The sequence below is a fragment of the Rhinatrema bivittatum genome, chromosome 6 (genome assembly GCF_901001135.1).
Source record: "Rhinatrema bivittatum chromosome 6, aRhiBiv1.1, whole genome shotgun sequence".
NCBI classification, from domain to species: domain Eukaryota; kingdom Metazoa; phylum Chordata; class Amphibia; order Gymnophiona; family Rhinatrematidae; genus Rhinatrema; species Rhinatrema bivittatum.
Window position 1 is genome coordinate 145324304 of NC_042620.1, and position 144179 is coordinate 145468482.

Genomic DNA, 144179 nt, shown 5'->3' on the forward strand with positions numbered 1-144179 from the left:
CTCACACTGGCTCTCAATGACACACCTATACACACATGCTCTCAGTACTCACATATACATGTTTTTTCTCACTCACTTATATAGGCTCTTAATTACACATTTACACACATGCTGTCTATCTTTTCACGCTTACACACACACACAGGCTTTCAATCACATAAATACATGCTGTCTTTTTCTCTCACACACAGACTCTCATTCACATGCTTACAAACATGTCCTCTCTTTCTCTCATTTACACACAGGCTCTCAATCACATACTCACATGCTCCCTCACCTAAATCAGCTCTCAATCACACACATACACACATGGTCTCTCTCTCTCATTTAAACACAGGCTCTCAATCACATCCTCACATGCTCCATCACCTAAACCAGCTGTCAATCAGACACAGACACACATGATCTCTCTCTTACTTATACACACAGGCTCTTAATCATACATACACATGATCTCTCTCACACACAAAGGATCTCAATCATACACACATACTCTTTCAAACAAACAGGTTTTCAATTACAAACTTACACATACAGGTTCCCAATGGTAAACTTACATTCATGCTCTCTCTCTCACAGGCAGGATCTCAATCACAGACATACTCTCTTTCACATATACAGGCTCTCAATCATTCACATACATGCAATCTCTCACTCACACACACAGGATCTCAAACACACATGCTTGCTCGCTCATTCATTCACTCTCTCTCTCCCCCTTCCCCCCCCCCCCCGGGAACTCGCGGCAGCAGCAGCCACCTCCCAACGCTAACCTCCTTCATTTTCAGCCCTCGCGGAGGCGAAGGCGGAGTCCCATCGGCCGCGGTTGAAGATTTTCATTTTCCTCCGAGCCGCGCTGCTCTCTTCTTCCCGCGGCCCGGAAGAGGAAGTGGAGAGCATCGGGTGCCTGCGCGGGAAGACCCGCGCAGGCACCCGATGACTCCAGCGCTGGCACCCGGCTGACACCCGATGACTCCCGCGCAGGCACCCGGATGACTCCAGTCGGCGTGCTCTCTTCTCCTCCCCCCCGCGGCCCGGAAGAGGAAGTGGTGAGCATCGGGTGCCTGCGCGGAAGAAGAGACCACGCTAGTGTGGTCTCTTCTTCCCGCGCAGGCACCCGATGCTCTCCACTTCCTCTTCCGGGCCGCGGGGGGGAGAAGAGAGCACGCCGGTGCCGCTGACTCCAGCTGTCCTGCCGCGTTCCGCCCGGGCTGACAGCATTTTAAGCCCGGGCAGCGGAGGACCGGGGAGCAGCTGGGTCAGCGGGGAACCGCGAAGTATGGCGACACTTGTCTGCGAGCCAGATGCAGCCCTCAAAAGAGCCATATCTGGCTCGCGAGCCATGGGTTCCCGACCCCTGCAATAGAGAGTTCAAATTTTTGCGGGTGAAATTTCCAATCGCACCAACTCTATATATGGTACCTAAAGTGCATAAAGATTTGCACAATCCGCCGGGGCGTCCCATTGTAACGACTATCAGGTCTTTATTGGAACCACTTTCAACCTTGATTGATGTGATCATACATCCGATGGTAATGGATGCAGTATCCTATTGCAAAGATACTAAACACATGCTGGTGAAACTACAAAATATTCATGTGGTAGACCCAGTGATATTAGTTACTCTGGATATAAAATCCTTGTATACTTCGATACCGCAGGAAGAGACTTTGTCAATTTTAGAGAAATATCTGGACAACAGGGATCGTCCACATCGTATTCCAACAGATTTTCTAATGTCGATAGCTAGACTTGCACTGTGTGAGAATTTTTTTTTACTTTTTTGAGCAAATGGTATAAACAAATAAGTGGTACGGCGATGGGTGCGACAATGGCCAACTTATACGTACGTCAATTTGAGGAAGAGAAATTGTACCCAGAAACACAGTTCAGTCCAGTGTCGGATTGGACTCGTTATATTGACGATGTTTTTTTCATCTGGCATGCGGATATACAAGAATTACAACTGTTTTTGCAGTGGATAAATACATTAGATGAGCATCTTCAATTTACCAGCACCTACCATCAAACAGATATCAATTTCTTAGATATTTCCATCAAATTAGTTAATGGTCGTTGTACAACTTCCTTATATCGTAAGGAGTGCGAGAGGAATACCCTCTTACATTATACCAGCTTTCATCCCCAAAAGCTACATAATAATCTGCCTATAGGGCAGTTTCTACGGATACGGCGCATCTGCAGTACAAAAGTGGAGTTTGTCCGTCAAGCAGATGTTCTCAAAACACGTTTGCTTGAACGCGGCTATCCAGCGAAATATATAAAGAAAGCTTATAAGAGGGCATATAATGCTGAGCGCCAATGGTTGCTCCTTGATAAGCCTGCAGAAAGTGAAGAGTCTAAGATAGTGTGCACTATTCCACATTCCAATCTATCACGCAGAATTTCTAAGTTGATACATCAACATTGGGCGGTCTTAAAAACTCATGACATTTTCAAAGAACCGCCGATTATAGCGTATAGCAGAGGAAAAAATGTGGGCGATTTAGTTACACACTCTTTCTTGTCTATAAGAAGTACGAGGAGTGAGAATGAAAAACTAGGACATTGGCCGTGCAAACACTATTCACTGTGTAGTCAGGCGATTGAGGGTGAAGTGTGGACAGATAAACATGGGAAAACGCATAAAGCACGCCAATATTCTTCTTGCGATACATCCAGTGTGATTTACATTATTGTTTGCCCCTGTAACTTGTACTATATAGGTCGGACAAAACGCCAAATACGCGTGCGTCTCATCGAACACCGTAGCTGCATAACCACAGGAAAAACGATGGCTCCCATTGTGGCCCATTGCCAAGAAAAACAACACAGCTTCCAACAGCTGAGATGGCGAGTTTTAGAAGTTGTCACTATACAAAAACGGGGCGGGGATCCTAATGTGGTGTTGAATTTGAAGGAACAACAATGGATTTTTTACATGCATACAGTTAATCCAACGGGTTTGAATAATATGATAGAGTGGTACTCATTGTAAGACCGAAGTGACGTGTTGCCCACGTCATATACGTAAGGGAGTTTAAAATAGAGGCGGGAAGTGGCTAGACCGGAAGAGAATGGTTGAAAAAACGCTGAGAGACACAATGGCGGAAAACTGAGTGAGTAGCTATGCACGTTTGACAGTGGAGGAATGAGTGATGTATTGAACTGGGCTTTAACAAACGTTTTTATGGCGCAGAATATTGCCCTTGAAGAAGGACGACCACGTCTGAAACATTGTACAGTGTCGGGCACGGACACAAGAAAGCAATGTGGAGATGGATCACGTTGCTAAAATTCATCGGATGTGAAGATAAGGGGCTACAACATTGAAAACGGACAGGATTTATAAGCTAAGTGATTCTATTTAATTGATGTTACACAATTTATAAAATTTAAAATCGGAGAAATAATTTTTAAACGCACGGAGCACTTTAATTTTCAAGCACAAAAATCTCAAAAAAATATGGACTGACCGATGATTAAAAATAAGGCAGAGTGAACAATGGTACAAGTTGCCGCACAATGATGCCTATTATGAAGGTCTTGTAAGGAGTAGGACGCCAAAAAGGTGGGATATTTGAGAAGGGGGGTTTTTTGTATAACTATACAATATGTATATCTACAGCTCTAAAACTAAATTTTCAAATGGGAAAATTTGATAAAATGAGGAAAACAGAAAAAAAACTGAAAGGTGCAGCTGCAAAGATTAAATGTGTACAACAAGCATGGACATTGTTTAAAAATACAATCTTAGAAGCGCAGTCCAGATGTATTCCATGCATTAAGAAAGGTGAGAAGGCAAAATGATTACTGGCATGGTTAAAAGGTGTGGTGAAAGAGGTTATTTCATCCAAAAGAAATCCTTCAAAAGTAGAAGGATCCATCTGAAGAAAATAGGAAAAAGCATAAGCATTGTCAAGTTAAGTGTAAAACATTGATAAGGCAGGCTAATAGAGAATTTGCTAAGAGAGAATTTGAAATGAAATTGGCTGTAGAGGCAAAAACTCATTTTTGATTTATGTATCATCCATGAGTTCGTACAATTATATATGTTTGTAAGTTTATATTTTTAAGTACATTGTTTGTTGATTATTTTTTTACATTTTTACATGTATTATATATTATGATTTGATAAGTACATTTATACATGTTTTAATATTATTTATCATTTTTTTACATTTATACATGTATTTTTTTATGATTTGAGTATGTACATCTATACATGTTTCAATGTTTTTAATTTTTTTATTTACTAATTGTGATATTTATTGACATATTGTTTTGTTGTAGTTGCCCCTGAGGCAGCTCTACGAGCGAAACTCGGCCAGAGTCGGGCACATAATAAAGGGCTTCATGTGATCATCCGATTCCTATTGTTTTCACTCTAATACAGCCAACTGGATCGGTTTCCGATTTGTTTCTTGGGTCCATCCAATTTCACAAATAGCCAGTGCTGAATACATTCCTTTAGGCAGAAAAATGATAAAGCCCATATAGTTGTATTGATGGCATAACATTGCAATCAGATTTAGAAAGATAAAAAAGATTGCAATATATTTGAGTAGCTAAACAATGTGCAGTATACTTCACATTAAAAGGGTATCAGAGAGAAAGCTTCTTTCTTGAAAAAACAATTTGGGGTGCTGCTTTCTGGAATATACTCATATGGATTGAGAGACTATTTGTAATTTTTACCTCTCTAAAGACCTTTTTAGACGATTAATAGCCAAAACATGATAGGAAGGCATGGTAAAATATTTAGAAAACTTGAATGCTAACCAAATTATTTTAGGAGCCAGAGCAAAAATGTTTTCTTGTAAACTTTTTTAGCTTTATTTTTTAACTTTTTTTGGTTTGTTTTGCTCTCTATTGGAAGGCTGTTTTTATTTAAGATTTATTTTTTCATTTTTGCTTGTTTTCTTTTGTGACATCTTTTGCCATTTTTGGGGCTTGATTTTATTTTTCTCTTTTTTTAAATTTTTTTTTGCATGTTTTGTTCTTCCCCAGCCTCTCTTCTTCTCCCCCACCCCAAGAGGTCACTGTATGAGGCCGTAAGTGGGGTATGCTCAAGATCTATATCTGGAAGCATTTACTCACAGAAAGAGTGATGGAATGGCCGCCCAGGGGAGACCATGGAGATAGAAACAGCAACAGAATGCAAGAAAGCCTGGGAGAAGCACAGAAGATTTCTGGATGTGAAGGGAGGGAAAAGCCAAAGATCAACAAAAGTCTATGGAACTGCACCAAAAATGAAACTAGGAAGACTAGACATATCATCAGGTTCTTATCTGCGGTCAGATTCTGGCTTCTTTTTATCCTTTAAAATCGCTTGGATTTTAGTTAAACAATACCCTATGAGAAGGGGCTCTAAACTACAAATGCTGTCATTAAAAAGGAAAAGAAAAGAAAAAAAAAAAACAACTACATTATGTTACCAAAAAGACAAACTGGGCTTTCATAGTTCATAAATGTGTTCACTTTTATTTCTTGGATTGGTATCACAGCCTCCACAGGAAGAAAAACAACAACAACAAATAAACAGCATGAGAGCCAGTGATCTTCCCCCCTTACCCCCTTTTGTAAAGAGTTATTAAGAATGTAAATTTTGCTTCAAATGGAAGCCGAGCTTTAGTGCACTACGCCATGCAGAGCAGGCAGCTATGCCAATGCGGGATAGGATGAGTGCAACATGACCACATTATAAGCTTTTCAGTATGGGTCACACCCATTTCCTATTAGACCGCACACACACAGAGTTTATTTCACTTAATGTTCACCACACAGTACGATGGGCAGTTCCTAAGCCAAAAACATCTCTTTATTTATTTTTTTGACACTATCTATACTTCCATAGAGCCTTATTCAGTAAAGATTATTTCCATAGAATGGGGAAAACTCCTTATTTTTTAATAAGGCCCTACAGTGTTCCTGCAAAGAATTAACATTTACTGCACTTTCAAATGTAGTAATGCAGAGAGCACAGCTCTTCCAATTATTGGAAATGGTAAAACTGATTTTGCAAATTAAAGATGATCCATTTTAATTAGGAGGAAGCAGAAAATGCATTCAATATTTTTTAGGTTTTTGTATTCCTACTTTCATTTCATTAGAATGGTGATAGTCCCACATTGAGCTACTGACATTCACTGAAATAAATCATTTCAGTATTACTATTTAAATATGGAAAACAAAATAGGGAGAAAGAGGGAGTAGAAGGCAGCAGGAATAGATCTGAAATAAATTGTGAGGGTTTTTTTTTTCATTATCCAGCTTCTTTTCCAATCAGGATTAAATCCGTTGACAATAGCCTGAACCAATTCCATCACCTATATTAAAATGCCTTGATAAAAAAAATCCCAATTTAGTTTAAGAACAGTGATTGTAAACATCTTTAAGTACCAACATTATTCAACAAATAGTCAAAAAGAGTTTAGAATGTATTGTGCACTAACACAAGGTTGTTATATTTGGGAGTCAATTCACTGGAGTAACTTTCATCAGTACTAAACAAACAAAAAACAACATGGATGAATACTTAGGGCCTAATTTTCAAAAGAATTTACACTCTTAAGGGTGAATTTTAAAAGAGATTTGTGCGCCAAAAAGGACAGATAGGCATGCATCTAGCAAATGTACACATCTGATCTAAGTTATAAACCTTGCACGTGTCTGAAAAAATTGCCATACTTAAAAAGGAGCAGGATAGAGGCATTCAGGGGCAGGGCCAGCAAGAACATACATAACTTCAGATTTTTTAACCAGTGCAAATGGTGCATGTATGGCTATTATGTGAGGCCATTTACTTCTGCTATTTTTCAGGTCTAAGTCACAATAACACTCTTTATAGCAAATTATTGACTGTGTGAAGGGTCTGGCTCAACTGAGGGGCGTGCAGGCTGAATAACCAGGGAGGTTTGATAATCTAGGGATTAACTGGGCAAACATATTTGTAAAACTGGTTATTTCCTGCATGTGTGCATGTTATAATATTACTTCACTTGCATGTGTAAAAGCCAACATTTCCAAAGGAAAATGCACGATAAGCAGATGCTCGTGCAAGGGCTTAAAATTAGGAGCACACATGTGCATGCTGGGGTGTATTTTACAAAATGCACACACACTCGTACGAATGATACAAAATGCTAGTGCATGTGCTCTCACGCCCATGTATGCATGCTTATGGGTGCCCACGTGCTTTTTTTAAAGTTACCATCCTAAAACTGGGTTTTACATGTATAAATGCACTTTATTTGTGTAAGTGAGCTTTTGAAAATTGTTAAAATATATGCTATTGAATTGTCAATAGGTTTTACCCACATTGAGTACACTAATTGGGCCAGATTTTTAAAGGAACGCGCACAAATGTACACCCGATTTTATAACATGCGCCCGCTGCCATGCGCATGTTATAAAATCCGGGGTCGGCACGCGCAAGGGGGTGCACTCTTGTGCACCTTGCGTGCGCCGAGCCCAAGGGGAGCCCCAATGGCTTTCCCCATTCCCTCCTTGGAGGGAACTTTTTTTTTGATCCCCCCCACCTTTCCCTCCCTTCCCTTAACTAACCCACCCCCCGGCCCTACCTAAATCCCCCCCAACTTATTTGACGGAGTTATGCCTGCCTCTGGCAGGCGTAACTTGCGCGCGCTGGCGCACCATCCCCTGGCACAGCCGCTGTGCCGGAGGACTCAGGCCTGCCCCGGGAACGCCCCGGAACACCCCCGGACAGCCACCACGCCCATGGCTCCACCCCTAGACCGCCCCTTTTTCGACGCCCCGGGACATACGTGCGTCCCAGGGCTTGCGCGTGCCATCAAGCCTATGCAAAATAGGCTCAGTGCGTGCAGGGGTAGGTTTTCGGGGGTTACGCATGTAACCCTTTGAAAATCTACCCCATTGTGGGTAAATGGCTTTGAAATTTGCTTTGATAGAGTTTTATATTTGTATGCATAACTCCTTTGAAAATGTACCTATATTGGAATATAATAGAGACTTTTGTTCTTGTCAGTTAAAAAATCAAACCTTTGCAAATAATGTTTGAGTGCAGAGTTTTGATGAATCAATATACGAGAACAAAACTAAGTTGATGTTTCAATTGCTCATGCATTTTGCAGGGAGAGGCTTCCTAATTTAAATGGGTGAGCAACTGGGTTAAGGTATGAAAATGTGTATTAAAGATGTGCATTCATTTGCAAATAAAATGAAAAACTAACAAAATACCTTTGTTTAGTTTGCAAACAAAGAAATATCCTGCTGAAATTCAGATAGCATTTTCTTTCATTTTGGGAAGTAGCATGTACTATTTCCATATAATGTTCATGCACACTGTTTCTTAGTTGCATGCACTATTTCTTGAAATACAAAAATAAACAAGAAAGAGCCCTCAACAAAAGTACATTTTGGCAAAACCCCCCTGTGAGGATGGCTGAACAAAACTTCACTCTTCTAGAATCAGGAAACATGTTGACTCTAGGTTTTCTTCTTGCAACTTAACGCTTATTCAAATAAACAACAAATCAGATATCAGTAGACTGCCTATTTTTGCAGTGTACTTACAATAGCTTTAGGTTAGGTCAGAAATATTTCAGGAGCTGCCCTCTCCTGGAGACGTAGGGGCCTCCTTATCCCAGCTGGGCTCACAATCTCATTTCCCTCTGAGCATTGTCCCATCCACAGAGCTTTCTCCCTTTGTAGGAGTTATGGTGGACCAGGCTAAATGATTAGTCCTGCACATGCAAAAGGGAGGGAACAGGGTCACTTCATCACACCCCCCCAAAATGAGATGGAAAGAGTTTTTGGCCTGTACAATCCTAATGTATATGAACTACTTTAGGTTATATTTCCAAAAGAACATAAGAATTGCCATGCTGGGTCAGACCAAGGTTCATTGAGCCCAGTATTATGTCCCCGACAGTGGCCGATCCAGGCTGGAAGCACCCTGCAGATCCCATAAGGTAGACCCATTTCCTATTACTCACTTTCAGTGATATCAATAGCTTTCCCCAATCTACCTTGCCAATAATGTATTATGGATCTTTCCTCCAGAAGCCTGTCCAAATCTCCTTCAAAACCTGTCATGCCAGTCACCTTGACCACATTCTCTGGCAACATGGTTAAGGAACCCCTGGGTCTGAGATTCCTGAATCAAGGACCCCAGGAACAGGAATCCTGAGTTAGGAACCTCCCGTCCATGATTCTCGAGTCATGGACCCCCAGAGGCCTGAGTTTAAGAGGCCTCCATAAGATACACTCTGCCTTGAGACCCCAGGGCCACAGACCATCAGACTCAGGAACCTGAAGCCAAAATGGCCATGACCTTGGATCCCCAAGCCAGATAACTCCTGTCACCTAGGACTCCAAAGTCAAAGACCCTCTGCCCTTAAACAGTTTAGAATAGATACCCTCTAATCCAGGACCTCTGCAACCATGAGACTCAAGTCCAGTACCCCCAGATCCAAGAGACCCATAGCACAACTAAAAAGATGAGAATTTCCAGTCACAAACGTGCCAAAGCTATGTTTTAGAATGAAAGGATGCATTGAAATTCCAGAAGTATTGGTGATGCAGCTTTGCACATATCTCTGGCCTGTCTTTTTCTAGCATGAGTGAATAACATGCCATTTCTCAGCTCCTCCTCCTTACCTCTCTGTAGAAGTGCAGTTCCCCATCTTTCCTCAAGTCTTTAGTTTTCACCAAGGATCAAGAGAGTCATAAACAGAACAAAAAAAAGAAAAAGAGGGGGAGGGGGAGGGAGAGAAGGTGAGAGGAATAGAGGAATGTAGAGAAGGAAAGGGATTTTCATTTATTTACAATATTTATATTTGAGCTGGTGTACAATATAACAGTCATAAAACCGAATACATTAAAAAGATGGAGAGGAAAGAGGAGTACAAGAAACAAATGGAAAGAAGAGAGAGTAGGAAGGTGAACATGGCAGGCAAAGTCAGAGAATGGAGTGAATGAGTATTTGTTGGAAGTGGTAATTATAAAGGGAGATGAGAAAAGGGATGAAAAGGGCAAAGAGAGAGAGATAATACTTGAGGGGAAGGAAGAGTAGCTAGGGGGTTGACAATGTGAAAATGGGGAAGATATGATAAAATGAAGGGTCAGAGTGTGAATACAATTTAAAATTAGAAATAAATTAGTTAAAAAGATTCCCCAAAATATTGTTAGAAAATCAAACCCTTACCAGGATAATTGCATAACTAGGCAAAAACATTTTAATTTTATTTTCACCAAACAGAAATATGGGCCAATAAGTTGAAGGTGATTTATTTTTACTGGGCTAACTCAATATATCTGAGGTGAATTTTCAAAACTAGTTAAAATGTTCCTTTTTTGACCAACTAGATGTAAGTGCATAATTTAGCTGTTAATAGAAGGGTGGGGCCAGGGGTGTGGCTAGTTTGAGAATGAAATTTAGCCGGTTAGCACTGATTTTAAGTGTTAGCCAATTAAGTTATCTGGTTAATTCCAAGCAGCAAAATAGCAGGCCTAAATCTAGTTGGGGAAACTTTTTGTCTAGCTAGACAGACAATTTTTCAGTGGAAAACTTAGCAGATTAGGAGTGACTGAACATCCAGCTAAAGATAACCTGGTAAAAGTACTTGGTTAGCTTTCCTGCTCAACAAACTTTTGAAACTAGACCCACCAGCGACTTGCTTTTGAGAGCTATGCTTTCTTCATCCATCAGTGAAGAGATAGCACAATTAAACTGAGTTTTATGGAGCCAGCTAGGAATAACACCATCTGCATATACCAGGCGGTTGCAGGTTACATTACACTGACAGCTCAATAAAGGCATGGGGTGGGTGGAGGTGGGAAGTTTACAAAATTGACAGACACAATTGTCAGTCCCTTGTTGCAGTTTGCAGGGCCACAGGAATTCCCCACAGAATTTCCCTTGGGAAATGTTCCAGTGTGCATACCCTGCTTACAGAAGGGATCATGGACGTTTGCCTACTTTACAGCACGTGCAAAGTATGCCTCCTAAACCACCAAAAGTTCTTTCCCTATCTAACCTAATCTCACCCCTTCTCTCCACAGGTAAAAAGTGTGCGTTTGAATTAATTCTCTGTTGCAGGGGTGATTTGATTTCAAAACATGGCATTCAGAAGAGAAGTGTCACAGAAAAGGAAGTTATTCATTTCTAAAAATGTTTTTAACAGTTATTTTTATTAATGGTAAAAATAGATACAATGATATATCATTCAAGCCATCATCAGAGTTATCAACAAACAAAAAAATAAAGACTCCATATAGCATAGGATGCAGATTCATCAACAGTTCTGTTCACCAGGCCTTTTCATTTTACTTCCAATTAGCAATTCCCCAAAGCAGTATCATACAGCCTCACAACAAAACATATACACACAACATTCAGTCCTTACCATTCACATCAACAATAAGACAGCAGTGATTGGATCATCAATTCCATCACAGTGCAAGGCACCTCACTGGAGCCTGAAATTGAACTTGCTCCTACCAAATTGAAGACACTCTATCCCACAAACGGAAATACCCCTTCAATATTAAAAAAAAATAAAAAAATCTTAGGACAATCCTTCTACTTATTTTTTCAAATATCTTTAATAAAGAGCTGTGGGAGGCAAGATGGCGACATAGGTACGGAGTTGAATGCCGGCTGCCTGAGTTTTTCCTTTGAACCATTTATTTTTGAGTGACATGCCTTCGAAAAGAAAGGGGAAGGTAAGGATCTTTCCGCCTGAGACCTTACCTTCCATGGGGCAACTGGATATCATTCGTTTCATGCACCAGCTGGAACAAGTAGATAGTACCGGTGAATCTGATGTGAGCCCCTGCGGGGGAGAGCAGGGGACTCCTGCAGACGAGGCCTCTCTCAGCTCGGACATCAGACCGCCCCCGGCGCAGTGTGACCCCGATGGAGAGACTTCCCGGTCGCAGGTCGATGACGCGGTCAGTGCGACTGGGGAGGTGGAAGTCGACCCAGGAAACATGCCGAGAACGAGGGAGTCCGCCCGGACAGGAACGGAGGGTTCTGCTGGAGCGGGAGCCTCGGGGACCTCGAGTCAGGAAGTTAGCCTCGGAGAGAGAATCGAGGGAGTTTCGGTGGACCGAGGTCAGAATCAAATATCTACCGGCATGGGAGGTGAGTCCCTGGTATTTCCATCTAGGCCGGAGGCAGTGACACTTGAGTCGCTTTGGGACTTGGTGGCAGGCCAAGGACAGGCTATGAAAAGACTAGAACAAAAAATGGACTCCCTGAATTACAACTTTCAACAAAAGATACTTGGAATTCAGGAACAGGCTATGGAGACATCGAATAAGATTACAGAGACTGAAAATAAAATTCAATCTCTGCAAGCTGTTAATGTGGCTGTAATAAAAGAACAGATGGCCTGCTCCAAACGTTTAGAAACTCTAGAAAATAACATCAGGCATTTAAATTTACGAATTATGAATTTCCCAAGAGTTGCTGGAGAAATTCCCTTTACCACATTAAAGAGACTCTTCAGAGAAGGACTTGAATTTACAGAAGAAAATATGCCATCTATAAATTTTTGTAGATTCCTTAATAATAGTAATAGACCTTCTGCTGTAGGGCCTCCACCAATATCGGCTATTCCATTAAATTTAACCAGCTTCTTAGAAAACACTGATATGGATGTAATTGAAAGAAATACATTGCTTGTTGCGTTTATTTCTGTGCATGACCTTAACAATGTGATGCGTAATTTCTTCAGAAAATTTCCTTTAATTTTTCATGGTCAAGCACTAAGAATATATCCGGATTTAGCTCCAATGACACAAATAAGGAGGAGAGAATTTCTGTCTTTAAGACAAGATGTTATTTCTCTAGGTTTTGCATTTACACTTCGTTACCCATGTAAGTGTATTATTAAGAAAGGGGATGATTGTTTTATATTTTTCCAGTCAGAACAACTTCGTCAATTTATAGATGCCCGTAGACCAACCAGCTCCTCCCCGGTCAATTAAGAAAGGGTTTTATAAATAATGATGTTTCCAGTTAAATACTCTATGTTAAGGCCACTGAGTATATAAAAATTTATATAAATTAATCTCTCACTTAGATTTCACTTGCCTCCTCTCAAATTTTCAGGTGATGAAATATATTCAAGTTGTCATCGGTAGAGAATAAATTGATTTATGTTGTTTACATTTTTTTCGAATATAAGGAAAAGTGATATTATGTATATGTTTCTTTCTTTTGCTTATTTCTTCTCTTTTTTTTAGTAATTACTGTTTGATCTGCTTCATTTTTTTTGTTTATGACTTACACACCATAGCAGAAGTAAAGTTACACAGCAGGGGACCCTGGCGCACACCAATGTGCGTATTTGTGCACTAATTTCAAGCTAATATCCAGGAATGCCCATGCCCTGCCCAGACTATGCCCACTCCCCATCACTTTTTGGAAAATATTTTTTTGTGCACGCAGCGGGAGATATATGCATATCTGGGCGACTTTTAAAATAGGCTGGGTGCACACCAGCTCAACATAATCGCTCATCTCCTAATTGATGCATGCATCAGGCTTTTAATTTTCACCTAATACTGTATAAGGGGCAGTGCAGAGTTGTTTGAAAGTTAGCCTCCTTGAATATAATAATGCCTCTGAATTAATCTATGTTGCAACCACACCTTGAGTATTGTGTGCGGTCTGTGGTATCACATCTCAAAAAAAAAAACCCAAAAAAATAAGAGAAGTAGAAAAGGTCTGAGAAGGGCAATAACAATGATAAAGTGGATGGAATGACCTTCTTATAAAAGAAGACTTAACAGATCAGGGCCCTTCAAATTGGAGAAGAGACAGCTGAGGAGGGTATAATAGAGATCCATAAAATTATGATTGGTGTGGAACAAGCAGTAAATAGGGAATGGTTATTTATTTTTATTTATCGAGTTTTATATACCGTCATTCGGTTTTGCCATCATAACGGTTTACAAAAATATGAAGGTTACAAGGTTAAGAGGGATAAACAGGTTTATACACGTTAAAAAGTACTAGAACTAGGTAACACACCATGTAACTAACTGCTAGCAGATTTAAAACAAATATAAGGATGTATATTTTCAGTCGATGCATGATTAAACACTGGAATTTGTTGCCAGCAAATGTGATCAAGTCTAGCAGTATAGCTGAGTTTAAAAAAATGTTTGGACATGTTTTTGGAGGACAGGTCTATTGATAATTATTAGCCAGGTAGATCTAAGAAATCACAACAGGGAATGGTGTCTGTCCATTTAGGGTCTAACAGGTTCTTCTCAGAGCCAAACTGGCCACTGTCAGAGAAAGGATGCTGGACTTGATGGAACATTTGTCTGACCTAGCATGGACTTCTTATGTTCTTATGACAGTCACTTCGTGACTGGATCTAGCAGTACAAACTAGGCTAAAATCTTTTTAGAGTCAACGCTATTACTTTTTAAACAATTGTATTGAGTAAACTTTATTAAACTAGGGTATAACGAGATAAAGTCCAAAGTCACACAGATTGCCATTAGTAGAGGGGATCTGAATTTATATTCCTGTATTTTTCCTGACGTGTAGCTCAGTGTTCTAATCACCGGGCCACGAAAAACCTTCTCTCTAAATAAAAGTAATTTATGATATCACTTTTGCTAATCATAATTTAAGTTTGAAAGTCTAAAACTGCTACATCCATATGGGTGATTAATGATGTTATTTTTCTATCTACATTTTCCTAATTAAATAGACTGGTTAATTATGCTTAATGAGTATGCTGCTGTGGATATAATTAACACAATTTCTTCTTAACACTATACGAATAAACACACAAAATAAAAATGTCTACTTAATATCAGCTACAGATTCCTCAGAAGCCTAGAGAATTAGAAAGAGTATAGTATCATGATACCCTCCTTACTTGTTTTAGTGGCAAGAAGTAGGATTTTGGAAACTAGTTTTTTTTTTTTATGTACCCTGCCTCTTTGAAAAACGGTGATGGTGGTGGGGCTGAAAATGAAAATTCCATATGCCTAGATTAACTTCTTATTCTAGCTTCTGCTATTATCACAGGTATGCATAATACAGAACTATTGTACTGACAGTTACAAAGTGATGCAATAAATGATGGCTGAAAAGACCATCTGGCCCATCCAGTCTGTCTAGTAAAGTATTTAGGGTTGTAACTGCTATTCTACCCTCATTTGTTTGATGCATGTTTTTATATGAACTAAGATGTTAATGGTCATACCATTTAGATCTTACACCATTTATGTACTAACTTGTGCTAAATTTGTAAGGTTACTGCAGGTGAACTTTCAAAAATAGAACCCAAGCTAAATCAGCTATTAATGCGGTATATACTAACTTAATGATATGCATATCATAGCAACTATGGATTTTCTGCAGTAATATTTATCACAGCCACAATATTTCATTGCTTGGCCATGCTAAGTTTTTGTAGCATTTGTTACAAAAGAGTGTGGAGAGCTTCTACATGAATGAAAAGGAAGGAAGAATAGGGGAACGAGAGGGAGTCAAGGATAAGAAGGAGGAAGGAGAGGGCAAGAGACAGAAGAGGACCTAAAGAGGGAGGTAACGAAAAAAAGTGAGGGAGCTCCCTCTGCATCCTGATACGTTAGATGTAGAAATGGTATTAAAAGCATCACACTGCTACCTAGATAAGATCTTAGATCTCTAACAACTATTTCAGCACTGAGGAGAATGAACTTTACATGACAAAGTCCAAGAGCATTATTCACCTTTCTAGAGGCAAAGAAAAGCAAAAGATCCATAGTGATAAAAGACAGGTTGTAGAAGACAACCATGGTCATGAAGTATTTGTGGATGTCCCTTGGATACAGCAGAATACCACTAAAAAAGGAGGAAACACTGCAAGAAACAATTTTGAGAGAAGATTGCAAAGTTACAAGTGTATCAATCCTTGACCTGAGGAGGCAGACCATGTTCCATCCTACTCCTTAATGACCTGCTGCTAGCACTGTACCATACTTTCCTAAAACTGGACACAGGCTTGGCTATAGCACCTTCCACATAAGTGAAAAGAGCATGTAGGACCAGCAAATCTGATCAGACTCTCTTCTGCTGCACATCCCAGTATCCCTGAGCCAGGCAGACCCCAGTTCAGGACCAGGAAGCATACCTTTTCCCCTGATATTCAAATACTGTTTTTATCTCCACCACCTCCACAGGGAGGCCATTCCATGCATCTACCATCCTCACTGCAAAGAAATATTTCTTCGGATTGTTCCTCAACATACCCCTTTCATCCTCAGTCCATGACCCTTTGTTCTAGAGCCTCATTCTGTTGAAAGAGGCCTGCCTCCTGGGCATGGAAACCTTGGAGGCATTTAAATGTCTCTATCATATCTCCCTTATCTCGCCTTTCATCCAGGGTATACAAGTTCTGATCTATAAGTATGTTCCAATATGCTTTAGAACAAAGACCACTGATTATTTTAGTAGCCACCATATGGATGGACTCCATAGGTATGAAGGAGTGCTCTCCATAACTGTATACAATATTCAAAATGAGGTCTCACCAGGACTTATAAAGGGGCATTATCATCTCTTTTTTTCTGCTGACCATTCCTCTCCCCATGCAGCCAAACATCCTTCTGGCTTTGACCATCACCTTATACACCCCATTGGCCAGCTTAATATCAACAGATACGAATACCTCTAAATCCCACTCTTCCTTCATGCTTAGAAGAATCCCCCCCCCCCACCCCATACTGTCCCTGTCCCTTGGGTTTATGCAGCCAAAATACATGACTCTAGCATTTCTCTTAGCTGCCAGACTCTAGACTATTCCTCAAGCTTTATTAGATCCTTCTTCATAGTTTTTACACCTTCCTTGTTGTCTACCTTACCCGATGGATCAGGTAAGTGACTGATCGGGGGCTTGGGTCTTGTCCAAGGCCTTGGCATCAGCCCGGGCCTAGGCTGAGACCCAGACATTGGCTCATCCAATGCCCTAGACAAGGCCTTGGATTTGAACCTAGACCCAGGCCGAGGTGCCTGTGTCATGTTTGGGCATAGGCCACAGATCCTGATTTGTGCCTCAGCCTATGTCCTAGGCAAGGCCCTGGCCTTGGACTTAGGCCTAGGCCCGATGTATTAGAACATAAGAAATTGCCATGCTGGGTCAGACCAAGGGTCCATCAAGCCCAGCATCCTGTTTCCAACAGAGGCAAAACCAGGCCACAAGAACCTGGCAAGTACATTTATTTTAAATGAATTAATTGCATTTATTTTAAATGAATTAATTGCATTCATTTTAAATGAATGCAACAAATAAGGTTCATTTCATTTGGGGCCCCATCAATTCTTTTCGGGGTCCCCCTAATGAAATGAATTACCCTTATTCATCAAGTTTTTGAAATACATTTAAAACAAATGCACATCCCTAATACCCAACAGTATCATTCATACTAACATGAATGAGCAGCATTGGATAGAAGTCAGTAGGCTTGGATTTTGGCGCTTGGAAATAGCACAACATGTTTGCCCCTCAGTCACCAACTACCACTATTCTCCACATCAAGTGCAGTGGTTGTTGAGCCTGTAATTTTGAAGTTTGCAGGTTTGGTTCCTTCTCATCTTGGGATGAGTTCTCCTTATCCACTTCTGCATACCAGTTCTTCAACTCGAGTGAAATTGGAGTTGGGGGTATAGGTTATGATGGGTGTAGTAATATGGGTTCAGATGTCATCTTGTGGTCTAGTTTCACCTTTCTCTCTTCTTGAGTTTTACATCTTTGATGCCTTGTTAAACTTTTCATTGTTAGATTATCAACAATTGCGCTTAGAATATAAAGCTCTTTTTATAAAGACTCATAGAAATGTTTTTACCTCTCAGATTAAGCTCTGGCAAAATAGACCATTTAAATTATTTGATTTGGTTGGTAGATTAGTTGAGAAAAAGAAGCCTCTTAACTCACTTGAGGGACACCAAATTGATTGTATCTCCCTTCTGGTGAGGATTTACAATTAGATACCCATTGTGATTTTTTTGAGACTTTATCATCAATGGAGGTGAGTAATTTGTTAGGACAATCGAGCTCATCTAAATGCCCATTAGATCCCTGTCCTATGTGAGTTTTGAGTTCTCTTAAAGAGGAGTTTCTAGAGATTTTTACTAGATTGATTAATATCTCTTTATGTGAGAGAAGGGTCCATGATGTTTTAAAGACTGCTGTGGTATACCCAGTTTACAAGAAGGAACAGCTTTGTAGTTAAAGACCCAAAACTTATAGACCAATTTCTAATTTAATTTCTATAGCGAAGTTGTTAGAGAAGGCTGTGTTTAGTTAAATGAGCAATTTTTTGGATGATTATAATATTTTACACCCTAATCAAAGTGGTTTTTTAAAAACTATATTACTCACTTTTAGTTTCAGTTAATAACTATTTGTCGAGGGTTAAGGTTAGAAGACGTTCGGTTATGGCTATATATATTTGGAATTGTCTTCTGCTTTCAGTTTAGTTAATCATGAAATTCTTGGTCTGTATCTTCAATCTCTTGGAGTATCAAGGGTAGTAGTACAATGGTTTTCCTCTTTCTTATCTCATAGAGATCAGCAAGTTCAAGTGGGTACTCAGTGCTCTGACTGGTATCAGTTGGTTAGGGGCATGCTGCAGGGCTCTGTACTCTCCCCAACTCTTTTTAACATTTATATGCTCCCACTGTGTACTTTATTGAATTCTTTTAATATTTTTATAGAGTTTTTCCTGGCGATATTCAGCTGTATTTTGAAGTTCATACTGATGTTCAAGTTATACGTACTATGATTTCTACTTGTCTATTGGCTATTGCAAACTGGATGCAGGATAATGCTCTAGTATTGAACTTAAAGAGGGCCGAGCCCTTTTGGTTTTCGCATAGATCTTGGCCAGAGATTTGCCTATTTTTTCAATTGCGAGTGATAATATAAATTTGATTGATCAAATTCACAGATTGGGGTTTTATTTAGATCCATCGTTAAATTTTAAGAAGCAAATTAATAATGTTATCTCTTCAGACTATTTCAAGTTAAAACAACTTGAAATAGCTCCTCATTGAGCAAACATATTTTCATACATTAGTCCAGGCCTTTATTCTGACTACCCTGGACTATGCTAATTTGTTACATTTAAGGATTCCAAGGAATAGGTTAAGAGCTTTACAGTTTTGGCAGAACTCTGCAGCCATGTTGGCTTTGAACACCTCTTGACGACAGCATGTTACACCGTTATTATTCTAACTTCATTAGCTACCTGTGGAACAGAGGGTCAAGTTTAAAATCCTGACCCTCATGTTTAAATCGATTCATGGTTTGCCCCAAAATATTTAACCAATTTATTTAATGTATATGTTCCATCTAGAATGTTATGTTTAGCTTCTAGAAAACTGCTAGAATTGCCTCCTGTGAAGGAAATTCATTAACAAGATACTAGACTTCGGGCATTGTCATTTAGGGGTGTTAACTTTTGGAATGATTTGTCCAATGACATAAGGGATTTATCAGACTTTAAAATATTTCATAAGTATGTTAAAGCAGTTTTATTTACTGAAGCATTTTATGACTAATTTTAATATTTTATTTTTTAATGTTTGCTTTGACATTGTTTTATATTGATTTTGTAATCCGCTTAGCTTAATAAAGTTATTATAGGTCGAATAGAAGTATTTTAAATAAATAAATACATTTAAAATGTAGTCCTCATTTTCCGAGATACTTCTCAGTCGTGCCATCTCCCTTCTGAATTCCACCACTTGTTTCCAGAGTGAGTTGACCTGTAAACATCTTTCACACTGAAACAGTTTCTCACTTTTCTCTGCTCTATCCATCTCTCTGTGCTTCCCCTTTTACTCTCTGTGCTCCCCTCGTGCTGTCTCTTGCAATAGCCTCTCCTCTTGCAGAAGTCACAAATACACCATCCTGGCTTCAAACTGCTTCATGTGATATTTTGCCATTTAAATAGGCTGAATCAGGATGTAATTTGAGGCCCAAAGGAGGAGACACATTATTCCAGTTAGCAGAACCATGCTAAATAATGGGCTATTTAGCATAGGTTAATATATAAATGGATTATTCCTAATGTGCTCATAATGCTATATTTGGATGTTCATTTTATCTATTAGAATAGGTGCTTCACTAAGAATTATCAAAATCACATTAATGGGGAATTTTCAGCCATTAATAGGTACTGTTGTACTGTTTAGCACAGGCATTACAGGTTAAGACACTTTAACACATAGGCCCCTTAATTTCAATAAATACAAACCCAGAGGAGTCATAATTTCATGTCACCATTATCCAATCAGTTTTACTGGATATTGGTCACTTCACTGGTAGAAGTGTATTTGGTAATTCAGACCTCTTATTATTCATTTCTAACTATATTTTTATTTTCTACACTTCAGGAACTAAAGTCCGTATTTACAAATTTAGTAATGGCAAGTGGCGAGTGTTACTGTAAATATTTGTCTAACATTACGATTGCATACTTGTCTTAAAAAATGTTAGGTCTGAGTGAGCAAATGAATTTTTGCCATTCTTTGCCTATGGGAAAGATATTTATTGTATAAGACTTGTCTCGCAGGAAATTTATAGGATGCCCGACACAATTTTGCTTTTTATATTTAATGAATATAAATGTATGATTTATTTTGTGCACATAAGGATATATTCTTAAAAATAAAGAGTCCCCATATGTAGAGACTATAAGATCTCCACTAAATGGCCCTAGTTCCCATCCCTTGATTATATACCAGCAAAGAGACATGCCATTCAAATCAGCACCTTCCCCACAGGTTGTCTGTAACTGGCTGCCCTTTTAGGCACAAGAGGGGGGCTAGCCCTAGTTAGAGTGTAGCAGTGTAGATTCGATTTTGAAGGAGAAGGAGCTGTTTCAGTGTGTTCTCCAAGTGTTCTTTCCAACAGGCCGATACAGTACAGTGCGCTCCGACAGAGCACACAGTTAGCCGGCATTTGGACGCGCGTTTTCGACACACTAGCTTTACCCCTTATTCAGTAAGAGGTAATAGCACGTCCAAAACGCGCGTCTAACCCCCCCGAACCTAATAGCGCCCGCAACATGCAAATGCATGTTGATGGCCCTATTAGGTATTCCCGCGCGATTCAGTAAGTTAAATGAACAACCTGTTTTGATCTCGACCGCTGCTCAACCACCCACTGTAGGAATTAACTAAATAACTTGAAATACACGCAAGAAATTGAACAGCCCATTGGGACACATCGATCGTAATAATATTGACCTTTGAACTAAAACCCAAGTAGATGGAATGAGTCTGGGTGTACCGGTAGAAGGTGAAAAGTGGACTCGATGTCCATCTTTGCCATCTGTGCCAGGTGGCCAGCCCTTTTTATCATGTCTATGGCAGAATCAAAGGAGGTGTAAGATACAGAGCATAAGCGGGGATCAATCAGATTATTGACTAAATTCCCAGGAGGGTATGACAAATTATGGATGACTCTGATGCCCCGGTTCCTTTTTTGGAACCATACCCATAGTAAAAATAACATTTGGGAAGGGGGGGGGGGAGCGAATGGGCTGGCTTTTCTACCCTTAGAAAGTTCAGACAATATCTTGTTATAAGCCTCCTCTCCATGCATAACCAAGAACCATGCGTTGCAGGGGGCTGTACTTAGGGTTGGTGGGTCAGCTAGGCATGGGATTTTAAAACCGTGAGTGAAACCATCTGCGATCTGATAAGCCTTATCAGAAAAGGGGTAGCTTTGTAACTAGGGATGCATGGCATTAGTGTTGATTGGTGTTGGAGCCAGCAACCTTGGATGGGCGGGTGTAGTGGCATTCTGCAGTCTCTGGAGCCTCGGCATTGTGAAACTGGGTGAGACCCGAGATTGCAGGTAGAGCAGGAATGCTTAAATTTACAATTGGACCATGAGCAGTGACCCACATTAAACTGTCTGTAGACATCATGCCTCCCGCTAACGGGGTGTGTAGCTCTCTCCTGTGGCCCACACAAAACGCTCGTTAGCCTGTTGTGCCACGGAGATTTGTGCAAGGTCATCTCATCAAGCCTTAGATCAAGCATTCTATCCCTCCAAGATATAGAGCTATCCTGTGACATATTCTTCCTGAATCTTATATTGTAATTCAATCACGGCCAACCGCCCGCTTCTGAGCTTTCATTATTGTGTCCAGGAACCTTATTAGAAAAGGGGACTGCTCTGGTTTATGCTCAACTATAACACTCATAAAGATGTGAAACGCACTAACCCAGTTATGGATGTTTTTTGAAAATGTGGGCCATTTTTCTTTTGCTTCATTAACCACTTCCTTGTCACGACCTTCTGGGTCGTCTGCCTCCAGGTCTTTTATTAGAAGGGAGAATATATCAATAAATTCCATCTTCCAAATTTTCTTCTTGATACTTTCTGGAACACTGTAAGCCAAAGAGCTAACCCCACATAGGATTTCTCCATAGGAGGGAAGGGTGTAGCATTCTGAACCGCGGGAACTGGCGACACACCAGCGGTCTGGATTACGGGCACCAGTGTCAAGCTCTGGGTGCCATGTCCAGGGCTGGAGCGCTGCCTGGCCATGATGGAAAGCTCTGCTCTGGGAGAGAGCCTGGAAGAGATTCCCACACTGTTGCTGTGGAATCTCTTTGTCTTGGATCATGCTTTTTCTTTTTATAAGATTTTAGAGCATTGCACATTACCCTGGCTAAGGCTTCCTCCTCCCCGCTACCCTCAGAGGAGGAACCCATATCAGAGCTGCTATTTGAGACACCCGCCTTACCTATACTCCTGCCCTGAGGGCTGACCCAGTCTGTGACAGGAGTGTGAGATGCTGCATGCTGTAGGTCGAGTTGGGGTTCTTCTCTTCAGGAACCCTTTCTGGGCATTGGATGCTCTGCCATGCACCACCTGATCCACTCTGCACTGTGTGTTTTTGCCTGTTCCTGTATCTCTAACATGAGAACTTCTATATCATCTTGGCTCACGCGTGGTTGTTTTGCTGCTCTCTGTCTGACTTGCAGTGTTGTAACTGCAGATTGATTGTTGGTGGCAGCTCTGCCTTTTTTTGATACCCGCGTATTCCTGTTTGCTGACTTTGCCCTACCGCTTCTAGGTAGAGACTGTGCTGGAGCTGTGTCCTTTCTCTTGGGAGTCATATCTGTAGGTGTAGTAATGCAAGAATGTACTGCAAGAGAGAAAACATATGTTCGAAGATTTCAAATGGATAATTGTAGAACATGTGCTTACATCATAGCAAGGAGGAGACAAAATATCTATAGTCAATCGCAAATAAAATGAATGGATTTGCCCTTCTTCAAACTATACAGCCAGCAGGTCTTAACGATAAGATTGAGTGGTTCTCACTAATATAATTCACCTCAGTGTTCCAAGTTTGATCAGTAGTGACGCAGTAATGACATCACATCCGCCTGTCAATCTTTGACAGATGGAGGGATTCCCTTTTAAAAATGGCGCGTCTCCAGTGTTTCTTTGTCAGTTAAGAGTATAGCACCTGCACTGCGCCAGTAGCCCATAGCACCGTAATAGTAAGTACTAACTACTTTAAGAAGCTTTCCGCCATCTAATATGGAATCTAGTTTTCATGACTTCTTTTGAATTTTGTTGCAGTAAATAATTTTAGCGCTAGCTGACCGCACCACTAGAAACTCTGTCAGTGGAAGTAGAAGTCAGACGCTACATCTGACAGCAAAGCAAGCAACAAGTATGTGTCTTAACGTATCCATATTAGCCATAAGAGTAAATTGTGTATACAAGACTTAAGGACTTACTCATTCTTTTCCTTACAGATCAGTCCACCAACTGTCCACGCACACTAATGCCGAGCTACCCTGAAGAAGGAGTCACAGAGCTCTGAAACATTGCGATGGCTTGATCAACAAACATTAGTGGACTTTTTCAGATAAGTGTGACTGACACTTGACACGATAGCTTCATATGTAAGAATCATCAAAATTCATATCAAGTGACCTAATGATTAAAAAAGCCCTAGTGCTCACAGGGTTTAATCTTGAGGATAGCCATAAATTGAATAGTGGCACCATATGAAGGTCACTTGAAACTTAATGAGCCTCCTTACGTAGTAAGTTTGTGATTTAATTTAGAGAGAAAACAAACGCATGCTGGGAGCCTCCCCTTCCGTTGCGCACGTTGAAAGATGCTGCCGAGTAGCCGCTGTGTTATGCAATCTGAGCCGGTGATGACCACCCCATATATTAGCTTGCTATCTGCCCCCATAAACTTGCTTGCTATCATTTGCCATCCGGAAGATGGCCACCCCTATACAATTGAATACTATCAGCCTAAGATGGCTGCACCCATATATAACCTGCCACCTTCAAGATGGCCACCGTCCTGTAGTTCACCAAATCAAAATGGCTGCCACCATGTGCTCCCTAACCAAAATGGCCACCACCATGTATTTTTGGGAGCCCTCTTGGTGGCCATCTTTGGAAGGACCAATATCATCACAATGCCATTGACCCTGGAATGGCCACACACTGCCCCAGGAAGCATGGCCACACACTGAGATGCAGAAACACAACCAGGTAAAGCCCCCCCACACACAAACACGAATAGCACTGCATTGCATATGCAACATCTCCCCATCTAGCTTTCTCCTCCTTGCCTTCTAAACAATAATTTCTGGCTGTATATTCTTTTGGATAGCTCGAGCACCGCACTCACCTCCCTCTCCCTTTCCCAAACCCCTTACCACCAATCTCCTTTTGAACTGCTGTCCCGGTCTGCTCATAGACTGCTGTCCCTATTGCTGCCGGACTGTTGTCCTGGTTTTTTCCTGGACTGCTGTCCGTTGAATTTTTTTTTTTTAATTACTTTTTTTTTTTTTTTAAGTGCTGCCGATGTAAATGTCATCCTCGCTGACAATCCCGCTGCCACTGTCATCCCACTGGCAATCAGGCTACAGCCGGAAGCTGCGTGTCTCTCCTCTGCTGCTCCTGCCGGTGTGAAGCCTGCCTCTCTCCTTGCTCCTGCCAGTGTTCCCCCGAGAAAAATGCTGCTCTCCTGAAAATGCTGCTGATGTTCCCCTGAGAAAAAACGCTGCTCTCCTGAAAATGCTGCTCCTGCCAGTGCCGGGCGAAAAAGGGGCCCACCGCAGCGCGGCTTCCCTTCTTCAGCCTGACTTCAGTGTCGTGAAAAATCATGGAAACTGTTATAAAGAATAAAATTACAAAACATTTAGAAAGACAAAGTTTAATGGGACACAGCCAGCATGGATTTACCCAAGGGAAGTCTTGCCTCACAAATCTCCTACATTTTTTTGAAGGGGTGAATAAACACGTGGACAAAGGTGAACCAGTTGATATGGTGTATTTGGATTTTCAGAAGGCGTTCGACAAAGTACCGCAGGAGACGCTTCTAAGAAAACTAAAAAGTCATGGGATAGGAGGTGATGTCCTTTTGTGGATTGCAAGATGGTTAAAAGACAGGAAACAGAGAGTAGAATTAAATGGCCAGTTTTCACAATGGAGAAAGGTAAACAGTGGAGTTCCTCAGGGATGTGTACTTGGCCCGGTGCTTTTTAATATATTTATAAATGATCTGGAAAGAGGTACAATGAGTGAGGTGATGAAATTTGCAGATGACACAAAATTATGCAGAGTAGTTAAATCTCAAGTGGATTTTGATAAATTTCAGGAGAACCTTGCGAGACTGGAAGATTGGGCATCCAAATGGCAGATGAAATTTAACGTGGACAAGTGCAAGTGATGCATATAGGGAAAAATAACCCATGCTGTAGTTACATGATGTTAGGTTCTATCTTAGGAATTACCACCCTTCTTGGGGGTGTTAAAGGTAGTAACTGCAACTCTGTGCAGGTTATCTGCATACACTCCTTTCTTTATTTTCAACATCAAGCTTCTAGGGATCTGTAATGCTTATCCCATAACTTTTTTAATTCATTTACTGTTTTTGTCCTCACCACCTCTTCCAGGAGAGCATTCCAGGCATCCACTCTCTCTGTGTGAAGAAATATTTCCTAATGTTGGCTCTGAGTCGTTCCCACTGGTTTAATTTCTAGTTCTACAGCTTCCTTTCCAGCAAAAAATATTTGAAGTTTGTGCATCATTAATACCTTTCAGGTATCTGAAGGTCTGTATCATATCTCCCCTACACATCTTCTCCTCCAGGGTATACATATTTAGATCCTTCAGCCTCTCCTCATAAGTCTTCTGATACAGACCCCACACCATTTTTGTCCCCTTTCTCTGGACCACTTCCATTCTGTCTTTATCCTTTTTGAGATACGGCTCCATACATGACCCCAGCCTCCAATATATCCAAATTCACTTTCTTTATACCATGTTTTGAGCCATGTACTGAAATTTTCTATCTGGCTTATTGTTTCCTTTCTCTTTCTATGAACAGGTAATATTTCAGAAAAGGCAATATTCTTTGCCATATGTTAAATCTCCTTCCCCAGATTTGGAAATTGTTCTGTACTGCTTGGATACTGTTTCGAGCAAGGTTGCTGGTCCCCAAATGGATAAGATTGAGGTCAATATTCAAAGTGCATTCAGCACTATTTAGCCACATAAGCAGGACATATATGGCTAAGTAGCAGCCCCTGAATATTCTCGTATGTTCAGCGGCCGCCGCTTAGCCATACAAGTCCCTTATATGCCTAAAATGTATGCACAAAAAGTGAGCGTGCATTGGGCGGATCAGAGACAGAGCAAGTTAGACAGATAACTTATATGCCTAAGTACCGATATTCAGAGTTAGGTGTATAAGTGTACGTCTAAGATTAGATGCCCCATAAAGCGGTCTAAATTTAGTCGTTTATGCTTGTCCAGTGAAGTCGCACATATACGCGTATATTGACTTCATTGATATTTCTTCTATAATTGCATTGACTACCAGGTTTCTACCTGAGGTTCCATGAAAGCATTTAACTATTATGTTCCCTTCGAAATGAGTTCCCAGATTAGTTCCTCTAATTACTGAATCTCTCATCAGAATTTACATTTTTTTATGAGATTTGATAATGTTAAAGGGCTTTGGGGTGCATGGCATGCTTTCTTCTTTTTCAGACACTGTTTTATTTTCTGTTGCAGGAACAATTTCATTTTCAAACGTAGAAAATGCATTATGTATTGGCATCATTGGGGAAGTGGATGTTTCATCATCACAGGCCTTAATCTATCGGAACCCACCATAATAGCAATGGATTTTTAATCTCTCTGTGGGAATGGGAGGCAGATATCCTGGACGTTGCTCAGTTGAGGAGATTGGGTATCTCAGGGTCACAGGTTTTATTTTACCAGAGCCCACTTTAATCTATTATTTCTTAGGTTTCTGACTCTTCTATGGGAGTTGTAGGTGATATTCTGGATGCTACAAGGTAGGGAAGATTTTTCAAAGCTTAGACAATTCCTCTTTCAGATGACTCAGTTCATTTTTCATTGCAGACAGCTGGAGGCAAAATGAATAACCCTTAAGTCTCCAAATGTTTTACCTTGAGACATAAGCACCACAATTGTTATACTGAATAAAAGGCATTCTGATAATAAGCATCAGTGAGGTGACTTGTTGTATTAGTGTGTAAGGGTCAGTCATGAAAAAGACATCTCAATGGATCACACAAAGGGTTAATGAATGAAATACTGTCATGTAGTTATATCATATAGTTATGATTTTTTTTTATACTGAGTTACAATTATTGCATGCAGCTTGGGGTTGTGGGTTCACCGAGAAAAATACTGTGTTACAATTCTTACTTCACAGACCCCCCCCTTTCCCCCTAGTATGATCAGACATTTGTTAAGATGGTGGGGTAAAATGGAGGAGGATATTAAAGAGAGAAAGTACAACATATAATATACAAGGTCAGCACAAAACTTGCTTTGAAAGTAAGATAATGGACACAGCACTGCTTAAAGAAATTACAGGCTTCTGGGCTGTTAGGTAGCCTCCCACCAGTGCTCTCCCGTAACAGCACATAGATTTTTCCCTCTTCTCCTCCTTTACTAGAAGTAGCCTGGAACAGCTCACAGCCTACAGAACCCTCCTTTCCTCTAACTTGAAGTCTGCAAATTTCAAGGTCGCAAGCAGAATGTTACAGAGTACAAAATAGAGAGAAAGCAATAAAAAATATAAGAACATCACTTATTTAAAGCCAGTTAGCAGATTAAAAGTTAAATCTTGACCTTGACTGACTGAATCAATCAAGCACAGCACAAATAGTTTTGCAAAAGTTGAAACTGAAAACACCTGGCTTATACCCAGATTAGTTTTATTAAAAAGAATCTATTAAGAAGTAGATTATAAACATAATATGAATTGCACACAGTATTAACAGGTTCTTTTTATAGTGATTTAACAGTAGTGTTTTGCTTGCTGTCTGTTACAGTAGTGGACCCTTAGGTCGAGGCAAGGTTGGCACCACCTGCAGGGAGGAGCCCTGCAGGTCCTCACCATTGACAGGCAGGCCTGGCTGGAGCAGAAACCCAATGGGACCTTCACTAATACCAGCCCTCATCCCCCGCAGGTTGAACCCTTGGGTGCCGGGGCTGGCTGGATTTAGGTATGGGTCTCTGGACGGTGAAGAATCTGTTGGAAGCTAGAGATCTATTGAAAAGCAGTAAGTCCAGACGAAAGGTCGGATAGGCGGCAGGGGAAGTCAAGAGGTACCAGAGGTCAGGGCAGGCAGCAAACAGCAAGAACGAAGACAGGCCAGAGGTTGGAGCAGGTGGCAGATGGACGAAATCCGGAGGAGGTTCAAGGTTAGCCAAGAGTCAATCCAAGAAGAGGGCGAAGAATCCAAAATCGAAGAGTCAGGAGCCAACGAGTCAGGAGCCAACGAGTCAGGAGCAAATGAGTCAGAAGCCAATGAGTCAGAAGCCAATGAGTCAGACCAGTTGCTGAGGTGTCTGATGATGGCCAGGTCCGAATTTAAATACCCGTGCCCCGCTGACATCATCAGAGGGTGCCGTGGTGATTTTCCTGCTGAGGGCTCTTTAAATCTGCCTGTGACATGCACTCGTGCGCCTAGAACCACCCCCTGCTTGGAGTGGTGTCCTCAGTGTGGCAGCAGCCTGCTGCGTCTTCGCCGTGTCATCGGGTAGCCTGGTCAGGGAAGATAAGAGCGGCTGGCTATGGGGCGAGTCCGTGGCCGGCCAAATGTAACACTGTCTGAAATACACTGATGAGATAATATACAAGGCTAATATTTACACATGTGAAAATGATGTACAAAATGGTGAAATAGGGAATATGGATAAGAAATTCATCATTTTAGAGTGTTCCTGAAACATGCATAGTAAGTTTTTCTTAACAGTTGATTTGACAATATATCAAGAAGGGCTACACAAAGAAATCTGAACAGCGCAAGTCCCTTTCCAAATGACATATAACCTCAGCACGTGGTACCCCAGACAGATTCCCTGCTGAGACCCGATACCGAATAAACAGCATGCAAAATCTTGAGCAATGACAAAGGATCTCCAGTACTCGCCTATCTCAAAACGAAGAATATGCTTGGCTGATTTCATTGTCTGGGGGGCCAGGATACACTCTACTAGGAATGTGACAGCCTCCACTAGACTATTGTATATAAATATTCCCTATTAGTTGGGGAATTAAGATATTTAGCCTTACTTATTGTGCTGATATATATCCTGCTTTGTTTGTTATTTGTCTCAGGTGTTCTCATAAGTACCTTTTTGTGCATATATTATACAGAGAATATAGCTTTTCATACTTTCACATAAGACATAGTTAACTATCATTTTCTTAGTATATTTCTGTGATCCAGATTACAAGAAAAAAACTGCCATTCTTCCACTCATTACACTTGTATAGTGTTATCTCGACTAACGTACAAGTTGTTTGATTGTTAACTAAGTTCTTGGTACTATTTAAGAAGAAAAAACCCTAGCAGTGGGTGGGAGATGGGAGGGAATAAATAACTTTATTGCCCTTCTGAAATGCCATTTGAGGGCTTTGCGGATCCTAATGAATGCAGCTGCATGGGTTATTACCAGCTCCCCTTTGTCTACTCATATTTTACCAGTTCTGATGCAGTTGCATTGGTTACTGGTTGAAATTCAAGTTCATTTTAAGATTCTAACATTGGTCCACTGAATCCTTTATGGAGAATTCTCTGCCTATATGAAATTCTTAGTGCAACTACATTGTTCTCAATGAAACCTGCAATCGGTAAATCTGCAGTTACTATCCATTCCTGGCAGTAAGGAGATGTCTCTTAAATATAATATAGGTAGCCAGGACATACACTTCTTCTGCAACTACCCTCTTACAAACCTCCAATAAAAACACTAACAAGTTGGAATCAAACAGGCCGCAGCTTTAGTATATAAAACAAACAGGTGCCCGAGTTCCCAAAACACCAACTTAAGGAACTCCCAGTAACCATTTGCCACCACCCAGCAAGATGATCACCACCAGCCACCTGGCCAGCATGATCCTATATGACTTACACTCATTACCACGACCCCCGCCACCCCCCAGCAAGGAGTCCTATGGAGACAACTGTGCCCAGTTGTCCTTATAAGTCGAGACAGGACTGCAGTCAATTCAGCAGAAAACAGAGTAAATGCTGAAGCATCAATCAGCTCGAGCAACCCGCCTCTAACCCCTCCTGCTGCGACAAAACAGAACCCAAAATAACAATTGAAGTAAAGTAAGGGCGGGTGGGTGGGAAGTGACCATGGCAGCAACGGAAAGGTAACTGCAGGGATGCGCCATTGCTAAACCCAGAAACCCCTAACTCTCCCCCTTCCCTGGAGGCTTAGTGCCCTCAGAGCCAATCAGCTCAAAACTTGAGAAGTTTAAAATTAATCTAACCCTGGCTACCCGACGGACTATAAATCCAGTCCAAATGCTCATCCAGCCCCCTCCCCTAATCAACCCAATCCCCCCCTCAACTTCATTTGGCCTGCTTTTAGCGTGTGCCTGGCACCATATTACTTTGGCCATTCAGGCACCAGGCCTGACCAACTTCCCAAACCTTTAAGTGGGCCTTTTCGCAAATAGCTCCCAGCCTGTGGAATTCTATTCCTTGGAATTGCACTTGATTGATGATTATTAATCTTTTAGGAAAAGACTTAAAAGTTATTTGTTTAAAAATGCTTTTAAATTATTTTTATGATGTTTATTTTGTTGATATATTTTGATTGCTTTTTGTAAGTTGTGATCTGCTTCGAACAACTTGTTTGGTAATGTTTGCAGAATACAAATATTTTATAAATAAATAAATAAATAAAATAAAACTCTTGTAGGTAAAAGTTTCTTTATTTCTCCCTTTAAAAAACAGAGAGAATTTAAAATAGAGACTAGCAAAATATTATTAAACTACTAGCACCTAGGAAAAATGAAGAATTTCAATAATCCAACAACACACAGAGACAAAATCAAACAACAAAAATTAAAGTAATATAGATTGGCAAAATTAAAAAAAAAGACAATGAAAAATTCTTAATCTTATAGCACCTAGAAAAAATGAAGAATTTAAGAAGTCTAGCAATACAGAAAGGCATAATCAAAAACAGCAGAAATAAAAGTAATATATAGTGGCAAAATTAAAAGAAAAGTAAAAGAAAATTCTCAGCCTTAGCCAAGCAGCAATGTCAGAAAAGCTGGACAGGCGAAAAGTTGGAAAAGAGAAAAGCATAAATAAGGGGTTAGATCTGACTGTAAATTTCAGGGGTTTCTTTTTTTTACTGTTATATAGTGTTTACAAGATGATGTGAAGCTTTTGCAGCAGGATTCAATTAAGATCAATAGTCAATCTGAATCCATTAAGGCAATGATCAGGGCTTTAATCAAGAGAAATGCAATTTTACAGCAACAGAATGAGATGATTCTTAATAAAGTTCATTCAAAAAATATTCACCTGATCAATCTGCCAGAAAAAGTTGAAGATGATTTCACTAGTTCAGTCCATGAAAAAATACCAGCCTTATTAGCAAGAATCTTAGATTATCAGTATGATGATTTGTTGCCTATAGATAAAGTATATAATATCCCTATCATTCATTCTTTAACTATGGCCAATCAGCAATTGGAATGAGATCAAAATATTTCCTCTAAGGGCTTTACTCTAATTACAGAATTTTACACTGAATCTGATAAGGATCTTATCAAGTCATCAATGAGAAAAAAACAAAGTTTCTGAAAAATGAACAGCATAGACATAATATTCTAACAGATTTGCCAAGATTAACTCAAAGGCCTCCAAAAAAGATTAATTTATTTTGCCAATAATTTTATACTATAGGCTATGCGATTTCTATATAGATCCTTGCAAAGCTGTTTGTGATGACTGGTGACAAATTATATTTCCACTGATTTATGATAATGTACAATCTTTTTTTTGGAGAAGAAAGTGTATGACCAGAAAGAAGTATTGCTTGTTGAGGAAGAATCTGACTCAGATTAATCATGATATTATTGATAATGATTTAGTAAATGTTTTGCTTGCTTTCTTGATTTGGCAGATTTTATTTCTTGTTTATGTGATCCAGCAGTTGAGAGTGAAATTCTTACTTGATTCTCTCTTTCTACCTTCTTGTAGACTCTGGATTTTCTATACTGCCTATTGGATTTAAAACCTTTATAGATAAAGATTGGTTGTTGTTGGTGGTGGGGTCTTTCTTTTATTATGCTTTTTTTTTTAAAGGGTTTTTCTTATGTTTTAATGTTATTTTAAGTTAGTAAAACACCCTAAGAGACACACATGCTATCGTAATATTACAGCCAAACAAAAATACAGTTTCCAATACTAATAAACATCATATGGAGAGGACCTTCATACTAGGCACTACCGGCGGTTCCAGCCTTCATTGCTTTATCTTTAATCATTGGTCCTGAAATGCAATCATTTAAGAGACTTTAAAAAAATTTGTATGCACATAAAAACACTTATCTTTGTAAGTCAGTTCTTTAAATAACACCAAATATCCGACATGGCAATTCACAATAGTCCTGTTCACATCAATCCCGACATGTGCTATGTTTCAAGACGAGTCTCTGCTTCAGGGGATAACACTCGGTGCCAAATACTGAAATACAAAAAAATGTATTAGAAAGAAAACTAGCACTTAGCTCAGCAAGCAACAAGGCATATGCACCATATTTCAAGGCTTCATCATTTCCACGGGTTCTGACCTAACCCTGGAAATTCTACACCTATTTATACACACCTCCCAAAAATATAATTTTTCATTGGTTGATAATAAACAGTAAACATGACATCATAGGTTGCTATGAAAATTTTTTTTAGAGGATTTTAAATCAATGAATACCAATCAATCTCTGTCTCCAAATGGAGACACAGAATTCACAGTAAAAATCCAAAATTGTTCTCTTAAATTGAGCCTATGATCGAGATTTGATTCACCACTGGTGTTTGATATTTGTTCAATGTCCCACCATTGTAAATCTGAGAACAGATGCGATTTTTCAAGACAATGATTAACTATTGGTTCCTATAATTTTTTGTGTGAAGACAACTTTTATGTTCCAAAAGGAGTGTTTTTATCCTTTGCTTAGTGCGTCCAATATACAGTAAATTACACGGGCAAAAAATTGCATAAACCATGTTCTTAGATATACAGTCTGTATGTCCTTTTAAATAGAACACCCGGTCCGAAGCAGAATCTTTCTATGAAGATATTTGTTTAGCAGTACCACATAAAGAACATTGACCAAACAGAAAATGACCCAAGTCTAAAGTACTGGTACCAGCTGACCCATCAAATCTTGATTTAACTAGTATATCTCTTAGATTTCTACCTCATGAAAAAGCAATTAAAGGCAATGTTGAAAAAAATCGAATGTAGTTGTAGAACATGCCAATTTCTAAGTATAATAGACATTAGCTCTTGAGATTTATTAGAAAATCATATAGTGCAAACCAGCTGAGAGTGTTATTCTTTTTCTTTGTCTTTAACAAGAAGAAGCCAATATCTATATGCATTTAGCACTCTTTTATAAGCGGGTTTTAAAATCCACATAGGGTACCCTCTCTGTAGAAATCTTTGGCATAGGTCGTTAGCTTGCTGAATAAAATAATCTTTTTTAGAGTACAATCTATGTAAGCAAAGGAATTGTCCCACTGGTAGATTCGAATGTAATGAATAAGGATGAAAACTATCGAATCGAAGGAAATTATTACAGTCGGTAGGTTTACAGAATATTGTAGCACATAGTTTATTATTTTTGTAAATCATTATGTCTAAAAACAATAAATGATCCTAATGATAGGTCATGGAAAATTGTAGATGAGAATCTAGGGAGTTAAGCCAAATTAGAAAATCTTGTAACTCCTCTATCGTAGCTGACCACAAGAAAAAAATATCTATATATCTAGACCATCCAAGAATATTTTTCTTAAACATCAGAGTGGGATACAACAGATTTTCCTCAAATTGTGTAACATTCAGATTGGCCACTCTAGGGGCCATTGAGGAACCCATCGCTATACCATGTGTTATGATTCTACCCACGGCCGGAGCCATGGGTATCCTCTCACCACTTTTTTCCCCTTCTTCCGCGGCCCGGAGGCCGCCGACGCTCTCTTCCTGTGGCTGGAGCCGCTCGGGTGCTGCCCTTGCGGCCAGGAAGCCGCCAACGGTGTTCCCACACGGCCCGGAGACTGCTGATGTTCCTGCTGCCGCACAGCGGCAGGGAACCCCATCATCACTTCTCCACCCTGCGGCCAGGAGGCCACCCTGAAGCATTCCTCTTCGCAGCAGGAGCTGCTGACATCCTCTTTCTCTTTGAGGCCCGGAGGCCACCAACGCCGGTGTTTCCTCAGTGGCTGGAGCCGCCCCCGGCTGCCATTTCCACTGCTGGAGCCGCCTCTGACATAGGGCCTGGCTTCACGGCCTAGTGCTGCTCCTGCTCCGATCTGCAGCATGGCTGCTGTCCCTGGTCCCTCCTTCTTAGGTGCGCAGCCGCGCCTCCTTAAGGGCAGCGTGGGAGTGGCCCTGTGGCCCCACCTGATAACCTCATCATGGGTATTTCTCTTCAGCCCTATAAGAAGGGCCTGTCTTCATTGCTTCATGGCCTTCACAAGGAGCCAGTCCTCCTTAGGACTTCTCTTCATTCCAGCTTCTCCTAGGCACTCTGTTCCATGTTGGAATTCTATGTCTTCATCATGGTCTCCTCTTATCCTCTGTCTCTGTCTCGGTGGTCCCAGACATCCTGATGTTCCTGTTGTCCTTCTCTTCAAATCTCCTGATGTCCTAGATGACTTCTTTTATTCCAGATGTCCTTCTCCTCAGCAGCGCAAGTCCCCAGAAGATCCCAGCTTTTAATCCTCCAAGCTTCAGGTTCCAAGCTTCGAGTTCCTTGCATTAAGCCCCGTCTCTGTGTTCCTTGCTCTGAGTCCCATCTCGGAGTTCCTTGCTCTGAGGTCCTACTCCTAATCCTGAATCCTGTCCGGGTATTCGGAGTCCCTTGCGTCTCCCTCTGTCCATGACTAAGAACTCTGCCTAATCCTGTTCCGTTCCTGAGTGTCCCGTGCCTTGCCTTCATTGGCTTTGGAGGGCACGTCTTGGTACAGGCCTCGCCAGAGTTTTCTTCTTGTCCTGAGACTGGAGCCTGCTTCATTGTCCGCGTGGTCTGCGACCTGCCTTGATTGGCTGTGTAGGTGTGCTGTGTAGCAGTACCTACTCAGTACTCTCCATTATCCTGAACCTCATTTGAATCTTCAAGCAACCTGAATCTTGTCTCACTTCTTCAAGTATCCTGAGTCTCGTCTCAATCCTTCAAGAGTCTCGTCTCACTCCTTCAAATATCCTGAGTCTTTGTCTGAACCTGTTTGTTATAGCCCTCAGCCTCTGTCCATCCTGTCGCATCTTCCGTTCCCATACAGCAGGTCCAAAAGGGCTATCGAGTGGTCGGAGGGCTACTTCAGAGACCAGCATTGCATTGCTGGGTCTCTCTGATACGTTCAGGTTCAGCAGAGGCCAGGGTCCTGTATCTCCAGCCTGTCCACCTGTGTCTGGGCACTCCTCGCCTGCCTCGGCGCTTCACTGGAGCTCCTCTACAGTCGCATCATGGCCCAAGGGTACACAATCTTCAGAAATGGGACCGCCTCAGCGTTCCCCATAACACCATGTTTCTGCAAGTATATTCTTGAAAACAAAATAATTATTAGATAAACTATTTCTGCTAACTGGCAAATAAAAAATGTTGGTTCACAATGAGGTCTAGGTCTATTTTCCAAGATCTTTTCAATAATAGTAAAAGATTCTTTTTGTGGAATGTTTGTATATAATGATTTAATATCAAGAATTACAAGAAAGCAATTGGAATTACTTAGATGTATAGTATCTAATTTAGTCAACATATGTGTGGTATCTTTATCATATGAATAAGCCGACTGAACTGCCTTTTGTAAAAATCACTGACAAAGGTTCCAAAATAGATTGTATTGATAAGACAATTGGACATCCTAGTGGGTCATTTAAACTCTTGTGTATCTTTCGATGATTAAAGATAAAGCAATGAAGGCTTGAACAGCCGGTAGTGCTTAGTATGAAGGTGCTTTCCAATATGATGTTTATTAGTATTGGAAATTGTATTTTTGTTTAGCTTTAATGTTTTTTTAAACATAATAATAAAAGCAAATTATAAAATAAATCAATACATTATCTGGTACCTCATTTGTCTATGAGAACTTTTTTTCATTCAGTTAAGAGGGTGAAAAAGGTTATTTCAATGCGTAACCTATTATACTTGTACTGATAATAAATCCACATATATTTTCAAAGATGAGTGCATTATTCATCATTTAAACCTTTTTCCATTTATACTTTTAATGTCATTACGCATACATATACCTACCTACCCATTATGTCCTCAGGGCATAAAATTCCTGTTCCTCTTAAAGAATCTCTTCAGACCCAATCTATCTCACAGCATGCTAGGGACTTCAAGGTGTTGATACTTGTTTTCATGTAGTCTAGGTGATAGCAAATGTGCCACCATGTGGCACACAAACACTTTCCAGGCAGCACACCATGCTGCCTACCCGCACAATGCTGGCATTGTGAATATTTTCAAAAATCACGGGCCAGCCTGATGAAGTTTCTCTTTGAGTCTTTACTATCTCACACAGAAATAATAAGCATTCAAAAAGCATAAGGGAAAAATCTGAATGTGTATTCTACACAAGCTATTTTCCTATTCATTTCAATTGTATTCAGCAAATGGCCATGACAAATTAATGTATTGCATGAATATTACAGTTAGAAAAAGAATTGTTCTAATTTTCCCTTTTGCACTATTTTGTTATTTCAAGTATTGCATGTGTTATATGTTTGTTACTGATGTAGCACTCATTGAGAATAACTCCAGGATCCATGTCCAACATGGGAACATTTGTAAATAATTTCTGTTATGTGAGACTGCATAGAATTGGAATCCAGATCTTCCATGCAAAGCTCTCTAAAACTAATACCATACAAACAAATATTTCACACAGTACTCTTGAAGCAAATGCATTCATCAACATAAACCCATTTCTTCCTGGACTTGCTCCTTTCTAAAGATTTAGCAATCTGTGGAACTGGGAAACTGTGCAGGACCTTTTTAATTAAAATGCATAGATTGTGCAGAAAACAGACCCCACATCACTACCTTGTTACCAGTTTATATATTCTGCAGATGCTCCAGAGGTAATGGTTATTTTTCCAGAACATGAATGAATAGTCTGCATACTTTCACAGATGTCTTACAGATGGTGACTGATTTGGACATCCAAAGAGATGTGCAGTGTATAATTTAGGAGTGCTCCGCTCCACTAACTTATTGAGCTTCCTGGCTTTCTGTGCAGGAGGTACTGAAACAAGTTTCTGTTACTGTACATTCAACAGTACCGAAGCTGGTGACTGAACAAAATCTTAAATCCCTTTAGAAAGTAGTTTACATCTCAAATTATTTTAGAATTATTAGATAATATATATTAACTATAACATAACATGTCAATCTGCTATTATATTCTATAACTGTAGTGCTCATGCAGTATCCCCATGTGCTCCTAAATAATCTGTAACCATGTGTAGTGAAAAAATCTCTGTGCCTTCAAGCCCCTGTATAAATTATAGTGCAAAAATCCCTCTAGGTTTCTTTTTTTAAAAATGTTTTACAGGAATCTATAAGGCAGAGCCCAAGAGTTAACATCTCTCCTTAGTTGCTCTGATAACATCATGGAAGATTCCAGTTGCCCTGCTTTCTCTTAAACTGACCTTTCTGTGGCCCCTAAGAGGAAGATGCAGAACAATCTTCAATAAAGTCCTTTCTTATGGAGTTCCTCTGCTGTTATATATCGGTGGCTGTGAAAAATTCAATTTTCCAATCTAGTGTTCTGAAGGAACCAGATCTTGAATGTTGGAATCTCTTGGCTGTTTCTGAAACTTTTGTTTACTTTTAGTGCTACCAACCAGTTGATGTAAGCAAGGATTCAGCAGTGAACTGAAGTGGTCAGGGAAGTGCTTGTGAATCTGTAAAGTTGAAATGATGCAGCATCCCCAGAAGAGATTCATGGTGGTAAAGTGTTTGCTACTATTTTTTATGTAAATCAAGAATTATCTACGTTTACCTATGATTGTATCTGTGGATGGGACTGTAACAATTAATTCTCTTTCTTAAAATTACATTGACTTTACTTTGGAACCATCAGCTCTATAGTGGTCTGAGTTCAATATAAAAGAGAAAATGGGCTTGGTCCAATATCAGGGCCTGATCCAAGGCTGGGAACTGTTGCTGAGGCCTATGCCCAACACTAGAGCCCTACCTGAGGCCAGATCCCATTTGCTGAGAACTAGGCCAAGGCCTAGGCCCAATGCTGGGGCCTGGACTATGGCTGAGTCCATCATCAAGACCCAGGCTGACATCCAGGTCTGACGCCATGGTCCAGCTCAATGCCAATCCTTGTTGCCAAGGCCCATGCCTAGTCCCACTCTGAAGACTAGATCCCATTGCTGAGGCCTGAGCCTAGACCCAGGTCCAGGCCCTAGAACTGGGTACAGCTTGAGGCCAGGTTCCATTACCAAGGCTCAGGCCTAGGCACAGGCTCAAGGTTTGGCTTCTCACTGAAAAGCCTGAAAGCCGGGTTTTGTTGCTGAGGTCCAGCCATAAGCCCAGGCCCAGGCTCAGGCCCAATTCCAATGCCTGGACCAAGGCCAGGACTCATTACTGAGGCTGGGCCTAGACCCAGGATCAATGCCAAATCCTGTCCCGATGGCTGGGTTCTATCACTGAAGCCTAGGCCCAGAGGTTCGGAGGTCCAGGCCTTCCACCATCTTCTATCTTCAGCCTTCTTCCATCAAATGAAAATGACATGGTTAGCCCAGAGGACATACCACAGTGATGCTACTGCTGTGCCTTCCTCCTGAGCAGATGGTGCCATTTTGATGTATGGCCATGCATTTCAATGGGTATACATCAAAATGGTGCTGTCCATTTGGGAGGAAGGCACCACAGTGCAGTCACTGCGATGCATAATCTGGACAAACCTCATCATTTTCATTTGATGGAAGAAGATCAAAGACAGAATACGTAAGAAGGTCTTGGCCTGGGCCTAGGACTTGGTGACAGGACCTGGCCTTCAGGCCTAGATCTAGGCCTGGGCCTCCATAATGGGATCTGGCATCAGGCCAAGTCCTGGTGTGGATCTAGGCTGAGACCTGATTCTGCCAGAGGCCTGTTTTATTAATAGTGAGCCCTAATTTCCAATAGGGCATGCTATTTCCTGAAAACAAAGAAATTCACACATGTTTAATTCTGGGAAAAAAAATGTGGTTCATTTGAAACAAAACAAAAATGGGCTCATTCATCACATTTTTCATTTTCATTTCAAAATATCATTGGCTCAGGTCACAGCTCACTTATGAAGTAATAAAGGGATATCTTAAAGCTGTACTGCTTTGGGTTGTTTTTCTTAGCTGGGTGTTATAGAAGTTTGTTTTAATAAATACATAAATAAAAATCATCAGAGAAGCATATTCTGTCCACAGAGAGGTTTGTTCAATCATTCCTGTGGATTATTTCACCTAACAGGTCTACTACACCACCTGCTTGACCATGATTGTTAAGAAGTCTAAGATCCCCTATGAGCCCTATGTGTAATCCCCACTTCATGAAAAACACAGACCAAAGGGAGACTTATACTTCATCAAGAAACAACGCAGGTCCACACCCCAAAAATGGTTCCAGATCAGAGAAAATTTAATCTGAGAAAAGAAAAAAATAAATAAGGTCCAGCAAAAACTCCGCTACAGGTACTCACAGCAACAGATTTTCACTCTCTTCCAGGTCCTCTGAAGGAAAACCACTCTGTGTTTCTTTGTCTCATTCTTTCTCTCTCTAACTATGGCTTTACCAGGCAGAACTAGTATCCTTTAAGACCTTGTTTCCTTACTCTCTCAGCTGACACACAGTCAGTACTGGAAGGAACTTCTCCTAAATTCTTCCAGCAGTCTCAACAAATATCCTGGTCTTTTGTCTCATGGGAACCTCAGTCCATCTCCAGTATGCTCCTCAGAAGATCAAAACACATTCCACTAGACACTTCCCTTGGGCTTGTAGAAGATCCTCTTCCTAAACCATCCCCTTTGAGGAAAAGAAGAACCCCCTTGTCACTCCACACAATACTCACACCTCCAAAAACCTCCCACCTCTGGAAAGTTCCTAATGATAATAAATATTATTATTATTTATTATCATTAGGAACTTTCCAGAGGTGGGAGGTTTTTGGAGGTGTGAGTATTGTGTGGAGTGACAAGGGGGTTCTTCTTTTCCTCAAAGGGGATGGTTTAGGAAGAGGATCTTCTACAAGCCCAAGGGAAGTGTCTAGTGGAATGTGTTTTGATCTTCTGAGGAGCATACTGGAGATGGACTGAGGTTCCCATGAGACAAAAGACCAGGATATTTGTTGAGACTGCTGGAAGAATTTACACCCTATACTTTTCCCTTCTAGTGGCCAGTAGGAGAATTTACACCCTATACTTTTCCCTTCTAGTGGCCAGTAGGAGGTCACTTATTATATGAACTTCTCCTAAACAGGTGTGACACAACTATGACAAAACTATTTTGAAAAGCTCACTTTGTCTCAATAAACCATTTTGCACGTAGTTAACATTTTTTCAAGTTTAGAAGAGCTCAACAAAACATCTGGATTCCTTTCTCCTCTGGTCTCCATTTTAAAAAATTAGGGGCCAGTATTCAAAGGGATCTAGTTGCCTATTTATGGAGTTAGTTATTCCTGGGGTGAAATTTCTCCCAGCTAGGCAGCTGTATCTATTCAGCTATTTTCATTTAGAGGCTAGATTTTGGCTGTTCAGATTTTGGATAGTCCCAGGGACCTAGGAAGATCTTAGCCTGCTAACCTTGGTTGCCAGCATTGCAGACTTAAGTCTACAGTTAAGCTTAGTTTCAGCTACAACCTATCTGGCAAGGTTGTGCTGAAATTGATCCTAAAATAGCTCGCTAAAATTTAGCTGATAATCTTGGCCACTCAGCTGCAGGCTGTGTATTGGTCCCTAAGTGGAGAAAAACTCTGTTTCTTGAAACTAGATTAAAGGTAATTTCAGAATGAGTAAAAACATATTTTGTTGTTTTTACCCATGTACTCCCAAATACCTCAAAAACTGGAGCATATGTTTGGCACTGTAGCATTTTTGTTTAACAAAGCTTCAGTTCTTCAGAGATTGCTACTTTTTTCTCTCATTTCTCTCCTTCATTGTCAAGCCCTCATCTCAACCCCCACCCCTCCCTCCTACATCTCCTCTCTTCCATACCTTCCCCATTTCTCTCCTCCTCCCCATCACCATTGCATTCTTCATTTCTCTCCTTTGCCAACCCTCCTCCCCTTTATCCACTATTCTGTTTATTTGATTTATATTCCACTTTTCAGCATTTCAAATCAGAATACATTCAGGTACTGCAAGTATTTCTCTGTCCCAGTCAGCTATTTCTTCCTCTCTTCTGTCCTGCCAGAGTTCTGCCTATCATTTGTCAGCAGCACTGCAGGCCACAGGGACTTGGAAAATGCACTGTGCTGCCACAGTACCCCTCCTTTCTCTACCTCTATCCTTTCATTTTGAATAGGAAGCACATACTATAGGTAAAGGGACGAGAGAGATGATTGGATCAAAAGAGATCTATGCATACAGCATCCTTGGAGACAAGGCCAGTGGAAGGGTATTGGGCTAGCCTCGTGCCTTCATCCACAATTATCAGTCCCGTTGGACACCCCTGGAAATTTTTATTTATTTATTTATTTTTTAACTTTTCTATGCCGGTGTTCTTGTCAAAGATACAAATCAAATCACATCGGTCTACAATGTAACTGCAAAATTCGCTCAGGGGCAATACAAAGAACAGGGGTGACAATTAACAGTGGAACGGGTCGTAACATAGCATATCATAACCTAACATGTCATCTCAAAACAAATGAGATGATAACTGATAATAAATTGTGATAATTAAACTCGACAATGATGATGAGGCCACCGTGACCCTTCCCAGAACAATCCTGTAAAAACACATAATTGGACAGCATATTTTTAAATATTAAACTTTTTTTTTTAGATTTAGCTCATGCTTTTCCATTGGTAGATCAAGGTGAGTTTATTTAAATAAAGTAGGTATTGTCTTGTTCCCAGAAGGCTTGCATTCTAAGGGGGTCATTCTGTAAGCGTATCGCACGCTAAAAGGGACTTTTCGCATGCGATAGCTAGATCGGGGTGGAGTCGGGGTGGCACTGGCACCGGAAGAGGAGTCGTTGGGGCAGTGTCGGGGCGGACGATGGCGCTATTGGGTGCGAAAGCCGGCAGCGATAACACTGCGGTGGTGCGATCGCTGCCGGCTTTCGCAGGCCTGCCCCCCTCTTCGCCGCCCCCTGTTACCGCCGGGATTCACAAACTGGTGCGAAGAAAGAAAATCCAGGCCCAAGTTTGTACCCGAGACAATGGAGGGTGAGATGACTTGCCTAAGGTCTGATGGATTATTAGTGAAATTTGAAGTCTGACTTCCTTAGTTCTCAGCCTGCTACTTTAATAACTAGGCTACTTATCTATGCCTGTCTTAGAAATCATGTTAGTTTCTGATGAATGTGTAATCTGTGATTTTAGGTGGTAGACTGCCAATAAAAAAAAATCAAGAAATACATTTAATTAATGTATTTCCAAGTTGTTATATACTGCATATGTAGGTTCCAGAACTGATGACAGAGGTGTACAAACAGAATACAATAAAAACATTAAATAACAAATAAAAGCAAACTTTAAATAATTTAAAACAAAATAAAAATTCTTAACAATGCTTGAGGAACAGAATATTATCACCCCCATCATAGACTGTAATTCTAAAGAAACAGCCATGCTTTCACTTTCTTACAAAATTCCAAATAATTTGACTCTAAGCTAATATTCAGTGAAGCAGCATTCCAAATTTCAGAGCCTATCATTGAAAAAGCACCATCTTATGAAACTCACATACAGATGGCACCTGAAACAGTGCTCCAGTAATCAAATGTAAATTAAGCCTAGGAATGTAAAAAGCAACCATTTTGTTTAGATAACTAGCCCCCCCCCCCCCCCCAAATGAGCTATTTTGAACAAAGAATCAGATCTTAAACTGCATTTTCTCCCTAATGAAGTTGAGATAACACAGGGTGAGCAAAAATCAACCTTGTTGCCATATTCTATATAACTTGCAGGCATTGAATATGCTTACTTGGGAGGCAAATTAATAATCCATTACAATAATCTAATACTGAAACCACTAATGCCTGAACAACAGTTAAAAAAGCTGAGACTCAACATTCTACGCAGCTTTCGTAACTGGAAAAGCTTGCAATACATACTTTCTACTATCAAAGAAATGTGAGGATCAAAAGATAAAGTTTCATCAAATAACAACTTCAATTTTCACACTTGGAACACATGGAATGCATAAATGTATAAATTGATAGAAATCTATGCTAGAGATGTGAATAGTGTGCCCGATCGTCTTAACGATCGAAATCGTCTGGCAGGAGAAGAAAATCATGTTTGGCACGATTTTTTAGCTAAAAAATCGTTTTTTCCGATTAGTGCGCACTAACCGGGAGTTAGTGCGCACTAACCATTGTTAGTGCGCACTAACAGAAAATGATACAATTTGACACTTTTCAGGTCAGTTAAGGTCAGTTTAGGAATGAATATGTATTCCTATTGGCTGCCCTCTTATTTATTCATGTTACCAAGGTTCCCACTGACAATATATGGGGGATGGGAAATGGAAACAGTTGGTAGCTTGACAAAAAAAGTAATGTGATCAATGTGACTAGAACTTGTGCCCTATCCCTGATACCAAGAGTGTTGTGATCTTCCTACATGCAGTGCCCTATCCCTAATACCAGGAGTGTTGTGATCTTCCTGCACACAGTGCCCTATGCCTGATACCGGGAGTGTTGTGATCTTCCTGCACACAGTGCCCTATCCCTGATACCGGGAGTGTTGTGATCTTTCTGCACTCAGTGCCATATCCCTGATACTGGGAGTGTTGTGATCTTCCTGCACACAGTGCCCTAACCCTGATAGCGGGAGTGTTGTGATCTTCCTGCATGCAGTGCCCTATCCCTAATACCAGGAGTGTTGTGATCTTCCTGCACACAGTGCCCTAACCCTGATACCGGGAGTGTTGTGATCTTCCTGCATGCAGTGCTGTATCCCTGATACTGGGAGTGTTGTGATCTTCCCGCTATCCTATTAGGGATAGGGCACTGTGTGCAGGAAGATCACAACACTCCCGGTATTAGGGATAGGGCACTGCATGCAGGAAGATCACAACACTCCCAGTATCAGGGATAGGGCACTGTGTGCAGGAAGATCACAACACTCCCAGTATCAAGGATAGGGCACAAGTTCTAGTCACATTGACTGTACACATTACTTTTTTTGTCAAGCTACCAACCGTTTCCATATCCCATCCCCCCAACCATCACCTCAGTGGGAACCTTGGTAACATCAATAAATAAGAGGGCAGCCAGCCAGTAGGAATACATATTCATTCCTAAACTGACCTTAACTGACCTGAAAAGTGTCAATTTGTATCATTTTCTGTTAGTGCGCACTAACCCGATTTAACGATTTTTAACGATAAATCGTTAGAATTCCTATTGTATCGTGTTCTTTAACGATTTAAGACGATATTAAAATTATCGGACGATAATTTTAATCATTGAAAAATGATTCACATCCCTAATCTATACTGCATTGCTTGAAGGCAATCTCTGAATGGCTAGCTGGTCTAAGCTAGGATGTTTCCTCTTACTATCGCCATACAATAAAATTAAGATTCTTTTGGCATCTCTGTAACAATGACACAGACTTCCTACCAAGCAGTTTGTGAAGTAACACAAAACTCTTCAAAAAATATACTCGGAAACTACTGTATATAATAAACCTGCCATACCAAAATAGTACTAATTCCAAGAACTGAAACAGCAACAACCCTATCTATGAAAAGACAGCACTACCGATATTACACTAGGCCCTAGAACATCAGTACATTTCCTATTGGAAAAACAGAACAAGCAGGACTGCTATCGATCCCTACACATAAACTACACACTAGCAGAAATACCTCATAATGGTCATACATGCAGAAATCAGACCTTCACCAAATACAGAATAAGTGACCACAAAGTAGAAACAGATATATATGCAGACAAAACTTGGAATTTTCTTTTTTCTACTGTCCACTTCATCCTCAGCCCCCTGCAGAAAGGAAGTGAAGTGGGTGGGGAACAACAGGAGGGGAGGGACTGAATTAGAAAACAGAGTAGCTCTCTTTTATTGTGTTTTATGCCCTGTGTAGTCCAACCTCACCCTTCCTCTCCTGTTTCCTGAGGCTACCTGAGGAGTGGGGGGTAGGGTTATGGAGCTGTAAGGAGAATAGCTGCTCTCTAGAATAATAGAGTAACCCCTTCTGCTGGACACCCAAATTATAGTTCTCTAGGCAATCGCCTATTTTTCCTTATAGAAAAACCACCCCACATATCATGATCACTATAGCCTCACAGGAAGTGGTTACGAGTGCAGGTATTTTTATTTTGTTTTATGTTGGCTCTGTAAGTAAACATTTTGCATTCTTTATACATCTAGTATATGGTCTTAGTCCCTATAGAATCTATTTGGTATTGTACTGTATGTGATAAACATGAGAGTTTAAATTTAAATTGAAGTGTTCTATGTGAGGTGAGACTGATAAATGTGTATTGTAGCTTGTATGAAAAGAAGTTGATAGAATACAGTATTGCAGTGCTAGCAGTAGTCTTTATGAATGAGTTATGCTTGATAATGTGCTTGTTCTGTATGCTAGTAATACCTGTGTCTTTGGTTGTCCCTAAGTCATTGGAATCCATAATGCCGTGGTTATGTTTTATATTACATAGATTTAGAGTTACATGCATGTGAAAAGTTTGTGGAGCACAATTATTGGGTGTGTGAGGTGTGAGAGAATTAATGTAAAAGAGAGAATGAATAATTTAGCCTTAAATAAAAATGAGGCTGTAATGAGTCTGAGCTCTTCCTCTCTACACATCAGTTCTTTTCTATTCAAACACACACATCTTTTAAGGAATTCAATTTTCATTTTGTGTTTATTTTGCTTTCTGCCTTTCATACATAGAAACATAGAAACATAGAACCGACGGCAGAAGAAGACCAACCGGTCCATCCAGTCTGCCCAGCAAGCTTCACACATTTGTTCTCATACTTAACTGTTTCTCTTGGCTCTTAGTAACCTTATGTTCTAATTCCCTTTTCACCCCCACCATTAATGTAGAGAGCAGTGCTGGAGCTGCTTCCAAGTGAAATATTAAGTTTGATTAGTTGGGTAAGCGGCAGCATAGCTCTCTGCCATGAAGCAGAGGGCAATGCTGGAAATGTGTGAAGTATCAGTTTTTCTTTTCCCCTGTCATTGAAGCAAGGAGTCATGCCGGACATGCACCGAAAGTGAAGAATGCCTTGAAAGTCACATTAACTATCATCAAATATTGAAAAGCCTAATAATTGGTAATACCTATAAGCCCATGAACCCATCCCTGTTTTTTTTTCTTTTTTTCTTTTCTTTTTTTAATTGGGAGATGGATGCCCTTCATCCTTCTACTCTGTGAAGGTGGACACCTACCACCGGCCACTGGCATCCCGCTCCGTTAATGCCTCTGTGGCTACTGCCGCTCCATGCAGTGTTTTACTACCTGCTCTTTATATGCGTCCTCTAGAACTGATGGATCCCATCCCTGGGTTTTTTTATTATTTATTTAATTGGGAGATGACAGCCCTCCATCCTTCCGCTCCGTGAAGGTGGACACCTACCACTGGCCACTGGCATCCCGCTCCGTGAATGCCTCTGTGGCTACTGCCGCTCTGTGCAGTATTTTACTACCTGCTCTTTATATGGACACCTACCACTGGCCACTGGCATCCCGCTCCGTGAATGCCTCTGTGGCTACTGCCGCTCCGTGCAGTATTTTACTACCTGCTCTTTATATGTGTCCTCTAGACCTGATGGATCCCATCCCTGTTTTGTTTTTTGTTTTTGTTTTTTATTTAATTGGGAGATGACAGCCCTACATCCTTCCGCTCCATGAAGGTGGACACCTACCACTGGCCACTGGCATCCCGCTCCGTGAATGCCTCTGTGGCTACTGCCGCTCCGTGCAGTATTTACTACCTGCTCTTTATATGCGTCCTCTGGACCTGATGGATCCACAATATTTATCCCATGCCCCTTTGAAGTGCTTCACAGTTTTGGACTTCACCACTTCCTCCGGAAGGGCATTCCAGGCATCCACCACTCTCTCCGTGAAGAAATTCTTCCTGACATTGGTTCTTAGTCTTCCTCCTTGGAGCCTCAGCTCGTGACCTCTGGTTCTGCTGATTTTTTTTCTGTTGGAAAAGGTTTGTCATTGTCTTTGGATCGTTAAAGTTTTTCAAGTATCTGAAAGTTTGAATCATATCACCCCTGCTCCTCCTTTCCTCCAGGGTGTACATATTTAGATTCTTCAATCTCTCCTCGTATGTCAACCGATGAAGACCCTCCACCTTCCTGGTCGCCCTTCTCTGTACCGCCTCCAACTTGTCCTTGTCTCTTTGTAGATACGGTCTCCAGAACTGAACACAGTACTCCAGACTTTCAGAAGTCCTTCTGGGTCCGTCATAAAGCAGAAGAATGCTGATCAGTTTTAAGCTCAAAATCCTCAATCAAAACACACAAAGTAAAAAATCAAAATATGTAGCCAGCCAGTTTTACAAATTATACAACTTTTTAGGGATGTGAATCGTTTTAGGACGATTAAAATTATCGTCCGATAATTTTAATATCATCTTAAACCGTTATGGAACACAATACAATAGAGATTCTAACGATTTATCGTTATAAATCGTTAGAATCGTGAGCCGGCACACTAAAACCCCCTAAAACCCACCCCCGACCCTTTAAATTAAATCCCCCACCCTCCCGAACCCCCCCCAATGACTTAAATAACCTGCGGGTCCAGCGGCGGTCCGGAACGGCAGCGGTCCGGAACGGGCTCCTGCTACTGAATCTTGTTGTCTTCAGCCGGCGCCATTTTCCAAAATGGCGCCGAAAAATGGCGGCGGCCATAGACGAACACGATTGGACGGCAGGAGGTCCTTCTGGACCCCCGCTGGACTTTGGCAAGTCTTGTGGGGGTCAGGAGGCCCCCCCCAAGCTGGCCAAAAGTTCCTGGAGGTCCAGCGGGGGTCAGGGAGCGATTTCCCGCCGCGAATCGTTTTCGTACGGAAAATGGCGCCGGCAGGAGATCGACTGCAGGAGGTCGTTCAGCGAGGGTTCCGGCGCCTCTTTCTATTTGGTAAAATACATAGTGTATCAGGCAGGGAATTCCAGAGTGTTGGACCTGCTATGGAAAACACATGATCTCTTATTTGCGTTAAATGTGTGCTTCATATTATAGGGATAGTCAATATTTTGAGATCTTAGTGTTCATTTAGGATTGTAAGGTTGTAGTGTTACTCCTAACTAGCCGGTGTTATTGGAATGAATGATGTTGAATATAATCATTTATACATTATAGTAAATTCTTGATTGTACCAGTAACAAATGCAGTGACATCAGCGAGGGTGTTATGTGATCATATTTCCTGGATCCTAATAGGAGGCTTGTAATAGTTGTAGTGGTTTAAAGTGACAAGCTGGAAGACCTAGTAGTAGGGAATTATAATAGTCTAGTTTTGAGAAGATTAGAATTTGCAGAACAGTTTGGAAGTCTGCAAAAGTTAATAATGGTTTCAACCAATGTAGTATTCACAACTTGGCATAATCTGTCTTGATTAATTTACTTATGTGCATTTTCATTGTAAGGTTCTCACCTAGCTGTATACCTAGATCCCTTACTTGATTTGAAGGATTAATTTGAAAATTACATCGGTTATTATGAATTTTGTTGGTGACGGCTATTTCTGCCTTTATTAAGTGGTGATCAGACCAGGGCAATATCAAGTGTGACATACTGAATAAGCAATTGCTGGAACTAGCAAATATTAGGTCTAGAGTGTGGCCCACTTTATCAGTGGCTTTTGAGACAAATTGTGACCACTGCTTCTAAAAATATTTCACAGTGTAAGATTCTCGGTGTTTTGTCTACATGAAGGTTAAAGTCTCCTACAATTATTGTAGATGCTGGTGAAGGAAACACCTTAGCGAATAGCTCAATCTGTGGTGAACAGTCTTTTTGTAGTATGCCTGGGGGACAGTAGACTAGACATATTTATTTGAGGAAATTTTAGAATTGCAACCTCAGATGGTGGGTTAATCTCTACTTTGTAAGGTACTAGCTTGAATTCTTTCTTACTAATTGTTAATAATTCCCCATCTTTTTGTTTTGGTCTTGGAAAGTGATATATATCATAGTTATCATTTGATATTTGGTTTAATAGCACATTATCTTTGTCTTTCAGCCAGGTTTCAGTTATGTAACAAATTGAGGGATTTAAGTCCTCATCGTTAATTAGAGGGATTTTTTTTTTTTTTTTAAAGATTGAGCATTTAATAGGAACAGAGTAAACATAAAACAGGAAGCGATTGATAAAGATTTGTTACTTATCGTGGGGAAGATCAGCTTTGTGTTCTTTCTTTGTGCTTTCCTTCTTAGCTCTCATATATCCCCTGTCCAAGTATGGATTCAATATTGCATATTTGTTCCATTGTTGAGGTAGTATGGACCAGGAGGCCAATATTTAATTGTATTATCACCTCGGGCTTGCATTTCATGTGTGCACGAAGTAGCGCACATAGGGGCAAGCTTCTTTGTTGCGCTCCTTTGTGAGTGCACCAAAGGTACACGCCTCATGGTGCAGGTGCCTTTGGTGTTGCTGCTGTAGTGTTCTGTTGTTGGTGGGTGGGTGGAAGGCAGGGATAGGTGGTCCTCGCCGCCTCAGTACTGGCTTCCCTCTCCCCAGCTTCTTTCCTCCTTTCACTCCAAGGGGAGGGGGGGGGGGCTGCTTTCTAGCTGCCGCCGCTGCTGCCATTGCCAGTGCTGGAGTGATGGGTGGATGGGGTGGTAGAAGGGCAGTAGGCAATGCTTGCCACCTCACGCCGGCTTCCCTCTCCCTGGCTTCCTTCATCCTCTCCTCAAATTGCCAACAAAATGGTGCAAATACCAAGGGTACTTTTTACTTGATGAGTTTGCAACAATAATCAAAAGCAAAATTAAGTATGTTGTTTTGTGCTGATTATTGCTACTTTGTACCTGTTGTATTTGTGCCTGCTTTTTGAGTGAACAAAAATTTAAAGGAAAATAATGCACATGGAAACATAAAAACATAGAAACATGATGGTAGAAAAAGATCATTATGGCCTATCTTGTCTGCCCATCAACATCAACCCTTGGCCCACTCCACAAAACAGATACTAACACAAATTTCTGTGAAATGCTTTCTTTCAAAGCCCATTGAGGAGATGGGCACAAATACGCTAGCACATTGGACACAAGTCCACAGTCTGGCCAGACCTAGCCAAAATGGTTCAGTGATATCTTTCCTGCTCACAAACCAGCATGCCCAGTGAATATCTTGTCTCAATAGAAGAGGACATTGTGAGCCCTCATCAAACCAAGCTAGTGCAATTGTGGATGGAGAAGCTGATCTTTTTGAAAATCAATCTGCCTTTGCTTGGGTTTCCAGAATTTCCATGCTATTGGCAAGATGACTGATAGCAACTTGAAGGCCTTGCTGCTGCTCTATCTACTTGCCATGCCCCAGATGTACCACCTTAGGGATCTTATTGCTACCTCTCTGCCTGCCTGTCATGCCCCTGTTATACACCTTAGGGGGTCTTACTGCTAATATACCTGCCTGCCATCTCCCAAATGTACTACCTTAGAGGGTCTTGCTGCTTCTTTTCTGCCTACCTGTTATGCCCCAAATGTACCACCTCAGGGGTCTTGCTGCTACTATGCCTACCTGCCATGCCCCAGATGTACCACCTTAGGGGTTTTGCTGCTAATGTTCTGCCTACCTGTCATGACCCTGATATATCACTGTGAGGGCTATGATATTAATATGCCAACCTTCCATGTTTATTATATTTGTACCAGCATGGGAGTTTTGGTGCCTCTGTGTTTGGCTCTCAGTGAAGTTCTCCTACCCTGTTTGTTTTTTGATTATACTGGGGCTTTTTTTCTACATTAAAAAAAAATAATGTGAAAAAAGAAAAAGAAATACAAGTTTTTCCTCCTACCCTACCTCTTTTATGTTAGTTCTACTCCTTAACAATTCCAGTCTAGTACCCCCACCGTTTGTTTGTTGGTTATACTGGCTATTTTGTTTCTCTTCTCTCCCTACCTCTTTAATGGCTTTCTGCCTTGCTGTCAAGTCTTACCTAGGCTTTTGAGCTGTTTTTAATTCTCTGCACTGTACACCTTGGTGCTTTAGACACCTTTGTACTGTTTGTGATTCCCTGCACTCTTCACTTTGTGGTCTTGCTGCCATGCCTCAGATATATCACCTTGTGGGGTATTTCTGACACTTTGCCTACCTGCCATGCCTCAAATGAACTACATTGGGGGTCTTGCTAACACACTGCCTTACTGCCATGCCCCAGATATATCACATTGGAGGTCTTGCTAATACATTGCCCAGCTGCCATGTCCCAATTGTACTACCTTGGGGATCTTGCTACACTCTGAAGCCCTCAGCCATCTAGCTGCCTATACATTGGGCCTTTCTCAGCAACCCCTTTTAAAACTCCAGAAAACCAAACCAGGTTCTTACAGGCATGGTCATGTTCCAGGTTAACAAATGGTTTGAGGTTGCCTCAATTTAATTCATTCTGTTGCCTCATCAGCAGGGCACCATCTCTTGAGAAATCCGATACTGGAGGCAGACAATATGTATATACAGACTATAGAAACTATAGCAAAACCCTCAGTTAAAAGGAAGAAATGCAGTCATAATAGAAAATATGCATAGGAGAGATGTTTTGCATGTTTTGAATGTGAGAAAGGTTTCAATAGGAAGAGAGAGCTAATGCAGCACCAGAAAATAAAAATAAATGGAAGAGACTGTGTTCAACTATATAGTATGGGAAAAGCTTTTTTAATACAGCAAATCTCATAAATTACCAGCCACACTGATGACAGACCATTGTCATGTTCTGACTGTGGCAAAAATTTCAATTGAAAAGTAAATTTAACAAGCAATCTGAAATTCCAGCCAGCAGCAAGATCAATTTCAAGTACAGAGTATAATAAAATATGTCCCAAAAACGATTCTGATGACAAATTATTCTCTTGAACTAAATTTGCCAAGTGCTTCAACAGGAGTATAAACATCTGCTATGCCACGCTGCCTTGATGCTGCACCCAATTTTTTACCCCTTAGGAGTTTTTCTTCTTCTCAGTATTGCTGCCATACCCAGACTTTGCACATTGAGAGTCTTGCTGTGATTCTGTCCTGCTCTCGTATCCCAGACACTACACCTTGGAGTGTTCTTGCCACTGTGGGAGGCTGCTTTGAACCCCTCATGGTGCTTCACCGTGTTGATGCCACTCTTAATGCTGCTTTGTCCCTTTATCCCACTTGGGAGTTTTATTGTCAACTTTTCTACTTCATTCCCCCTTCTTGGTGCTATAGGATGTGATGCTATTCTTGGTGCCACTTTGCCTCTTATGCTGCCTTTGAGAGTTGAACACAAATGTGTTCTTACCATTCTTGCTACTTCTTTGTTGCTATCATGATGCTTTGGTGCCCCTTTGCCCCTTTCCAGTGCCTAAGGCTATTCATGCCACTTTTGTTGCCATTTTGGCAAAGTCTAGATGCCTTAGAGATCTTTCCCCCTTCCAAACATGCATTCCCACAAGTTTCATAAGAATTGATGAGAAAACCCCAATTTTGGAACCCAAAACAGGCTGCAGTGCTTCCTTTGACTTTAATGGTAAAAAAAAAAAGACTAAATAAAATGAATACATTTTTTTTTTTTTGAAACAAACCAAAAGAATGGAGGTGACCTTTGAAATGAATTAACAAATAAAAACAAAAATTTTGCCTCTGTACATCCCTATTACCTTTATGGAACCTTCTCAAAAGCCTTTTTGAAATCCAAGTACACTAAATTTAGCGCTCTCCCTTGATTCAAGTCTCTGGTCACCCAGTCAAAAATTAATCTGACAGGACCTACTTATGGTAAAGCCATTCTGCCTCGGATCATGTAATCCATTGGTTTCTAGGGATGTGCACTGAGATAATTTTTGTTGGGTTTTTTTTCATTTTGTATTATGTCTACTTTTTAGTTTTTGTTTTGTTAGTTTTTTGTTTATTTTTTAAATCTCATTTGGAATGCACACTATTTCAGTTAGTGCGCACTGTCCCCATCAGTGCGCACTGTCCCCATCAGTGTGCACTGTCACCATCAGTGCGCACTAACTAAATAGTTCTCAGTAACTAGAATAGTGTGCACCAGTAGAGACAGCGTGAACTATTTTAGTTAGTGTGTACTGAACTTGCTCAGTGATATCGACACCATTTTAGCTGTTTATTTTGGAAACCAGCAGTATAGCAGCCTGAAGTATGTGACCACATTGACAATTGACTTTTGGTGTTTCTGTTTGTCAGTGCCTGACCTGTCTGGGTTTTAGAGTGCAACATTGTGGACAGTTTTTTTGTGTTAAATGTAATCTTTCTATATATTATATAAATACTAGGGGCTCCAGGTGATCAATATGTGGCATGTGTGCATGTGCATGTGTAAAGACATCACTTATAGTAGGAAGATGGGGGGGGGGGGGATGGGAGCTGCAGCCTGTGAAGAAGAAGAGGTGGCAACAGGGTCAGCACATGAGGACATTGGGGTAGATTTTTAAAGTTATGCGCGGGCGTAGATTTGTTCGCGCAACCCGACGCGAACAAATCTACACCCGATTTTATAACATGCGCGCGCTGCCGTGTGCATGTTATAAAATCCAGGGTCGGCGTGCGCAGGGGGTGCACAATTGTGCAACCTGCGCGTGCCGAGCCGACCAGACTGCCTCCGTTCCCTCCGAGGCCGCTCTGAAATCGAAGCGGCCTCGGAGGGAACTTTTTTTCTGGCCCCCCCACCTTCCCCTCCCTTACCCACACCCCAGCCTTAACTAAATCCCCCCCTACCTTTTTTAAGAAAGTTACGCATCCCCAACCCGGGTGCTGATTCGGATGCCTCGGCCACGCCCCCGTAATGCCCCCGGGCTGGCACCACATCAACGGCCCCACCCCCGGAACACCCCCGAATGCTGCCCCGCCACTGGCACACCCCCCCAAGCAAAGCCCCGGGACTTACGCACGGCCCGGGGCTTTGCGTGCACCGCGGCCTATGCAACATAGGCGTGCCGGCGTGCAGGGCTTTTAAAATCTGCCCCATTACTTGCAGTGGCACCAGCAGGAAGGATAATGAGATTCCTAGGGCCCACCAGACCAAGAAAAAAGAAACAGAGGTGCTGGCAGAAGAAAGACTAGTAGGGGTTTCCGGGCCCCACCAGTGCAAAAGGAGACATGCAGCAGGGCTGGTATTAGTGAAGGCTAGTTGGAGTTCTGCTGTCCCCCAGCACATCAGAAAAAAAGAGAGAGGAATGGCAGCAGCAGAAAGGTTGGCGGCGGATTCCTGGATTCCATTGTGCTAAAATGAGAGAGAAGCAACAGTGCCAGTAGAAGAGCTGGTGGGGTTTCTTAGGCCCCCAACATCAGCAGGAAGAAGAGGTAGGAGTCTGTGGTGGAAGGGGACCTCGGGACTCCTCTCCCCTGGGAAAGGAGTCCAGAAGTCACCTTAAGCAATCCAGGGATTGAAATCCACAGCCCCAGCTTCTAGAGGCCCCACACCCTTTGCAGTAGAAGAGGACCAGAAGGCTCATCTACATACTGCTACCAGCATCCCCTGGGAGAGGAGTCCAGAGGTCACTGCAAGCGATCCAGGGATTGAATTCCACAGCCCTTTCCATTTATAAATATATTGAAAAGCACAGGTCCAAGTACAGATCCCTGAGGTACTCCACTGTTTACTCTTTTCTTATTTTCTTCAGATGGATCCTTCTTCCAATTTTTGAAGGATTTGTTTTTGGCTAAAATAGGCTATTTCACCTCAGCTTTTAACCATGCTGGTAATCATTTTCCCTTCCTTCCACCTTTCTTAATGCGTGGAATACATCTAGACTGCTCATTTAGGATTGTATTTTTAAATAATGTTCATGCCTGTTGAACTCTTTTAACCTTTGAAGCTGCACCTTTCAGTTTTTTTCTATTTTCAAAAGTTTCCCTTTTGAAAATTTAGTGTTAGAGCTGTAGATTTACTTATTGTCCCCTTCTGGTTATTAGCTTACATTTGATCATGTTATGATCACTATTGCTAAGTGATCCTACCACTGTTACCTCTCTCACCAAATCCTGCATTCAACTAAGAATTAAATCTAAAATGGCTCCCTCTCTCATTGGTTCCTGAACCAATTGCTCCATGAAGCAGTCATTTATTACATCCAGGAACTTTATTTCTCTAGCAAGTCCTGATGTTACATTTACCCAGTCAATATTGGGGTAATTGAAATCTCCCATTATTACTTCACTGCCAAATTGATTAGCTTCCCTGATTTCTCTTAGCATTTCATCATGTCTGACCATTTTGTCCAGGTGGACGGTAGTATACTCCTATCACTATACTCTTAACCAACACACATGGGATTTCTTTTTTTTTTTTTTAATTTACTCTTTATTAATTTTTTTTAAAGCATTACAAATAAGGATTCAATTCCTTACCATAAGGTATAACATACATACCATTACTTGCAAATAAAATAATAACATTTATCAGAACTTTCTCTTATGCTACTACCTTATTATTACCATGAAATCAGAGAGATCTAATTAAGTAATTAAGGAGCAATAACATCAAACAACAATTATTTATAATTACTAGGAAGTGGTCGAACTAATTTATATTACCTGAAACTAACAGAACTCAAGCTGTTATTTCTTTGGAGATCAGGAACTTTTCTAAGTTCTCCGGTTCAAAAAAAACATAACGTTCATTCTCAAACGTCATAACACATTTACAAGGAAACTTGATCAGGATTTGTGCTCCAAGAGCACGCGCTCTAGAACATAAACTCAAAAATTTTTTCCTACGCATCTGCGTTGATCTAACTACATCTGGATACACCCATATTTTTTCTCCCAAATACAATTTCTCTCTATTCCTTAGGAAACTCCTCAGGACATTATCTCTTTCACTAGATGTTACAAATGAGACAAACAAAACACCTCTTGACTCTATCTGATCCTCTTGTGAGGTTTTTAAAAACCCCGATAGGTCTTCTATGGGTGACAGTGTCCCTACATTGCCCCTAATAAGATTATTGTCTCTTGTAGATATACCTTCCCCTTCTTGTCTTTTTAATATATCAGATATGAAATATGCTTTAGTAGTATTAGGGATACTTGTAGAGGGAAATGATAACACCTCTCTCATATATCTATTTAATTGTTCTTTAGGGGATATAAGTTTGCATTTAGGGAAATTTACCATTCTCAGATTTTTATATCTGAGATTGTTTTCCAGATTTTCTATCCTTTTTTCAGTTCTAGTATCTCCCTGAATCAAATTTGCTTGAACTTCTTTAATCTTAACTATCTGAGAGTCTAATTCTTGAACTTTAATAGAGTTAGATAAAACTACTGGATTTACTATAGAAGATTGTTCCTGGAAATTTTGGAAAACTTGTGTTAAAGAAATAATTGTTTTCTCGAATACCGAAACAGCATTCCATAGTACGTCCAGAGTTACAATTTCAGGTTTCTGTAATAAAGTAATCTCGGGTATTTTAAACGGAGACTTATGAAAAATTTCCCCTGAATTCCCCTTGTCTGTTACAGATTCCCCTCCTGTGGTTCTTGGTGAAGTTTTCCCAAGACCACTAACTGTCCCGATATTAACTTCTTTCAAGGCGCTCAAAATGTCCTCGCCTTGAAGTTGACCAAATATAGAACCAGCTGAAGCTCCCTCGATCGCATTCCTCTCCTGTGACATCTTTGGTCTCAGAGGGTCTGTAGTTTCAGCTGCACTATAATGGTCTGGGGGTGGGGGGGTTTCAGGAGCCCCCGGGCTCAAAGATGTCTCATCGAAGGGTTGCGGAATATGCTCCTGTTCCTGTAACCCAGCCGACGCACCTGGGGCTACTGCGACCACAGGGTAGAACTCCTTAATCTTGGTTTGTACTGGGGAAGTTTGAAGTGGGGTCGAGGTTCCCTCCCTCACCTTCCCTTTTCTTTTCGTATGTGGCATAGTTGAAAGGAAATAAATTTAAGTTCAAGAAATAAGGAGTTCTGCTTACCAACTTCTTCCTAATGGTACAATTGGATCTCTCTGTGGGAGCCGAATAGTATGAGAGGGAAGAAAAACAAAAAATCTTCAATTAGGCAATTTCTTCTCCAGCACTAGGATAGATTCCCCAGCCAAAGCCGCGCACGCGGCTTAGGCAGCGCGCCGGCGTCGGCTGCGTGCCGCTGCACGCCGAGTTTTAAGGGCAGGATCCCGGTTCCTCCAGGAAGTGACGTCATGCCTCGCCACGCCCCCTTCCCTGCCGGGACTCACAGTCTGATTGTATTGACTTGTTAGCGGCGGGAAAAGCCTCCTTGGCCAGGTCAGTCCTTCGCCTCCTCTCTCAGACGGATCAGCTCCGTCTCTCGCCGCTGCACGCCGAGTTTTAAGGGCAGGGTCCCGGTTCCTCCAGGAAGTGACGTCACGCCTCGCCACGCCCTCTTCCCTGCCGGGACTCACAGTCTGATTGTATTGACTTGTTAGCGGCGGGAAAAGCCTCCTTGGCCAGGTCAGTCCTTCGCCTCCTCTCTCAGACGGATCAGCTCCGTCTCTCGCCGCTGCACGCCGAGTTTTAAGGGCAGGGTCCCGGTTCCTCCAGGAAGTGACGTCACGCCTCGCCACGCCCCCTTCCCTGCCGGGACTCACAGTCTGATTGTATTGACTTGTTAGCGGCGGGAAAAGCCTCCTTGGCCAGGTCAGTCCTTCGCCTCCTCTCTCAGACGGATCAGCTCCCAACACACATGGGATTTCTACCCATATAGATTCTACTGAGTATTTAATCTCTTGTATGATCTTTATCCTATTGGACTGTATACCCTCCCGGACATAAAGTGCAACACCCCCACCAAATTGATCCTCCCTATCATTGCGATATAATTTGTACCCTGATATAGCACTGTCCCATTGGTTATCCTCCTTCCAGCAGATCTCTGTGATGCCAGTTTCATCAATCTCATTTACTGTTATACACTCTAACTTTCCCATCTTACTTCTTAAACTTCTGGCATTGGTATACAGACATTTCAAAGTGTGTTTTTTGTTTGTATTAACAGCCTGCTTTTCAGTTCACAGGGATAATTTGGAAATCTTAGGCTCAGGCAGGGGCAAATTATAGGAAAATAGTGGCCCGGGGGATTTTTCTCCATACTGGCCCATGGGTACCCAATTACACATACAATTTGGTGGGTCACCAAATACAGAATAAAGGGACCATAAAATATACACAGAAATGCACAGACAAACTGAACTGGAAATCACAACAAGTTAGACTGTATGTAATGCAGCAATGGAAAAACAGGAAATACCATCATTCATCATAAACTGATAAGCATGGGGGTGACCTGTACGGCATGGCAGATGCTACCATAACCTTGCTGGGCAGACTGAATGGACCGTTTGGTCTTTTTCTGCCATCATTTCTATGTTTCTATATTACCTTTACTGAGTCAGTGCACTGTGACAAGTGTTTGAGCATCAGTGGGTCACAGGTTCTGGGATTCTATCACTTTCTACCCAGTACTATAACCCCAGTCAGTTAAATAATTTTACTGACAATTATAAGACAGTGGACGGTAAACTCCTTATTACTATTTAAAATGATGGATATTTAATGTTAGTTATTTACTTTGCGTCGTTCCATGAAGTTGGCGTTAAACAACTTGATTCCGGTGTCATAACCCCACTATATATATATTACATTACCTGTTATTCCATTCTACCTGCTGTTCCTTAACTTATAATATGTTGTTCTATCAGTTGTTCTATCAGTTGTTTCTCAACCTGTAACATGTTGTCTACCTGTAAACCAGAGTGAAGGCCTCTAGCTAAACTTCGGTATATAAAAGCTTATAAATAAATAAATAAATAAAACATCAAACAATAAAATCAAGAACTATAAAACATCACAATAGGAAAATCATACTAAAAATATATATTTCAAAACTGCTGATGAATAGAACCTCCAGTAATTTAACTCAGCGAAATTTTCAAAAATTTGTATATAACACCAATAAAATATTTCAAAAAGAGCAGACATCAAATAATATTCAATAATTAAAACTAATAAGGATTTTAAAAAGCCCCTGCTGTCCCCTTCTGTGGGAGCTCTTGATTTCCAGTCACCCTGATATTGTCGAGGATTAGGAGGTTTATCCTCTCTCTCTCACACATACTCACATGTCCATTCTCTCTCACACATACACTGTCACATACATACACATTCATGCTCTTATATCCACCATATCCTCTCACTCTCACTGACACTGACACACTCTCAGGCTCTAAGACACTCTCTCCCCCTCCACACACAAACTCTTACTCCCTTGGATTTTCTCATACACACTCATGCTCTCACACTCACTGGCTCCCTCACATACACACAAACACACACACCCAGGCAAGCTCCCAGTCATTCTCATACACACACACTGACCCCCCAGGCAGGCTCCCATTCATTTTCACACCACTCCCTCCCCATCCCCCAGACATGCACACATTCATTCTCACACACACAGACCCCCAGGCAAGCACCCATGCATTCACACACATACACCCCCAGGCAGAGTCCCATTCATACGCATGCACACACTAGAGGCAGACCCCCCTCTCTTTTGCCAGCAACCTCGGAACCTCTCTCATTCCTCTGCTGCCACTGTCACTGCTGCCACATGGCTACTGGGTAGATGCCGGTTGCTGCTACTGACACTGAAGCCCATTCTGCTGCCTACTCTGTGCACTTTCTCCATGCTGATCTCGTACATTATGAGATCCGCATAGAGAAAGTGCTATTCTTGCATATTCCCAAAGATTACATGTGCCAATCACTAAAAAGTAATTTTTTTTTTTTACCTTTGCTGTCTGATCTTAGTTTTCTAATTGGTTGGTCACAGGCTTTTTTTTCCCCACCTTCCCTTTCTTATTTTTTTTGCCAATTCCTTTTATATTGTCTTTTTTTCTGTTTCTTTTCTCTCCATCTTCTTCCCTCAAACACACAGTCAGGTTCTCATTCTCACATGCATTTCTCTCTTGCACACACACACAGGCTCTCACTGTCACATGCTGTCTGACTCTCACACACACAGGCTCTCTCTCACTCCCACATGCTGTCTTGCTCAAGCACAGGCTCTCACTGTCACATGCTGACTCTCTCACACACACAGAGGCTCTCACATGCTGTCTCTGCAAACATTCAGGTCCTCACTCTCACAAACAATCTCTCAATTCATCTCATACACGCACACATACACACTCTACAGACCTTCAGCCTCTCTCTCACCTCTGGGCCTCCTCTTCACGGGTTGCCGCAGGATGGACTCTGCAGCGGCCCTGATCTTCTCGGGCCATGGCGCCCTGCTACCGGGCCTCTTCCTCTTCTCCTCTTCTGCACGCGCTGATGCTCCTCCTCCTTCCTGCCCACGCGGCTCCGGCAACATTTACTTCCGGGGCCGCACAGGCAGGAAGCAGGAGGAGCATCAGCGCGTTTAAACGCAATCTTTTTCTTCAGGCTGTGGTGATGTCATGGCCCTGCCCATCTGCCTGTTGCTGCACCGCATGAGCCTCCCTGCCCCTGGGGGCATTGGCTCCCCTCGGGATACCACTGCTCGCGGCGCCCCAGGCCCAGGCCTAGTGCTTCCACCGGCCCTGCCCGCAGGTTTCTCTTCGGGCTACAGCGTCAGCAGACCCTCTTCTTGTCTTTGGCCAGGAAGTTTAAAAAAAAAATAAATCACGTGATGGGAGCGACCGGCCCACCGGGGGAAGCCCGATCCCCCGATAGGCCAATCCGCCCCTGGGCTCAGGTGATTTTTTACATATAGGTACATGGACTACGTTTGCTTTTATTGGAACCTCTCTGTTGGGATGCCCTCCTGTTTCATTAGTATCCTTCAAAGATACATTCCTCCGAACCATGCACTGCTAAATGACTGTCGACTTTCCTCCCTGTTCTAGTTTATAAGCCCTGATACCTCCTTTTTAGGAGGGGCGTACTAGAATAGGTGGAAAGAGTTGGGGGAAGTAGCAGGAGAGTGTGCACCAACCCTACATCCAATGCACTTGCACCCAACAGTATTCCCTTCCCTGACTCCCCTGCCCCAACACACATGCCCACAATCCTTTCCCAACACATTTTTATGCACCCCTCCAGTTCAACACATTTAAAAACCCCCATCACTGACACACATATACCCCAACATCACCAAACCCCATCTCCTCCTGCACACTCAGCCCCTTCACTCCATTAGTCTACACTCTCCCTTACCTATCCACTCCTCATTCCTAAACCCCAATTTTATATACACACACATGCACAAACCTTCCTACACTCCCAATTCTACACACACACACACACACACACACACACCTGCCCACTCACACATACACAAGAGTGAGGGGGAGGAGAGTTTGAGGGAGTGTTACTTCCCACCTATTTTACCCCATACCACTTGCTCCCTCCCTCCCAACACACACACACTCCCTATTCCAACTTCACCACCACCTCTGCCCCCACACATGCACATTCAGGAGGGGATAAAGAATGGAGAAAGTGAAGTGTGCAAGGGGGAACTCCACACCTCCTCCCTGCATATACTCTCCTACTCCCACTCACACCCACTCACTCCCACTTACACCCAGTCAGCCTTATCGCCACACATTCTCTGACATCTCTTCCCCACATACTCACCTTCCTCCTACCCCATTCACTCTCCATCCACACGCCACCCCCCTCTTGCATATACCGCCAGTCACTATCCACCACCATTCCCCACAGTGATCCTCTTTAACACACTTCTCAATCACTCCCTGAAGGATGCTGGGCTTGATGGACCCTTGGTCTGACCCAGCATGGCAATTTCTTATGTTCTTATCACACATGCTCCATCTCTCCCACATACTCATTTCTCTCCACACACCCCCTCCCACACACCCTCAGTCACTTCTTGGCCTTATCACTCCCATTCCCTCACCCACCTTCAGTCAGACTGTAATACCAACACCCCCACCCCCCCCCACCCCCCTACACACACACACACACACACACATCCCAAATTACTCATACCACCAAGAGAGAAAAGTTGGAAAGCTATGACCACAAATTCTCATAGTCTGGGCAATAAAATCCCAGACCTGCAGGCTCTAATGATGGAGGCAGACTTAGATATTGTTGGTTTTACATGGTTCACTGATTCTCATGATTGTGATAAAGCCACCAAGGCTATAACTTGTTAAGAAAGGACAGAAAAGGGTGAGGAATAACTCTTTATATTAAAAACAATATCCAAGCAACTGATTTGCAAGGGAAATGGGTTAGAGAAGAAGCATTATGGACTTACTTAAAGAACACTGTGCTTCCATTTTTACTGATGTGGTCTATAGGTCTCTGACTCAAACAAGAAAACTGGACAGAGATCTGGTTCAAGACGTTCAAAAGGTGGGAAACAAGAGAGAAGTATTGCTTGTTAGAGATTTTAGTCTGCCAGATGTGGATTGGAGTATCCCTTCTGTAGAATTTACAGGAAGGGACACTACTCAAACAAATGGTAATGGAACCCATGAAGAAGAGTTGATATTGGACCTAGTGCTCACTAATGGGGATAATGTCTCTAATGTCCAGGTAGACTGTCACACTGTATGGTTTGTTATCACAAATAGAATATAGAGAAGTCACCACTAAGACCGGAGTTTTGAATTTTAAAACTCAAAGTGAGGATGCAACTGGAAGAAGAACTAGAAGACTGGGAGAAAATATGAGGTGGAACAGTAGGCAAAATTAAAAGAAGCAATTACAAAGGCAACAAATCTATATTTTAGAAAAGTAAACAAAAGTAAGAGAAAAAAAGAAACCAATCTGGTTCTCAAAGGAGATGTCTGAAAAAATAAAGGCAAAACGAACAGCGTTCTTGAATAATAAAGGATCCCAAAAAGAAGAACACGGAAGAATATCTGATGAAACTGAGGGAGATGAAGAAAGAAAACAGGAAAGCAAAAGGTTAAGCAGAAGAAAGGACTATGAAAGAGGTAAAGCAAGGTGACAAAACATTTTTCAGATATATCACAGAAAGACAGACGGCCCAAAGTAGTAAAGTGAAATTGAAAGGTAACAAGGAGCAATGTGTAGAAAGAGATAAAGATATGACAGAAATATTAAACAAATACTGGTTGACAAAACTGTAGATGGATGTGGGGTAGATGAAACTCTGTTTATGGAAGAGGTTGCATGGGAAGAGCTAGGAAAACTGAAAACGGACAAGGCCATGAAGCCAGATGAGGTACATCCCACAATACTAAGGGAACTTAGAGATGTGCTGGTGGGTCCACTGAAAGACCTGTTCAATAAATCCCTTGAAACAAGAGAGGTGTCATGCGATTGGAGAAGACCGGTTGTGGTCTTGCTTCACAAGGCTGGTAGCAGAGAGAGAATGGGAAACTACAGGCCTGTTAGCCTCACTTCAGTGGTGGGAAAATTAATGGAAATGCTGCTGAAGGAAAGGATAGTGAATTAATCTACAATCTGGTGAGTTCCTGGACCCAAGACAGCATGGCTTCACCAGGGGAAGATCCTGTCAGACAAATTTGATTGAGTTTTTTGATTGGGTGATTAGATGGATCAAAGAAGAGCACTCTATCCACAATAAATATACATGAGATTGATTTGCATGCACTACCTCCATTGTATGCAAATCTATCTCATGCATATTCCTTGTGGATATCCTGAAATCCTGACCTTTTTATGATTCTCAAGGATTGGGGTTGGCCACCGCTGACAAAGTGCTCTTCTTTGATCCAATTTTCTATTACATTTTTTTTCAGCAAGGAGATAAAACAGAAGGTTTAGGAGCCCATATTCATTTAACAACTGTTTTTTGCGTTCTGCTAAATACAAGTTGTGAAATATTTGTGAAGATCAAAGTGACTTTTATATTCATTTTTCACCTACCTGCTGGGGTTTACATTACTTGTGAAGCTTCCCCAATTTATGGGCATTTGGGACTTTTTAAATGATAAATTGTGTGTTGATACAATTAGTTTTTTTTGTACAAGAAATTTTATTTATATTCTGTTTTCTGGCAGAATAAGTGGATTATATTTAAGTACTGTAAGTATTTCCCTATCCCCAGAGAATTTACAATCTAAGGGCCAGATTTATTAATGCTTTTCTCAGATTTTTTTGTCCATGGGAAAATCCCTTAGTGAAACAGGTACTAAGTTTGTACTTGAGGCAACAGAGGGTAAAGTGACTTGCCCAAGGTCACAATGTTGAGCTCGGGGGTGGACCCTTGTCCTGGAACAGTGGAGAACAGCTCCCTGGTAGGGACCAGGAAGCACCTGCCCCCAGGGGGCAGAGCACTGGAGGAGACAGAGGCAAGGATGAGCTTCACCACTGGAAGCCCGAGGTCCCCCCCGGGAGGAGCCCGTAGGCACCCAGGCCGCTTGGACTTAGGTGGGCCTCGCAGTATCTCCTGGAGAGATGAAAATCAGGCGTGCCCACAGACAGGAGAGGAGCACAGTCAGGTTTGAGACGGGAGGTCAGATGGAGCAAGGACAACAAGAACAGTGTAGATGATGACAAGGCGAGGAACAGAGCCAGAATCTGGAGATGTGGTCAAGCAGGCAGAGGTCAGAATCCGGGGGTCAGTCCGAGGAGTGGTCAAAGCAGAGGTCAGGTTCCAGAGGTCAGATGAGGTCACAGGCAGGCCGAGGTCAGAAGGCAGGCAGCAGGCAGACAGGTCAAGGAGCAGACTAAAGTCAGAAGGCAGGCAGCAGGCAGACAGGTCAAGGAGCAAGCCGAGGTCAGTACCAGTAAGACAGTCTGAAGGTACTACCTGGGGAGACGGACAGACGAACAGGAACAGAATGACGCTGGAATACTAGGATGCAAGAACAAGGCAGGAACAAGACTGGAACGGAAGGATCCTGGAATGAGACTGGAGCAAGACTGAAACAAGGTTCAGATGTATTGACAATCTAGCAAAGAACAAACCCGATTGCCAAGACAAGGAAATATAGGCAAGAACTTCCTTATATCAGGGAATCGATCAGGGCACGCCGCGGAGCTAGGACCCACCCCTGGCCCTACAAGAGGCCGGGCGGTCCCCGCACGCATGCACGTAGGGGTGTGGCCAACGCCACTGAGGACACCAAGCTCTGGCGTGAGGCCTGGTGCGTAGTGGAAGGCCCAGCAACCGCCTGCCTATACTGCCTGTTTAGAACTAGGCTCCTGCCCCTCAGGGTCCCTAGTTCAAAATGGCTCCAACTGACCCTGAAGCCAGCACCATTTTGTTGTATCTGTGTAGCCTGTACCTCCAACCTAAGAGTTGGCTAACACCATTTTGAAATAGGGACCTGATAGGGCTGGAGCAACTGGGGATCACTCCTGCCCAATTTGGACTTTGGTGACCAACATGGATGAGGTAAGTTGTTTCCAGGAGGATGCAGGCAAGTGCCCATTTCACCTCCCTACTGCCATACTTTTCTCAGGATCCCAGGCAGCCCTCAGCATTGGGGCTCAGATTGTTTTAGCATATGTAGCTCTGCCTGTTCTTTTGTAGCACAGTCCCTGAAATTGTGATGCTCTAGGTAGCTGCATAATTTGTCTAGTCCTTGGCCCAGTCTTGCTTGCAATCCCTGCTACTATGGTTGTGCCATGCTAAATCCCCATTTTTGCCCTTTTCACCCCATTTGACCACTTGCACAGTCCGTGATTCTGCTTGGCATAGCAAACAGTTCTATTTTCTGCTCTATATGAATAGCTATTGACTTCAGCCTCATTTCTGGCTGCAAATTCAATGAAATGACCACAAGGTGAATAATCTATTTGCATATTTAAGCATGTGGTCTGGGGCAACATTGGATTCTACGTATTTCTGGATGAATATTCAACATATATTTTACTTCTTTTGAGTTTTCTGAGCAAGATTTTCAATTATATGATTATATTTCAGACTTTTAAAATTAACTTTATTTGATCTCACTGGTAAACGTGGCACAATGTAAAATACCTCCCTATCAACAAAGTATGCTACCCTGCACTTTCATTCAAGAGTGTGTATTTTATTCTAAACCACAACATCTAAATAGTCATAGGTCAAGACCAGGGCTTTAGCTGATTTTAATAACATATGTGGAAAATGTAAAAAGGATCAAAACAAAACAACAGGAACACCTTTTCAAGGTACCTGTTAGCTATGATTCCATTAAGTCAACTATTATTTGTGAGAAACATTGTAATTGTGATAAAATTATAGCCAGGCATTTTGCTCTGACTTCCTAGAGTTAACCTCTATCCATTATAGTCCTAAGTTTGGTGTGGTCATCTGTTACTATACCACTTGGAGGAAGGCCATTAGGTCAGCACGTCAAACTATAAAACAAAAACAAACAACTTTTATTATGATCCTAGTCTTGTGCTATTTATAGCAAGTTGAGAAAGTAAAATGGTCCTTCTTCTAAATCTGGAATTTTCTACAGTATATAATTTATGGTATTATAATAAGTGATTCGAAAATAAAGATTTGAGACAATGTTTCAGCATTAGTGTCTTGTAAGACCAAACAAACATCCAAAATAAAACCTAAGGCAAGCCAAAGCAATCTATTATTACAAGCCTACATTCTGCTAAATTTATAGGGGTCAATTCACCACGCCCCACCCCCTCCAGAAGACAAATAGCAGTCAGATATCAGATTTTCCCTACATATCTAGTCATAAAAAGGAAAATATGTTTTTTTCAGACTCTCATAAACAGAGTCAGTATACTAATAGGACTGAGTGGTAATGGCTGCATTTAATGAATTTTAATAAGGATGTTACCTAGTGCCAGGGCTGAATTTAGGACTATGGCACCTACAGGCTAAGGTCTGGAAATTAGGGCTTTCATCTGCCATTTGAAAGCCCAGTTTTCCAGATTCCTGCAATTTACCACAATCTGCTCAAGATTTAACTACTCTGCATAATTTTATGTCATCTCCAAATTTGATCACCTCACTTGTTGTACCTCTTTCCAGATCATTTATAAATATATTAAAAAGCATTGATCCCTGAGGCACTCCACTATTTACCTTTTTCCACTGTGAAAACAGACCATTTAATCCTGTTTCCTGTCTTTTAATCACTTTGCAATCCACAAAATTACATCACCTCTTATCCCATGATGTTTTAGTTTTCTTAGAAGCATCTTATGAGGGCTTTTGTCAAATGCCTTCTGAAAATCCAAATATACCACATCTACCAATTCATCTTTGTCAACATGTTTATTCACCCCTTCAAAAAAATGTAGGAGGTTTGTGAGGCAAGATTTCCCTTAGGTAAATCCATGCTGGCTAGTGGCTGTGTCCCATTCAACCATGTCTATCTAAATGTTTTATGATTTTATATTTGTAACTGTTTTCATGATTTTTCCTGGCACTGAAGTCAGGCTCACTTGTCTATAGTTTCCCAGATCATCCCTGGAAGCCTTTTTATATATCGGGATTAGATTTGCCACCTTCCAGTCTTCAAGTACAATAGATGATTTTAATGATAGCTTACAAATGAATTGTAATAGGTCTGAAATTTTGTTCTGGAGCTCTTTCAGAACCCTGGGGTGTATACCATCCAGTCCAGGTGATTTACTACTCTTCATTTTGTCAATCTGGCCTAATATATTTTCCAGGTTCACCATGATTTGGTTCAGTTCATCTGAATCATCACCCTTGAAAACTGTCTCTGGAACAGGTATCTCCCCAACATCCTCTTCAATAAACACCAAAGCAAATAATTAATTTAGTCTTTCTGCAATGGCCTTATCTTTCCTAAATACCCCATTATCCCCTTGATCATCTAATGGTCCAGCCGACTCCCTTGCAGGCTTTCTGCTTCAGATATAATTTAAAATGTTTTTATTATGAGTTTTTGCTTCTACAGCCAACTTCTTTTGAAATTCTTTCTTAGCCTGTCTTATCAATGTCTTACATTTAACTTGCCAAAGCTTATGTTTTATCCTATTTTCTTCTGATGGATCCTTCTTCCAATTTTTGACTGAAGATCTTTTGGCTAAAATAGCCTCTTGAACCTCACTTTTTAACCATGCCAGCAATCATTTGGCCTTCCTTCCACCTTTCTTAATGCATGGAATACATCTGGACTGCACATCCAAGATGGTATTTTTTTTTTAACAAATGTCCATGCTTGTTGTACACGCTTAAGATTTGCAGCGGCATTTTTCTTTCTTTCTTTCTTTTTTTTTTAACTATTTTTCTTTTTATCAAACTTTTCCTTTTGAAAGTTTAGTGCTAGAACTGTGGATTTATTTACTGTCCCCTGTCCAGGCATTAACTCAAATTTGATCATATTATGATCACTATTGCCAAGTGGGCCCCACCACCCTCTCACACCAAATCCTGTGCTCCACTGAGAATTAGATCTAAAATTGCTCCCTCTCTTGTCAGTTCCTGAACCAATTGCTCCATAAAACTGTCATTTATTCAATCCAGGAACTTTATCTCTCTAGCATGTCCTGTTGTTGCACTTACCTCGTCAATATTGGGGTAATTGAAATTTCCCATTATTACTGCACTACCAATTTGATTATCTACCCTAATTTCTCTTACTTTTCACTATCCGTCCCCCCATGTTGGCCAGGTGTACAGTAGTAAACTCCTACCACTATACTCTTCTCCAACACACAAGGGATTTCTACCCATAAAGATTCAATGGTGTATTTAATCTCATGCAGAATCTTTATCCTATTGGACTCTGTGCCATCCCGGACACAAAGCACCACCCTGCTACCAAGTTGCTCCTCTCTATCATCGCAATATAATTTGTACCCTGGTATAGCTCTATCCCATTGGTTAACCTTTTTCACCATGTACCTGAGATGCCAATTAAGTCTATGTCATCATTCACTGCTATACAGTCTAAGTCTCCCGTCTTACTTCTTAGAGTTCTGGCATTACATACAAACATTTCAAAGTATGTTTTTTGTTTGTATTCACATTCTGCTTTTCAATTCAGGGATACATTAGAATATATACTTATAGGTACTTGGACTGCTTTTCTTATTATTGGAACCTCTCAGTTGGGATACCCTAAATCTAATGCTTCATTAATATTTCTTCGAAGATACCACCCTCCGAACTATGTGCTGCTGAGCAACTATCAGCTTTCCCTTTGATTTAGTTTAAAAGCTGTTCTATCTCCTTTTTAAAGGTTAGCAACAGAAGCCTGGTTCCACCCTGGTTAAGTTGGACCCCATCCCCTTGAAAAGGACTCCCCCTTCTCCAAAATATTCCCAAGTTCCTTACAAAACTGAATCCCTGTTCTTTGCATCATTGTCTCATCCACGCATTGAGAATCTGGAGCTCTGCCTGCCTCTGGGAACCTGCATGTGGAACAAGGAGCATTTCAGAGAATGATACCCTGAGGTTCTGGATTTCAGTTTTCTTTCTAAGATCCTAAATTTGGCTTCCAGAACTTCCCTCCCAAATTTTCCTATGTTGTTGGTACCCACAGGTACCTTGACAGCCGGCTCCTTCCCAGTACTGTCTAAAATCAAATCTAGGTGATGAATGAGGGACACCACCTTCACACCAGATAGGCATGTTACCAGGTGATCCTCATGCCCACCAGCCACCCAGCTGTCTGTATTCCTAACTGAATCACCAACTTTGACAGTCAACCTAACTCTTCCCTCCTGGGTAGTAGCCCTGGGAGACACATCCTCAGTGTGAGAGGACAATGCAACACCTAGAGAGCAGATCCTTGCAACAGGTTCATTTCCTGCTGCACCAGGTTGATTCTCCCTGACTAGAAAACCTTCCTCCTTCAAGGAAGCACCAGGACTGCCAGACTGGAGTTGGGACTTGGTGACTATGTCCCTGAAGGTCTCATCTATAAATATTTCTGTCTACCTCATCTCCTCCAGGTCTGCCATTCTAGCCTCCAGAGATCAGACTCATTCTCTGAGAGACAGGAGCTCTTTGCATTGGATGCACACATACAACCTCTCACCGGCAGGTAAAAAATCATACATGTGAGACACTCGATGCAAAAGACTGGAAGGCCCCCTTCTTGCTGCTAGACTGCTGCCTTCATCTTAATTTTGTTCAGTTTCTAGTTAATTTTAGGTTTCTATGGGAGTAGGAATGTGCACAATTAGGGTCCTTTATATTTATTAGTGTATTCACTATTCATCTGGAAGTAACCTACAGTAGGATGATTAAACTCTTGATAAGGCCTGGGGCAATCCTGATTTTAAATTAAAAGGTTGATTTTTTGTAATATGAAAGTGTCACCTGTCTATAAATCAGAGTGAAATGGAGTGGGAGGGAGAGGTGTGGGAGGAAGGGAAAAACAAACACACAAACTCCTGGTTTTTGCCTGCCTTCTGACTAGCTATTTAATACAAAACACACAAACTCCTGGTTTTTGCCTACTTTCTGACTAGCTATTTAAAACAAAACATACAAACTCCTTTTTTTGCCTACCTTTTGAATAGCTATTTGATACAAACACACAAACTCCTGTTTTCTTTGCCTGCCTTCTGACTAGCTATTTAATATAGACACAGAAACACACTAAAGAATATACCCCAATAGTTTACTTCTCCCCAAAACTTTTAAGTTCTAAAATTTCCCCAAGCAGTACTTACTGATTATCTTCAGCCACCAGTAAGGTTATTCTCTCCTCTTAGTGCTCCCACTATGGTGTAAGGTGATTGGGAGGAAGTGTCTAGTGTTATGAATCAGAAGGTGGACCCCTGTTCTGAGGTAGAGTTAGCGCTACTCAAGAGGGAGTCAACCCTCGTAGGTCCCTACTATTGAAGGGCAAGGCCTGAAGATTCAGTCGTTGAAAGCAGACTTCACCCTGGAAGCTCGTGATCCCCCCAGGAGGAGACCTTAGGGACCCGGCCACTGGGACTTAGGAGACTCCCTGAAGACTGAAGGTAGGTCTGGATGCAGGCGCCTCCTGCAGGTCGTAGATTCCAGTTGGCTGGCGCCTCCAACAGGTCATAGTCAGTCTAGGAGTGGGAGTCGAAGAATAGTCAAGAGCCGGTCCAAGGGTTGAATCCAAGAGAAGGGTCATAAGCCGGTCCAGGAGCAAGTCAGGAGAGTGGTCCGAAGCCAGTCCAGGAGCAAACCAGGACAAGGGTCAGAAGCCATACCAGGATCAAGCCAAGAGAAGCACAAAAGTCAGCCCGAAAGTCAAAAGCCAAGAATCAATCCAACGGGGAGGAAGAGCAGAAGCAGGACGAAGAACAAACAAAACCAGGAACACAGAGCTCAGGAAAAATCCCAACAAGGTGCCTCAATACCAAGCAGGTGTGAGTATTTAGGTATTTAAGACAAGGTCTGAGGAGCAGACCTTGTCTTAAATACCCAAATTGAGGGAGGAGTCTTCAGGAAGGAGCCACAACAACTTCCTGTCATGGCCCCTTTAAATCAAATCTTCAGCCGCGCATGAGGCTCTAACAATTTGAAGTGAGTGGAGTCAGCCCGGCCGAGCAGGAACCATGCGGCCGGGCTCAGCAGCAGCAGCGGCCGTGCAGGGAGCATCTGAGAGGGCTGCCTGCACCTGCAGGAGCCCCGGAAGAGGACCGCTGTGGCTGCTCGTACCTGGCCCCGGTCACGGACCACCGCGGCTGGCAGCCATGACCACCGCAGCATCTGAGGTGTTCCGCCGGCTCGGGTAAGGAGCCGGCCCTGGTCATGGACCACCGTGACCAGTGGCTATAACATCTAGTGTGGAGTTGTTTAGGTAGTGAGGGTTTTTTTTTTTCCTCATGTAACTGGTATTGGGAATGAAGTTCTGTTGAGGCACATTATAAGGGAAAGAAGGTCTATGCATATAGAAGAACCGCCTTATTGGGAAGAGAATTTAAGGGAAAGGGCTACCTTCCTATTGAAGGTAAGAAGATTAGCTTCCAAGAATCAGCCCAGCATCTACTACCTGAAGGAGGAGGTGTGGTGTCCATAGTCTGAGAGTGTGAGAATATCAGGCATAAGAACACAGGAGAAGCCCAAGAAAGGGTATAGAGTTACTACTCACATTTAGGTGTAGTAGCGCAGGAGTGAGTTACTTCCAAAGTTGCACACAAAGAGGCACACCCTTTGGTGGAGCCCGTCGGCATTTAGCCCACTGGTGGAAGGGTCCGCCTTCTGTAACTCATTAAGGGACCTCCAGAGGGGGTGGTCCTGCTCTTTCTGCCACTGCACTGTCACTCTTCTGGCTCTTCCTGGGGCCTTGGCAAGAATGGGAGGAAGATGGGGCAGTCCAGGGGAGGATCTAGGCACACCGGGCCTGTTCAAATCAGTGGGATGGCAGCGTGGGGTGGCAGCGTGGGATAGCAGCGTGAGGAGGGGAGAGGCCTTTCTCACATCCAGCTCTGTTTGCCACTGCCACTGTTGTGTCACTCTTCTGGCTCTTCTTGGGTCCTTGGCAGGAGTGGGAGGAAGCTGGACAGTCTTGGGGAGGAGTTAGACCACATGGGGCCTGCTTGAGTCAGTGGGATGGTGGGGTGAGGAGGGGGAGGGGGGCCTTGACGAGCGTTGGTGGGGCCTCTCCTCTCACCTCTAGCTCTCTTTCTGATGCTGCCACTAGGGATGTGCATTCATTTCATTCATTTCCCGTTATATGCCAATTAGATATGTATTCGTTTCATATGTTTCATACGTTTTATATTACATGCTTATATAGGAAACGGATGAAATGAATGCACATCCCTAGCTGCCACTGCCGTGTCATTCTTTTCATCCTTCCCTCACAGGGGTAGGAGGAAGCTGGAGGCTAACATGGAGAGGAGTTAGGCAACACCGGGCCTGCTCAAGTTGGTGGGATAGCAGTGTGATGAGGTGGAAAGGGCCCTGGGGAACATTGATAGGGTCTCCCTTATCACCTTTGGCTCTCTCTCTGCTGCTGCCATTGGCACTACCTCGTCGCTCTTCTGGCCCTTTTGGGGCTTCAGCAGAAATGGGAGGATTCTGGGGGCGGTCCCAGGGAGGAGCTAGGCCACACTGGGCCTGCTTGAGTCAGCGGGATGGCAGTGTGAGGAGGGGGAGGGGGCCCTGGAGAGCATTGGTGGTGTCGCCCTTCTCACCTTTGTCTCTCGCTGCTGCTTCTGCTGCCACATCACTCTTCTGGCCCTTCTTGAGGCCTCAGCAGGAGTGGGAGGAAGCTGGGGACAGTCCCAGGGATGAGCTAGGTTGCACCGGGTCAGCTCAAATCAGTGTGATAGTAGCATGAGGAGGGGGAGGGCTCCCTGAGGAACATTGGTAGGGCCTCCACTTTCACCTCTAGCTCTCTTTGCCACTGCCTCATTGCTCTTCTGGCCCTTCCTGGGGTCCTCGGCAGGAGTGGTAGAAAGCTTGGGTCAGTCCCAGGGAGCAGCAGGATGATGGCATAAGGAGGGGGAGGTGGCCCTGGGAGCATTGATGGAGTCCCCCCTCTCACCTCTGGCTCTCTGTCACTGTCACTGCCTCATTGCTCTTCTAATCCATCCCAGGGCCTCAGCAAGAGTGGGAGAAAGCTAGAGGTGGTCCTGGGGAAGAACAAGGCCACACTGGGCCCCTGTTTGAATCAGTAGGAATGCGACATGAGGAGATGGAGTGGGCCATGGGAAGTGTTAGAGGGATCTCCTTTCTCACCTCCAACTCTCTCTGCTGCTGCTATTACCGTGTCGCTCTTGATCTGACATAGTCCATCTGACAGACACTTAGTTTTATTATGAGTTTATTTTGTATTTTCATTTTTATTTTAGTTTACTGTGTATTCTACTATGTATTCCACCTGTGCTTTGGAGAGATGGGTTATAAATATTTTAAGTAAATAGATAACCTTCTTAACACTCCATTTTCCCACTCCTCACCAGAATGAAAACAACCCTCCTTGGCCTTCTATACCCCATCTCTGCTTCTGGAGTGCGGATAGGCCACCACCCACTCTAAGATCTAGCCTCCTGGGGATCCTCTGAATCTTTGTTAGAAAGAAGGAGCCAGTTTTCTTTTTGTGGGCTGTAGAATCAAATCAAATAAATGCTGCTGACACTTTCACTTACAAAGGAAATATGAGTTTGGAAAGTACAAGTATCTCAACATACTATCCACATATGTCCTCAGACTAATCAGTCTATGCACAAGAGGCTAGTCTCTCAATGGAAATGAGGCTCTAGAACAAGGGGTGTTGGGATGAAGGTGAAAGGGGATAGACTTTGGAATAATCTTAGGAAATATTTCTTTACGGAGAGAGTAGTGGATGCATGGAGTGACCTCTTAGTATAGGTGGTGGAGACAATAGCGGGTATCTGAATTCAAGAAAGCATGGGATAAATAAAGGGGATATCTGAGGAAGTGATGAGAATTGTAAGGGCTAGATAAAGTGAACAGATGGGCAGACTAGATGGGTGATATTGTCTTTTTCTACCATCATATTTCTATGTTTCTATTCATACCTTTATACGTTCTTTTTCACAATCACTCTGAGTATACACTATCAGGACTTGTTCTGTACAAATACACTGAACACCAATATACAAGGGGAGCTTTGTGGGCTGGGGCTTCACACTAGACCATCAGTCGGGCTGATTCAGTAAAGTCCGAGGGAGAGCGGGCTAACGCCCACTCGCCTGTGCGCGCAATTCAGTATTTAAATGAGGCCCAGCATTAGGAACAGGCAAAAGGAGGCGCTAGGGACACTAGCGCGTCCCTAGCGCCTCCTTTTGGCCTGGAGTGGCTCAATTTTGCCGGCGTCGGTTCTCGAGCCCGCTGACAGCCACGGACTCGGAAACCGGATGCCGGCAAAATTGAGCGTCCGGTTTTCGACCCTACAGCTGCTGGCCGACTTCAAATTTTTTTTTTTTTTTAATTTATTTATTTATTTATTTTTTACTTTGTTTACCCTTCGGGACCTCCGACTTAATATCGCCATGATATTAAGTCGGAGGGTGCACAGAAAAGCAGTTTTTACTGCTTTTCTGTGCACTTTCCCGGTGCCCGAAGAAATTAGCGCCTACCTTTGGGTGGGCGCTAATTTCTGAAAGCAAAATGTGCGGCTTGGCTACACATTTTGTTTTCTGAATCGCACGGGTATACCTAATAGGGCCATCAACATGTATTTGCATTTGCATGCATTGCATGCATTTGCATGTTGAGGGTGCTATTAGGTTCGGCGGGTTGGACGCGCGTTTTCGGCCCCTTACTGAATAAGGGGTAAGGGAAAACGCGCGTCCAATGGCAGGTTAACAGTGCGCACCGTCGGAGCGCACTGTACTGTATCGGCCTGAGAGTTTGTTAGTTGGGGGGAGGTGCCACTAGACCCCAGGGATGTTGATTTTTTGACAAGGGAAGATGGGGAATATGGGGGTTAATTGAAAGGGAGGTTTGTTTGGGCATAAAATAAATTATTTAAAAGGGGAAGGGCATTGCATTATGTGAATAATTATTTTTTATTTTACACTTTTGGGGTCACTGCTGCCTTGAAAGGTGGCAGGGCTCTCAAAAGACTTCTGGGGGATTTTAAGCATGTTTTGGAGGGAGTGTAGTTTAGGGCCTTGGAGCTCTTTAAGAAACATTGAAAGGGCATTAGGATGCGTGTAAATGTCCTGAAGCCCACACATTGTTTTATCTACACTTCCTTCAAATAGGATACATTGCCAGGACTGACTTTTTTCTAGGTCAGCAGCATTATTGCTTTTGCATGGGATTGATTACTGATAAGCTGCTTTGCATGCATTTATGTATGTATGCAAATATATATAAAGTAGCTTATTACAATAAGGGGAGAAAACGTTAAAATTAGGTGTGATATCATGAAATAGTGCCATGATATGAGGATATATTACAATAAACAGCAACTAACACGTGTTAAACACTGTTTAACGCACAAGATCGCCTTATCGCAGTTTAGCAAATTTACCTATTAGAGAGAACTGAAAGTAGTTGTATAGGGAATTAGGGAAGAGCATTAGTGCTGTTGAAAAACCACCAACCAAACATGAAACAGAAACATTTTGGAGAAATTTAATGAAAATACTGTAGAACACAATAGAGAAGAAACACAAGCTAAAAAGCTATCATTGTCCCTATAGTGCAGGGAAAGTTGAAGTTAGAGTTAGCAGAAGTTGTCATCATCCCTGGAGGGGCAGGGACACTAGAAGCAGTACAGTGCTCCTCCCTGATTCCTCCTGAGCAGTGTCTGCAGTGAATACTTGGAAGAAGTACTGATTCAAATGAATCATTCAAAGGCTCTCAGAAAATATAGAGCTTCTAGTAGTAACTCAGGAGGGGTTAATCTAGTTATTAGCATGCTATCCTTTAGCAAGCAGGTTCAGGAGGCAGAAAGTGATACTGATGGAGCAAAGAGCACCCCTGAGGAGGAGCAGGTAGAGGAGATTGTGAAAGATGCCCTTGGCCTTTTGCCTCTCAGTCCTCCCTCAATCCCAGCCCCAGTAGTAGCACTCAAGTTTCTAGAGAGGATAGGAGGAGGTCTAGCAAGAAGAAAATAATTGAATGAAGTAAAAGGAGTAGGAATCTAAATTCATTTCAAATAAATGCAACAAAGGAGACCATTTTTGTTTCATTGTGAATGGAACTAACCCAAAATATTATTCTGCAAAAATTCCCAAAATATTTTGGGAAAAACAGGAGAGTATAGAAAGAGCAATTATCAAAACTATAGAATGACCTATGTTACAACAAAAGAATAGTTAAAAGAACCCAAACTGGAAATGCCCTTGCCCTGATGGTACACTATATACAACTTTTGACTCAAACACTGAACATCTCTCTATGAAAACTTGGCTAACAGCAAACACCAATTGATCAGACAGCCAGCATTAACTCCATAATGGCTATTAACTGGAACAAAACTTTTCCATCCAAAAGGAGACCAAAGCAATGTCCCTAAAAATTACTGACTGATTTCATGCCTACCTACAATTTATGAAGGTCATTTTCTATAGTCTGCATAAGTCAGCACATCTAAAATTACAGCAGTATTTTATAAACTGTATGGTGGAAAATGTACACTTTATAAAATATCTTATATTTCTGCACCAAAAGTATATTTAAGTAATACATATACTTGTAACACAGGATAATGCATACTTCTGTATACCCATTTTATAAAATTATGCACATATATTTTTTGCATTTCATAATTGTAACGTGCATATAATAACCCTGTTATACATAGAATCATGTATTTTATAAAGGATATGTGTACGCCACTAATGAAAATACTTGTGTGAGTACTTCCAATCACCAATTTTCCATCACCTTTACAAGTTCTCCCATATCTCCATCAGTTTACCGAAACGCTCCAGCACTATCTATAACCTATTCATGGCAATAGATGCATCATTAATATATATATATTGGTTCAGTCCCCCAATTCGATGTAAACCGATTTGATATGGTCTTTTAACCATGAAGGTCGGTATAGAAAAGTGTTAAATAAATAAATAGCAATAGAACAGAAGGGTAATAAAAGAAGAATATATACAACCAAAGACAATTGATGCTGAATAAAGCATTATGGCCAGCTGTATAAAGAATCAAAACTTTAGCATATCATAGATTGATTATTAGAAAGCTTTTGATAGCATCCCACACTCTTGGATCATAAATTGCCATGAAATGTACAAAGAGAACACTTCTTTGATCCAGCACATCAAGTTCACCATGAAAATTTGGCAGACTGCAATTCATCTGAATTAATAAGATGGACAATTAGTCATTCTTAACATTAAAATCCAGCATGGAATAGTTCAAGGAGATTCCCTGTCACCACTCTTGTTTTGTCTGGCATTAAATCCATTGAGTACTCTTGTTAACTTGGGCTGTGGAATTAGTCTTAATAATAAAGCTATCAATCCTGAACCAATAACATTTCACTTACTGTTTGTTTATGACGACAACTTCTTTGATGGTCATTTAGCAGAACAACTCTTAGTTGTGGAGAGTTTTTTCAGATGAATCAGAATGAAATTTGGCTTGGACAAATGTACAAAGGTGACCTTTATTTACAGAAAAATTAAGCAAAGCCAAAAAAAATTTCTCTGACTAAAAAATGTAATATAAAGGAACTTGAGCAGGAAGGCCTATCTAAATGCCTAGAAGTAGAAAAAAGTAGAAAAAGTTGTCATAAATTACTGAGTGAAAATATCAGCAAAGTATACTATAGACTGAAACTGATATTACAAAGTGCTCTATCAGCACAGAATAAGATACAAGCAATTAATCAGCATGCAATCCCTGCACTATCTTACAGCTCTGTAATAGTAGATTGGCCCCATAAATATCTTGAAAAATTGGATGAGAAAACAAGAAAGCTCTTCCACGACACTCAAGTAATCTATAGGAGCCAGTGTATGCTGAGATTGTACATTTTTAGTGCTGAAGGCAGTTTGGGACTTATAGAAATAGATTACACATATAGAACTGCCATCATAGGACCTATGCATACCTAAAGGCCTCAACAGTACTGAAGTATGAAAGTAAAAAACCAACATCAGTGTCAGTTCTTAAACTTGGACAATCATTCCATCAACTAGAAGGAATGAATGAGAATCTATCAGTGCACAAGGGGATAAAAGCAACAGAATAAGCACAGCAAGTGTAAAAAAATCTACTTAAAGAATTAGACCAGCAAACAAAGAAAGTTAACCGGCAGAAGCACAAATACAGTGGAAAGTAGAAAGCATTACTTCAGAAACCTCACTTAGATCAAAATTTGATACAGCAACAAAAAAACAACAACAAAAAAAAAAGAATAGGTGAGCTTAAACCTAAAGATGAGAGATTGATTTGCAGTCCAAGACAGTAGACCAGAGATGGCCAACTCCAGTCCTTGAAAGCCACAACCAGGCCTGATTTTCGGGATATCCACAATAAATACGCATGAGATATATTTGCATACAATGGAGGCAGTGCATGTAAATCTGTCTCATGAATATTCATTGTGGATATTTTTTAAACCTGGCCTGTTTGTGGCTCTGAAGGACCGTATGTCAGGGCCTGGTATGCTGGTAAAGGGGTAACGCCCAGGACAGGAGTGACTGGTAGGCTGGTAGGATTCATGGATAGGGCTGGACAGGGTACACTGGAGCAGCCCAGGACAATAGGGAGTTGATACTGGCCACCTTTCCCTCAGGTTGAGCCTTTGGGTTCTACTGGCCGGCAGGACTTTGATGGTCCAAGGCAGAGACTTATGGGATTGGGAACCCATAAGAGAAGGGCTAACTGCAAAACACAAGAGACAGAACAAGGTGCCCACATGAGAAAAACAAACACGGAAGAAACAAGAGGACACAGACTAAGACCTCAAACAGAACCAATCAAGAAACAAAATACAAGCAAGGACAATGAGAGAACGAGCCACAATAATGGGGAGAACACTAAGAACAAACAAAGGAACAAAGAACAAAGTGAGGCAGTACTAAGAGCCAGAGGCTAGGAACCCAGTGGCCAAAACTAGGGCTAGAGAGACCCATGCTGAGGCAGGCTTAAATAGCATGGAAGTGCTGAGTCATAAGCCCAAAAGGTGGGACCTGAGCACCACAGCGCACAGCCCACTGAGGGCCCCTGTTGGCAGGAGGGCCGCACAGCCCCTAAAATTCTCACACTGGAATTGGCCACCACTGTAGTAGACTATGGACAAGATGTTTCAGAATCAGCATAAAAAAAACTGTTAAGATGGAAAAATACAGATTCTGTAAAACAGAACTGGAAACAGTATTGCATCTTGTCACTGGATGTAATATGCTAAAGTCAGAAGGCCTTTATACAGAAAGGAACAACAAGGTAGTACTACTACTACTACTGCTCAGCCATTGGAAACTGTGTATACACTATACATCACTGTAACAGAAAAACCCTGGGACTACAACCCTAACAGAATAGAAAATAAAGAAGAACTTGTGATCACCTAGGATATTCCCATTCCAACCAATAAGAAGCTCCATGCTAGAAAACTGGACATTGTGTTAAGGGAGAAAAACACAAAAATGGAATTGCTGATAGAGATTTCATTACTGAGCAACTATTCCGTAGATTATATGGAGAGAGAGAAGATCCTTAAGTACCAAGGGATGCAATCAGAGACCAAGAAAATGTGGCAGAAAGCTATAGAAATAGTCTATTATATTGGATGCCACCGGCCTGATTAAAAACAATTTCCAAGCACATCTTGATATGTTGCCTGTACATATTGCACTCTAGAAGAAGAACATTAGCAGTAAATTTGAGAAAGTAAATATTTCCCAACATATTCTGGCTTATAAATGGGATTCATTCCTGTCAAGGTATATACAAAACAAACCCATTTGGAGGCATTGTCCCCAGACAGGAAATTCCATAAGGTATCAGAGTTGTGGAGGACCAGTGTTTTGCAGAATGCATTCACTGTTGTAAGGCTATTACTAAAGAAAATAGACTGAGCCAATTTAAAAACAGTGGCATGTGGCATAATTGAAAAAAGAATACCCATCAGCATTGATTTCAGGGGAGATCATTAGTATTATCCTGGGGACTCTCTGCCACTCCAGCAGCAGCAGCAGGAAGAATGACATAGAAAAGGTGACGTCATTCTCCCAAGTTGACCTCCTGGCCTCTTCATAGAAACATAGAAACATAGAAATGACGGCAGAAGAAGACCAAACGGCCCATCCAGTCTGCCCAGCAAGCTTCACACATTTTTTCTCTCATACTTATCTGTTTCTCTTAGCTCTTGGTTCTATTTACCTTCCACCCCCACCATTGAAATATCTAGCTTGCCTGTCACCTCCAGTGAGGTGACAGGCAAGGAGCCCTCAGTCCCACATCAGCAGCAAACTAGGTGTTGTACCACATCACTGACCTATAGAAGGAGGCAGGCAACTTCAAAGGTGGTGATATGATGCATCAGGGAAATGGCTGCCCTGTATAACCAGCTCCTGCAGATTGTGGAGAACATGGGATTTAAGTGGCTGCTGCACCTTTTAACCCCCAATTATAACATGACCTCCTAGATAACATTCAGTAGACAGGTTATCCCCGCTCTGCACCTGCATGTATTTCTCACATGCAGGCGCATATAGCCAAGATAGAGAGAGTGAACTTCATTTCACAACCAGAATGCTACACACACCTACATTTCTCCAATGAAATATGATGGCAGCTGGATGAGTCAGGGGGAGGCAGCACCTGTAGTGGAAGAGATTAGCAAGGTACTTGTGGGCTGAGCTGCACACCCAGGTGATGGATATTAGTCACAACTTGGTGAATATCTTAGGAGCAAAAGGATGATGATGGAGGGCTAGCATCTAGAGCAGAGAGACAGGACTACTATTGTTTTCTTTAATTTCAAAATTATTGTAAATATGAAAAAAATCAATGGAAGATGGGAGCTATGAGGGGATCTGTTAATTTACTCATTTACTGCACCTGGCAGTAGAGGAAGTCCTAAGGGCCAAGGAGCAATTCAGCAGCTTAGGCCTGAAGGAACTGGTAGAGAGGTGGGGTATTTTCACCAGAATGTGAAGGGTGGGCAGTAGTTGCATAAGAAGCAGTGGGGGCACCTCTGCACTGGCTGATTCAGGATTATTATAATTATTATGTATTATTATAAGTATTTATTGAGCTTAATATACCACATGTGAAACAGTTTATCCAAGCGGTTTACAATAAAACATGTATACATTTATAAAATTACATAAAAACAAATCAGGAAGTATTCAAATACAACAGCAGCACTAATACAAACATTTTATTTATTTATTTATTTATTTATTTATTTAAAGGATTCTTATATACCGATAGCCGTTTGCACATCGTATCGGTTTACAAATAACTAGGAACATAATCATGATTTACATTAGTAACATCAGGACAAGGACATTTATATTTACATTTAAATTTTATTGAATTTATGAATCACCTAAAGCACAAATGGTCTAGGCGATTTACAGCAATATCAAGCATAAATTAAATTCCCATAAAAGCAATAAAAGAACAAGATACAATATTAATATAACATAAAAGCAAAATGCAGTGAAAATGCAGTTCAAATTAAAATAAAATTTAAAATAAGCAAGCCTAAACAGAACAATTTTTTTAGAAGAATTCTAAAGTTTTTTATAGAGTCGAACTGCCATATTTCAATAGGGAGAGAGTTCCAAAATTCAGGGCTTGCAACAGAGAAGAAGCATTCATGTGTGATGTGGAGGTGGGCCATTTTTGGTGACGGAACTTCAAGAAGGGTACTTTGTGAATATCGTAGAGAGCGTGCCAGTTGGTAAAACTTGAGCAATGAGTTTGCCCAGGGGCAGGAATCGTCATGGATAAGTTTATGTAAAGTCATGCTAAGTTTATACTTAATGTGTTCAGCAAGGGGTAGCCAATGATGATTGTTAAGAGTAGGTGTGATGTGATCAGACCATTTAGCACCTGTCAGGAGCCGAGCAGCTGAGTTCAGAAGTAACTGAATGGGTCATAAAGTGGAGAATGAAAGACCAATGTAGAGAGTAATACAATAATCAATGATGGGAAAGGTACAAGCTTGAAGTACTGTGTGAAATTCAAAAGGAAAAAAGTTTTTTGAGACTGGCAAGTAGACGGAGTCTGAAGAAGCCTTGTCTTATCACCGGTAAGATTTGAGGCTTAAAGGCGAGGGTGCTATATAAGACAACTCCTAAACTTTTGACTTGATTGCTTATTGTAAACGAAGAGGAATTGATGCAAATGGTCGATTGAGAGATAGGGGAGTATTTATTTATTTATTTATAAAACTTTTATATACCAATGTTTGGAACATGCCATCACAATGGTTTACAAACAAGAATAAAATAAACACAAGGACATTAGTGAACTGTAAAATAATAAACAGGATTAAAACTAAGATTAATTAAAATATAATCAGAAAAACAACAAGGTCAAAATTTATAACATAATAATCATGAATAAAGTGTTAAGAATTAATTAAAAAATGAAATAAATACAAGCCTTCGGTAATCATAAAAAACTATAAATAACTACTAGGATAAATTTAGAATTTCTAAATACTTGACTAAGTTGGTAAAACTATTACTAGATAAAAGGTGGTCTAAAATAATCAAAATAAATAACATTATAAAATAGTATAATGTAGGTGGAAATGAATTACCCAATGCCATCCTTATATGCTTGCTCAAAAAGCCAAGTTTTAAGATGTTTCCTAAACAACTTTAGATCATTCTGTAACCTTGGGTCCACTGGAAGTCCATAATCCGGGTCCTGCTAACGAAATGGCTCTCTCTCTAACTGTAGTGAGTCGTGCTGTAGAGACTGATGGTATTGATAATAGACCTTTGTTGGATGATCTAATGTTCCGCTGAGGTATATGAAGCTGAACCACTGCATTCAACCATTCTACTTGATTGCCATAGATTGCTTTGTGCAAAATACAAAATAACTTATAATCAATACATTTTTCGATAGGAAGCCAGTGTAGCGATTTTAATATGGGGTGATGTGTTCCATTTTTTTTGCAACCAGTTAATATTCTAGCAGCAGAGTTTTGGAGAATCTGTAAAGGCTTCCTATCGAAAAACATATGCACTGAATAATGCAAGGAATTCAGTTTTTGACATGTTAAGTGTTAATTTGTTATGTACTAACCAGGACTTGAATGAGGAAAAGCAAATGTTAATGTGATTTTGTGTGTCAGCCTAAGTTGAACGAATTCAGATGAGGAATTGAATATCATCTGTGTATAATTTATATGCATCAGTCAGATTAGATAGAACTTTGCAAAGAGGTGGTAGGTAAATAGTAATGACGAGAGGGCAGAGCCTTGAGGAACTTTGGTTTTGATGTGAGAAAAAGGTGAAAAGTCGCTGTGAATTTTGACTTTTTGGATGCGGTTTGATAAATAGGAATGAAACCAATTCAGCACTGTGCCAGAGAAGCCTGCTTCTTGTAAACAGAAAAGTAGAATGTTATGATCCGCAGTATCGAAAGACAATGAATTATTAAGGGAAACTAAGATGAATTGATGGTCATTGTCGATACCTTTTCTGATCGTGTTGGTTAAAGAGAGAAGTAGAAGTTCTGTATTGAGTGCACGACAGAAACTGATGAGGATCAAGGACCTCAAAGTTTTCAACATGGAGAGATAACTAGGTCAATACTGAAGCTTCTAAAATTTTTGAGAAAAAAGGTAATGACGAAATGGGCCTAGAGTTGGATAAATCAGATGGGTCAAGATTTTATTTTTTTTAGTAACGGGCAAACAACTGCCTGTCTAAGGCTGCTTGGAACAACACCTTCATTAAGAGACAGGTTAATTAAATGAGAGAAAGGTGGATACAAAGAATCTTTGGCAGCTTTAAATACTGAAGAGGAGCAGAGAGCCTGTAGACAAGAGACATAGTCAAAATTTTCCCAGAGAGGTATGAGAGAGATGGCTTCTTCAGAGTACCATTTTGGAATATTAATAAAATTGAGACAAAGTTTCTCAATTTTTAAGTTAAAAAATTGGAGAAAAGACTCAGCAGAGAGTATTAGAGAGTCGCAGATTCAATAGTGTTGAGTTGGTTAGGCATCTAACGATGTTGAAAAGAGTTTTTGGATCATAACCAGCATTGTTAATTAAAGCGGAGAAGTAACTTTTCTTGGCTTCCAAAATACAGGTTTGATAAACCTTAAGAGATGTTCTAAATGCTCGGGTGAGATGAGAAGAGGGATGCTTGCGCCAAGCGCATTCTGATTTCCTCAAGTTCTGACAAGCAGATTTAATTTCAGAGGAAAGTCATGGCTGGGGTTTGGAGGATTTTAGAGAGAAGGATCTGATTGGAGCAAGATAATTGAGAGTTGAGAGGAGGGCGTCGTCCCACTGAGCAATTGAATTGGAGATGTTGCAAAACACATTGATGATGTAGCTCATGTGATGGCAGAAGAAAAAAGGTCAATATGAATACAAATCACAAGCAAAAATGTCCAAAAATGCTGCAACTGAAAACAATTTCAAAAAAACAAAAATGTGTTGCTAAGCTGAATCATACTATGAATACAATAAATGGTTATTATAAATGGACCTTCATACCACCCCAGTATATGAACAATAGTTTATGTTCTCAATAACCAGATGGGTCCTGTATAATCATCAGTCTGGGCACAAATAATGTGTTTGTCTTCAAATCATAAAGTTTTAAAAATTTAAGTGCAAGTATCTAGTAAAGTGTACTTCCTCTTGTTTTTTCTTTTTTTGTCTCTAGTTTGTGCAACGTTGTCAAACCAATGAACAAGCCCAACATGATATCATGTTTCGCTGTCGCTGCTTCAGAGGCTGTGGATAAAATTCTCAAAAAACTTGAACAAGCATAAATTGTATAGGGCTCCACAGGAAATTTACATAACTTTTTTGGACGCTGGATAGCTTCTCAAGTGCGCCAAAACGTACACTTTACTAGATACTTGCACTTAAATTTTTAAAACTTTATGATTTGAAGACAAACACGTTATTTATGCCCGGACCAATGATTATACAGGACCCGTCTGGTTATTGAGAATATAAACTATTGTTCATATACCTGGGGTCGTATGAAAGTCCGTTTTATAATAAACATTTAATGTATTTATGGTATGATTCAGCTTAGCAACATGTTTTTGTTTTTTAGAAGAAAAAAGGTCGGCATCAATTTTACAATGTTTGACTAAACTTGGAGTAGTCTGAGAAATAGTGGATAAATTGGTTGTGGTATGGAGATAAAATTGAATCCAAAAATGGTCCGACCAAGGCACTTGACTAATGATTAAAGAAGAGATGGTGGATTGAGAGAGGGACTTATTAACAAAGATTAAGTCTAAGGTGTGGCCTAATTTGTGAGTAGGACCCGAAATTAGCTGGCACCAGCCAAGAGAATCCATGATTTCAAGAAATAAAGAACAATGAGGCAGAGGAGGTAAAATGTCAATTTGTAAATTAAAGTCGCCAAGAATGACCATATTATTTAGATCAGACTTTGAGAGCATTAAGAGTTCAAACAGAGGTGATAGATTATTGGTGAGTAGTTTAGGTAGAGCATAGATTAAACAAAGTGAAAAAATACCAGTAGAAACTATAAGCATTTCCAGAGAGGAATCATGAGAGAAGGTTTTGGTTTTAATATTCCATGTATTTTGTAAATTATAAATAAGCCACCACCCCTTTTCTTTTGGCGAGGATGAGAAACAAAAGAAAAACCAGGCAGACAAATTTGATTGAGTATGATTGCATCTGAATCTAATATCCAGGATTCAGTGAGACAGCAAAAGTCAAGACATTCACGAACAATGATATTGTAAATCAATTGAAATTTACTCCTCATTGACTGAGCATTAATGAGGCTAAAAGAAAGTATTGAATTAACAAAGAAACTTTTATGTGCCTCTAAACACACCATCTTAAGATTGCGAAGGTGGTCGAGAAGTACAATAATGTTTGTGAACGGACAAAAGCCCACCAAATGGGGACTGCTGCAGGTTTTTAACAATTAGAAGCCTGAAAGACATGTTTTCACTGCTTTACGAAACTTCTCCAGGTGGAATTCCAGCTATCTATTGCTGCAAAGGTTAATGGAGCAACAGATATCCTTTCATGACCTGTCTCTGGAAAGTGAGTCAAGTGTGGATCACCCCAGGACATCATGATTGGCTATACATGACACCAATGATGCAAGTTCTGAAGACCTTCAAGGATGCCAGAGAGGATCTCAGTTATACAAGAGCCACTCTAGAAGAGATAATCCCCATAGTCAAAATCCCAGAGAAGTTAAAGGATTTCCAGCAGGACCATGAATTGATGACATAGGTGCTGCCATTCATGGACTCCTCGCAACAGCAGGCACAAAATAGGCTGAAATCCCTCACCAAGAAAGATTCTTGCATGCTAGCCAGGCTGAGTGACCCATGGGTGAATGGGAATATTGCCTTCTAGTCCAACAGTCTAACTCCAAGGAGATGCTGGTGGGGATGTAGCACAGAAAAGAGTGGACACCCCAGACAGTACTTTTAGCATGAGTAGCATCCTGTCAGCTTCCACTTCCTTTCCCACTTTATATATCTCCTCTCTTCCTTTGTGATCACCACAGAATGGGTCCTTCTGACTTAGTCCATAGCTACAGCAGCAGTTGGCAGCAGAGATTATCCTCCCCCAGCAAAGGAGACCCCAATACAAATATCAATCTCATACTATCTCACAGAGCCCATCAAGGACATGGCCACAGATCCATTGGCATATTGGGCACACAAGGCCAGACCTTGCCATGGAGGCCCAGCATTTGCTATCCTGCCTACCGACCAGTAGGATTGTTAGGTAGGGATATAGTGAAGTTCTCTCCCAGTCCACTCCTTAATTGGAATGGACTGGGAGGGAACTGCACGGTTTTCTAAATTCCTCCTGTGTGCGCGCAAGTCCCGACCTGCTTGCACATGCACACGCGGATTTAAAATTCAGCATGCATGTGCACACGGGAACCATATTTTATAACATGTGCGTACAGACATGTGCTTGTTATAAAATACCATGCCAGGAACCACAAGCACATGGACATGCGTGCGCCCATTTTAAAATCTACCTCTTAGTGAATAGGTATTGTCAATTGCAGAGGACATCATGAGTCCACATTGTTTACAGCTGGCACCAGAGTTGATGGAAATGTTAATCTTTCTTAAAATAAACCTCCCGCTTTTGGGTTGCCTGGAATTTTTTTTTTTTTTTAAATCATCTTTTATTTAACCAGATGCACAAACTGTGTGTGAATGCTAAAAGTGTCCCTATTGATTCCTGTGGAACCAGGGCAATTAGGTATTTCAGGAAGTACATAAATGAGGCAGAGTGGTTATAAAGGTTTGTTGTTAGGGCAAAAAGTTGGGTCTTGAACCAGAATATGTTCGGCCCAGAGTTAGTATGCTATGCATAGAGCCACAGAATAGCTCCAAGGAAACCAGGCTCAAATTCCAGAAAGCCTGATGTAAGAACCCCATTCTTGAGGATCTGTTTTGATCCTCAGGGAATTCAAAAGGAATTCTGGAACACCTAGAGGGCATTTAGATGGTTAGGAGGCCTGTGATCCTAGAGGAAGATCCGTGAGTTCTTCTCACTATGCACATTAATCTTATTTATTTATTTATTTACTTACTTACTGGTTTTATATACCATCCTTCGGAGTAGCCAACATAACGGTTTACATCAGTAAAATACAATAAGATAAATGCAGTAAAACCGAAATACATAAAATTAGATTGGCAACGAAACTTCATAATAAAATAATCATTAGAATCAAATAAAATTTGTGACAGGTAAGAATATACCGTATTTTCCGGCGTATATGACGACTTTTTAACCCAAGAAAATCTTCTCAAAAGTCGGGGGTCGTCTTATACGCCGGGCACACCTGCTCTCTGACCAGTTTCTCTCAATCACACACACATGCTCTCAATCAAATGCATTCTCGCACTTACACACAGGCAGGCTGCTTCTCTCTCTCTCTCTCTCACTTCCACCCCCACCCCCGAGCACAAATAGTAGCTGCATCACCTCCTCCTCCAGCCCCCGCAGGCCAAGAAAGAAGAAACCCATCGGCCGCGGGAGGCTCATGCTGCTGTCTCCTTTCCCAATTACCAGCTCCTTCGACTGCTCGGGGCCGATGCTGCTATCTTTTCATGCGGCACGGCTTTCTCCTTCCCGCGCACCGCACTGCCGTTGCCGCTGGGCTAAAAGCACGTTCAAGCCCAGCGGGAACGGCAGCGGTGCAAAAAAAAAAAAAAAAGCTGTGGCATCCGCGGCTGGCCTTGTCTTCTTCCCACCCCCCCCCCTTTGAACCGGAACAGGAAGTGATGCGCGGGAAGAAAGAGCCGTGCCGCGTGAAAAAATAGCAGCGGCGCAGCAGCAGCGGCCCCCGAGCAGTCGAAGGAGCTGGTAATCGGGAAAGGAGACAGCAGCGTGAGCCTCCCGCGGCCGATGGGTTTCTTCTTTCTTGGCCTGCGGGGGCTGGAGGAGGAAGCTGCTGCAGCTACTATTTGTGCTGGGGGGGGCGTGGAAGTGAAGCAGCCACCCTGCCTGTGTGTAAGTGAGAGAGAGAGAGAAGCAGCCAGCCTGTGTGTAAGTGTGAGAGAGAGAGAAGCAGCCAGCCTGTGTGTAAGTGAGAGAGAGAGAGAGAGAAGCAGCCACCCTGCCTGTGTGTAAGTGAGAGAGAGAAGCAGCCAGCCTGTGTGTAAGTGAGAGAGAGAGAGAGAGAGAGAGAGAGAAGCAGCCAGCCTGTGTGTAAGTGAGAGAGAGAGAGAGAGAGAGAGAGAGAGAGAGAGAGAGAAGCAGCCAGCGTGTGTAAGTAAGTGAGAGAGAGAGAGAGAGAGAGAAGCAGCCAGCCTGTGTGTAAGTGAGAGAGAGAGAGAAGCAGCCAGCCTGTGTGTAAGTGAGAGAGAGAGAGAGAAGCAGCCAGCCTGTGTGTAAGTGAGAGAGAGAGAGAGAGAAGCAGCAAGCCTGTGTGTAAGTGAGAGAATGCATTTGATTGAGAGCATGTGTGTGATTGAGAGAAACTGGTCAGCGAGCTCATGTGTGTGAGAGACAATGAAAGTGACTGCTCAGAGAGATGACTGATGTGTATGTGAGTGTGAGAGAGAGAAAAAGCATGGAAGTGAGAAATCTGGGTATGTGAGAAAGCATGGGAGTAAGAAGCCTGATTATGTGAGAGAGAGCATGGGAGCGGGAGGACTGGCTGTGTGTGTGTGTGTGTGCGCGTGCATGAGAAAGAGACTGGTTGACAAGGTGACGGTGTGTGTGAGAGAAAGAGACTGCTGTGTGTGAATGTGAGAGAAAGCCTGTGCACGTGGAGAGTGAGCATGGAAATGAGAGAGAGACTGGTGTGTGTGTGTGTGTGTGAGACAGAGAAAGTGATTATGAGAGTGAGAAGCCCGTATATGTACGGTAAGCAGAACACGGGAGTGGGAAGCCTGTGTGTGTGTATGGCATGAGAGAAACTGTTCAGGAAGGTGTCTGGTGTGTGTGTCAAAGACTGTTTGGGAAATGATTGGTGCGTGAGGGACAGAAACTGGTCATGGGGGCATGACTGGTATGGTGTGTGTGTGAGAGACATGGGCCCTAAGGAAGAGGAAGAGGAATAGGAGAGCTGCTGGAGGGGGTAAGGAAAGTGGCTTTCTAAGTTTATTTTTCTTGATTGACTGCCATTTTAATTATTTAATATTATGTGATGTGTCTTCTTTTTTGAAATATTTTATTGGTGTTTGGAGAATGTTTAATAGTTTTTAGGAGTTTTTAATTGTTGGATGTTATTCTGTTCATAGCTGTTTTGAAACATTTATTCTGCTTATTAGTATAGTTTTACAATTATTTATGTGTGGGGATCTATAGCTGCTTGCTAGTTCTGTTTTCCTAATAAGAGGTATATTGGTTTTTAGGGCCTGATATACGGTATTTGTAGTGTTGCCTTTTCATAGATAGGGTTGCTCCTGTTTGAGTGTAAAATTATTTTTTTTCTTAAAAATATGTATAAAAAAGGGGGGGTCGTCTTATACGCCCAGTCGTCTTATACACCGGAAAATACGGTACTAAAACAGTGGAAAAATAAAAAGGTAACAATTAAAAAATGTGTTAAATAATGTTAAAAAGGTCATAAATAATAAAACATATGACTAATCTTATATTATGTGATGTGACGTTTTGCATCCCTGTGTTGAAGTTTGTAAATAGAAGTTGTGTCTCAAGCATTGTTTGTGTTTGTCTATGAAGAAGAACTACTGTGAACTAACTTGGACTGGATATATGGATGGATTTAAGCGTTACCCTATCCAAGAGTGTTTCCAGTTTCACTTGCCACTGCAGGGCATCATAAGTCAGGAAATGATATGTTGCTTTACTTAACAATAAATCAGCAGAGACACCAATCCCAATATGATAATGCTACAGGGGCTTCCAGCCTGACATGTGTGCAAATACTGGGGCCGATGCAAAAAGCTGAGCGTTACAACTGTCCGCTGAAATTCAGTACAATTTCCTAATGCACAAGCTAAGTTTTTTTTCAACTCCTGATACAGCAAGCTAATGGTATGCTAATGCTTCAGTTAAAAAATGTGGACAAACAAAAATTGTGAGTGCAGTAAAGGCTTAGCAAACAGAAAAAAAGTTTATGTGCAGAACACATGGTTTATGTGCACAAATCATGCTTTCCATGCATAAGATTTGTTGCATAAAAATTGTAATTTATGTGTAGAAAACATGTTTCTTGTGCACAAAGCATGTTTCAATGCATAAAATCCCAACTAGAGGTCCCAGTACCAGAACTCCAGCTTCTGTCATAGACTAATATCAGCCCTAGAAAATTTACTCCACCTTGGACTAGGAGTTTCCAATGCTAAGAAAACAGGAGGCAAACTAGCACACATCTCTGCATAGGAGAGTAATACCTAATGCCATCATTAGCATGACATTTCCGTGCCAGGGCACTAACTTAAATGCATAATGTTGTGCACACATTTTTTGTCTGCTAAACTCCTTGCTACAGTAGAGTTTGCACATAAAACATGTGTGCATAAACTGTGCGCTGTGCCGAGGACACCTTTTTGCATTGGCCCTGTTGTGGACTTCTTACCCTTAGATTGCATTGAAATCACAGTATGAGCATGCTCAGTGTAGTCTCCCTGTCTTTTTTTGTAATCAATCAATGTCACCTGGGTGAATTTGCATATCTGATAAGGGATAATAAAGCTAATGACTGTTTGAGACATTCTGGGCTGAATTTTAAGAATTACGCGCGGGCATAGATTTGTGCGCGCAACCTGGCGCGCACAAATCTATGCCCGATTTTATAACATGCACGTGCATGTTATAAAATCTGGGGTCGGTGCGCGCAAGGGGGTGCATACTTGTGCACCTTGCACGCGCCGAGCCCTAGGGGAGCCCCGATGGCTTTCCACGTTTCCTCCATTCCCCCCCCCCACCTTCCCCTCCCTTATCTAACCCGCCCCCCAGCCCTACCTAAATCCCCCCCACCTATAGTTTTTTATTTACGCCTGCCTCTGGGCAGGTATAGATTGCGAATGCTGGCCAAGTGCCGGCGCGTGATCCCCCGGCACGGCTGCTGTGCCAGAGGCCTTGGTCCCGCCCCGCCCACTCCCCACCACTTTTTTCAAGCCCCGGGACAATATAGGCTCGTCGCGCGCAGGACGGGTTTAAAAGGGTTACGTGCGTAACCCTTTTAAAATCTGTCCCACTGCCTTTTTCTGTTACTCAGAGTGATGGAATTGTAAGGTATCCATTGCCAATCACAAGTTATTATTGCCTATAAAATAAACTACCTTTTTTATTGATGGGGCACATGAGTTTTCTGCACAAAACTCATTACTATTAGTTCTTTTTGAATTAGAGGAAATGTATTGCATCTTCTATGATAATACACCGGTTCAAGAACTGTTATGTGTAACAAAGCTTAATAACGAAATGTTGTGGCGCCCATCATTACTTCAAAGAAAATCTTTGGGAAAGGTTTAGGGTTATCCTGAAAATCTAATCGGGTTCCTTTCCTCTTTCGTTATGTTCTCTCCAACACGAACTGTGCTCAGCACCTAACCTCCTAGTGCTAGCATCATTTCTTCAACTCATTCATTTTAGGGAAATAACACAGCCACTGTCATAGTGAGCAGAACACTAGTGGCAACAAAATTGTTCATACCAGGACCTAGTATGCTGCTATACATTAAGCACCCAGTGGAGTTCCGGCAGCATGAAGAAGTAGGGAAGTAGTTAAACCTATTATTGAGCTTGTTTATAGTGTAAAAATGTTTCTTTTTCTAGTGATGTCTTCAGTCACACATGAAGAAAGCACATTATTATAAAATAATTGAGTTTAAAATCTGTTTTCTCTATAACCGCTGTGGAAACAGCTAATGGGACCTGTGAAGCCCAGAAAGCTAATGTACAATTACATCTATGTAAAAAATGTTTCTGTCAATCTAATAAAAGGTATCACAACCTTCAATATATCACAACCTTCAAAGTATCCAAAGGATTTGTTTACATAGCTTCACTTTAATAGGAAACAAAAAATGCCAATCTCCTAATGCCAAGGTTAAATTCAGTAGCTGTTGTAGTTTTAGTACAACTATTCCAGACATTTTAAATGTTGTGAAGGTCATGATGAGCCTTCATAAATAGATCTTATATTTTCAGTGACACCACACAACAGAGAGAAAAATGCCACTATATTCATGATAACTGGCACAAAAAATGAGAACTGTCAAATATAAAACTTTTAGCAAGCACTGCTTAAACATATACACACACATACTATATATATATATATATATATATATATATATATATATATATATATATATATATATATATATATATATATATAAGCACAGCATAATAACCAAGAAATGCCCATGGATGAGGCTTAAAAATAAGATGAATGCGTTATCATAATTCATTACAACGGTGAAGGTCAACAAATGAATTATTTGCGATACCTTTTTTTTAACTAACAATACATTTGTGATGAACTTTCGAGAGCTGCACCGACCTGATGAAGGTCTCAACAAAAAGTTCCATCCAGAACTAAAGACACCTTTTTCCTGGACAAATTCGCAGATATACATGAATCGGAGGGGGAGGGGGGGGGGGGGAAATCACCTTAGTAAGTGTCTTCATGACCCCCCTAACATGTTCCAAAAATGTGGAGTTAATGGGTAGGCTAAAAACTTTCACAAATGTATTAAGGTAGTCTAATATAACAGTCTCACTTATTTGTTGACCTTTAATTCTACATATCCAAATGATCTAAACTGGCAACTGCACAACTGTATTTATGCTATGTGAAAAAATTAAGCACTAACTTCTTATGGTGCACATATCAAACACCAAACGTTTCATCTTATGTGTGAAATCTACTCATTGTAGGCTACAATACAAGAACAAAACATTAGAAATGTTAAAGTTCATCAAAAGATAATTGAGAAAGTCATTGGGCAAAAGCCACTCCTTTAATAGGCTAGCAAATGTTTAAAGATGCAAGCCTTCAGGATTATTAAAATAAAAATATTTTTCTGGTTGTTAGCTAACTAAAAATCTAATTTCCGCACAAATGCTATGTTGTTCTTTTTTTAAGTAATCTTATTTTTGTTGTGCACTTTTATTTCCTATAGGAAATGTTGGAAATAATGTGCGATATGCTGCTTCGTAGACTCTTGTGCTTCTTCATGGTCTCTCTTAACTGCATTGTAACAGCTGGCAGGTGATCGGGTAAATGTGTACTGCTATTCAGGGCATAATAAGATGGTACCACCAGAACGACTGTAGCATTCCTGCTTCAGAAGCATCTGCGCCTTCTCCAGGTTTTCATGCAACCTATTCAAAGTCCAGAACTGAATATAAGATGTCCACGGTTTCATTTCAATGGCATAATTAAGTTATCGGCAATTCTAATTAGTTATGCCCTATTGCCAAAACCAGAAAACAGACGCTGACAAGTGGGAAACCCAGGATTGAAAAGGAAAGTTACTGATTTAGCTCCTTCACCAAAGGACTCCTGGAGAGAGGATCTGAAGAACTGCATGTCCCATTGTTGCACAAACTTGTTTTCTGGCATAATCTATATTTTCTGAATAAATCCTTTTCTGGGATCCCAATGCACAGAAAAACCAAGCAAATGTAATTTCAAACAAAAGAAAAAAAAAGTCCATTCAAAACTTTGGAGACCGTCACATTGTATAAGTTAGTGATGATTCTGGGACATTCTTTACTTTTACCTTTCTAAATGTTTTCTCTCCAATTTGTACATGGGGAGGATAATTTTCAAAGGCATTTCCATGGGTGAAAACAATGGTTTACTTGCGGAAATGGCCTATTTTAAAATTGACAGCCGATATGTGGTTAAATGTATGTTTATATAGCCTGTCTGTGCTTAAATGACCTGCAGTGAGAAGAGATGATCTGGGGGAAAGGTTGAGAAGGGGGGGTTGTACATGCACACATACTTTTACATTTCTAAAAGTGTGTGAATAAGTTTTCCAGAAAAAAATCTGCCCACCATCCTCCCTAAATTTATAAATTGCAGTGCCACCAAACAAAACATTTCTTTGAACATTTTTTTTACATTTAAAAGTTTGTTTATAAAATTGCCATTGGATGTATCTATATCATATTCATATAATAACAAGCATTCTTCAAATTCTTGCAATCAATTGCCTGTCTTTGCTTAACTTATTATATATATCCTTGCTTGTTATTGTCCCAACTTGGCCTTGTTTCGGAAATACTCCTTCGTCAGGGGAACAAGCTTGTGTGTTTAATTCTCCTAGATGTTATCGGCTTTAACATCCCAATGTTGTTCATACTGCATAAATGGTTCAAACTTTTTTGTTTGGTGGCACTGCAATTTTTAAATTTAGGGAGGATAGTAGTTGGTTGATGATTATGAGTTAAATATTGCTGGGTAACCTGGATAGTACCAAAAATACTATAAACAGCGAATATATGAAACACCACCATTCTCCTTTAAATATTTATTATTTAAATATTTTTTATTTTAAACTTCTTAGCAGTATTTTCCATGTTGTTTAAGATTAGTGGTGGTGGGTATATTGGTTTTGCATAATATTTGAATTTCACCTGCCAAGTAGAGATTTTTCTAATATTTAGGTTTGTTGTATAGGGAATTATATTAATCAATTCAGCTGGTGATGAATATATGGGTTACACTAGCAAAATTGTGCTTATCAAGGAAAGTACATAGTTAGTGGATCTGATACAAATACATGAAGGAGGAGCGTACTACTTTTGAGATGTGGGGCTCCATTGTGAGGCCTCATATTGACTTCTTAGGATGTAAGGTAGAAGAGAAGCAAGCAGGCTGGGAACCTTTACTTTTGGATTAGGCCCTGCTGCCAGCATTACTGATCAGCATTTGAATCCTGTATGTAGAACATTGTTGTCATTGTTGACCTGCAGTGCATTTACACCTCTGGCTGCTCATAGGTACACACCTACTCTGTCCATTGGTAAATCCACTCCTATTGTTGGCAAGAAAATAATAAAAACCAGTGCCCTCTTCCAGCTGAATCAGATTAATCAGTGTGGTTTCCATATTAAAACTTGCATTAGTATGAGCTTAATATTTTTCAACTAATATGGCCTGATGTACTAAAAGCATGTTCCCATTAAGGGCCTACTTTACTGGGAAAATAAATGTAAGTGATGAGCTCTCTAGTCTACTCTTGAGTGACAGGGTAGAAGTAAGCAGGTACAAGACTACAGAGAGTTAAGCAACCCAGAAAGATTGCAGGGTTCCAAAGAGAACCCTGATGGATGGCCCCCTAGACAGAGAATTATTAGTACAATGACCATACTAGATAAGTGGTGTGGTAGGAGGGGGATATAATAAGGGAGAAAATCCCCAAGTAGTTACACATGAAGGCCCATGGTAGTAGGATCTCAGGCCTAGTTCCAACTAAACTGGAAGCCCAAAGGAGCCAGAGAAAAGTGCTGGGTCAACATGTACAGTATAAAAATATGATCCAGTAATTATACATGCAACAACATTATGACAATCCTTTTTGCTGGTTATTTCTTATTGTTTTAAAGCTGTAACATCTTGCTTTATTTTGTTATTTTGATTGCTTGTATTGTGTTGGACATACATTATTAATATTGTTTTAGGTTAGGGTTTAAGTTTTTTATGCTTTTATTGTATTATTATTATTGAGTTTTATTGTGTTCTTATATAGTGTTTACTCTATAATAGAGTGTACACCGTTGAGATTGTTTTATATACCGTCAATCTGGAACAAACAAATAAATAAATAAAATAAAACAAATTGATAGCTAGAACTATTGGCTATTTGTGGTACAGGACAGAGAAATGAAGAATTCAAAGTCAAATTTTATTCAGCTAGAGATTTTAACCTGATTTGAAGGAAATTTTAGATCTTTCCCAGATCTCTAGAGAAAAAAAATCTGAAAAAATCCACCTTGGATAAAATAATCTGAAGCAGATCTATTGAATAACATAATTCAATCTTCAGATCTGCTTCTGATTATCTTTGTAACACACAATTATAATGCTGTGTCTCACAATGAAGGCTACAAAACATCAAGTGATGAATAGCAATTCTCCCACCTATATTTTAATACATATTAATGACCATTCATAATAGGTACTACCAGCTAGTAACAGCCTTCTTTGAATCGTCAAACATTTACTAAGCTCTGTGTTTATTTTTTGTTTATAATTATTTTGTAATTTGTATGCATATAAAATTGACTTAGCTTTGGCACTTGAATCCCTTATCATCCACCATAAGTTGCCCTGACAATGTCCATGTTTCATAACTTGCATTGGGGGAATATGGATGAAATCTTTAAATGTCCAGTGTGATAAGGATTGTGCAATAATCAAAAGTCTACAAATAAAGCATAGTACTCAATTAGAAAACTTTCTTCAGCATACCACACAGAAATGCAAGGTGCTCCACATGCTTATCAAGATGGCGTCTCAAATCCCTTTGGCGCCTTGAAACTAGACGTGGTACAGTACAAGGTAAGGTATTAAATAATGCATTTAAATAAAATTATTTGCAAAAAAGAAACTGAATTAAATAATTAAGTACCACTCTATGTTCAGATTTAAACCTAAAAGAGAAACATTTTTAAATAAAATATTCAAAATTGTTCAAGGCGATGTAAGTATTCATGGGCTCAATTAAATATGTTCAACTATGCCCCATTGTCAATCTTGGAACTGCTTTTTATATTCCACACAATGTGCGACAATTGGTGCTTGCCATTTGTTGTTTTTAATACAGCTTTTATGCTCCAAAAGCCACGTTTTAATTATCCTTTCAGTCTTTCTGATATACAATTTCTGGCAAGAGCACCTAATGAAATATACTACAAAGGTAGACAAACAGTCCATATAGTCACATAAACGAATAATCTTTTGGAAAACAGGGACTAGCCAACTTGAACCCATTATTGACTGTGCACAAAGAATATATACACCACAGAGAAAATGGCCAGTGATCCCAGTTTGGTTGATTCCATCTTTGAGATGTTCAAATTTGATGGAAGGACTGTTTTATGAGGACCAATACAGCATTTGATTTCATCATATGTACGATTAAGAAAGGATTAAAATGAGAAAAATAGAAAAAAACTGAAAGGAGTAGCTACAAAGGTAAAAAGTGTGCAAGAGACATGGACATTGTTAAAAAAAATACCATCCTAGAAGTACAGTCCAGATGTGTTCCACACATTAAGAAAGGTGGAAGGAAGGCAAAACGATTACCAGCAATTGTTAAAAGGTGAGGTGAAAGAGGCTATTTTAGCGAAAAGATCTTCATTCAAAAATTGGAAGAAGGATCCAACAGAAGAAAATAGGATAAAGGATAAGCATTGGCAAGTTAAATGTAAGACATTGATAAGATAGGCTAAGAGAGAATTTGAAAAGAAGTTGGCCGTAGAGGCAAAAACTTACAGTAAAACCTTTTTTAAATATATCCAAAGCAGAAAGCCTGTTGGGAAGTCAGTTAGACCGTTAGATGATCGAAGGGTTAAACGGGCACTTAGAAAAGATAAGGCCATTGCAGAAAGGTTAAATGATTTCTTTGCTTCGGTGTTTACTGAAGAGGATGTTGGGGAGATACCCGTTCTGGAGAAGGATTTCATGGGTAATGATTCAGATGGACTGAACGAAATCACAGTGAACCTAGAAGATGTGGTAGGCCTGATTGACAAACTGAAGAGTAGTAAGTCACCTGGACCAGATGGTATGCACCCCAGGGTTCTGAAGGAACTTAAAAATGAAATTTCAGATCTCTTAGTAAAAACTTGTAACCTATCATTAAAATCATCCATAGTACCTGAAGACTGGAGGATGGTTAATGTAACCCCAGTATTTAAAAAGGGCTCCAGGGGCGATCTGAGAAACTACACTCCAGTTAGCCTGACTTCAGTGCCAGGAAAAATAGTGGAAAGTGTTCTAAACATCAAAATCACAGAACATATAGAAAGACATGGTTTAATGAAACAAAGTCAGCATGGCTTTACCCAAGGCAAGTCTTGCCTCACAAATCTGCTTCATTTTTTTGAAGGAGTTAATAAATATGTAGATAAAGGTGAACCAGTAGATGTAGTGTATTTGGATTTTCTGCAGGCGTTTGACAAAGTTCTTCATGAGAGGCTTCTAGGAAAAGCAAAAAGTCATGGTATAGGTGGAGATGTCCTTTCGTGGATTACAAACTGGCTAAAAGACAGGAAACAGAGAGAAGGATTAAATGGACAATTTTCTCAGTGGAAGGGAGTGGGCAGTGGAGTGCCTCAAGGATCTGTATTGGGACCCTTACTTTTCAATATATTTATAAATGATCTGGCATGGAATACAACGAGTGATGTAATCAAATTTGCAGATGATACAAAATTATTCAGAGTAGTTAAATCACAAGTGGATTGTGATGAATTGCAGGAAGGCCTTGTGTGACTGGAAAATTGGGCATCCAAATTTCAGATGGAATTTTATGTGGATAAGTGCAAGGTGATGCATATAGGGAAAAATAACCCATGCTATAGTTAAACAATGTTAGGTTCCATATTAGGAGCTACCACCCAAGAAAGAGATTTAGGCGTCATAGTGGATAACACATTGAAATTTTCAGTTCAGTGTGCTGCGGCAGTCAAAAAAGCAAACAGAATGTTGGGAATTATTAAAAAGGGAATGGTGAATAAAACGGAAAATGTCATAATGCCTCTGTATCGCTCCATGATGAGACCGCACCTTGAATACTGTGTACAATTCTGGTCGCTGCATCTCAAAAAAGATATAGTTACGATGGAGAAGGTACAGTGAAGGGTGCCCAAAATGATAAAGGGGATGGAACAGCTCCCCTATGAGGAAAGACTAAAGAGATTAGGGCTGTTCAGCTTGGAGAAGAGACAGCTGGGGGGGATATGATAGAGGTGTTTAAAATCATGAGAGTTCTAGAATAGCTAAATGAGAATCTCTTATTTACTCTTTTGAATTATAGAAGGACTATGGGGCACTCCATGATGTTAGCATGTGGCACATTTAAAACTAATCGGAGAAAATTCTTTTTCAATCAATGCACAATTAAACTCTGGAATTTGTTACCAGCAGATGTGTTTAGTGCAGTTAGTGTAGCTGGGTTTAATACAGGGTTGGATAAGTTCTTGGAGGAGAAGTCCATTACCTGCTATTAATTAAGTTGACTTAGAAAATAGCCACTGCTATTACTAGCAACAGTAGCATGGGATAGACTTAGACCTAGATTTTCTAAGCTACCGCAGCTTCTTGAATCGCACGGTAATGGGGTGCGGGGGGCGGGCTTGTGAAAGCCGGTAGCAATCACATCTCTGCTGGCTTTAACACCCAGTAGCGCCATCATAAAAGGTGGTGCTATTGGGTGCGCTAGTGACAGCGAAAAGGGCCCTTACCTTTTCGCCGTCAGCGAAGTCATCGCAGAGTCCGCCCCAACTCCTCCCCTTCTGGTGTGGACTCCACCCCGACTCCTCCCTGATTTAGTGATCTCACGTGTGATCGCTTTGGAAAATGACCCCCTTAGTTTCTGGGTACTTGCCAGGTTCTTATGGCCTGGACTGGCCACTGTTGGAAACAGGATGCTGGGCTTGATGGACCCTTAGTCTGACCCAGTATGGCATGTTCTTATGTTCTTAACCCCCTGATGCAGGGCTAATGAAACATGCACCATGTCGGGATCTGTCTGATCAACATTGAATTAAGATAAGTTGATTCCTTTAAGACATTCAATTTCTTTGATACAGATGTAACTCACATATTTTTTGAAATTCACTGGTCATTTCATTTTATTTGCAATAAGGACAATTACAAAAAATATTAAAAAATAAAATATATTAATATGGACAATTAAGATTTGTTTCAGCCTATAATATGTTATATTTTGGCTGGTTTACATAGTGGTTTACAAAAAACAAAAAACCAATATATTTAAGCGAGCAATTTTTCTAAGCAATCATTAGGTTTTCCCTTTTTCTATCTGGATTACATAGTGGTCCTACATATATTAAGGTTTCACTTTATTTGATATGTAGACTTAAAAATATTGACCGGGAGAATTGTTTTTCTAGATATTCATATCGGAATTCCCTGCCAGTCATCATGTGGCATTGGAGGGTATGCTTCAGGCAGGTATCCCTCGAGTAGCAAGGATTACCTAGCACCACCCAGGCATGCCATCTTGGGAGAGAGGGGAAATGATTCATGGAGCTGATTCAATGAACTTTCAGAATATTTGCATGTTTATCAAATTGTTCTGCAAACCTATTTTTTAAAAGTTTGCATATCTCTACAGACACACGAAGGGCTGGAAGTTTTGTAATACCATTAATCCTTCTTTTCTTTTGTTCTATTTGTATATATACCTTTCATCCAACTTATAATAAAAGCATCAACTAACTGTGTCAAAATGATGGTTGCAAAGTAACGATACAGTTGAGTTATAGTCCCTGTAACAGTGGGTTTGTACATCAGATAGTTTCTTGTAGTTGCCAAAGGGCATTTAATTTGGGAGTAAGACTGGGCCATTGCTACTATGGGGCTGGAAGTCAGAAGAAGTTTAAGGTAAGCTCCCCAGATGTGTCAGAAAAGGTCCCCAGTTGTGTCAGAAAAGCTTTTATTTGAACTCTGTGCCTATGGCCAGGAAAAATTAGACCCAAAGTATAAAATGTCTTGCTTGCACTAATTTACAATAATTTGACTTTTGCTCAAAGTTTTAATTTTTTGCCACTTCTGAAGGGGAGAAAAAAAATTATGCAAGCAAAAATGTGTGCAAAAAGCACTGCAGAGGTTGAAATATAAGGACTAAATTTAAGGATGCAAAAAGCATCCTCAAAATGCATTTTGCTCAAGGTTTTGCTAACACAAATGTTTCAATGTAATTTTGTCCCTTCTAAAAATTGCATGAATTTTAAGCCTTGGGTAAAAATTGTGTGTGTGTGTGTGTGTATATATATATATATATATATATACATACACACACACACAGTATACATATGAGAACAGGCAGTTTCATTCTGCTCATTTAAACTTCCTATTTAATTGGAACCAGTCTCTATTAAGCTAAGGCAACATGTATCTTCATTTGCAGCTATCTGGAGTTGCCCCTCCCCCCATTTTATAGTCCTCTACCTATCCAATCCATTGTTGTGACAGTACTTGTGCAGGGACCACCAACTGCAGCTCCCTCTGGAACCTGGTACAAATGCACCCCGAGTCTGTTTATTTAATGGAAAATTTAGAGATTAGAAAAAGTAAGACAACAAGAAACACTGTCTTAAAATCGTAGACACTTATGGCCAGATTTAAGGATCAAGCAAAATTGGGACAAAAACTTTGCAAGAAGCCTTCAAGACAGTTTCTAAATAGTATATTTTTTAGGGCTGACCCAGAAGCTTAGTGGCAGTGCTGTGCAAACACCTAGCTTCAATTCCTGGGCCGAACTTCTGCTCCCCCCGGCTAACCAGGAAATGCAGATGTCATAGAGACAGTTCACAGCCCTGGATAGGAGGGAGTCACAACTATTGCACAATAACACCTGTGTTCCACCTTCTATTGCATTTTATAATGAACCATATCAAACTCAAAGAATTGCTCAAAGTAGCTTACAGCTTCAAAAGGGAAGCAACTATCTTTTACTGATACATGTCTTCAGGTTGAATGTAAACAGATGTGATATGTAAAATCGAACACCGGTAGAGAAAAAATAAATAAATAAAAGTAGTGATTTTACTTGCAAAAAGAAAAATATATCTATAAAAATTGCAACAATCAATATTGACCAATGATTTTCCATGACCCAACTGTGTTGTAAGAAAATGAATTGAATTTTCCTCAACAACGGTGAGACGAAGGTCCTCCACACTGCTTATGCATAATAAGAAGCAATTCTGAATGCTTTATTCCTCTCTAGTCTTGGTAAGTGCATTCAATATTTGACTCTTTTTGTTTTCAAAGTAACTTACAACAAAAAAGTTTAAAATACATTTCATAAATACACAAAAATACATTGTACAAAAACTTTTCATAAAATACAATACATATAAAACAATAAATACTTATACAAACTTGCATGCAATGCAATCAACTTAATTTAAGGGAAGCTAATCTGAGTTTCACACACCCTGGTGAAAACATGGATAAATGTGAACTCTCCCCTTTCAAGTTGTATTCTTATTTCAGGTATTTTTCATCCTCTGATCACTGATCAGCAATCTCTCCTCCTTCTTGTTTATCTGATCTACTGTCAGACTTAAGTACATGTCATTTGACCATCCAAAGTTGTATTTTATACTACATCTGTTCCCATAGTATACATAGGTCACCATAAACATAAATCAGCAGGGATCCACTTCGGTAGCAACTGTACACTGGATGTAATTAGCACAGCACCATTTACTTCATTATTTCATGACAGAGGGTCATGTCATTTTCTTTCATCATGAATAAGGAAAAGAGTGAACAAAGTCTTTGGAGAGTGGGACAGCTGCCAAACATGAGTATGACTTAAAAAATGGACATATTTATCAAGGGTGATTGACTGTTTTTGATGCATTAACCTGCAACATCTTTTCCTGGATCCACCCTCATCCCCCATCACTCACTCTTTACTGCTCTGTGCAGGTACAAACAGATCACTGTATACTTCCCACTGCATCATCTAGCATTAGATGCTTACTAAAAATAGAAATATATACTTTTGCAACATTTTTTTTAGTTTTACATAGAATCCATTTTTTTTATATTTCTTTATTCAAAGTGCTTAGTAACAGGAGTAAAATCCAAACCATTGAACAAATATAGATGTAACAAGGTAATATAAACCAGATTCCTGCCCCCTCAAGCTTATCGTGGGTTGGAGCCTTACAATGTGAACAAAGCTGTGTCTGGATCTGAGTAATATGTTTTGGACCTGACAAAAGGGGGTTTTCAACCCTGCAGAGATTGCAAGCTGCTGAGCAGAGGTGAAGGAATATAAAAATTAATTAAAACCCATGTGTACTCTCCTGTGAATGACAAATGTTCTACAAGAACCAGCATCCAGCTCTTAAAATGTTAACAAGTTGGAAAAAGGACTGTACTGTTTAGCCTGTCCAGAGAAGAGCATTACATAGCCAGCAGAGGAGAAAACCAAAGGAATGCTGGAGACCACTGAAGGTAGAAAAGATGCAATTTGGCTGGTTGCTGTCTGTATATGCAGAGTGGGGACAGCTAGGAGTTGGAGCCAGAAGCCAGGAAGAGAGGAGTGCATCTAGCAGCCCTGCTATCAGTTCTTCTCCTGAAGAGCTAATTATCGAGAGGGGGAGCACAGAAGTCTGTGCTCTGAAGAAATAGACAGACAGCTGTTCTTGCTTCATAGCCAAGCTACATGTAAAATTCCAACAAGGGACAGAGGAGCCAGGAGCTGAGAGACTTCCTTTCAAGAGATATCCAGGCCCGGAAGCACATGGCTGGTTTACCCTCCTAAGAGATTGAGTTAAGTAATCTAAACTTTGCACAGAGAAGGGCAGATTTTCAAAGGGTTACGCGTGTAAGATACGCACGTAACCCCCGAAAAACTGCCCCAAGCTGCCCCTGCACGCGCCGAGCCTATCTTGCATAGGCTTGGTGGCACACGCAAGCCCCGGGACGCGTGTATGTCCCGGGGTTTGCAAAAAGGGGCGGGGCGTGGGCGGTCCGAGGGCGTGACCTGAGCCTCCAGGCACAGCGGCCATTTGCCGCTGTGCCCGGGATCACGGGTCGGCCATTGGCCGACGCGTGTAACTACTTCAATAAAGGTATGGGGGGTGTTTAGATAGGGCTGCGGGGTGGGTTAGGTAGGGGAAGGGAGGGGAAGGGAGGGGAAGGTGCGGGGGGGGAAGGAAAGTTCCCTCCGAGGCCGCTCCAATTTTGGAGGGACCGGAGGCAGGCTGCGAGGCTTGGCGCGTGCAAGTTGCACAATTGTGCACCCCCTTGCACGCGCCGACCCTGGATTTTATAACATGCGCGCGGCTGTTCGTGCATGTTATAAAATCGGACATAGATTTGTTCGCGCCGGGTTGCACGAAGAAATCTGCGCCCGCGCGCAGGTTTTAAAATCTGCTCCAGAGTATTTTAACAGAGGAGGGAGAAGGTTTATTTTCTTGCCTTTTGTCACAAATTCAGTATCTCTTCTTAACTGCTTCAGCCTTTCAGCCAAAGTCAAGCATAAGCCCTTGCTACAGCCACAAGTCAAAGGGTAGGGAAAAAGAAGCTGATAGACAGTGGTCTTTCTGTAAGAGACTGAAACCAGGCCCACTTTCTGTTTAGTACCAAGTAAACCTTTTGGGGAAGCTACCCAGGAGCGAGAGAGAGAGAGAGAGAGAGAGAGAGAGAGAGAGAGAGAGACCTTCTACACACTGCAGTGCTCATCTGTTTGGTTTGTCATCTAGCCAGCTCCACCATCAAGAGAGACTTCTTCATTTTCTTGTTTGTTTTTTTTTCCCATACAATTTTGTGTTTGCACAGGGTGCAACCTTTACAAACCGGTAACATTGGGGTGGACCTGTCTCCTACCTTTTTGAGTACTCAGGAATAAAGACAATTTCTGAAAGTTGTGTACTTCACTGCTTTCCCCCCCCCCCCCCCAACTTTTCTTATTAATGTTCCTAATTTTTTTTTTACTATCCATTTGAGAATGTTGGTTGCCCTGGCTAATAGGTCATACCCAGTGTTATTTTTCCATTGCTTGATTTAAAATAAGAAAACTGTAAGGTTATATTATGCTTCACTATGGTACTTTTCCCATTTAATGTCTGCTTATACAATACTAGTAAAAGGGTTAATTACTGTTGTATTCTGGTGTGATGATTTTATCTGGTCTGTGGTGCCACAAGTGAGAGGTTGTTTGGAAAGGGCACAGAATTTTGGTATAGAGGTAACTGGGAACCTCTCCCAGCCCCCATTCAGGCTACAAACCTCAAGATAAATCATATTAGTGAATATAAATTTCTCATGTGGTACTCCCCACCCCAGGCATAGGGGTTTTAACCCCCTTTTCCCTCTCTACACCCTTTTCCCCTCACCTACCCATTCTTATACCCAGAATCCATTTTAAATTTGCTAGTGTTTATTGACTTTTATTATAAACTGGTTGTATTGCTATATAAAACTCTTCTACCATACATTTAAATGGTTGACTAGAGTCAACAAGAAACAATGGATTTCTTACTTTAATTGAAAGTTCTATAAGGTGGAGGAGTATCCTAGTGGTTGCAGCAGACTACAAGTCAAGGAAGCCAGCGTTCAAACTCCACTGACACTCCTTGTGATCTTGGGTAAGTTGCTTTGTCCTCTGTTGCCTCAGGTATAAGTTTAGATTGTAAGCATTCTGGGGGAAAGGAAATACCTATAGTATCTGAATATAATTCACTTTTAAATGTCACAAAAGGAAGAATATAAATTAAAAAATATTATTATTACCTTTCATGGACCGGAGAGTGATTCATCAAGAAGTTTTACAACAGGTCTGCTTCTCTTTGTTAACGTTTCCAGCCGCGGTCGCCCACGGCTAGCCCCTGCCTAACTTCGCCGCATACGTAAATTGACTTCTCCAGTGGGGGCTGGCTTCTTCTTTGTTGAGAAGAAAGATGGGATGCTCTGTCCCTGCATTGACTATCGAGGCTTAAACGCCATCACCGTCAAGGATCATTATCCACTTCCCTTAATCTTGGAGCTGTTTGACCGTCTTCAGGGCACTAGAATTTTCACTAAATTGGACCTTAGGGGAGCTTACATCCTAATTCGTATCAAAGAGGGGGATGAATGGAAGACGGCCTTCAACACCAGGGATGGCCATTACGAATACTTAGTCATGCCGTTTGGACTCTGCAATGCCCCCGCCATATTCCAAAACACTATGAACGAAATCTTCCGAGATTTGTTAGACCAATGTGTCATCTATCTCGACGACATCCTAATATTCTCAAAATCCCTCTCTGCTCATCGTCAACATGTCTCCCAAGTGTTACATTGGCTTACAGAAAACAAGCTTTATGCCAAACTGAAAAGTGTCTTTTTGAACGGGAAACCCTTCCGTTTTTAGGGTATATCGTTTCCAGTCAGGGGTTCCGCATGGACCCTCAGAAACTGAGGGCCATACAAGAATGGCCGCAATCATTTGCATTGAAGCCGCTCTAGCGATTCTTGGGCTTCGCCAATTATTGTTGCTCCTTCATTGCCAATTACGCCTCCATTGTGGCACCGCTCACGGCCCTTACCCGGAAGGGTGCCGATCCCAAGCACTGGTCCCCGGAAGCGATATCTGCCTTTCTTCGTCTCAAGGAAGCATTTCAGAGTCGACCGTATCTTCATCACCCCGATCCTCAACGACCGTTTATCATTGAGGTAGATGCCTCCTCTGAGGGTGTAGGGGTCATTCTCAGTCAGATATCCGCCCCACACACACACTCCATCCCTGTTCGTTTCTCTCTCGTCAATTTACCCCAGCAGAACGTAACTATGCCATTGGAGATAAAGATTTTTTCACCATCAAGATCGCCTTCAAAGAGTGGTGACCCTGGTTAGAGGGAGATCAACATCAGATCACGGTCTACACAGACCATAAGAACTTAGAATACTTGCACCAAGCTCAACGTCTCAACCCCCGACAGGCCCGGTGGGCCTTTTTCTTTGCTAGGTTCAATTTCATCTTGTGATATCGTCCGGCCGAGAAAAATATAAAGGCTGATGCTCTCTCTCGAGCCTTCGACACCACAGATACCCTCGAACTTCCCAAGTTCATCATTGAATCATCACGAGTACTTATGGCTGCCACTATACGCATTTCCCTTAAAGCCAACCAAATGGTGAAAAAATATTTCAACCGCAAGTGGAGACCTTGTCCTCCCCTGCAACCTAGTCAGAAAGAATGGTTGAGCATGCGATATATCCACTTAAGGCTTCCGTCAATGCGACTTGCTCCGAGATTCATTGGTCCATTTCCCATACTCCGTCGCATAGGTGTGGTAGCTTATCTTCAACTACCTCCTTCACTCAAAATCCACAACACCTTCCACGTCACCCTCTTGAAGCCATTGGTGTTAACTTGGCTGTCCAGCCTACCAACAGTACCACAACCTCTCTCCTCAGAGGACAACATCACTTATCAGGTCTGCGAGGTACTGGATGTACAGAAACATAACAAGAGATGGGACTATCTCCTGGCATGGGAATGGTTTGGCCCTAAAGAAAATATGTGGGAACCCCTTGCCAATATCTTGGATAGGAGCCTGCTTGTTCAATTTCATGCATATCATCCTTCAAAACTGAAACTGCCGGGGAGACGCCCTTGAGAAGGGGGTACTGTTAACATTTCCAGCCGTGGTCACCCTCAGCTGGCCTCTGCCTACCTTTGCCGCAACGCCGGGAGTGGTGTCGGAGCCGTGGCGGTGGTGGGAAGACGTCCCCGGGGAAGGCCCAAAACCTCCACGGGCTGAGCAGGTCGGCGCAGGAGATGTGCACTGACCTCCCCTCTTCAGTGTCAGGCCAGCCCTCTCTGAGTTTCAGCGGGCCGGCCATCCCCTAGGCGTGTGGCCACGCCTCCTCCTGATTCTTAAAGAGGCCTGATCACCAATTGACTACAGCTGCAGGATATCCTGGGGAAGATATAGGGAGGCTTCCTCTTCCTGTGCTTTGACTTGGCAACGAGTCTGCTCACTCGTGTGAGTCTTCTGGTTCCTCTGCTCACTCGTGTGAGTCTTCTGGTTCCTCTTCGAGCCTTCCTCCTGCTTCGGATCTTGACGGACCTCTGGCACCCGACTTTGGACTGGCAAGTGGCAATTCTCTGGCACTCGACCTCGGACTGGACTTCGACAATTTTCCATCCAAGGGCCCACCTATGTCCCAGCGGTCCGGGTTCCTACGGGCTCCTCCCGGGGGGGGGGGGGGGGGGCATGGGCTTCCAGTGGCAAAGATCCAGTTGGCCCTTGCTCAGTCTCCTCGACCTCCCAAAGGTCCACCTAAGTCCCAGCGGTCCAGGTCTCTACAGGCACCTCCCAAGGGTACCATGGACTTCCAGTGGTGAAGACTCGACCACTTCCCGCTTGATCAGGCCTCACCACCCAACGAAGGAACCCGAGGAGCTGTCTCCTCAGGTAGTACCAATCCCTCACTGGATTAGGGGTCCACATCTCCTTAATCTACAGAACACACTTCCTCACATCTGGAAGTTTCAGAAATGAGAAGGGGGAAGCAGCACAGAGGGTTTATGGGTAGTGTGAGTGTGAGATCTCAGGGAGTCCTTTCAGCTTAAAGAAGTCTTTTTGGGTCAATGGTTGTAAGGATTCCAAGGACCTCAAGATATGCACAGAGATTGATTCCAGGAAATGAGAATCAACTCATCACTGCCATTTGAGATTCACTTTTTCCCAGGCTAAGTAATTTATTGGGTGCATGCATGTACACACTCGCAAACACACACACACACACTCACACACATACACATACAAACATATGCTGCCCTCCTCCCTTACAAAAAGAGAAAGGAGAGGAATGATTCCCCTGGTACTGTACTCAAGCTCTGGAAGATTGCTTAGGTCCAAATTTGGCAAGCTATATGTTGCAATTAGAGACGTGGAAAGAGTCCATTAGATTTTTCCAGGTGAATTCGGGTGAAATTCAAAGGAGCTCTGAAAAAAATGAGGCAGAACTGAAAAATTCACTTTCAATTTTCAAAAAATCCAAAATGGAATGTGACGAACCTATGAAATTCACTTTGGATATTTTGAATTTTTCTGCTAGAAATGTTTGATGAACAATTCCATGAAACTGACATTTTTCCAGTTTGCCTATTAAGCCCACTCTGATTACAATTTTGTGGAGGAAAAATAATTTGTGATTTACAAATACAAAATTTGATCACTTCATATCCAATGTTGATAGAGTTATATTAGAACTAGGGATTTAATTAGAGCAGTGGACTATGAACCAGGAGACCAGTGTTCGAGTCCTGGTGTTATTCCTTCTAAGCTTGGGCAAGTCACTATACCCTCTCAGGTAAGTCACTTTACCCTCTCAGGTACAAAAACTTAGATTGTAAGCCCTCTGTAAATAGAGAAATACCTACAGTACCTGAATATAAACTGATGTGATATCTCAATCAAGTGTTGATAAATAAGTACATGATGATGAGTAGGATACTACTTTTCAATTTTTAGAGATAAGACAGCAGCAGATGCTGTGAGAAGTGGGAGCTCTCTCTACCGAGTCCATTATCTGGGTAAAGGATGTTCCTACTGCCTGCCTGTCATTTGCCACTGTACTCCAGTGGCCCCCACCCCCTTCCATGATGTTATCTGTGGCTATCCTGAAGAAGATGATCACTCTGGAAGGCAACAGTCACCCTGAGGATTCGGCAGAAGCAGTAGTAATAGGGATCTCCATCTGCTGAATCCCTCATTTGTCAGATGGCTATTTTGCCATCTGCCACTGATGTCCTGGTCATGATGCTCCACTGGCCATCTCCCTACCCATGACATTATCCATGGCTGTCCTGAAGCAAAAAACTGTTCATCTGGGTGGGTACTTTCTGAAGGGCAGGGGGATTCTAGTGGGCAAGTACAAGTGGTTTTTCCCTATCTTGGTAGGGCAGTGGGTTAAGGACCGAGGTTGGGTTATTGTTGTAGAGTTTTATTGTGATTGTATTTTGAGGGTTTTATTATGTCTAATACTAAATTGAATGATATGGGTCTAGATGGAATATTCATTGTACTGGTTGGTAGGAATCTTATTTTAGCTTTGAGCTACTGTCTGTCAGTTTCCCTAGTGATAGCAGAGGATGGCATAGGTTAGTATTAGGGATTTTTAATTATTACTGCACTTATATTATTTTGATTTATTTTGCTGTTTTATGATGTGGTAATGTATGATGTAAAATACTTTGGGTCTCTCTTTGGGAAGAAAGATAGTATAGAAATGGAAATGAAAATGAAAATAGAAATTTCACTATGAACTAAGAAATACTCCTTGACAAGATCATCCAAAATTATAGCTAATAAGTGGGTTGTCAGAAAGAGAAAATGAGAAGTTAAACTCTCTTGATAGTGTGTGACAGCTTTGCCAATCAATAACGGTTTTCCCCAACTTTTCCATCAGGGGCAGTAAGAGGAGGATTTGTTTTTTTGAGACTACCCCTGGAGGATCTTCACAGCACAAACTAGGGACCAGCTACAGTAGGCATCAAAATTGTGAAGTTTCAAAATTAATTTTTTGTAAACCTTTCTTACATTTAGGAAAGTTGCTTGAAGCTTGATTTATGTTCCTAGATAAAATAGACTCTAAGGATGTACCATAAATGTAGTCTGGTAAAGTATATAAAAAAAATCACAATGAAATATTAATAACCATTATCATAGCATGTAGTTTTACAACATATTACAAGATCCTGCCCCAGAGATTTTACAGTCTAAATCACAGGTTTCCAAACCTGTTCTGGACATGCACCAAACCTGCTTGGTTTTCAGAATAACTGTAGAGCTAGGCCTGGTCCTGAACTGGGGTCTGTAGTGTTGGGAAGCTAAAACTCTGTACCTGAGCCACAATGTAGGTCAGCTGGACTGACCTAAAGCAGACTGAGAAAGCTTGCAGACATGCTCTTAGTCAAGACCTGGCTGCAGCCCTACTTCTGGGGAGCCAGCGTGGTCCTCAGGGGTTTATAAGGGATTACTATGGCTTTCTTAGTGTTCCCAGAAACCAGATGACTTGCCTAGTATCCATGTATCCAGAAACTTAGAATTCTTGTGCTTGAATCTGGAATCTATGCTGAAGTAACCCTTGTTTAAGAATAAAACTCAGAGTTTAAACCCAAGGCAGAACTGTGTCCAGTGTCTTGCCTAGTCCCAGCCTGACAATCTGTAATTAGAAAGCAGAGATACATTTGCATTCTTTGGGGTAAATTTTAAAAGGTGTGCACGCATGTCCATGTCCGCGTGGTTCCCAGCACGCACACATGGATGCACGGATTTTATAACATGCATGCGCTGGTGCACATTTTATAAAATTCATGGGCTGCGCGCACATGCTCTGGAGGGGATGCATTTTGCATGAATACGCATGGCGATGCAACCGGGCCTCCCCCAGTTCCCTCTCAGTCCACTCCTTAATTGGAGCAATCCGGCCGATTGCTAGCGCGTTGCTTCCCTGGGACAGCATACAATGGCGCTGTCCCGGCTCACCTCCCACCCTGCCCCTCTCTGCCCAGACCCCGCCCCCTCTCCGCCCCTTTGAAGAGGCCCAGCACTTGTTCACATACCAGGGTTTATGCATGTGGCAGGGCCCGTTTGAAAATGTGCGCAGTGTGCACAAGGCCCGGCCACTCGCGTAAACTCCGGTTTTTACGCATGTTGGTCTTTGAAAATTTGGCTGTTTGTGACTATCATGAAATTAGGGGCACCTCCACGGCTGGGTTGAGGACCACTGCTCTAAATGATGGTGGTTGAGGTGAATGTGTCAGAAGACCTGGGATATAAGACAAATTTACATTTACAATAAGTTTGGGCTAGTGTTAAAAGGCAATGTCTATGGAAAATGTTGAATACCATTTCCAACTGGCGCTATTGACTTGACAATGATTCTGATGCTCAGTCCCAAGCAAGCAGGCTGTTTTAATGCAATCTGCAAAAAGAAATTACAAATGCCTAGCTTCTTACACTCCAAATTCACTGCTGCCAAAAAGCTGGGGCAAAATTGCTCAAAGGGAGTTAAAATATGTCCTCCAGTTTGAAAATAAAGTCTCTGATTTGCCCTATAAAACTGCCCATATGGGAGAGTGTTATAAGCTTTCCAGGAATTTAGAAATCAGTGAAGGAAAAAAATCATTTTTCACACTGATCGCTAATCTGCAGGACTGAAGCCAATAGCTCTACTACTCAATCCTGCTATGTTGAAGTAGAGCTCCAATGTGCTGCATATAATTAATTTGCACCCCACTTATAAATAAAGGGATTGCAAATTTTATCTCTGAGATGCAGTGCAATGCTGTTTTTGATCTGCTCCCAACTTCATTTTGTAACCAAGCCTCATGGTCCATGGTAAGCAACTGTACCTTCCTTCTGAAATGCTTAAAAATATCATTTCAGAAACGGCAATTTTCTTTTTATATTATAATTACCATCTGAGGCTGGCAGAGCACAATGTATCAAAGCTTTGGACCAGCACACAGCTGGCACCCCTCAGAAGAAAACTAAATAAAGACAAGCGAAAGAGAAAAAAAAAATCAATTTCATGACTATAGTGACAGCCATGATAGGTACATGGATAGTCTAGGCAATTCTAATTAAGACAAATTAGTAAGAAGGCGGGAAATATTCCATACGCTGATTTGGGTTTGTACACTACATACCACCCTCAAGCAGTCCAGATTTTGCTTTCCTCTTTTTTGAAAGAATATTGAAATTAAATTAGTTCCCAAATAGCACGGGCACACAATTTTGGACACGGAAGTATCCCAGTAACTGCACTGAGTATAGTAATTCAGTATATTTCAGAGAACAATGCTTAGCTGATAAATTTTACATACTCTGCTTCCAACCTGATACTGAATAATATATCATAATTCTTCACATGAATTATGGCGCTCCTATCAGATTCACTAGAGAGATGGTTTATATACCTTTGGACAGCTCTGAAAGTTGTTAGGAATTGGCTTGAGTACAGTATATCATCATATTTTAGCCAATGTTAAACTATGGAGCACTGTAAATTACTGTACAGTTATAGCCCATCTATTAATTGCTATTTTGGTTAAGGTCACTGCACATAATCTCCTTTTTAAAAGGGTGAATATGTACAAGCACTTTGTTCCGAGAAATGGCATACTGATTTATGGCTTCACAACATTAAGTGATGCTACCTTTAAGAGCAAGAATTTTAATTTTTCAGGGAGGAGTTAAACTGTCAAGCACCCAGCTAAGAAAGGCAGAAAATTGTAAAGTGCTGTAGTGAGGCCAGAAAGTAGTGAGAAAGGCTGCACAGTGGGGATCCCTTCCTGCATGCCTTTATGACATTTCAGCTGAAGGATGCATGCTCCTTCAGCAAACATGTGCTAATCCTGCTACAAAAGTGGGAATGAGATAATTATAGTGCTTAGTAAATTGAGGAACATGTGATAAATCAGACCCAACCAAATCAGTTTGCTACTGAATGACATCATTGCCACTGTCTTCAGTAAACTGCAGGCTGAGATGAGTAAAATTCATCTTTGTGCCACTGATGTAAAATTTAAAGAAAGATTGAGGTGTTATATTTAACCACCTAAAAAAAAGACAGAATTTTCTCTATTAAACATCAAATAATTGACTAGTGTAATGACAACTTGTGCAAAACTGGGTCTTCTTCTATGTTTTAATTGATTGCCATCAGCTTTATACAAAGTATTCTTAATAATTTGCAATTTAAGGGTCTGTTTTCCATTTCTCTAGGCTTTATAAATACACCTTGTTGTTTATATTAGAATAATTGACAAATCTACAAAGAAATGGAGAAATATAATCACAATCTGCTTTTCCCATCTTAACATATTTAAAAAACAAACACAAAACTGGAAGTCTATTTTACTGTAGTTCAACTCTTGCCCTTGACTGGTAAACCCTTCTTTCTGTTTGAAATGACTCAGACTCTTTTCACAAACATTTGGTCATGGGCAATTCAGTTGATGGGACTATTGCAACCATACTTTCTATACACAGAAATTTAGTAATTTTTAGAACATGTTTCATTGTGGCCAGCTCATTTCTGGTTCATCTGAAAATTAATTAGCCTGGAATAATCAAGGTATGATATGAAACTGATGAAACTAAGAATTGGAAGATTAATAATTATAAATTCTTTCAATTTGTCTATCATACTAGTCATTATTACAATCAGCTTTCATGCATCTTTTTGTTCTTTTTTTATCTACCTCCAGATGTTCAGGTTTGTAAAAGATATAAACCCGGGGTGACTAACTTGTGGATCGAGAGCCTCATGTGGCTCTTTCATGTGCAAAATGTGGCTTTTGCCCTCCTGGCTCAATGGCAACTCAGGGGCACTGTAGAGGATAGGAGGGAAGGGGCTGGAACAGGAAGCCCATACAATAGCGCAGAACAGAGAAAAACAAATCTGCTCCCTGTGCCAGCCCCTCTCCTCCTGACCTCACATTGCTGCTGGTTGCTGCAGAGAGAGGCTGGAGCAGGGATCAGAGACTTTTCTCTGCTTATCCCTGATCTATTCCTCTCCCGTTTGCATCCAGCAACAGTAGAGGACAGGAGGGGAGGAGGGATGAGGCTGGAGCTGACAGTTCAGCAAAGAAGTGCCAGTCACCTCCCTGCTCCAGCCCTCTCCATCTTGTCCAACCTACACCCCACCCGCTGCCTGGAGTACAGGGCTTTTCTTTGGTCTGCTGGGAGGGGCTAGAGTGTATACTGTCCCAGGCCCAGAAGCTCACTAAGCTTCCAAGACTTGAGATTTAGCTGATACCAGAGGGGAGGAGGGAGTATCCAGAGCTCCAGTCAAGCCAGAATGATTTGTGGCAATGGAAAGGGAATGAATACTACAAGGGGGTGAAGGTAATAGATGGAGAGGGCAGTGCATGAAGTGAATGCTGGAGGAGGTAAGATTTGAAAGCTTGAAGGAGGCCTGTGCGGTAGGGGTGGGATCCTTCCGCCAGCGTTGTTCTTTCTGTTGCAGGTCATGTTTTAGTTTTCTTAATTCTGATGAGAACCAGGGTTTTTTGTTGGTATGGGCAGGATTGATATCTTTGGATATCAAGGGGCATATTTTATCAGCTGCTGAACGGGTGATAGTTAGCCAAGAGTTCATGGCAGTGTCCGCATTTGTGTGGTCCAGGTTAGTTAGGTACTTGGTGAGAGAGTGTTGCTGAGGGCTTCCATGGAGCAAGGTTTTCTGAATTGGATCGAGGATTTAGGGATGTTGGTGGTCGGTTTTTTATTTATGGATAGTTCAGTTTCTATCATCGAGTGATCTGACCAGGGGATGGGGGTACAGGAAGGGAGAGAAGTGGTTGCGATCGGATCATTTGTGAATATTAAGTCTAGCGTGTGTCCTGCTTTGTGCCTGGGTTTGTTAATGATTTGTTTGAAGCCCATGGCCAGGAGGGAAGAGAGGAGGGCTTCGCAGTTGGCGGAGGGAGTTGGGAAGTCAACATGAATGTTGAAGTCTCCTAGCAGGATCGCTGGTGAGTTGGTATTGATGTGTTTAGCTACAAGTTCTATGAGAGGCAATGGGTCGGATTCTAGGGTCGGATATAGATAGCGCCAGATATCTATATAGCTAGATATAGACAGATATCTATATAGCTATGTTTCCTGGGGCTGCATTTGCACATTGGCTTAAGGAGGCAATTGGTTCGATGTGTGTGTATATATATATATATATATATATATATACATATACACATACACACATAGATATATATATATATATATATGTCTATATATCTATATCTATATAGACAAGTGCAAGGTGTTGCACATAGGGAAAAGTGCAAGGTGTTGCACATAGGGAAAAATAACCCTTGCTGTAGTTACACGATGTGATGATAGTGAACTATCTACAGTCTGGAGAATTGATGGACCAGAGGCAGCATGGATTCACCAGGGGAAGATCCTGTCAGACAAATTTGATTGACTTTTTTGACTGGGTAACCAAGGAATTGGATCAAGGAAGAGCACTAGATGTCATCTACTTGGATTTCAGCAAAGCTTTTGATACGGTTCCGCACAGGAGACTGGTGAATAAAACGAGAAGCTTGGGAGTGAGTGCCGAGGTGGTGACCTGGATTGCAAATTGGTTGACGGACAGAAGACAATATGTGATGGTAAATGGAGCCTTCTCTGAAGAGAGAGCGGTTTTAAGTGGTGTACCGCAAGGATCGGTGTTGGGACCGGTCCTGTTCAATATCTTGTGAGCGACATTGCGGACGGGATAGAAGGTAAGGTTTGTCTTTTTGCGGATGACACTAAGATCTGCAACAGAGTGGACACGCCGGAAGGAGTGGAGAGAATGAGACGGGATCTAAGGAAACTGGAAGAGTGGTCGAAGATATGGCAGCTGAGATTCAATGCCAAGAAGTGCAAAGTCATGCATATGGGGAGTGGAAATCCGAATGAACTGTACTCGATGGGGGGGGGGGAAAGGCTGATGTGCACGGAGCAGGAGAGGGACCTTGGGGTGATAGTGTCTAATGATGTGAAGACAGCGAAACAATGCGACAAGGCGATAGCAAAAGCCAGAAGAATGCTGGGCTGCATAGAGGAATATCGAGTAAGAAAAGGGAAGTGATTATTCCCTTGTACAGGTCCTTGGTGAGGCCTCACCTGGAGTACTGTGTTCAGTTCTGGAGACCGTATCTACCAAAAGGCAAAGACAAGATGGAAGCGGTACAGAGAAGGGCGACCAGGAAGGTGGAGGATCTTCATCGGATGACGTACGAGGAGAGATTGAAGAATCTAAATATGTACACCCTGGAGGAAAGGAGGAGCAGAGGTGATATGATACAGACTTTCAGATACTTGAAAGGTTTTAATGATCCAAAAACAACGACAAACCTCTTCCGTAGGAAAATAATCAGCAGAACCAGGGGTCACGATTTGAGGTTCCAGGGAGGAAGATTCAGAACCAATGTCAGGAAGTATTTCTTCACGGAGAGGGTGGTGGATGCCTGGAATGCCCTTCCGGAGGAAGTGGTGAAGACCAGAACTGTGAAAGACTTCAAAGGGGCGTGGGATAAACACTGCGGATCCATAAAGTCAAGAGGCCGCCAATGAAGAGTGGGTGACTCGCCAGAATGATGGCTATTGACACAATACCCATATTAAATAAACATACACATGCTTACTGTGACTCCTACATCGCTCTAAGCTTCAACAGCAAGAGGTAATGGAAAAAAGGATTTGCACTCACAAAGAGGGGAGTAGCTGGCTTGTTACGGCGGTTACTACCCCAAACCAAATATGCCTGATACTTCACTTTCAATACATATACAGCATAGCTCTCTGCTTCAATGACAGGGGAGAAGAATAACTGATACTTCACACATCCAGCAGAGCTCTCTGCTACAACGGCAAGGGATAAGAAAAAGGGTTCGCACTCAAAAAGCGGGGAGTAGCTGGCTTGTTACGGCGGTTACTACCCCAAACCAAATGTGCCTGATACTTCACTTTCCATGCATATCCAGCATGGTTCTCTGCTTCATCAGCATGGGAGAAAGACTGATACATCACGCATTTCCAGCATAGCTCTCTGCTTCAACGGCAGGGGGAAAAAAAAAAAAAAAAACAAAAACAAAAAACTGATGCTTCACGCATATCCTGCATAGCTTCAACGACAGGGGTGAAGAAAAAAAGGATTCGCAATCACAAAGCGAGGAGTAGCTGGCTTGTTACGGCGGTTACTACCCCAAACCAAATGTGCCTGGTACTTCACTTTCAATGCATATCCAGCATGGCTCTCTGCTTCAACGGCAGGGGAGAAGAAAAAAACTGATACTTCACGCATATCCAGCATAGCTCCCGGCTTCAACGGCAGGGGAGAAGATAAACAACCAATAAGGGCTGTATAACATAATCTGGGTAAAAACAAATAAGCATGGGTGTAGCTTGCTTATCGCGGCGGTTACTGCCCCTACTACCCCTAACTAATCAAGCTAGATATTTCACTTGGATGCAGCTCCATCACTGCTCTCTACATTAATGGTGGGGGTGGAAGGGGAATAGAACAAAGAGCTAAGAGAAACAGATAAGAATGAGAGAAAAAATGTGTGAGGCTTGCTGGGCAGACTGGATGGGCCATTCGGTCTTCTTCTGCCGTCATTTCTATATGTTTCTATATAGGAGCTACCACCCAGGAAAGAGATCTAGGCATCATAGTGGATAATACTTTAAAATCGTCGGTTCAGTGTGCTGTGGCGGTCAAAAAAGCAAATAGAATGTTAGGAATTATTAGGAAGGGAATGGTTACTAGAACAGAAAATGTCATAATGCCTCTGTATCGCTCCATGGTGAGACCGCACCTTGAATACTGTGTACAATTCTGGTCGCCGCATCTCAAAAAAGATATAGTTGCGATGGAGAAGGTACAGAGAAGGGCAACCAAAATGATAAAGGGGATGGAACAGCTCCCCTATGAGGAAAGGCTGAAGAGGTTAGGGCTGTTCAGCTTGGAGAAGAGACGGCTGAGGGGGGATATGATAGAGGTCTTTAAGATCATGAGAGGTCTTGAACGAGTAGATGTGACTCGGTTATTTACACTTTCGAATAATAGAAGGACTAGGGGGCATTCCATGAAGTTAGCAAGTAACACATTTAAGACTAATCGGAGAAAATTATTTTTCACTCAACGCACAATAAAGCTCTGGAATTTGTTGCCAGAGAAGGTAGTTAGTGCAGTTAGTGTAGCTGGGTTCAAAAAAGGTTTGGATAAGTTCTTGGAGGAGAAGTCCATTAATGGCTATTAATCAATTATACTTAGGGAATAGCCACTGCAATTAATTGCATCAGTAGCATGGGTTCTTCTTAGTGTTTGGGTAATTGCCAGGTTCTTGTGGCCTGGTTTTTGGCCTCTGTTGGAAACAGGATGCTGGGCTTGATGGACCCTTGGTCTGTCCCAGCATGGCAATTTCTTATGTTCTTATGTTCTTAAGCAGTGCAAGAGTGCGTGAATGTTATGAGAGTTGGGGTGGACGAGAGCAATAGTTGGAGGAGGTTTAAAATTCGTTTATTGAAACGGCTTAAGCTGTTTCTTGACAGAGATGACTTTTGCTTAGTTTTACAAGCGCTGATTCTCACTGGCCTAGATTATTGTAATGCCCTCTATATAGGCCTTCCAGACAATTCAGTTTGACCTCTTCAATTAAATCAGAATGCAGCTGCTCGCATATTAGCAAATTCTACTCGGCATGAACATAATCACACCCATCCTCCGATCCTTGCATTGGCTACATATATCCTTTCATATGCAGTACAAAATTCTCACAATCATTCACAATTTAATATACAATAATACTTCTGTCTGGTTATGTACAACCTTATGTATCTACAAACCTGGAAGTTACCTCCATTCAGCAAATAAAACCCTCCTAGACATTCGTACAATTAAGATAGCTAGACTTGACCTCACTAGAAAGTGTGCTTTTTCTATTGCTGGGCCCACTCTTTGGAATGCTTTGCCTGGCTTGCTCTGCCTTGTATCTGACCCCCGTACCCTTGTATCTTAACCCCCGTACTCCCCCCCCCTCCCCTGTTCCCAGCATACTCATTAGCTCCAAGTTACTGCCCTGCCCCTTCCCCCTCCTCCCCCCCAGTTAAATATCAGTTACAATGTAAAGCCCTGTTGGCTGAATTTGCTGTTGTCTGGAAACCGATGTGATGTCTCGTGCGAATGTCGGTATAGAAAAATGTTAAATAAATAAATAAATAAATAAATTTAAAGAGTTTAAGAAACATTTTAAAGCACATCTCTTTAAAAAGACTTTTGGCAACATAGGTTGAAAAGGTTTCTGTCGATTTAGATTAATATTTTTATTATATAAATACCGAGGCATGACCGGAAGTAAATGTTCTCTTTTCTTTCTCTGTAAATTGTTCACTGTATATTTAATTTATTATTATTTTTTAATTTTTATTCTTGTTTAAGTATCTTAAGTTGTTTTATGTAACACTGTGAATGTTATATTGTAAACCACCCCAATCAACATTGTTTGAAGGGCGCAGTATATAATTTTTTTTAAATAAATAAATAAAATAAATGCTGTGGGGGAGCAAGGGGATATGAATATTGTTTCCCTCCCCATCAGTCCAAAGTCAGCAATGCAACTTATTCCTCATCAAAGTCTACAGTGCCACCTGTTCTGCAAAAGGTGTAAGGGGTCCAGGGTTTTGGTGGGGAAAACAGAGTGTGGGAAAGAGGGCCAGAATAGGGTGCTGTATGAGAGCCACGTGGGGGAAGTGGAGGGGACATGAAAGAGCCAGTGTTGGGGGTAGAAAGTATTCAAAAGCATAGAGAAAAGCAGTATAGAGTTGTGACAAAGACAGAGGAAGGTTATGTGTGCAAGAAAGTCAGCAGTAGTTAATGCCGGGGGTGGGGGGGCTGCAAACACAGAAATGGTGCCAGGGAGGGGCAGAGGTGGTTATGAGGGTGTGTGTGTGTGTGTGTGTGTGTGTGAGAAAGCCAAAGGGGGTAAAGGGGGAGGGAATCTGAGTATGAGTGATAATGGTAGTAAAGGCCTAAGAGAGGATGAGAGAGAGCCAGAGGTAGTGAAAGGGGAGAAGGAAGACGTAGTGATGGGGCAGGAGGGAGAATGGAAGCCAGAGGTATGATAGGGTTGGAAGAGAGAGAGAGCCAGAGATGGTTATTGGGAGGGGGACGACACATTGGGGATAGTATAAGAGGAAGTGAATGCATATGAAGTGTGACTTGAAAAGAGTTGAATAGGGAAGAGGGAGTGTATATAAGAGCCAGAAGCGGTGATGGTGGAGGGTGTATGCGAGAGAGCCAGAGAAGGCACTGGAAGGGAGGGTCAGAGGGAGAGAGAAAGAGAGAAAGAGAGAGAGAAAGATTAAGAGGGGTTTGGGGCTAAGAAGAGAGAGGGGGAGAAAGAGAGGGAGTGGGATGGGGAGATACAGATGCTGGGCAGACTGTGAGGATGGGTGATGAAACAAAGTAGCACAAGGTATGAAGTGGACGGTGTTAATGTTGGGACCACTAAGAGCCTATCATTGGTGAGAGGATTGAGAGTTTGGGGAAATAGGATGGGATTGAGAGAGGGAGACTAGTGAGGATAGGGTGGCAGGATTGAAAGAGAGACTGGTAGGGAGATTGTGAAAGACTGATGGGTACAGGGTCACTGGATTGAGAGATGCTGTTGGGGAAGATGGGATTCCACCACAACTCTTGTCTTTTGAAAACATGAGGCTCTTTGGTATTATGCATTCTGATTCCTTGGCTTTTGGCATGTGAATGATTGGCCACTCCTGATAAAAACTGATGATCTATCCAATGTGTCTATTTTGCCACACTTATGCATCTTTTTACATTTTAGATCCAGAAGTTCTCTACTGATTCTTGATTTAAATCAATCAAAACCATTAACTTCTATTTAATCGGTATATCAAAAGAATTTAAATAAATAAATAAATAAATCTACAGTGCTTTGAAACTTCACTCACATGTAACAGGGTTTTTTATCCTATTTTTGAACCAACTGTCAACCCTCATCTAGCCTAACCAGTGCAGTGAAAATCATTGGACAAGGGCTACAGACAAAAGTGCTTTCCAGAATCTGGTACTAGAAGATGGCCAGGAATTACCATTGTTATGATAGCAGTGAAGTACCCTAGTGTTGCCATTTCATGTTTAGAAGCATTGCTAGCCGGAGGGCTTTGCTATTCCTCCTATTTGTAAAGACCAGGGACATAAGAACATGCCATACTGGGTCAGACCAAGGGTCCATCAAGCCCAGCATCCTGTCTCCAACAGTGGCCAATGCAGGCCATAAGAACCTAAGAAGTACCCAAAAACTAAGTCTATCCCATGTTACTGATGTTAGTAATAGCAGTGGCTATTTTCTAAGTCAACTTAATTAATAGCAGGTAATGGACTTCTCCTCCAAGAACTTATCCAATCCTTTGTTAAACCCAGCTACACTAACTGCCCTAACCACATCCCCTGGCAACAAATTCCAGAGTTTAATTGTGCGTTGAGTGAAAAAGAACTTTCTCCGATTATTTTTAAATGTGCCACATGTTACTTCATGGAGTGCCACCTAGTTCTTCTATTATCTGAATGAGTAAATAACCGATTCACATCTACCCGTTCTAGACCTCTCATGATTTTAAACACCTGTATCATATCCCCCCTTAGCCTTCTCTTCTCCAAGCAGAACAATCCTAACCTCTTTAGTCTTTCCTCATGGGGGAGCTGTTCCATCCCCTTTATCATTTTGATTGCCCATCACTGTACCTTCTCCATCGCAACTATATCTTTGAGATGCGGCGACCAGAATTGTACACAGTATTCAAGGTGAGGTCTAACCATGGAGTGATACAGAGGCATTTTGACATTTTCTGTTTTATCCACCATTCCCTTTCTAATAATTCCCAACATTCTGTTTGCTTTTTTGACTGCCGCAGCACACTGAATCGACGATTTCAATGTGTTATTCACTATGATGCCTATATCTTTTTCTAGGGTGGTAGCTTCTAATATGGAACTTAACATTGTGTAACTATAGCATGGGTTATTTTTCCCTATATGCATAACCTTGCACTTATCCACATTAAATTTCATCTGCCATTTGGATACCAAAGTTTCCAGTCTCACAAGGTCTTCCTGCAATTTATCACAATCTGAATAATTTTGTATCAACTGCAAATTTGATAACCTCACTCGTCGTATTCCTTTCCAGATCATTTATAAATATATTGAAAAGTATGGGTCCCAATACAGATCCCTGAGGCACTCTACTGCCCACTCCCTTGTCCATTTAATCCTACTTTCTATTTTCCTGTCTTTTAGCCAGTTTGAAACCCATGAAAGGACATCGCCACCTATCCCATGATTTTTTACTTTTCCTAGAAGCCTCTCAAATGCCTTCTGAAAATCCAAATACACTATATCTACCGGTTCATCTTTATCTACATGTTTATTAACTCTTTCAAAAAAGTGAAGCAGATTTGTAAGGCAAGACTTACCTTGGATAAAGCTATGCTGATTTGTTCCATTAAACCATGTCTTCCTATATGTTCTGTGATGTTGATATTTAGAATACTTTCCACTATTTTTCCTGGCACTGAAGTCAGGCTAACTGGTCTGTAGTTTCCTGGATTGCCCCTGGAGCCCTATTTATATATTGGGGTCACATTAGCCACCCTCCAGTCATCAGGTACAATGGATGATTTTAATGATAGGCTACAAATTTGTACTAATAGGTTTGAAATTTCATTTTTTAGTTCCTTCAAAACTCTGGGGTGTATACCATCCGGTCCAGGTGATTTACTACTCTTCAGTTTGTCAATCAGGCCTACCACATCTGCTAGATTCACCATGATTTGGTTCAGTCCATCTGAATCATTACCCATGAAAACCTTCTCTGGAATGGGTATCTCCCCAACATCCTCTTCAGTAAACACCGAAGCAAAGAAATTGTTTAATTTTTCTGTGATGGCCTTATCTTCTCTAAATGCCCCTTTAACTCCTCAATCAACTTACGGTCCAACTGACTCCCTCACAGGCTTTCTGCTTCGGATATTTTAAAAAATGTTTTTACTGTGAGTTTTTGCCTCTACAGCGAACTTCTTTTCAAATTATCTCTTAGACTGTCTTATTAATGTCTTACATTTAACTTGCCAACATTTATGCATTATCCTATTTTCTTCTGTTGGATCCTTCTTCCAATTTTTGAATGAAGATCTTTTGGCTAAAATAACTTCTTTCACCTCACCTTTTAACCATGCCAGTAATTGTTTTGCCTTCCTTCTACCTTTCTTAATGTGTGGAATACATCTGGAATCTTCTAGAAGAGTGAGTTCATCTTTCAGAGGTATGGAAGAGGACTTGTGAGAGTTTTGGGATTGTGGTTCAGAGAGGAGGGGATCTTGTACCTTGTTGGACTAGTGACTCAGGGGTGGAGCTTGTTATTTTGGGTGGCTGGAGTTGGGGATTTCTATGTCAGGGGAGGTGAGGGAAATGAGGAGTAGAAATATACTTTTCCGTGGTGTGGAGATGTGATCACATATTGTCATATTGCTCTGGGAGGGAGGGAGATGCCCTGGGTGAGTCTTGTTCTTGCCATGAGAGAGAGGGAAGAAACCCCTTCTGTTAACTAGCCTATTCACTTCAGGACAGTTAGCAAGGAGATTTTGAGCCTTACTGTTCAGGATAGCTAGTTAATACCAGGTTCTAGCAGTTGTTAACTAGTGGTCATTTATTAAGTACTCACTAAATAGCATGGAGTAAGAATACCAGCTTATTTGCCAGGCACCGAGTAAGCCTTCATTTGCATAAGGTGTTTCTTCATTTTCAAGCACAAACTCACAGATTTTTTCGTGCTCATGCTAACATCTTCTCAGACCACTTTCATGTGCATGTTAAGGCCTTCTTGCCTGCATGACATACTATTTTTAATATGCACACAAAGACCTTTACCTGCACTCTACAATTTATTGCATAAGTCCCTAGGTTAATACATTTGTGAATAGCTTTTGAGAGTTATACTCTTATTCCTCATTGACCCTTTATTTCACACTTTCAAGTTGATTAACATAGCAACCACAATACTCTACAGACAGAAAGAAATGTTACACGTAGAACTCATCATGCGGTGATAGAAAGGTAATTATTTAAGGCTTCTACTTTTACCTGCCACTTATACAAACGAAAAATACTCTACCTCCACAAAGGACGAGAATGTGATTCTCAGTATCATAAATGCTATCAACCATAAACAAGGCATTTATATTCCTCCCCCAGGACAGTTTATGATCATTAAATGTCAATTTGGAAGTGGAATACTGAGGAGGGACTGAAGATTACTAAACTCTGAGGACACCACAAGGTGTGCTACTGAACCAGAGCATTGGCCTCAGAAACAAATGCTCAATGATCCAGGAAGTATGTTATCCTAGAATACAGTATGCCTAACTGTAATTTATAAAACTACAACACTAAGAAAAAATGGATTTAATATCATCATATCTTTCTTTTGTACATAGCCTTTGGTTTCCTTTCCAGAAGGACTGAACCAAAAATCTGGGAAAATAAAGAGAAAGTAGTGAAGCAGAAGTTTGACTATTGCACCCCATGTGGGATAAGCAGATGGTGTGATTAGGGCCTTTATAAACCCTTGCCTCCATCTTAGGGCATGGATAGTTCTTAAAGGGAAGCATGTCTTATGCAGTTCCAATTTTATTACTTTCTGGGTAGGCCTCTGGGATCTCTCTACATAGAAACTTAGGACTAGAAAGGAGACAAAGAGTGCACACACTTGTGCACCTTGCGCGTGCAGAGCCCTAGTGGAGCCCCGATGGCTTTTCCTATTCCCTCCAAGGCCACTCTGAAATTGAAGCGGCCTCAGAGGGAACTTTCCTTTACCCCCCCCCCCTGCACCTTCCCCTCTCTTCCCCTATCTAACCTTCCCCCCAGCCCTACCAAAATCCCCCCCCCCCAACCTTCATTATTTAAGATGCGCCTGCCTCTGGGTAGGCATAGGTTGTGCAAGCTGGCCGAGTGCCAGCGCGCGATTTCCCGGCCTAGCAGGCCTTTGGAGGCCTCTTGCCACGCCCCCTCCCTGCCCCGGACCACCCACGTCCCACCCCTTTTTTTAAGCCCCGGGACATATGCACGTCCTGGGGCTAGCGCGCATCGCCGAGCCTATGCAAAATAGGCTCAGCGCACCCAGGAGCGGGTTTTCGGGGTTACGAGCGTAATCCTTTGAAAATCCGCCCCTATTGTTTAGTTGCTAGAGGAAGAGGTGAGAAATCATAAATTGCAAGAGATCATACAAAGAGAAAGACAGGCAACAATATCTTGAATAATTCAGAAAACCATGGAAAGTAGTCAGGAATGTGAAAATCCAAATAGAAGAAAAAGTAGCAAATATGGTAAAACTGGGGAACATGTTAGTGATAGAAGGAAATGCAAAAGTGGTATTGTGAGACTCAAAGGTGAAGGGAAGGAATATGCAGAGGCTGATCAGGAAAAAACAAAATTGCTTAACAAATATTTCTGTTCAGTGTTCACTGTGGAAGGGCCTAGAGCATAATACAAACACAAATAAGACTGGAAGTGAGGTAAATCTCAATCAATTTTCATAACATTGTGTTTGGGAGGAGCTAACTAAACAAAGTACATAAGGCGATGGGACCGGATGGCATGCATCCTAGGGTACTAAGGGAACTTAGAGATGTACTGGCAGCTCCACTGGCTGAGCTTTTCAATGCTTCCTTAGAATCTGGAGTAGTTCCAGAGGACTGGAAAATTGGAAGTAAGGAGGAAGCTAGGAACTGCAGGCCAGTTAGTCTGATCTATAGGGGGCAGATGTTAAAAGATTTACACGCAATGGTGGTTATGCGCACCGGGCCTTTTGAAAACAGGCCCGGTGCGGATATAGCCCTGGGACGTATGTAAGTCCCGGGGATTGAAAAAATGGGTGGTGGTGGGGTGATCAGGGAGCGTGGTGGGGGCATGGCCAGAGGCCTCTGCAAGGCCGCAAGGTACAGGTTGGTTTTTTTTCGGACGGGAGGTGGGACAGGTAGGGGAAGGGAGGGGAAGGGAGGGGAAAGTGGGGAGGGAATGGGGAAAGCCAGCTGGTCTCCCCGAGGGCTCAGCGTGCCCAAGGTGCACTAGTGTGCACCCCCTTGCGCGCCGACCCCTGATTTTATAACATGCGTGCGGCTTCACGCGCATGTTATAACATCGGGTGTACATTTGTGCACGCCAGGTTGCGCACACAAATGTACGCCGTGCGCATACCTTTTAAAATCTGCCCCATGGTGAGCAAACTAATGGAATCACTGCTATTTTGTAATCCAATGGATTGCAAAATCCGCGGTAGAATGGTTTTACCAGAGGTAAATCTTGTCAGATGAATCTGACCAATTTCTTTGATTGGGTGACCAGAGAGTTGGATCAAGAGAGAGCCACTAGATGTAGTTTACTTGGATTTCAGCAAGATCTTTAACACAGTTCTGCACAAAAGACTTATAAATTGTGTGCTCTTAGTGTGATTGACTGGATTCGAAACTGGCTGAATGGGAGATGACAAAGGGTAGTGATAAACAGAGTTTTCTCTGAGGAGGGGGTTGTTACTAGTGGTGTGCCTCAGGGATTGGCCCTTGAATCAGTTCTTTTCAACATTGTTTTGAGCGACATATCAGAAAGGTTGTCTAGAAAGTTTTGTATTTTTGCCTATGATACCAAAATCTGTAACGGGGTGGACAGCTAGGAAGGAGTGTAAAACATGAGGAGGGATCTAGAGAAGCTTGAGGAATGGACTAAGGTCAAGCATCTATGATTTAATGCTAAAAAATGCAGAGTAGTTCGTTTGGGTTGCAAAAACCCAAGGGAAAGGTATGGTATTGGAGGTGAAATTCTTCTAAGCAAAAAAGAAGAGTGGGATCTTGGGCTAATTGTATCTGATGATCTTAAGGTGGCCAAACAGGTGGATAAAGTGATGGTAGATGCCAGAAAGATACTTAGCTACATAGGGAGAGGAATTGTCAGCAGAAAAAGGGTGGTAATATCGCCCCTATATAGGTCCCTGGTGAGACCTCGCTTGGAATACTGTGTATAATTCTGGAGACCGCACCTTCAAAAAGGATATAAACAGGATAGAATAGGTCCAGAAGGTGGCTACTAAAATGGTCAGTGGTCAAGATCTAAACATGTATACCCTAGAGGAAAGGTGAGATAGGGGAGATATGATAGAGACATTTAAATATCTCAAAAGTTTCCATGCCTAGGAGGTGAGCCTTTTTCAATTGAAAGGAGGCTCTAGAAAGAGGGGTTATGAGATGCGGGTGAAAGAGGGTAGAGTCAGGAGCAATTTTAGGAAATATTTATTTACAGAAATGGTGATGGATGCATGGAATAGCCTTCCAGTGGAGGTAGTTGAGACAAAAACAGTATCTGAATTCAAGAAATCATGGAATAAATACAAGGGATCTCTAAGGAAGTGATGGTAAATTAATTTGACAGCTGGTCAGACTGGATGGGACATATGATCTTTTTCTGCCATCATGTTTCTATGTGTCTGTCATCCTGTTGAAGAACTTACCACTTGTCAGATTTAGTACAAGAGAATGATCTGTTATCAGTATCATTTTTGCGACATAAGCTTTTATTACATTCCCTATTTGAAATTGACCTTGCTGCTGAGTAGCACTTAGGGTTTCTTGTGAAGTTTGCTTTCTGATTGAAACTTTTGTCACATCAGAACATGGCAATGGTCTCTCATCAGTGTGACTTTCCTAGTAATTTCAGAGATTTTTCTATATTAAGAAAGCTTTTCCCATATTCTCTTCTTGAATACTATCTCTTCCATTTGTTGATTTTCTGGTGTTGCATTATTTCTCTCTTCCTACTGAAACCTTTTCCACATTCAGAATGTGGAAAAGGTTCATTTAGTGGAAACTGAGGTTTAAAATGCCTGCTACTGTGTTTCAGGCTGATCTCTTAAAAAACATATTTCGTCTAAAGAAAGGGTTATTTCAAAATATTGACACTGAAACGTCTGAAACCCCTTTTCTCGCAATTAGATTTTCGTACAGTCCTACAGTCTTTAATATTTGCAAGCACAGACTATTGCAATTCTCTATTTTTAGGTCTCCCCGCCTCTTCCATTCAACCACTTCAGGTCCTTCAAAATGCTGCAGCACAAATTTTAACTGGCAAAAAGAAAACTGACCACATTACTCCAACTCTAATTGCTCTACATTGGTTACCCATTGAATTACGGGTGAAATTTAAAATACTCTGCATTCTGCATAAACTTATTAATGGTGAACAGGTAGACTGGTTAAATACAGCCATTAGATTACATGTTCCACAAAGAAATTTGCATTCAGCAAATAAGGGCTTACTATCCTTACCCTCTGTTCACTCAGCACATTTGAACAAGTTAGGGAGAGAGCATTATCATTGGCAGGACCCAAAATCTGGAACACGCTGCCAACTATTCAGAGACTTGAGACCAATTTTAGAAAGTTTAAGCATGATTTAAAAACCTGGTTTTTAGCGAGGCATCGCAGTTTGAGCTTAGTGTGCTTCTATACCATATTTTATGTCTTTTACTGTTTTAGCCTGCTTCGATTGTTTCTAATGTTTATTTTTATTTGTCTTTTATCCCTTTGTTTTTTAATAGTATACTGTTAGGCCTTAATTTTATGTTTAATGGAAGTTATTATTTACAACAGTGTCATTTTATGAATTTTCTTATTCTATTATTTTCTACAGTATTTACTTTATGAATTTTTAGGCCTTATTTTTTTATGTTTACTTTTAGTGATTATTTTTAACAATTCTTATTTTATGTATAAGAATGTTATGACTGCATTTGTTATTGTATTATTGATTGTTCTTACTTTTTACTGTGTTGGCTTGTCTTAGTGATGGTATATAAAACCTAATAAATAAAAAATAAATACATAAAAATACATGTGATTTGAACCATTGTAATAGTTTCAGTGCAATCATGACTTTTTATTTGGGCTTATTGTTCATAGTTTTGATAGTCATTTCTTATTGTTTTATGAGTTTGAATTGTTTTATTATGTTTTATTTTATTGTTAGATGTGTTTATCATGATTATGTATGTACTGCTGCGATTCACTGTGATCTTGTGGAACATAAATACTGTAAAATAAATAGATGTACAAAAGATTTCTCCTGTACTTGTTTTCCTGCATTTCTTCCTGATGACTGAGAGTTTAGCTATTTTTATTTATTTTAAAAATGTATATGCCACTCTATCCAAGTCTATGTGACTTACATAAAGCAATGCAAACAAATATCACTGCCCATACCACGAAATAATCAAAAATAGGATAACAAGGCAGAGACAATCTCAAATCTCCTTCAATTTTAGATTCAAAGGAGATTTTATTTATTCTGTGTAACCCTTTATGAATTTGGTGTATCTATTGATACATCTGGACTATTATAAATAAAATCTCCTTTGAATCTAAAATTGAAGGACATTTGAGATTCTCTCTGCCCTATTCTTCACTTACATAAAACATACATAATTATTTTCCTATAGTCTGTATATGTGCATTGTCTATCTTCAGTATCATATCTCTCAAGGGCTAATGCCCTGTTGATGAAGTAACAGAATGGTTTAAAATGAGGCAGCCTCAGACTGATTGTTAGTCCTGAATATGGTCATGTCCCAAGGATCTGGATTAGTCGGCAGGAGGCTTAAAAGGGATTGTTGGGAAAGACCCATTGTTTAGGAAACTAGATGTTCAAGGTGGTACATCTGGAGCAAGGAAGGTAAGCAGAGTGTTGGAAAGACTCCCAAGGTCATAAATCTGGGGCAAGGCAACTGGGCAGAGTGTCATAAAAGTCTCCAAGATGGTACAACTGGGACATGGTAGGTAGACAGAGTGTCAGAAAGATCCCCAAAGTGGTACATCTGGAGCATGACAGCTAGGCAGAGTGGAAGCTATAGTTACCAGTTAGACCCTGTCTGTACCTGTTGTTTGCTCAGCACAACCGTAGACATGAATGGGAAACATAAATGAATGAGATGAAAATTTTTGTTTCATTCATGGGCACTCTCCATTCATTTCCAGGGTCTAAGAATGAAACAAAAATGGGCTCATTCATTGCATTTTACCCATTCATATCCGACAAATGTAGTAATTAACCATGAGTAAGATTGAAGCTTGGATCTCTGTACAGAAAACAGATTTGTCTAACATAAGAACATAAGAAATTGCCATGCTGGGTCAGACCAAGCGTCCATCAAGCCCAGCATCCTGTTTCCAAAAGAGGCCAAACCAGGCCACAAGAACCTGGCAATTATCCAAACACTAAGAAGATCCCATGCTACTGATGCAATTAATAGCAGTGGCTAGCTATTCCCTAAGTAAACTTGATTAATAACAGTTAATGGACTTCTCCTCCAAGAACTTATCCAAACCTTTTTTGAACTCAGCTACACTAACTGCACTAACCACATCCTCTGGCATCAAATTCCAGAGCTTTATTGTGCGTTGAGTGAAAAAGAATTTTCTCCGATTAGTCTTAAATGTGCTAATTGCTAACATCATGGAATGCCCCCTAGTCCTTCTATTATTCAAAAGTGTAAATAACCAATTCACATCTACTCATTCAAGACCTCTCATGATCTTAAAGACCTCTATCATATCCCCCCTCAGCTGACTCTTCTCCAAGCTGAACAGCCCTAACCTCTTCAGCCTTTCCTCATAGGGGAGTTGTTCCATCCCCTTTATCATTTTGGTTGTCCTTCTCTGTACCTTTCCCATCGCAATTATATCTTTTTTGAGATGCGGCGATCAGAATTGTACACAGTATTGAAGGTGCGGTCTTACCATGGAGCGATATAGAGGCATTATGACATTTTCCGTTTTCTTAACCATTCCCTTCCTAATAATTCCTAACATTCTATTTGCTTTTTTGACTGCTGCAGCACACTGAGCTGATGATTTTAAAGTATTATCCACTATGATGCCTAGATCTTTTTACTAGGTGGTAGCTCCTAATAAGGAAACTAACATCGTGTAACTACAGCAAGAGTTATTTTTCCCTATATACAACACCTTGCACTTGTCCACATTAAATTTCATCTGCCATTTGGATGCCCAATCTTCCAGTCTTGCAAGGTCCACCTGTAATGTATCACAATCCGCTTGTGAGTTAACTACTCTGAATAATTTTGTATCATCCACAAATTTGATAACCTCACTCGTCGTATTCCTTTCAGATCATATATATATATATATATATATATATATATTGAAAAGCACTGGTCCAAGTACAGATCCCTGAGGCACTCCACTGTTTACCCTTTTCCACTAGAAAATTGACCATTTAATCCTACTCTCTGGTTTCTTTCTTTTAACCAGTTTGTAATCCACAAAAGGACATCGTCTCCTATCCCATGACTTTTTAGTTTTCTTAGAAGCCTCTGATGAGGGACTTTGTCAAACGCCTTCTGAAAATCCAAATACACTACATCTACCGGTTCACCTTTATCCAAATGTTTATTAACCCCTTAAAAAAAATGAAGTAGATTTGTTAGGCAAGGCTTCCCTTGGGTAAATTCATGTTGACTGTGTTCCAATAAACCATGCCTTTCTATATGCTCTAGGTATCTAAGTCCACACAAACTCTCAGCTTGTAACAACCAGACTTTATAACAGATTTAACATGGAGGTGGAAGTAGAGGTGAGAATTAATCAAGTCACCAAGGTTTTTTATGCATGAAAGAATAGAAAATGTGAGATTATCAATAACAATTATAGTATGTAGGAGCTTGGAATACAGTCTCTGAACTAATAAAAACTGCATCAATGTAATATTCAAAGCTAATTTGTTGAAAATGAGCCTTTTTTTTATGGGAGATAGGCAGTTTGTATGACCTTGACAGTAGCTGTCCAGGAAGAACCCCTGCATCAGTGCAGATAAGAGCATGCACATGCTTTTACTAGTAAGGAAAAGGGGGCAGGGAGGAAAAGCACATGCAGTGATTTCATGTTGAAATCACCACACATACTTTCTGGCATGTACTTTGCACAGGTATTTTTGTACTTGCGATGTTCACACTAGTATATTTTATAAGGGAACTCCCCTCCCCCATCGAGCTACATGGGAATTCTGAAAACTGCCCCACAAATGTGTCTTCAGTGTTCTCAGATATATTGTGGAACCGGTCCCCAAATTGGGTGCTATATCATTTACTTTGGCGTGGTACGGGTCTGGGTTCAGTCCAGACAAGTAAGAAGAATAATCTTCCAGAGTCTCTGGTGTTTCTATCCACTCTTTACTCTTAAGGCTCACACTGAAGGTAGAAGATCTCACAAAGGTGCCAAACTGTCTGTAGAAGAAGTAAGGAGGATATTGCTAGTAGCAGGGTTAAATAGATTCTCACTAGAACTCAATCATACTGCTCTGGCAATAGATAGAGAAGTAAAATAGAATAAATCACTCACAGAAGTCCAAATGTGGTGTTCAAATATAATAGTCTTTACAGTAACTTAAAGAAAATTATACAAGTCACAATGCTAAAAATAAGGAGCAGCATAAAAAATATAATAGCAATGAAGATAATTGTTAATTTGTCTATCTTAGGTGATACTTCCCTTCTCACTTCTCTTGCACCATTATCCATGGAGAAAAACTGCTGTCTTTGAAAGGTGGGAAAATGGAATGCAGTTCCAGCAAAAAGTCAATCAGCAAATAGAAGAAAATCCCTAAGCACAAAAACTGCAGGACAACGGTCCTCACCTAAAAAACATCCAAATGTAATTGGTCCAAGTTTTCACTTTTCTTCAAACTGAAAATTGAATCACTATGTCAATGGTGTTGCCCTGGGACGAATGAAGTGTGCCCTTGAACCTAGGCAAACCAGAAGAGTAGCTCCGAGGAACCGCCAAGGGAGATGAGACGGAGCCTCGTCTGGGCGGAGACTGGAAGCCCAGGCCCCTGCCGATTTACACGACCTCCGGGGAGCCAACCACACAAGGTTGGTCTCCGAGTAGTCTTCTGACCACTGCAAGACCTTTCAGACCTGCCGCAGAGTAATGGCAGAGGCGGCAGGCCAGGCAGGAGGCAAAGTCGGAAGAAGACCATTGGACAGACTCAGATGCTGACGGAGATGAAGACTCAGGGTTCCAAGAAGACAAAGACTCAGGATTCCAAAGAACAGCATGGCAAGACCTGGCATGGAAAGGCAAGGCAGGCAAGACAAGGACTCTGAAGACTGAATAGATGATAACAAGATAAAACTCTTGATGGAGTGGAATCTGGATTACACGTAACTCACTCAGCCGGAAAGGAGGCTCCAGTGTCCAGAACGGCCCACAGGCTATCCACTGACAGCACAATCTGCCGGAGGCTAAGCGAAGCTGGAGTCCAAGACATCAGAGACCTCAAGACTAGACATCTAGAGGTAGGCTAAAACATCACATCAAAGGCTCAGGACATCCCCATCGGACTCCCAGGACACTCACCGAAGGGCAGCGTGGAAGAGCAAGGCAAGGACATCAAGGAACGCCAGACCATGGTAGTAGACTGACAAAGGACATGGAGGATCCTTGGCCCCAATGGAAGGAGTTATCCCACCAAGCGCTCTACACACCCCACCCGGGGTGGTCGCGGACCACTTGGACCACTGCGTGCCCTACACAACCACGCCGGGCTGATCGCAGACCATGCAGGGATGGGACAACATGGAGCTTTGGCAGACACAGGACAATGGAACAGTAGGAACCTCATGGAACAAGCAGGACAGCAATGGGCAGACATCAGGACATCACAGAAGAGACATCAGGATCTCAGAGGCATAGAGGACATCAGGACAAGATGAAAGTGTTGCGGTTCCAGAAGTGGACCCCTGTTCTGAGGTAAGATTAGCGCTGCCAAAGAGGGAGTTAACCCTCTCTGGTCCCTATCATCGGAGGGCAAGGCTTGAAGGTTCACCCGTAAAATAAAGACTTCGCCCTGGAAGCTCATGGTTCCCCTAGGAGGAGCCCATCGAAACCCGGCCGCTGGGACTTAGAAGACTCCCTCAAGACTGAAGATTGGGCTGGATGCAGGCGCCTCCTGCAGGTCGTAGATTCCAGACGGCTGGTGCCTCCAGCGGGTCAAGTCAGTCCAGGAGTAGAAGCTGAAGAGTAGTCAAAGGCCGTTCTGAGGGTCGAAGCCTGAAGAAGGGTCCGCAGCCAGGCCAGAAGCAATCCAGGAGAAGGGTCCGCAGCCAATCCAGAAGTAAACCAGGAGAAGGGTCCACAGCCAGTCCAAGGTCGAGCCAAGAGAAGAACGATAGCCGGTCCAAGGGTCAGGAGCCAAGAATCAGTCCAACGAGGAAGAAGACCAGAAGCGGGATGAAGACCAGGAACAGAGATCAGGAACAGAAACCAGGAACACCAGCACGGAAACCGAACCAGAAGCCTCAATACCAAGGCAAGGTCTGAGGAGCAGACCTTGCCTTAAATACCTGGAATGAGGGAGGAGTCTCAGGAGGGAGCCACGACCATTTCCTGTCGTGGCCCCTTTAAATCTTCTCTTCAGCCGCACGCGCGGCTCTAATGCAGCCAGGAAGGGGGCAAAGTCAGCTCAGCCCCACTGGGCTCCACAGCCGACCTAGGCAGCAGCCAAGGCCACGGGAAGAATGCTGGAGGAGGCTCCCTGCTCCTGCAGGAGCCTCCAGACCCACCTGACGTCGCGGGTGAGTACCTAGTTCCGGCCGCGGACCACCGCAGCTGGCAACCATGACAGTCGGCCCCGGTCACAGCTTGCCGCGGCCGGCGGCCTTAACAGAAAGGACATCCAGCAAGAGACCAGGAACAGAATGACGAGGGATCCCAAGATGAAGAGAGATGCCAGGCAGGAGCAGGAAGTAAGGAGTCCTGAAGAAGACTAGCCCCTTGCCAAGGCAAGGATGAAGTGAAGACAGAACCGTTTTGTAGGCAGAAGAGGTGACTCCCATAATGACATCACTGAAGCACCAGTCCCTCATTGGCCTTTTAAGAAGCTGAGAGAGGCGTGGCCCCGTGCCTAAGGAGGTGGAGTGCAGGACCTTGGAGAGCAGCGTCCCTGCCGCTGAAGACGGAACTGAAGCAGGAACCAGGCCGCAGGACAAGCCCCGACATGGGAGGCGGCTTCCTGCCATAGAACTAGGGCCGAGGGCAGCCCCAGCCACAAGGAAACATCGGCATCTGCGGCCTCCAGGCTGCGGGAAGGAAGAAGACATCAGCAGCTCCTGCTGCGAAGGCAGGAGACTTCAAAGCGGCCTCCAGGCCATGGAGGGGTGGAGTCAGCGGATGCTCCAGGCCGTGATGGTGGTGGCACAACCAAGGAGATGGCGTCGGGAGCAAGCAGGCTAACAGAGAAAGGTGAGAGGCTGCACGTGGCCCTAGCCATGGGCAGAATTGCAACAAATGTGTTGCGCTCGGGGGTGGACCCTTGTCTTGGAGCAGAGGAGAATGGCTCCCTGGCAAGGACCAGGAAGCACCTGCCCCCAGGGGGTGGAGCACTGGAGGAGACAGAGGCTAAGATGAGCTTCACTACTGGAAGCCTGAGGTCCCCCCGGGAGGAGCCCTTAGGGAACCGGGCCGCTTGGACTTAGGTGGGCTTCGCAGGGTCTCCTGGAGAGATGGAAGTCCGGCGTGCCCACAGACAGGAGAGGAGCGCGGTCAGGTGGAGCAGAAAGGACCAGAACAACTTAGGTGACGACAAGGCTAGGAACAGAGCCATAATCTAGATGTGGTCAAGCAGGCAGGGGTCAGAATCTGGAGGTCAGTCCGAGAAGTGGTCAACAAAGCAGGGGTCAGGTTACGGAGGTCAAACGAGGTCACAGGCAGGCAGAGGTCAGAAGGCAGGCAGCAGGCAGCCAAGTCAAGGATCAGGCTGAAGTCAGAAGGCAGGCAGCAGGCAGGCAGGTCAGGGAGCAAGCCAAGGTCAGTACCAGTGAGACAGTCTGGAGGTACTACCTGGGGAGATGGACGGACAAACAGAACAGATGGATGCTGGAGAACTAGGATGCAGGAACAAGGCAGAAACAAGATTGGAACAGAAGGATCCTGGAATGAGATTTGGAACATGACTGGAACAAGGTTCAGACGCAGTGACAATCTAGCAAGACACTAACCCGATTGCCAAGGCAAGGAAGTACAGGCAGGGACTTCCTTATATCAGGGAATCAATCAGGGCGCACTGCAGAGCTAGGACCCACCCCTGGCCCTACAAGAGGCCAGGTGTTCCGCGTGCATGCATGTAGGGGCATGGCCAATGCCACTGAGGACGCAGAGCTCCGGTGTGAGGCCTGGTGCACAGTGGAAGGCCCAGCAACCTCCGCCATGGAACACCGAGGCCTGGAAAAGTTTGCAGCTGCCACTAGGGAGGCCGACCCAGGACCTGCCGTGGAACCAGAGAGGTGAGCAGGCCAGTGCGTGGTCTGGTCGCAGATGGGGTGCACAACAAAATGGGGTATAGACCTTTGAATCCTTGTATCAAAATCTTCTTACCCTTGCTTCTTTAGGTTGCTCAGTCAATCAGATCTTTGCCCCAATCTATGGGATATCCAGGGTATGCCCTTCCCTTCAAACTGGTCAAGAAAACATGAAAAACAATCCAATGCAAATACCAAAGTGATGAGCAGATGGCCCATCCGAAAAGTTCTCAACACTCTCTCTTCTGAGACCCTGTGGAAAGTCCCAAAACATCTTTCTCCTACTCATAGATCCTAGAAGGATCCAAAGCTCTCCAAAAAGTATTTGAAATCCTGGGAGGAATATCAATATACTAACTCCACTTGCTTGAGAGATTCTGTAGGAATCTTCAGCTGTTCTTGGTTGCTGCAGCCACACCTAACCCTCTGAAGTTCTGGGCATGTTCCGAGGCAATGTATACCCCCAATGCCATACCCCGCAAAAGGTGGGGGTGATCACACAGGAAGGAATAAAAAAACAAAACCCCTCCTAATGTTATGGAATATCAAATTACAAGAGAAATAATAGTGACAGTTTGGACCCCATCACATATCGTACACACATTCATTATGGAAATCCTGAAAATCAGACTGCTTAGTGAGCCTCTAATACAGGTCACAGAAACAATGAATTAAATCACTGTTTCCCAATTTCTTCTGGAGACACACCTATCCAAATCGGGTGTTCAGGATATCTATAATAAATATATATGAAAAAGATTTGTATACACTGGGTCTCCATTGCATGCAAATTGTTCTCATGGATATTCACTGTGGCAATCCTGAAAACATAACTTGATAGATGTGCTTCTGGTAAAGGGTTGGGAAAAACTGAGTAAAGTTACCAGGCAAAGGTCACAGTGAATGTCACATTTATAGTTAATGGTAATGCTGTAGTCTCCAGGTAAGAAGATCAACCCAACTTAAATTTGTAGCTTTCCAGAGAAGCAAACTGAATGCTGATATTGGAACTATTTTGTTAATTAGTAACATTACTAAAGAAAACTTTCTCCTGACTCTAATCTTGATGATACTAGGGATGTGCAGCCAGAAAGTATTCGTTGCATTCGGTATATGTATTCGTCGGGGCATTCGTTCAATGGCGCCCCAATACGTTGATACGTGCATTTGTTTTCCAGTTCCCATTAAAATCAATGGGGGAAGTATTTGCAGCCTATTTCTGGCTGCAGAATTGGGGTTTTATTATCAATTTTGATGAACTTCTGGGGAGCAATCATCAGAACAACAAAACAGCTCCAAGGTACTTAGACTGTGGCAAAGTGGCACCAAAGAGGCATGAATAGCCTAAGGTACTTTAAAGGGGCAAATGGGTACCAGGAATGGCAAGAAGAGTGCTTTAATAGAGGCACAAAGCAGCAGTGAGTGTGTCAAAAACACACCACAGCTTCAAAAGAGAGCACCGATACGAGATGCATGAACTCTCGAAGGCAGCATGACAGGCAAAGTGGCATTGACATCCTATAGCACAATGAAGGAGGAACATAGCAAGCAGAAAGACTAGCACTAACACACTAAGCAACCATGATAGTGGCCAGAACACCACAAGGAGTTGAGTGAGTCATCGGGTGTATGGCAGCAAGGCACAGAGGCAGAGGGTAGATACAGGCTGGCTATACCCGGGGAGAGTTCCCTTTCCTTTGTGCAGGAAAGGGCTCCCTAGAATGGGTTCGTCCCTAGAGTGGGGTGTTTCCGTTGGCATCTAGTGAGCTCTTGCTGGTCTTTTAAAATCTGTTAGAGTTAGCAGATATACAAAAGAGAATTTTCAAGGCTGAGGAGGAGGAGGTTACCATGTAAACAGCGGCTCAACATGGGTCAGAGGGTAGATACAGGCTGGCTACACCCGGGAAGAGTTCCCTTTCCTTTGAGCCGGGAAGGGCTCCCCAGAATGAGTTGGTCCCTAGAGTGGAGCTCGAGCCTTCAAAGCATGGCAACCTGGAGCAGGGTCTCACTGTGAGCCTGGTCTCACTGTGTTGTGTTTGCCACAGTCTAAGTACCTTGGAGATCTTTTCTTGTTCTGAACATGGGTCAACAGGTGGTAAGAGATAGGCTGCAACAATGGAGAGAGATCCCGTTCCTTTGAGCAGGAAAGGGCTCCCTGGAATGAGTTGGCCCATAGAACATATAATGGTACAAATTGTTAGGATTTAAGCATTTGCAAACAGATAATGACATCATAAGCAAGACGAAAAAAGTTCTCCTCTCTGCCCTGAAACTAAAGAAAACTGTTTGTTTTATTTAAGGATCCATGCTGTGAAGGATTACTAGTTTGAATTGCCAGAGACTGAGGTTTCCCTTTGCAGCGAGGGTTCAGCCATTAGGACTGGACATAAGGCCTGGATGAACAGGCCCAGCAGTCGAGGATAGAGGTCAAGCCCACGTAGGGACATAAGGCCTGGACAAACAGGCAAAGCAATTGAGGTCAAACTCTTGTAGGGACATAAGGCCTGGACGGACAGGCACAGCAGTCGAGGACAGAGGTGAATCCCACATAGGGACATAAGGTCTGGACGGACAGGCTCAGCAATACAGGACAGAGTCAATCCCACCTAGGGACATAACGCCTGGACGGACAGGCACAGCAATTTTTTTTTAATTTATTTATATTCCACTTTTTATGCTTTTCCAGCACTTCATAGTGGATTACACTCAGGTACTGTAGGTATTTCCCTATCCCCAGAGGGCTTACAATCTAAGTCAAACCCTTGTAGGGACATAAGGCCTGGACAGACAGGCACAGCAATACAGGACAGAGTCAATCCCATCTAGGGACATAAGGCCTGGACGAACAGGCACAGCAGTCGAGGACAGAGGTGAATCCCACCTAGGGACATAAGGCCTGGACAAACAGGCACAGCAGTCGAGGACAGAGGTCAATACCACATAGGGACATAAGGTCTGGACGAACAGGCACAGCAAATCGAGCACATCGTCAATCCCATGTAGGGAAATAAGGCCTGGATGAACAGGCAAAGTAATTGAGGTCAAACCCTTGTAGAGACATAAAGCCTGGATGGACAGGCATAGCATTTGAGGACACAGATGAATCCCACCTAGGGACATAAGGCTTGGACGAACAGCTAAAGCAATTGAGGTCAATCCCACATACGAACATAAGGCCTGGATGCACAGGCAAAGCAATTGAGGTCAAACCCTTTCAGGGACATAAGGCCTGGACAGACAGGCACAGCAATCGAGGACAGAGTCAATCCCACCTAGAGACATAAGGCCTGGACGAATAGGCAAAGCAATCGAGGTAAAACCCTTGTAGGGTCATAAGGCCTGCACGAACAGGCACAGCAATAGAGGTCAAACCCTTGCAGGGACATAAGGCCTGGACAGACAGGCACAGCAATCGAGGACAGAGTCAATCCCACCTAGAGAAATAAGGCCTGGACGAATAGGCAAAGCAATCGAGGTAAAACCCTTGTAGGGTCATAAGGCCTGCACGAACAGGCACAGCAATAGAGGTCAAACCCTTGCAGGGACATAAGGCCTGGACGTACAGGCACAGCAATCGAGGACAGAATCAATCTCACCTAGGGACATGAGGTCTATACAGACAGGCACAGCAGTCGAGGATAGAGGTCAAGCCCACATATGGACATAAGGCCTGGACGGACAGGCAAAGCAATTGAGGTCAAACACTTGTAGGGACATAAGGCCTGGACAGACAGGCACAGCAGTCGAGGACAGAGGTGAATCCAACCTAGGGACATAAGGCCTGGACGGACAGGCACAGCAGTCGAGGACAGAGGTCAAGCCCAAGTATGGACATAAGGCCTGGACGAACAGGCACAGCAATCGAGGACAGAATCAATCCCACCTAGGGTCATAAGGCCTGCATGAACAGGCACAGCAATCAAGGTCAAACCCTTGCAGGGACATAAGGCCTGGACTGACAGGCACAGCATTTTTTTATTTATTTATATTCCACTTTTCATGTTTTTTCAGCACTTCATCCTGGAATACACACAGGTACTGTAGGTATTCCCCTATCCCCAGAGGGCTTACAATCTAAGTCAAACCCTTGTAGGGACATAAGGCCTGGATGGACAGGCACAGCATTCGAGGACAGGGGTGAATCCCACCTAGGGACATAAGGTCTATACAGACAGGCACAGCAGTCAAGGATAGAGGTCAAGCCCACATATGGACATAAGGCCTGGTCGGACAGGCACAGCAATTGAGGTCAAACCCTTGTAGGGACATAAGGCCTCGACGGACAGGCACAGCAATCGAGGACAGAGTCAATCCCACCTAGGGACATAAGGCCTGCATGGACAGGCACAGCAGTCGAGGACGAGCTGAATCCCACCTAGGGACATGAGGCCTGGACGGACAGGCACAGCAGTCAAGGACAGAGGTGAATCCCACCTAGGGACATAAGGCCTGGACGGACAGGCAAAACAATCGAGGTCAAACCCTTGTAGGGACATAAGGCCTGGATGGACAGGCACAGCAGTCGCGGACAGAGGTCAAGCCCACGTATGGACATAAGGCCTGGACAAACAGGCAAAGCAATCTAGGTCAAACCCTTGCAAGAACATAAGATCTGGATGGACAGGCACAGCAATTTTTTTTAATGTATTTATATTCCTCTTTTCATGCTTTTCCAGCATTTCATAGTGGATTTAAACTCAGGTACTGTAAGTATTTCCCTATCCCCAGAGGGCTCACAATCTAAGTCAAACACTTTTAGGGACATAAGGCCTGGACGGACATGCACAGCAGTCGAGGACAGAGGTCAAGCCCACGTAGGGACATAAGGCCTGGATGGACAGGCACAGCAATACAGGACAGAGTCAATCCTACCTAGGGTCATCAGGCCTGGATAGTAGATGCACAGTCAAAGTGTTTCAGGTCAGGCCCTTGAAGGGATGTACGGCCTGGACAGTGGATGGTCAGGTACAGCATTTCAGGTCAGGTACATGTGCTGCAGTGCTTATAATATCTGGAGCATAGGAGGCAGTTGGAGCTGCTGTAAGGCTTTCAATTGCTTTTAGTCATCTTGCCATTCACAGGGAAAATTTTGAAACCCAAGCAAAGGCAGGTTTACTTTCAAAAACACTAGCATTTTCATCAGCTCTGATGCCAGCCTTGAGCAGTGAGGGCTCATGATATCCCCTGTCATTGAAAAGAACATTCACTGGGCACACTGGTTGGTGGATATAACAGATATCGCTGAGTCACTTTGGCTAGGTGTGGCCAGACAGTGGACTTGAGTGCCCAATATGCCAGTGGATCTATTTGCATGTTCTCTGTCAGCTCTGAGAGATACCGTGTCACTGAGAGCTGTGCTGGTGTCTCCTTTTCTTGGGTGGGCTGAGAGTCACTTATGCCAACTGCTTTCTCTCTCGCCCGTCGCACAACAGATAAATCTTTATGGGCAACATACCTTTGGCATTCTGAAGTAAAAGAGGATATACTATCTGTCGCTGACAAGGGTGCTGCTCCTGCTTGGGCTAGCAGCACAACTCTCTGAAGTGCCCGCTGTTTCCACCTCTGCACCTCTGCTTCATGCCTAATATGTCTCTGCCTATGGCGCTCCTGTTCATGGACTTTTGCTAACAGCAGGTCCTTCACCAATAAGA

General features: G+C 41.9%; 2 long non-coding RNA genes across 3 annotated transcripts; both read left to right on the forward strand.

The window, feature by feature from the left end:
* Positions 1-11841: 11841 nt before the first annotated feature.
* On the forward strand, positions 11842-25260 carry LOC115093784. Of its 2 annotated transcripts, XR_003857409.1 has the most exons (4): positions 11842-12130; positions 23613-23706; positions 23792-24084; positions 24858-25260. It is a non-coding gene; the product is annotated as an uncharacterized LOC115093784 (long non-coding RNA). The 2 variants fall into 2 exon arrangements; XR_003857408.1 differs by lacking the exon at positions 24858-25260 and having other exon boundaries at positions 11851-12130; positions 23792-24849.
* Positions 25261-32655: 7395 nt separating this feature from the next.
* Positions 32656-97660, forward strand: LOC115093785. Its single transcript, XR_003857410.1, has 2 exons — positions 32656-38546; positions 94987-97660. It is a non-coding gene; the product is annotated as an uncharacterized LOC115093785 (long non-coding RNA).
* Positions 97661-144179: the final 46519 nt, after the last annotated feature.